The sequence below is a fragment of the Dama dama genome, chromosome 11 (assembly GCF_033118175.1).
Source record: "Dama dama isolate Ldn47 chromosome 11, ASM3311817v1, whole genome shotgun sequence".
Classification (NCBI taxonomy): Eukaryota; Metazoa; Chordata; class Mammalia; order Artiodactyla; family Cervidae; genus Dama; species Dama dama.
The window spans coordinates 81622987-81732916 of record NC_083691.1 but is presented as its reverse complement, the minus strand read 5'-3'; the positions used below and the strand labels follow the sequence as shown (position 1 = coordinate 81732916).

The 109930-nt window shown below is 41.3% G+C and overlaps 1 long non-coding RNA gene and 1 pseudogene across 1 annotated transcript; both read left to right on the top strand.

The window, feature by feature from the left end:
* The first annotated feature begins 18788 nt into the window (after nt 1–18788).
* LOC133064979 (uncharacterized) lies at nt 18789–46570 on the top strand. The gene is made up of 4 exons (XR_009694797.1): nt 18789–18819; nt 20463–20629; nt 41002–41133; nt 43436–46570. It is a non-coding gene; the product is annotated as an uncharacterized LOC133064979 (long non-coding RNA).
* Nucleotides 46571–59706: 13136 nt separating this feature from the next.
* Nucleotides 59707–60228, top strand: LOC133065588 (protein FAM32A-like; annotated as a pseudogene).
* Nucleotides 60229–109930: the final 49702 nt, after the last annotated feature.

Sequence of the window (109930 nt, the reverse complement as noted above, 5' to 3'; positions counted from 1 at the left end):
AAAAGTACTTTCACTTCCTCCTCTCATTTTTTAGCTGTAGAGGCCCCCAAGGTCTTTGCCCTCTGGTTTCACTCTGTTTGCTTTACCCTTATACTTTCTCACATCTTCAGTAACCTCTAAAGTGAGTGCCTATCTTCATCCCAGGACTTTTCCCACCTGACTTCTACAGCTATCCATCTGCCTATGGCAGTTGCACTTGATGTACTGCTGTTCCACCAAGTGTATTCCCCTTTTGAACTTTCCAAATTCCATCACAGTTACCATCTTTTCCTAGTTTCTAAAGGTCAAATTCATACCCATCCTTGATTCCTCCTGTTTTTTCTACAACCAGTTAATTACACATTTCATTGATCCTCGTGCCTTGAATTTCCTTTCTTGTGATTGCACTGTTTGCACACCTGCCGTGATCCCCTATTATTCCTCTTTTAGACCATTTCAGTGTTTTCCTAGCAAAGCAGGATAGTTTAAAAGTGGCAGAATTTTGATGAGTTTGTGTCAAGCTTTATGATTCTGGACACTGCCTTCCAGAAAAGACTTATAAATATTCTAGCTTTCTTCCTGGTCCTCTTTTTGCGCTAATAAAGGAGGGAGAATCCTTTATTGTATGGGCAAAATCAAGACTGATGTGGGTTCAGTCCAGAAAGGCTAAGTTGTTCTATTAGAAAGAGTAAGATACTATCAATAGGAGAGAATTCATTTGAGCTGAGACTAAAAGGATGAGTAAGAATTATTTTGACACCCAGGGAAGAGAGGCTTATTTTCCAGATAGAATGGGAAGCATAAGGAAAACAGAAACAAAATGCCACATGGTGCCTGTGAGTGAGTTAAGTGTGTGTGTGTGCACGTGTGTGTTGGGAGTCTACAAAGAGTCACTGTGAGCCAGGGAGAATAGGGATAAATGAAGCTGAACACAAAAGCTTTCTACATCAAATTAAAGAACCATTTGGGCTAGAATCAGACATGGAACAACGGACTAGTTCAAAATTGGAAAGGAATGAATCAAGGCTGTATATTGTCACTCTGCTTATTTAACTTATATGCAGAGTATGTCATGCAAAATGTCAGGCTGGATGAAGCACAAGCTGGAATCAAGATTGCTGGGAGAAATATCAACAACCTCAGATATGCAGATAACACCTCTCTAATGGCAGAAAGTGAAGAGGAACTAAAGAGCATCTTGATGAAGGTGAAAGAGGAGAGTGAAAAAGCTGGCTTAAAACTCGACATTCAAAAAACTAAGATCATGGCAACCGGTCGCATCACTTCATGGCAAATAAATGGGGGAAAAATGGAAAAAGTGACAAACTTTATTTTCTTGGGCTCTAAAATCACTGAGTGTGCTCACTGCAGCTGTGAAATTAAATTATGCTTGCTCCTTGGAAGAAAAGCTATGACAAACCTAGATAGCATGTTAAAAAGCAGAGACATCATTTTGCTGACAAAGGTCTGTATAGTCAAAGCTTTGATTTTTCTAGCAGTCATGTATGGATGTGAGAGTTGGACCATAAAGAAGGCTGAATGCCAAAGAACTGATGCTTTTGAACTGTGGTGCTGGAGAAGACTCTTGAGAGTCCCTTGGACAGCAAGGAAATTTAACCAGTCAATCCTAAAGGAAATTAACCCTGAATATTCACTGGAAGGACTGATGCTGAAGCTGAAGCTCCAATACCTTGGCCACCTGATGCGAAGAGCCAACCCATTGGAAAAGATCCTGGTGCTGGTAAAGATTGAGGGCAAGAGGAGAAGGGGACGACAGAGGATGAAATGGTTGGATGGCATCACCAACTCAATGGACATGAGTTTGAGTAAACTCCAGGAGATAGTGAAGGACAGGGAAGCCTAGTGTGCTGAAGTCAATGGGGTTGAAAAGAGTTGCACATGAACTAGTGACTGAACAACAACAACAGTTTGGGGTATCAGGCATGCATTGGAAATGGGGATGGGGTCATATAGCCATATTTGTAGCCATTTGGATTGCATCTTTCATTAAGCGGGACTCAGGGTAGAGAAGGAATGGGTATGTATTAAGGGTAGTGATGAAATTGTGATTTGCTGCTCTTCACTGCCTTTTAAGGGCTCCTTGTGACCAGAATTGCTGCATGGGGTAGTCTCTGTGAGGAAAGAATGTCGGAGTGGCTCTCAGAAAGGGGGTTGCTGGGAGAGTCAGAATGAGTTTGCCAAGTTGGGGGCCAAATCAAGGTTTAGACCAAAGGAGCCAGCATCATGGCTGGAACTATGGCTCTGCAAGTTATCATAGGCAGAATGAGTTTCATAGGAACTTCCCCAGTGGTCCAATGACTAAAACTCCACACGCCCAATGCAGGGTGGAGGGACAGGTTTGATCCCTGATTGGGGAAGTAAATCCCACATGCCACAATTAAGAGCTGGTGCACCCAAATAAATAAATAAAATAAAAAGGGTCTCATAGATGAAACAATGAAAGTGAAAGTGAAGTGAAAGTGAAAGTCTCTCAGTCGTGTCCGACTCTTTGCAGCCCCATGGACTATTATACCAGGCCAGAATACTGGAGTGGGTAGTCTTTCCCTTCTCCAGGGGATCTTCTCAACCCAGGGATCGAACCCAGAGCACGCATCAAATGAAGATCTCAGCTCCTCATTTCATGGCTCCGCTACTTGTGAGATTCCTGTTGGTCTTTTAGGGTCCATTTGAAATGCTTGATTCTCTCTGAAGTTTTTCCTTTAGCCCCTGGCCTGGTAGCTATCTCTTTCTCTTTATAAACTTTGTAACTTGTGGTTTACAAATACTTTATAGCTTTGTATTCCCCCTGTGGGTAAAATCTCTGAAGATTGTCTTGCTTATCTTTGTATTTCCTCCATCACCTGAGACTCTGCCCTGTATATAGTTTCTACTGAAGAAACAGTAAATGAACTGAATCTGTACTTTCATAGAAAAAGTACCTCCTACAGGATTTAATAAGTATGAACCTTAAATAATGAAATGTTTGAAGGAACTTGAATATTTCAAAGCTCCATCCATACAAGGCCTGAATAATTCATGCAAATATTGTGAAGAAAAGAACAAAAGCTTATCTAATAATTCAATACACTGTTCTTTATTTTGGTCCATAAAAGGAGATCTCATGCTTTAGTTTTGGTGGTAAGCTCAGCTCTAGAAGCTTTGAAATGCGGATTAGATCAATTACATCACAATTATATTTGAAAATTGAAAAGAAGCATTTTCCAAAAGGCAGATTCCAAAGCTATGCCTTTTCAAAGGAGGTGTCATTTGGAAAGAAACTGAATCACACCATGAAAGATGTGGCATTTCTTTTGGTTTTCCACTCTCTTCTGTACTACTAGTGTAGGCTCATGTGATATATAGAAATGTGCTTAATCAAATTTAGCCTGACTTCTCAAGTTAAGAAAATGTATATGAAGTGTTTCTGAGATAAGAAGAGGCGCATTCTTTTTTTAGCACACATACCTCCTATGCGGGTGTATTTGTCTTATTTCCTTATTTGAAAATTTGGCTCTGTTTATAAAATCGACAAATTCTTACTCATTTGGAAGAGAACTAGAATAGCCTGGAAATCTATGGAGCTGAATGTTATTTTAAAGTGCTCATTCTCATTTTCTCTTCAGTAAAGAACTCAACGCTGTTACTTGTGTTTATCTCATAGTACACACACTTGGGATTACTCACCTGGGAGCAAGACCTGAGTTCTGGTGCAAGCCTTCTATTTACCTACCTGGGTGATGCAAGTCACTTAACCTCAGAGGTAAAATGAGGGGGCTGTTGCCTCTGACTCCATGCTTCTGCAGTTTAAGTATAATTAACTCAAATGTTTGATGAGCTCTTTAAAAATTAAAAAAAAAAAAAAATTGTTGGTGGCTTTAATAAGTTTGTACCACTGAGCCCTGAGTTATATTTTTGAAGTAACATAAGACAGGGAGAGAGGGTTGAGAGGTCCCTTCCATTATATGAATTTCATACTGAATGTGTTAGATTGAAATAGCACTTGCCTAGTGTTAAGGGTCTATAGATGCTACTTGAATTAGGGAAGGTAGTGATTAGGATAATGAAATTTTCTTAATTCGAAAAAACAACAAAGCCAAACAGAAATGAGTTTCTAATTTTATTGCAAATAACTTGCAGGCCTGAAAATGATTAAAGTTGTCATACATTTCTACATTGATAAGCCCTGTGCAAAGGGATCAGTTACAACATAGTAATCTAGCAAGATGAAAAAGGGTACCATTGTTAACAGCTTATTTTAAGGGTTGTAGAATTTTAAATGAATTTGCTTTGTTTCTTTGTCTTTTGTTCTAAGAAGCTGTCTCTGAGGGGTTTATGCAGGAAATAGATGTGATCACCTTTGTGGTGTGTTAAATTAGTAGCAAACTTAACTTTAGGATGAAAAATCATACTGGATGCAGAAATAGACATTCAAAGAACCACATACTAGATGCAGATTAGACATAATATGTAAAAGTTATTTTTATAATGATTTTTAAATTTGGAATTTTTAAGATTACACTTTTTTTTAAGTGTAACTGAGAGAAGCAAGAGCAATGTATTTGTGATCGAATTTAAATCACCTGCATGTATTCGTATTTGTACATCTACATATGAAAGTTTGAATATAATGACATCATCTATATTGTGCATATGTAGTATACACACGCCTATGTATGTTGGAATCCTTATCTATTCCATGGGAAGAAAATGCTCTGTTAAAACCTCTCTGGCATTGAGTTACCTCTGAAGAAATCACATTGTTTCATTTTTGTTACTTCCTGTTGGCCTAGTGACAATGATTCATGATAATGTAATGTAGTACATATGATTTCCAGTGTCACATAACACTTAGATGGATATATAAGAAATCTGGAACACTATTCTTTTCTTAATTTAAATTTATTTTTAGTTGGAGGATAATTACTTTGTACTATTATGTTGGTTTTTGCCATACATCAACATGACTCAGCCATAGGTATACACATGTCCCCTCCCTCTTGAATCTTCCTCCCACCTCCCACCCCATCCCACCCCTCTAGGTTGTCACAGAGCACCAGACTTGAGCTTCCTGCATCGTATAGCAAATTTCCACTTAGTATCTAATTTTATATATGGTAATGTATGTTTCAATGCTGTTCTCACAACTGGTCCTATCCTCTCCTTCCCCTGAAACACTATTCTTTAAAAACATAAAACTTCCACAGAAGTCTGTTTATCAGAGAATTTTGTCTCATTAAACAGTTAGTGTTTTGATCTGAATAATAGTAGGACTCCAACAGAATTGACCTTCAGTGTAGAAATATAACTGAACTTTATTTCTTAGCAATTATAACTCATATGTAAAAACAAACAGAAATCTTTTTTTTTCACTAGTTTGTTGTCTTTTTTACATATGCATCGCTTTCATTATATGATTGGAGTGAGTTTTCTTTACAGTAGGCTTCTTAGAGACAGGTACTCATTTTAGAATTGGAAAAATTAAGTTGCCAATGATTAACTTTGGAGGGGAGAGAAGAGCAAACAGAAATACAGACATAAAAGAACACATAATTTTGAGTTAATAACACTGGCAGAATTAGATGAACAAACATTTCAATAAAGAAGTTCTCAACAAAGTTTAATTGACTAATTTAATGATAATTAATGGAAATTAGTGGAATTTAAGAATGAAAAATTTTTACAATTATAGCATGAGGGAATGAATAGAATTTTGTTACAGAAGCTGCTATTACAACAATAACAATTGTCTGGTAAACAGAATCCAGTATCTGTAATTTACTCTTGCTATAGGTAGACTTTTTGCTTAATTTTATTTTCATCAGCCATCTCACAACTGCCTACCAGTAAAATGAGTTATATCTTTGGACTCAACTTTCTTTTTTTGAATAATATTCCTGGGACAGGTAATAATCTCCAGTTGGAGCTAGAAACATTTGATTTAGAAATCAATCTATTTCTGAATGTTGTAGTATTTGATTTTACCACATCTTGTTTTGTTCCATTGAAATTTGTTGTTTTTTTCAATGACAAATTGATGTGCCAATAATACCATATATATATAAAAAATACAATCCTGTGGTTCTCACTGAACTTGGCTAAATTTCAGAACTGTAAATGATAAGCCAAGAAAGGCCTAGATTAATGGTTCTTCTCCCCAAAAGTTAAAGGGACTCTGAGGTTTCTAAATAGATTTACTTCAGAAGCATTCTAGGGATATTTTTGCTTTTGTTTGACTCATTTCCTTCTTGATAAGATTCTATTTCCTTTCTCTTCCTCTTCACTCTGTTACTTAACATAGCTAGAAATATGGTATAGCCCTCCTGAAATCCTGCTTTCAGCAAATATGCTCACATGAGAAAACTGAAAATTTAGAGGCATATGTGTTAACTTATGTTCCTGTTAATTCTTTGCTTCCCATCCCACTTCTGATATAATAAACCCTCATATTTGGCACCAGATTTTCTTGCTACTATTCTGACATTAAAACATCAGCTTGTCCCATTCTCTGAACCAAGATTAAGCTACAATGTGAGCTTCCCAGGTGGCACTAGTGATAAAGAACCTGCCTGCCAGTGCAGGTAGACTTAAGAGACGTAGGTTCAATCTCTGGGTCAGGAAGATCCCCTGGAGGAGGGCATGGCAACCCACTCCAGTGTTCTTGCCTGAAGAATCCCATGGAGAGAGGAATCTGACAGGCTGCAATCCGTGGGGTTGCAAAGAGTCGGACACAACTGATTCGGCTCAGCGTGCACACAAGCTAACAATGCAGCCTTAAAACAATGAGTGATGTACTTACTAGTTTTGACTTTTGGTTTAGAAATGAGGAGCCTAGCAAAAAAGTAAGCCTCTTTTACTCTTTCAAGTATGCTGCAATAGACTGAATATTTGTGTCCCCCCCAAATTCATATGTTGAAAACTAATCTCTGATGTGATGGTATTTGGGGGTGGGACTTTGGGGAGGTGTATGGGTCATGAAGATGGAGTCATCATGACTGGAATTAGTGCCCTTGTAAAAGAGACCCCAGAGGGCTCACTTGCCCCTTCCCACAAGTGAGGACTCAGTAAGAAGATGGCCACCTCTGAATCAGGAAGTGGGCATTCACCAGACACTGCATGTACTGGCACCTTGAACTTGGACTTCCCAACCTCCAGAACTGTGAGAAATAAGTTTCTGTTGTTTATAATGTGCCCAGTCTCTGCTATTCTGTGACAGCAGGTTGAATGGACTGGGACCTAGAACGACCTTGTCTGGGCATCTCTAGGGCATAGTGCATGCGTGCTAAGTCACTTCCGTCGTGTCTGACTCTTGGTGACCCTATAGACTACATCCTGCCAGCCTCTCTGTCCATGAGATTCTCCAGGAGAGAATACTGGAGTGGGTTGCCGTGCCCTCCTCCAAGGGGTCTTCCAGACCCAGGGATGAAACACACATCTGTCTTGTTTCTGCATTGGCAGGGGGCTTCTCTACCACTAGCGCCATCTGGGAAGCTCCCAGATATAGTGAAGCAGACAATTTGGATCCCCTTCTTTTCCCCACTACCCATCCGATTCCTCACCTGGCAGGGAGGGATCCTTGCTGTTTGGATGCCACGTACAAATGGTCACTAACAGATTCTACATCTTGCCTATCCCCCCAATCCCTGCCCACCCTAAAACCGGGGTTTGGTCCCTTCTCCCCAACTTCCCCAAGTTCTGTGTTAGACCACCTCTATTAAAATGCTGCTTAGGAGTTGTAATGAAGGGTCGTTTGACTGTGAGTGTTGGTGGATTTTGAGTCTTTTCTGAATATTCAATCAGACTTCACTGACAACCTTTATTGTCTTCATTTTTCAAACAAAGCAGGTAATTGAGGATAAATTGAGGATAAATAAATTGAGGCTAAATTGAGGTTGTTCTTGTAGAACAACCTGGGAAGTTGTGACACTTCCAAAGTGAGATTGGATATCTCTCCATCAGGAAATTCAACATAAGTGAATCTCTGCCCAGATATGTCTTTGATGCCCATCTCTGTAAATCTTATTTGCTTTGATAGCTCTGTCTCCCACCTTTATTTCACAGAAGGAAATCGAGGTCCTAATAAATGTGAAGTGACTGAGAGCAGGATTCGCATAGTAAGTTAGAGAAGCAACAAGGATTCTCAATTCTTATCTGTTTATACTTTTTTCTAACAATTCCCACCTGCTGCCTTCCTATGTCATTACCTGGTTAACAAAGGATGAAGAGGTTTGTGATAGATACTGGTCATTTACTTTCTGGCCACGTACTTTCTTCATATTGATGCTATTAATCATCTGATTACTGTCAAGTCAATTTAAGTTTGGGTGAGATCAGCATCTCCTGAAACGCAATGCATTTATTGAGCAACTACTGCATGTAATACAGTGTATTAAATTCTGTTTGGGGAAACTGAAAGAGAAAGATATGGCCCCAGACATATAGTAAATTATACTCTAGTTATAAAGTCAAACACACAGAAAATGACATTTGAAAAGTGTATGTTAAAAGAAAAATAAACAAAAAACTGTTATATTTCCTTTCTCTCTTCAGTGAGATGAGATTGTTTTCCTTTTTGATAGTCTTGTGATTGATTTCACAACATTTCCATTCCAATCTGAGATTCTCTTAATGTGACATCTCAGAATAAGCTATATTTTGCTTTCAAAGTGGAACGAAACAAGAATCCATTCTTGCCACATTTCCTTGGCCTGTCTTTGCAGTCCATTTACTAAGTTCCTTGTATTTCTCTTGCATGTCACGGTTCTTCATGAGGAGGAAAGTAGGTTTCCACTGGCCGACATCTTAGCCAAACCTGAATATATATATATATTTATGGTTAGCTGAGTCCCCATGGATATGTCTCACGATGGGGACTCACACACACCCTTTCTCTGGTCCCTTCACTGTGAGGGCCTCCAGGCAGCCTGAGGTTCTCTTCTTTTTTCATGGCTGCTTCCTCCTACTCCTCCCAAGGGGATAGGTGGCCCGGAGTGAGGACATTCCATTAGATTGCAGTGCGGAGCACAGGGAGCTGGTCAAGTTGGGATTCTGCCTTTGGAGAAGTTCTTCCTGAAGGAGCTAGAGAAGTTAGAGGAGTCAGTATTGCCTCTACCTGGCAGGAGACCCGGCCCACTCCTCCCACCCTAGCCCCCTTTTGCCCACTTTTGACTCTTTGACCTCACTGTCTGGTGGGTGCTTTAGTTCGGGGCTCCTTTAGCCTAGGGTGATCTGGGACAGCCGCCCAGATGATGCTCCCTTGGTAGGAAACACATCCTCCAAGCTTGTGGCTGCTTCTCTCTAACTAATGTGTCTTTCCTTTTTAAAGTGGTGTGTGTGAATATGCTAAGTCCCTTCAACCACATCCAACTCTTTGTGACCCTATGGACTGTAGTCTGCTGGGCTCCTCTGTCCATGGGATTTTCCAGGCAAGAACACTGGAGTGGGTTGCCATGCCCTCCTTCAGGGGATCTTCCTGACCAAGAGATCGAACCTGCATCTCTTATGTCTCCTGCATTGACAAGCCGGTTCTTTACCATTAGCGCCACCTGGGAAGCCCCTTTTAAAGTTTATTACACAAGAAAAAAAAAAAAAAAGAATGAGAGAGGAAAGACCGAAATAGAGCTGTAGGAGAGGTAAGAAGAGGCAGAAAGAAGAATGAAAAAACTAATTTTATTGTTATATGAACTTGCTGCTGCTGCTGCTGCTAAGTCACTTCAGTCGTGTCCAACTCTGTGCGACCCCATAGACGGCAGCCCACCAGGCGCCTCCGTCCCTGGGATTCTCCAGGCAAGAACACTGGAGTGGGTTGCCATTTCCTTCTCCAGTGCACACATGCTAAGTTGCTTCAGTCACGTCTGACTCTGTGCGACCCTATGGACAGCAGTCCATCAGGTTCTTCTGTCCACAGGATTCTCTAGGCAAGAATGCTGGGGTGGGTTGCCATTTCCTTCTCCATATATGAACTTGATATCTTACTATGTCTCTCCCTGCTCCCAACTTCTGGCTTCTGCTGTGCCCTCTCTGATTTAGTAAGTCAAGAGCAGGGCCCGAGAGTCTGCATCTCTAACAAGCTCCCATGTGAAGCCAGTACTGTTGGTCCTCAGACCACATTTTAAGTAGCAAAGGTCTTGAAGAATGATGAATCACATGCTGTACCAATTTCTTAACCACTTTTTGTGTAATTATATCTGATGCTCAGATTGAACTTACGTGCCTGACCATTTTAAGTGCTTTGCATGCATAGAATCTTCATAATTCTATGAGATGGGCACTACTGTTAGCCCCACTCTACAGCTGGGGAAACCAGGGCACAAGGTTATTTACAGTAGGCCCCCTACATATGAATGCGTTCCATTCCGAGAGTATCTTCTTAAGTTCAATTTGTTCATAAGTCCAACAAAGTTAGCCTAGGTATCCAATTAACATGATCGGCTATATAGTGCTATACTGTAATAGGTTTATAATACTTTTCACACAAATAATACATAAAGGAACAAACACAAAAAAATAGACATTTTTAATCTTACAGTACAGTACCTTGAAAAGTACAGTAGTACAATATTACAGCTGGCATATAGGGGCTGGCGTTGAGTGAACAGACAAGAGTTACTGGCTGGAGAAGGGAGAGGAGGTGAGTAGAGCTGAAGGATCGTCAGCAATAGGAGATGGAGGGCAAGCTGCAGTTTCACCCACACCTGGCATTGATGGCACAAGTCCCAGTCCTTGCTGGATTCAATTCTATCTATCCTCTTGAAAAAACAGTCTAATGATTGTTAGTAAAAAACAGTCTAAAGTGTCTAAGAGGACACTTGAGCCGTAGATTGCCCTCTGAACAGCTGATATAACCATTGTGTACTGCTCTACATTTGGGTCCTGTGCCTCAAAAACCAACAGTGCCTCCTCAAATAAAGAAAGTCCCCTTGCCATTTCTAGCACCAGGAATCTCTTCGGTTCTTCAGTTACTTCTTCTTCCTTGTGTCTCTCTTTGTGCTTTCTCTGGGCATGTTCACATCTTTGCAAGTTTCCAACTTGAAGGTTCGTATATAGGGAGCTTAAGCTGTAGCTGATAAAATGTCACATAGTATTATATGAGAGCCAGGATTCAAACTCAGTCTAGCTCCAGAGTCTGTGTGTTTAGCTCCATTCTTATTTCGATAGTTTACTGATGTATCACCCTCTTCTGGACATACTTTTAAGTTTTCAGCCTTTCCCCTTTAAAGGATAGAACCTAGCTTGAAAACGATGTTCCAGAGGTGTAATTAAGCAGCCAGGGAAGACCACTGTGATATTGACTCACCATTGTGTTAGACACACTGTCAACTTTGTGCCTTGTGTAAATTTGATAATTAGAGCCAGTTCTCCAGGATTAGCTGTAGAATCCCAAGACAGCTGTGGTTTTGGCTGTTTTTGTTCTTTTGACAAGTAGAGCAGCTGAGGTGAACGGCTCTAGCTGATCATTGAGGCAGCAAGAGAGACAGCTCCAAGACAAACACACTTTTCATTGTGCAACCCAAGGGGAGAGATCAAGGCCAGAAGGGCTGAGCCAGGCAAGGGTGAGGACTGAAATCGGATACCCTGTAGGTGAAAAGGTTGGTGGCCAGTCAGGACAGATAACACAGTGGAGAGGCTGAGGCAAAATGGACTCTTATAGACGAGCGCAGTCTGAATCAAGGAAGCCGGAGATTCACTCATTCATTCACTCAATAAGCATTAATCAATGACCTCTCTGTTCTAGCCACTGTGCTACATGCTGTTGATACAGTGATGAGTTGCACAGAACTGGCCCCCATCCTTAGAGAATTCTAATTCTTGTGGGGAGACTGACAAGACAAAACCAAATCAAATAAGAATTCAGACAAATAAATCAGTGCAGGCTCTCCTGAATGCCCTGAAAGAAAACAAGGGTGAGAGATGGTGAAATCAAAGGGCACCCTCTTGAGATAAGTGAACCCTCAAAACCACTCTACTAGGGGGTGCCAGTTAGCCCCAGGAGATAGGTTTCCATTCGCCCAGCCCTGGGCTCTTTTCCCTACATATGGCCACTCTTCAGATCATCCTATTTTGATGTCAGAAACCCAATATGGATTTGACTTTGGTTCCTTGATTTGCCATGCTGAAGCTTTAATTTTGCTTCTGGAACTAATAATTTAATTATTAGCAAATGAATTAGCATCAAGCTTTTTCATTTGGAAGCCTACTGAACTGTAAACCTCTTCTTAAAAATTCTGAAGAGACTTGGGAAAAAATGATAAATAAGGGTTGAGCAAATTGTCAACCCTTCATTGGTCTTTTAGGAGCTCTTTCACAAATTGGTTCACAGCAGAGTAGTTAATAAGCACCAGCTTGTCACTTTATAATGCAAAGACACTCACTTCATCTTCCTTAAGGATGCTCTGGAAGGAGAGTGGGAAAGTTAACACTGTGCATCATGTCTTCCCTGGAAGCAGATATGTTTCTTTACTGGTAGAACTAGAAAACTGTATGTGCAGTTTACTAATTTTTTACTTTAAAATTTTTGTTTTACTATTATATTTGATTAATAACACTGAAGAGTAATGGTATAAAGATTAGTACATCTTTCATTTTACTGTAGATTATTTCAAACATACAGTAAAGTTTAGAGAATAAATAACAAGATGTCATGTATTGTCATCCAACTAAGTCATATAATAAAATTTTACCATATATGCTCCAGATCTCTTTCTTCCCCCCTCTGTCTTCCCTCTCTCCCTTTCTTTTTTTTTAATCTCTCTTCCTTCTTTCCAACTTAAAGTCTTACACATGTAGCTAAAGCCCCTGTAACTAACCTGTCCCATTACTCTCCTGCCATCTGTAGAAGTAAACCCTATCCTGAATTTTCAGTTTTAATTTTTGTGTGATTTTTTATTCTTATATATACACCCATAAACAATACAGAGTGTTGATATGATTTTTTCCATCGTTATTAATGAAATAGTCTAACTTTAGGTGTGGCATCACTTGGTTGTATCATAAATATTTTAAAAAGAATTTTCATGTTGATAGCAAAATTGATTAGATACCTAAGAGATAAAAATGAAGCCAACATAAGTGCTGAAAGAAATAGATTATCAGGAATAGGAAGTAAAATAGTATCAGAGAGTAGGTGACTTAAAGATAAAGTGTTATAAAGATATAAAAGAGTATAGGAGGGTAGGTGACTATGCTTTTTTTAAAAAAAGTAATCCATCTTTTGACAAAAAAAAGTAGATCAAATATGCAAGTTAATTGAACAACCACTGAGAGCCACAGATTCTCATCTACATTTAAGATACTACTTTTTGTGTCAATGCCTCCATAAGCTTTGAATTTTCTAGATTATTCTAGAATTTTCTTTATTTTGTGACAACTTCCTCCTTAGGAAGGAAAGTGACAACTTCCTCCTTTAGGCCTCCGTTCTGTCTACCTCTGGTATATGATATAGTGCATGTTGTATTTGCTATGGTTTGTTTACATGTCTCTCTCAATAGGTTGAATGTTGTTTGAGAGCAGGGTTCATGTCTTATTGTATTCTCAGGGTATAGTCCACAGGAGATAGTTAATATAGTCTGAGGAGTGGATGAGAAGTCCAAATCATGGAAAATCTTTTAGTAGTTAGTTTCTGAAGACAAGATACTTTAGTAAAAATTAGTTTAAAGTATAGAAAAGAAGGTTTTATCCTTTGGTCTTCAAATAGGCCTACAAAAAGGAAGTTTCATAAAAACTGATAAATATTACTAACAAAGCAGAGAAATCACTTGGCATTTGGCTATAGACAGTGGCAATGTAAAGTGTATATCAGTATACAGGTAATTTCAGGAAAACTTTAATTTTACAAATTGCCAGTGAATCACCTGGAAAATAACTTCTATTCTCATTTAGGGATTTAATTCTTTGTCAACTATGAGGAGTTAAAAAGCATTTATTCTTGTAGCTTGGAATACTGGGATTTTGTTGTGTTGGGATTGAATGAAATAATTCTAAAGCGGTTAGCATAGTGTTTGGCAAATAGCAGGTACTGAATAAGCATTTGCTTTACTATTGTTAGCTGATCCCTTACTTAGATTCCTCTCATTTATACTATGTTTTCTTGGTATATGGTATTTGAAGGGACTCCCCACTCTCTGTATATTCATAGTAGTGCATTAGTAAAGCTGCCAGCTCAGAAAAAAGAAGGCATCAAAAAAATTCAGACCTTAAAATTAAGCTCATAATGGGAAATTCTTGAATATTTTGTGAATTGGGTGTGAAAAATATAAGAAAATTATATATATATTTAAATTTAAATAAAGCTGACTCAGTAATTGTATTAGTTTCAGGTGAAGGAGATTATATATCATAAATATATTTTTCAGAATTAGGAAAGTCATTGGAATATTATAAGTATGCTTAGTCCAATTATAAGAAGTGCTTATTATGAATAATGTATCACATGCATGAAAAAAAGGCGGTGTCTAGTTTCATTTCCCCAAAACACCTTTTCAATTGTGAGTTTGAGGCAGCTGTGGTTGACCAAAGTATAAACTAGTGAGGTCCACCATAACTAGCGTGTGTTTATATTTTGACTCATGGTTCCTGTCAGACTTTAACACAGAGGAACAAGTAATATTACTCAGCCTTCAGTGTTTAATCTTCCATTTTTTTGTCTTCCAAGTTTGTTTCAGTTTGTAGGAAGGTTCCTTTTTGATTACAATATGTAGTCCTGATTTCTGCAATTTTTCTTCATTTGTCATTTTGTGGTAGCTATGAAAAGCCTGTAATAAACTTCTTATTTCCCAAATCCCTGCATATAAGCCTTATTGAGTTGGATTCATCCTAAATACATTTTGAAATCACGTCACCACTTTCAGATCAGCAGGTTACTTCTTAATAAATTACTGTCTTAATGTTAGACGCTATTTTAAATACATGAAAAGGAGCAGTTCCCAAATGTGTGTAACTACTTCCAGGGAATAGTAAACCAGAGCATATAATTAAATGAAGGGCCTAAATTTTTATTATGCTGTCACTGGATATTTGAATGACTAGTTGTAAATGAGTTCTAGTCATATGAAAGTCATTTTCTGTGAGTAAAAAAGTAAAAATCCAATTTTCCCTATTTTGAAGTGTAGTTCCAGTTCCTGGTTAAAACTAGCAATGGAATCACCATGTCTCCACAGCTAAAACAAATAGAGACTTGCAGCAATAAACTAAACCCACAGGCAGAGGGGGGAAAGAAACCTTTGAATCCTGTGTTGTTGTTGTTGTTTTTTCTTTTGAACTGATTAGATAGTTTACTTAACTAATTTTGTCTCGTCACCAGAAAGTCAATTCTCCATTTTAGAATTTCTTCCACTCAAGTATTGATGCATACAATCTGGATGATAAAAAGAAAAAAATCCTTTTAAGAAATATCTGGATATATGCCTTGAATAAGGTCCTCATTTAGGTCACAAAAATGTATTCAAAGAGAAACCAATCAAAGATAATAATAACAACATTAAGTACCATTTATTGAGTATCTCCTATGTGACAAACCTTTGACATGCTTTATTCCTTACAGCCAATTGTTGGATGAGTGATAATATTTGAATTTTAGATATCAGGAAATTTCTGTTCTGATTGGTTAAGTAATGCACCCAAGTTTGCACAGCTGGAAGTATGAAGGCTGATATTAAAATTCCAGCCCATCTGGTGGTAGTGCCTGAGAGCTTTTATTCTTTCTTCTGCAAAATACAATTAAGATCCAAATTACCCAGGGGTGAATAATAATAATAATAATTATTGCAGGCCCTATTGATTAATTTGGGCTTCCCTGGTGGCTCAGAGAGTAAAGAATCTGCCTGCAATGCAGGACACCTGGGTTTGATCCCTGGGTTGGGAAGATCTCCTGGAGAAGTGGCTACCCACTCTAGTATTCTTGCCTGGAGAATTCCATGGGCAGAGGAGCCTGGTGGACTACAGTCCATGGGGTCACAAAGAGTTGGACATAATTGAGTGACTTCAGTTCAGTTCAGTTTAGTCCCTCACCCGTGTCCAACTCTTTGCAACCCCGTGGACTGTAGCACGCCAGGCTTCCCTGTCCATTACCAACTCTTGGAGTTCACTCAAACTCATGCCCACTGAGTCGGTGATGCCATCCAACCATCTCATCCTCTGCCGGCCCCTTCTCCTCCCGCCTTTAGTCTTTCCCAGCATCAGGTTCTTTTCAAATGAGTCAGTTCTTTGCGTCTTCACAGGTGGTCAAAGTATTAGAGCTTCAGCTTCAACATCAGTCCCTCCAATGAATATTCAGGACTGATTTCTTTTAGGATGGATCTCCTTGCTGTGCAAGGACTCTCAAGAGCCTTCTCCAACACCACAGTTCAAAAGCATCAATTCTTTGGCACTCAACTTCCTTTATGGTCCAACTCTCACATCCATACATGATCACTGGAAAAATCATAGCTTTGGCAGATGGACCTTTGTTGGCAAAGTAATGTCTCTGCTTTTTAATATGCTGTCTAGATTGGTCATAGCTTTCCTTCCAAGGAGCAAGCATCTTTTAATTTCATGGCTGCAGTCACCATCTGCAGTGATTTTAGAGCCCCCCAAAATAAAGTCTGTCAGTGTTTCCATTGTTTCCCCATCTATTTGCCATGAAGTGATAGGACCAGATACCATGACCTTAGTTTTCTGAATGTTGAGTTTTAAGCCAACTTTTTCACTCTCCTCTTTGACTTTCATCAAGAGGCCCTTTAGTTCTTTGCTCTCTGCCATAAGTGTGGTGTCATCTGCATATCTGAGGTATTTCTTCTGGCAATCTTGATTCCTGAGTGACTAACTCTAGCTAATTGATTAGTTTGCCCAGCCATTGACTGATATTTCCAATGACTTGAGAGAATTTAGCCAGAATGCACCCCCAAACATCTGCATCATGACTTTATCTATTGATGAACTAGAGTACAAATGTTGTGAACAGAACCAACAGAGGTTCAGGTGGCAAACCAAACTGGAATTCATAAAGAAGTATCAGATGCTCAGTAGCTAAATATACTTACACTGCTACCACACGTAGATTGGTTTCTAAGTGCCAGACACTGTGAAGAGCTGTATGTGTATTATTTCATTTTTTCTTCTTAGGCTGGGTTACATGGTAGTTAACAACATGGACTCAGAACCAGCGTAGTGTGGCTCTGGTGACTCAAGCAAGCAGTGGAAAATGTTTCATTTGCTATGTCTATAAAATGGAAATACTTATACCTCACAAACTTAAAGTGAGAAATGAGTTAAGTTAAAGCCCTTAGAACAGTACTTGCGTGGAGACAGCATATGTTGGCCATTAATTTTCCTAGTGACCCTGTGAGGTAAATATTGATACTATTATGATCATCATTTACTATTTAGAAGATTGTGGCTTAGAGGTGGCACATAGCAGAAGTAGGCTTTGAAAGGAGGTCTGTCTGACATTAAAACCTGCCCTCCTCCTCACTGCACTGTCCTGCCTTTCAGTACAAAGATAACACAGAATGGGCAAAGAATTTACGGGGTGGAGTACCACTGCTCCGATGACTTCCTGGGGCAGTCAGTGAATCTTTGCTGAGAGGCAGGGCAAAAATCTCTAGGCTTCTTCCATCCAGACGGAAATGTAAATGATGTGAAACTTTCAGTGAAGGCTTCACCACAGCCAGGTGACTCCTTTGGTGGTGATGAAAGTGCATGAATGAAGTATTGGAGCAGGGGAGCCTTCACACACCTCCAACCCTTCCTGCCTCCCGGAACAGTTACACCCCTTGGCACAAATCCACCAGAGACATCCGTACACACTCATTCACAGCCTCAAAGAAAACCACACAGCTGACTTCCCTATCTGTTGGGTGATAGTTAGAATTATTGAGCTTCTACTGGGCGTCTTCTCAAAAACCTTATGCAGTATGTATAATTAACTTACTTAAGAAGTGAAGAAATTAAGGTTCAGAGGAATTAGGTGAATTGTCCAACGTTATTACACAGCTTGTAAATGGACAACCAGGATTCAAACACTGGTCTATATCTTAATCCCACACCCATGTTACTTCACTTTTCAGGGATTGTCCCTTTGGTTTGGGGAATTACAAAGTCATGATTTCTCCTGATTGCTTTTTGCTGTAATCTTTTGACCATCTCTTTTTTGTTGTTATTATTGATTTTATTCAAGAGCAGGAACATGCTGTGGAATCCTCGGAGTAGCAGCTGAGATTGTGTTCTCATTTAAGAGGTTGCATCACTGGATTATCTGTGGACCAGTACTTCTCCATGCTCTCTTTCTTCCTCTTCCTACCTCATTATATTTGACATCTGATTATTAGAATTTTTTTAGGGGTTTTTAAACACACTTGTGGGAAAACGCTAGTTAAAATGGTTACAGGCAGACATTTGTGTTATAAAAAGGGAAGGAAGTCACCTTGGGGACTTGACTTATGTATACTGCAAAGATTTTCTTAAAATTTTCCACAAGATATACAGGATTTCACAAGCGAAATGATTAGTCAATCTGGTAGCAAAATTCAGACTGGTTATTGGACTTGTTATTTTAAGCTCACTGCAAGTTATTTGCTTTTGTACCACAAAGCCTATGGGACAGTCGGGGGGTTTGAACTGACTCACCATCACTCTTGAGCAAAGGGACTGAGCTTCGTAATCTTGTCCTTCACCCTCCAGCTCTGACCCTACCGTCCGTTTCCTATAGGGAATGAGCATATTGCCTGCAGTAGGTGTTTGCCAAACATTTTAACACCATCTCATCACTGTGATGATTAACAAACGTGTTCTGAACATCTTTTGTAAATAGGGTACACTCTGAAGTCCAGCATCAGACTGTCTGTGGTTCAGATCCTGGCCCTTATACATGTGAGTACGTAAAGGGCATGCACTGCATCTATTGTGAAACAAAAGTGGTAATCTCATCCTTTAATACTGAAATGGTTTTATTGTCCTCTACTGGCAAGGACGGCTAATAGCTATCTTGCTTTTATTTCCATAAATATATTTACACAATATGTGTAATAGATATAAATATATGAACATATATAATATCTATTCTATATGGCATCCATATATGCCATCTATAGCAATTTTGCGATTTGAAAGCATTAATTCCAGTAACCTAATTCAGGAATAAACCACATAACCACCAATACCTGTCAACCTTTTCTCCAGTGACCAACCCCCACCTCCAATTTCATGTAAATAACAAACACTCTGGAATATTTTATCTACAGGAGACACTGTTGAGTGCAGGAGTAGTAACTGCATTTGCTTATCTTTTTTCACTCAAGAAGGCTTTAAATGATGTTATGCTTTAAAAACATAGAGAAATCTGGAAGGACTTATCTCTGTCATGACATCATCGGTAAAAAGTGATTTTTAAGATGAAGACTTCTTGAGAAATAAAATCTGTTGATTTTAGCATTCACCTCTCACTTTCATTAAAAACAGAGTTGTCATTTTAGACTCAAGCTTTTCCTGGAGATAGAGATTCCACCACGGGAAGCAATATGTGAAGTTATTGCAAGAAGGTTTTTTTTGTGTGAAATCGTGACTCTTGCCAGAGATGTCATATGCTTTAGTTAATTTCCTTCCCAGGAACTAGGAAAAGTTCCCAAGCCCCAGATATGTACAACTGGAAGGCTATTCAGAAGTCAGTAGCATGGGGCTGGAGACTGAAATTCACATACTTCATTTGTTTCTGGAGATAAAGCCTCTATTCTATTTTCCTCAAGGTGAAAGTCTAATTCACTTTGAAAATCTGAAAGCCTTATTTCCTTAGGAGAAAATGATTATGATTTCTGTCAAAGTTATTACTATTTATACCATAATAAATTTACTTAAGGAAGAGGATAGCCTCTGCTGGACTCCTTCCAGAGTTCCCTAAGGACTAAAACCATACAACACTGTGTTCTGCCTTTTCCTTCTCAACCCTTGGGTGTTTAAGCTATCCACCACAACACTGTTGATTAGCAACTGTGCACGTACACAGTGCAACAGTAATTAATGTTCCCCATATTGACTCTCAGGAACCGCAATACCATGAAGTACCCTTCAGGATTATCAGGGAGAAATTAAATTCCACTCAACACAGTTTGAGAGCGATTTTGCTAGTGGTTTAGGGCACCTCTGCGGGGAGGTGCTAAGGTCTGAAGTCAGCTCCTACCAGGTTGTGAGAGCTGATTGTTAAGTAATAAACAATGTGTGAGCCAGATGTTAAACCTTTGGAATTGGGCCATTGTGGGAGTATTGATATCACAGGAATTGGCATCTGCTGAAAATCTGTTTGTTTTTCTTCCAGGGTACTGGTTTATCAGCACTGTGTTGTCTGTCCCTACCTTTGAAACTGCATGATCTAATCAATACTCATTAACTAGGGCTCAGGATGGCAGTTTACTGATGAGATTTGCTAGGTTGAAAAGCCAGTTAATACATGTTTTAGTTTTCTATGGCTGCTGTACCACAAACCTGGTGACTTAAAGCAATTAAACTTTATTATCTCACAGTTCTAGATGTAGAAGTTCAAGCTCAGTATCACTGAGTCAAATTCAAGGTGTTGGCAGGACTGAGTTCCCTCCAGAGTCTCCAGAGGAGAAGCTGTTTCCAGCATTTTCCAGTTTCTGGTGGCTGCTAGCATTCCTTGGTTTGTGGCTTCATCACCCCAATATTCAAGGTCTGTAAATTTCTGTAAATTTCTCTCTGTTCTATCTTCACGTTGCCTTTGTATGAGTGTGTGTGTGTGTGTGTGTGTGTGTGTAAACTTGCTCTCTCCTGTAAGGACACTTCTGATTGCATTTTGGGCCCATATCAGTAATCCAAAATAATCTCCTCCATCTCAAGATCTTTAACTTAATCCTATCTGCAAAGTCTGATTTTTCAAATAATGTAACATAGCCCTCCCAAGATGCCAGGTCCTAATTCCTGGGACCTACAAATGTTACAGGGGCTTCCCTGGTAGCTCAGATGGTAAAGCGTCTGCCTACAATGTGGGAGACTCGTGTTTGATCCCTGGGTGGGGAAGATCTCCTGGAGAAGGAAATGACAACTCACTCCAGTATTCTTGCCTGGAAGGCTGTTTCAAGCCCCCCACAACACCCACCTCAGCAGATTCTTATATACACAGATGTACTGTATCTTATATAACATCCTTCACTAGTCTTAATGATAGAACAAATTTTTAATGATGGTAGTGGCAGATTTTTTTTATTGAGTACTTCCTACATACTGGGCAAAGTGCTCAGCACATAGTAATCTGTTCATCTCGATTATTATTCCTTCTCAAATCTGGACATGTGTGTTCCAATCTCATAAATTCTTTCTGGAGTTCCAGAATCTAAGTAGATATGTCACAATATACATGTCCTGCCTCCTTCCGACCACCACCTCAAAGTCATTCCCTGGGGCTCTTCGAACAACTATTCCCAGGACTTCCAGTTTATGTAGCTTACTCTTCCTAGCCCAGTTCCATAGTTTCCAATTCTGTCCTTTGGTAATTCTTAATGAGATTACCTCCAATATCAACACAGGGCTTGATTAAAGGGAATGTGGAGAGTATTTCTATTGACTAGGAATGACTCCTTGGCCAAGTGAGTGGAAGTCTCTGGGCCACGGTCAGTTCCATGTATTAGGTTGCTTCCATGTATTAGCTATTATAATTTAGGGTTGCTGTGAACATTGGGGTTCATGTATCTTCAAATTAGAGCTTTCTCTGGATATGCCCAGGAGTGGGTTTGCTGAATCATATGGTAACTCATTTTTAGTTTTTTCAGGAACCCTCATGCTATTTTCCATCGTGGTTTCACCAGTTTACATTCCCACCAACAGTGTAGGAGGGTTCCCTTTTCTCCACACCCTCTCTAGCATTTATTATTTGTAGACCTTTTAATGTTGGCCATTCTGACTCGTGTGAGGTGATAGTTCGTTGTAGTTTTGATTTGCATTTCTCTAATAATTAGCAAAGTTGAACATCCTTTTATGTGCCTATTGACCATCTGTATGTCTTGTTTGGAGAAGTGTATATTTAGGTATTCTGTCCATTTTTTGAATTGGGTTGTTTGATTTTTTTTGTTATTAAGGTGTATGAGCTGTTTGTATATTTTGGAAATTAAGGCCTTATTTGTCCAATTACAAACAAAACACCATCTTGCTTTAGTCACTTGAAAAATGCAATGCTTTCCATTTTTCCCTTTCCAGTTCCACAGGGCAGTAGCAATACAAATATTATCTTTTTCTTCTCTGGGAAGGATTTTCTGACTTTGACAGGTCCCTGCCCTTTCTCTCCTATAGAACCTGTGAACTTCAGCTCAGTTAAACTAGAGTAACTGTCACTCAAAATAACCTTTGCTTTGTTTACATGCTTATCTCTGTACCTCAAGACCTTCAGCTGCTTGAGAACAAGGATATCTTATGTCATTATTGACTGGGGGATTTTTGTAGAAACTTATGCCTGTGGCCAGCAGTTTTTATTTTGGCCAGCCAAATATTAATTCTGTTACTTTTCTAGCACTTTGTTAATTATTCCATTCAGCAGTTACACCTGACACACCTGTAAAATCTTCTCCAGTACTGCAAGTTTCATTTTCACTTTCCGTATCAGAATCAATCACTAAGGTGTTTTTTCTTTTTTTTTTTTTTTTGGCTTTTTCTTGGTTTAATATTCATATTGTCTGAATCAGAACTATATTCTGAAAAACTGCCATCTTCTGAGACACTAGATATGTGTTGCTTGGACAATCAGAGATAGTATTCATAAAATTCACCAAAAAATTCTTCACTGAAAATTCCATGATGCATCATTTTTGAAAATTTTATAGTAATAAACTTGAGTTTATAATATATACCAATTTGGAACAAAAACCTAATAGAGCAAAATGTGAATAACAACAATCATAAGTTGTATAATTAACTCTGATCAATTTTAAACTCTAGCAGCTTTGCATGGTGATGTTAATTGTGTCACTCTCTAAAAATGTACTTATTTGTCTCCGGTCAATAATGTGTTATTTTTTAATCTTTACTAATTAGCACAATTCCTGAATCATGAAATAAGCTCTAAGCATCCTCTCTGAATTGAATTTAAATAAGGCTTCAACTTTTTGAAAGGGAAACAAAAAAAAGAACAGATTGAATATTTACTCTAACCCAGTCTTAAGGGAAAAGCAATTGATGTCATTGCTGGGTTTTTTTTGTTTTTCACATTCCTTCCTAAACTTTCTTTACTTTGGCTTTTGCTTCACTGTTGGGACGGAGAGAAGCAGTGTTCAACTTTTGTGATTTTAGACCCCCTCTGAAAGACTGATTACTGACACTTTGAATTTTGGTTTTTAATTTCATCATTTTGTGACTCAGAGTAGGGGGAATTTTGGTTAATTTGTTGGGGAGTAACTTTGGTTTACTATCAACACTACAAGTTCATATTTGAGTTAAGTCTTTTACATGTGTAGACTTATTTAACCCTTTCCACAATTCCATGAAGTAGGTATTATTATGTCTACTTTATAGCTAAAGAAACTGAGGCACAGAGAATAACTGGATCAGGGCTGTGATAGGTTTTACCATGGGACTTCAAGACTTTAAAGTCTAAGTTTTGAACATCACATTACACTGCTTCTAGAGTCAACTGTTTTCTTAAGCTGTATTAGAGAAATGTTTCTAAAAGAGAAGGTAATTCAGCCTTTTACTAAATCCTGATTGAGCACTGTCTTAGCCCAGGCTTCCATAGCAAAATACCATCACTCAGTGACTGAAACAACAGATGTTTAGTTCTCATAGTTTTGGAGATGGGAAACTTCAAGATCAAGATGCTAGTAGATTCAGTTCATGGAAGATTCAGTTCCTGGCCCCTCTTTGTGTTCACATAGCCTTTCTTTGGTGAATACATGTGGAGAGAGAAAGAAATCTCTCTCTGTTTTTCTCTTCTTATAAGGACACTAACCCTCAAATGAGGGCCCCACCCTCATGACCTTGTCCAAACCTAATTACCTCCCAAAGACCCCCATCTCCAAATACCATCATATTGCAGGTTAGGGCTTCATTATGTGTTTTGGGGGGTGGAGGTGGGAGGGAACACACAAACATTCAGTCCATAACATGTACTAACTAGAATTCTCTGAAATAGACTAAATTCTAACAAGAAAGAAAGGAAAGAGCACAATAAGGCCTGGACTAGGGAGAGGCAAACAAGTGACCAAAGGCCCAACATTCTAGGAGGCACCCATCCTCAGGTGCTCACCCTGCAAGGTCATGAACCTATATTCCTTGCCTGCCTCACCCCGGTCCCAGCCCTGCAGCTCTTCCTTTGTTCTTGGGGAACTCAGCATCTAGCAAGGACCTGCTATCAGTGTAGGTCAGATCAACAGAGAGAAACCACACTAATCACTTAGTGTGTCTCCTTCCCAACCCTCTAGTACACATTGTTGTTCAGTCACTCAGTCATGTCCGACTCTTTCCAACCCCATAGATGGCAAGACTGCAACATTCCAGGCTTTCCTGTCCTTCACCATCTCCTGGAGTTAGCTAACTCATGTCCATTGAATCAGTGATGTCATCCAATCACTTCATCCTCTGTTGCCCCCTTCTCCTTCTGCCCTCAGTCTTTCCCAGCATTCAGGGTCCTTTCCAGTGAGATGGCTCTTCACATCAGGTGGCCAAAGTATTGGAGCTTCAGCTTCAGCATCAGTCCTTCCTATGAATATTCAGGGTTGATTTTCTTTAGGATTGACTGGTTAGATCTCCTTGCTGTCCAAGGGACTCTTAAAGAGTCTTTACCAGCACCACAGTTCAAAAGCATCAATTCTTTGGTGCTCAGCTTACTTTATGGTTCAACTCTCACATTTGTACGTGACTACTAGAAAAATCATAGCTTTGAGTAAACAGACATTTGTTGGCAAAGCAATGTCTCTGCTTTTTAATATGCTGTCTACGTTTGTCATAGCTTTTCTTCCAAGGAGCAAGTGTCTTTTAGTTTCATGGCTACAGTCACCATCCACAATGATTTTGGAGCCCAAGAAAATAAAGTCTGTTACTGCCTCCATTTTTTCCCCATCTATTTGCCATGAGGTAATGGGACTGAATGCCATGATCTTAGTTTTCTGAATGTTGAGCTTTAAACCAACTTTTTCACTCTCCTCTTTCACTTTCATCAAGAGGCTCTTCAGTTCTTCTTCGCTTTCTGCCATAAGTGTGGTGTCATCTGCGTATCTGAGGTTATTGATATTTCTCCCAGCAATCTTGATTCCAGTTTGTTCTTCATCCAGCCTGGCATTTTTTCTTGATGTACTCTGCATAAAATTAAAACCCTAACCTCCAATGTAATGGTATTTGAAAATGGGATCTTTGGGAGATAATTAGGTTTAGATGAGGTCATGAGGATGGGGCCCTCATTTGGGGATTAGTGATTTGAACAGGGGAAGTTTAGTATAAAGAATTATTAACCAGCAGTCTATCGTTTAGAAACCCATGAGGATGCAGAGGGAGAAAATATGACGAGTCAAGCCAAGGAGTTTTGACCTTCAGGATAAGAGTGCAGATTTTGTTTTTCCCTCTGGGCTGTGCCTGAGTGAGCATGACTTGCCCCATTTATTAGGCAACATTAGACTCGGCAGCATTTCCTTTCAGATCGACCCAAGCATTTAGGCTATTTTAAAAATCTAAATAACATCTCAGTCAAACTAACATTCCAAGAGAGAAATGTTTTAATCTGTCTTTTCCCAGAACAGCCTGTAGGCCTGGGAGGAAGTGCAAATAGGCTGGGTGATGGGCAATATACTTGAAGGTTTATGGGAATCCAGAGGTTTTGGCAAAGGTACATATAAGTCTCAAAGAAGAATTAAATATAATTTGAAATTACACAAACTGTACAGTAGAACTTGAATGCAGGTCAAATCACAACAGCTGTTTGCTATCTCTCATTTAAGCTACAATAACAGAATCGCTTAAACAAATTCTCTTCCTTTCTTGAACTTTCAAAGTATTTATTATTTGCATAATGTTTAATCTCCAGCTCCAGAGGAAATTCCCAAAGGGAGAGACAACACAGAAGCACTTTAAATTTCAACCACATGGAAAAGAGAACAGAGGGAGTATGCTGGATCTTCAGTTTTGGAGCCTACATTCTCAAGAGAATTCTAAATATTGGTGGTCATTTTGTTGAATATTCAGTTGAGGGGTGGATGGCTGAGAGAACACAATCCCAAACATTTGCACAATATATTCGAACTAGGTCAAAGGTACAGCTCCAATTAAGGGATGATGTCTGACCCTGTGTTTATAAATCTGGATTATTTCAAGAAAGATTTATTCTTTGCTTTGCAAGGGCTAAATCCTTATTCTCAGAAGCCTGGAGTACATCATACCTGCACACCCAAGGAAAACTTTGAGTATCTTCCATTTCATTCAATTCAGTTCAGTCGTTCAGTCGTGTCTGACTCTTTGTGACCCCATGGACTGCAACATGCCAGGCCTCCCTGTCCATCATCAACTCCCGGAGTTCACCCAAACCCATGTCCCTCGAGTCGGTGATGCCATCCAACCATCTCATCCTCTGTTGTCCCCTTCTCCTCCTGCCTTCAATCTTTCCCAGAATCAGGGTCTTTTACAATGAGTCAGCTCTTCACATCAGGAGGCCAAAGTGTTAAGTCTCAGCTTCAACATCAGTCCTTCCAACAAACACCCAGGACTGATCTCCTTTAGGATGGACTGGTTGGATCTCCTTGAGGTCCAAGGGACTCTCAAGAGTCTTCTCCAACACCACAGTTCAAAAGTATCAATTCTCCTGCGCTCAGCTTTCTTTATAGTCCAACTCTCACATCCATACATGACTACTGGGAAAACCATAACCTTGACTAGACAGACTGTTGACACAGTAATGTCTCTGCTTTTTAATATGCTGTCTAGGTTGGTCGTAACTTTCCTTCCAAGGAGTAAGCGTCTTTTAATTTCATGGCTGCAATCACCATCTTCCTTTTCATAGGGGCTGTTTATTTGCTGTAGGATCCAGGAAGATCTTGGCCGAGGAAAGGGTGGTGGGTTTGAACTGCATCTCCAGAACTCAATATTTGACCTGTGAAATTTTAAGGTATTGGGCTCAATCCATGGCTCTCAGCCTGGCTGCATTTTAGAATTACCTGGGGAAGCTATAAAGTAATGCGCAACCCTTGATCTCACTTCAAGCTAATTAAATCAGGATTTTTGGCAGGTGGGCCCAGAATGTTAGTATTTAAAAACAAACAAGCAAACAAAAAGTTCCTAAGTGGTACCACTGTGTAGCAATTTTTGAGTCACTTGCAGCTCTAACATATAATGCTATTGATTCGTCTGTGAGGAGTATCTTGTGGATAAACCTTTGCACACATTTCAAAATTGTTTTTAGGGACTTCCCTGGTGGTCCAGTGGCTAGAACTTGCACTCTCAATGTAAGGAGTGCAAGTTCAATTCCTGGTCAAGGAACTAGATCCCGAATGCCACAACTGAGAGTTGGCATGCCTCAACAAAGATCCTAAGTGCCACAACTCAGACCCAGCATAGCTAAATAAATAAATAAAATTAAGATTTTTTTTAAAAAATAGTTTTTTATCAGGGTAAACTCTCATTGGGGCTTCCCTGGTGGCTCTGACAATAAAGAATCTGCCTGCAATGCAGGAGACCTGGATTCGACCCCTGGATTGGGAAGATCCTCTGGAGAAGGGAATGGCTACCCACTCCAGTATTCTTGCCTGGAGAATCCCCATGGACAGAGGAGCCTGGTGGGCTACAGCCCATGGGGTCACAAAGAGTCGGACATGACTGAGCAACTCACACAGACAGAAATTCTCATTGAAGGTCAACTGTATGTGAATGTGTGTATGCATTTGGATGGAGTCTAAATAGGAGTACATAGAAATGTACACACACAAATACAAATATACTAGGGTACAGGGAGAAAGGGAATTTTCCTTTAAAATTTCTGAAATATGATACTCTTTTCATTACAAAATAACACTAGTTACCAAATACTCCCTCCCCAGTTGCCCTTTTTGCATTTTTGGGTTTGGACTGCTTTCAGAAGTCTGTTGAAGACTGTACCCTGAACATGATAAAGGCATCTGTGTTGTTATTTGCTCAGAGCTGGCCTTCTCAAATAACTTTCTGTCTCTTTGCCCTGAGAAAGCATTGCATGAAGAAGTTCAAAGTTCTATGTGGGTTGAGGGCCTAAAATAAAGTGGTCATTCAATGCATATTCAATTATGATGACTAACTGCATCTCATAACTTTGTTCTGGAATCCAGTACTTGATGCATAGATCATGGATCATATTCATTAACCATGGCCATTATAAATATTCATTTAATGTCTGTCTTCATTAGGTGGTTATTAACATGTCAAAGATACTTGTGGAGAAAATGAAAGTGATAAATTCTATCTATGTTTACTCTTATTTGAAAGGCTAATTTATTTTTAGAGTATTCTTTGAGAAAAATCCTTTAATAAAAGGAAGTTTACTTTAGAAATAGTCCTCTGTTTTTAAGCTATAATTTTACACAAAGAGAGTTTATTGATGTTTTGTCTGCCAGATGGATAGTAGTCAAATGATGGGCTATGTAAATAGTCCAGTTCATAAAGCACTGCTCTTCAAAGACTAAATTGGTGCCTTCTCTATTAACAGTACTTTGGAGTTGTTTTAGAGCTGGCAGTGGTTCTTCTCCACCCTTACCTAATCCCTTTGGTGATCAATAACCCCAAGATGGGTGCATGGGGTTAGTATACAGTCTCTGAATAGAAGAGGGAAAGGATGGGCGAGCTTCGTCTTCAAAGGACCATTCAACTCTGGTGCTGTTGCTCTAAAGCAGCCACAAACAACATGTAAACGAACAGATGTGACCGAGTTCCAAAAAAACTTTATTAAAAAACACAGGTGGCAGGTTATATTAGGTTTTTTAGGCCATGGTGTATAGAAAAGAGCAAACCCAACAGGGTATCAGGCTGGTTCTCAGGTTGCAGTGGGAGGGCACAGGCCAGGACTGGGCATTATAGCTACACTGCAAAAAATCAATGTGTGTTGGGGCTCTATATGAGCAAGTAGGTCCATTGTGGTAGGAAAAGTCATGAGATTGCATGAATAATTACAGTGGGGTGATATCAATGGCTAACATTTACAGAGGACTTGCTGTGAGACTTGTGTTAAATACTTTACATATAATCTTCACAATCTCATGGAATTTTCTTTTATAAATTTATTTATTTTTAATCGAAGGATAATTGCTTTACAGAATTTTGTTGTTTTCTGTCAAATTTCAACATGAATCAGCCATAGGTGTACATATGTCCCCTTCCTCTTGACCCTCCCTCCTCAACCCACCCCTCTAGGTTGATTCAGAACCCCTGTTTGAGTTCCCTGAGACAAACAGCAAATTCCCGTTGGCTATTTGTTTTACATATGGTAATGTAAGTTTCCATGTTACTCTTTCCATCCCTCTCACCCTCTCCTCCCCTCTCCCTGTGTCCACAAATCTGTTCTCTATGTCTATTTCTCCACTGCTGCCCTGCAAATAAATTCTTCAGTACCATTTCTAGATTCTGTATATATACATTAGTATACAATATTTATCTTTCTCTTTCTGACTTATGTCACTCTGTATAATGGGCTCTAGGTTCATCCACCTCCTCAGGTAATCTTTATAATAACTTGATAATCTCATATAATTGCTGTAATAACTTTGAGGTAGGTGTTATTATATTCCCGTTTTATAGATGAGGAGATTGAGGCATGGACAGGCTAGATAAATTTCTCAGTGACATACAGCTTGTAAGTGGCAGAGCTGAGATGTGAATCCATTTAGATAGTGCGACTTTAGAGGCTGCTCTTCTATGCATTATGACCTCCTGCTCCAGGTCAGAGCCATGTCCAAAGTCATCATAGCTGGCAGAAAATAGAAGGGTCTCTATCTAGGTACTTTAGTCTTGGTTCTGGTTCTAGGGATTCACTGTGCTGAAGATAGACCAAGAATAGGGCCCTGGGTTGTACCATGTGGGGAGACTATTCTCCATGGGCTTTCATGGTCCTGCATGTCTTCAAGCAAAGGCATTGGCAGCCTTTGGTTGAGCAGTGTCTTTTCAAGGGTATTTGTATATTGAACAGCCCTGGCAATTAGAGATAGTGTCTTCCTCTGGAGCAGAAGGAGGTTTTGTTTACTGTACTTTACAATAAAGACCATGTCTCTTTCTGGGGCAAAGTTGGGCAAGTTCACTTGCAGCCCATTATAGAAGATTGGGGTTCTTCAGCTGTGTTGGAAACCCTGTGTGTGTGTGGTTTCCATCTGGGCTACTATGTCACCTCCTTGGGACTTGGGGCAAGGGGAAGTGACATGAACCTGAAGCTCATGTTGCTTGGTATGTAGAGTGTAGCAAAGTCCTTTGTCATTGGCCCAGGAGTCTCGTGTTGTCCACTACCATCCTTGAATCTGTGGCAGCTAACTTGTTATTGTGTAAACAGGCTAAGATCTTAGATCTTCCACAATTCTTGGGACATACACAGGAGGTAGAATGGGTTATGAAGGCTGGTCTGAGGGTAAGGGCTGTCCACTCCTGGCTTGGCTCTGTGCCTTTTAAAATCATGGATGAATGTTGTTGTTCAGATGCTAAGTTGTGTCTGACTCTTTGTGACCCCATGGACTGTAGCACACCAGGCTTCCCTAACTCCCAGAGTTTGCTCAAACGCATGTCCACTGAGTTGGATGATGCCATCCAACCATCTTATCCTCTGTCTCCCCCATTTCCTTCTGCCCTCAATCTTTCCCAACATCAGGGTCTTTTCCAAATGAGTTGGCTCTTTGCATCAGGTGGCCAAAGTATTGGAGCTTTGGTTTCAGCATCAGTCCGTCCAATGGATATTCAGCGTTGGTTTCCTTTGGGATTGGCTAGCTGATCTCCTTGCTGTACAAGGGACTCTTAAGAGTCTTCTTCAGCACCACAATTTGAAAGCATCAATGGATGAATGTGGGCCATGCTGTGATCTGAATGTTTCTGTCTCCCCAGTTCATATGTTGAACTCTTACCCACCAAGGTGATGGTATTAGAAGGTGGGGGTCTTTAAGAGGTGTTTAGGTCATGAGGGCAGAGCCCTCATGAGTGAAATTAGTGCCCTTATAAGAGAAGTCTCAGTGAAAAAATGGTATATAAGAAGTGGACTCTCAAAAAAAAAAAAAAAAGAAGTGGACTCTCACCACATGCTGAATCAGCTGGTATCTTGATCTTGGACTTTTCAGCCTCCAGAATTGTGAGAAATAAATTTCTGTTATTTGTAAGCTACTCAGTTTATAGTGGTGGCTCAGATGGTAAAGTGTCTGCCTGCAATGCAGGAGACCTGGGTTCAATCCCTGGGCTGGGAAGATCCCCTGGAGAAGGAAATGGCAACCCGCTCCAGTACTCTTGCCTAGAAAATTCATTGGATGGAGGAGTCTGGTGGGCTACAGTCCATGGGGTTGCAAAGAGTCGGACATGACTGAGTGACTTCACTTTCTTTCTTTTCTTTCAGTTTATAGTATTTGTGTTACAGCAGGCAAAACAAGGGCCAGAAGGCCTACACTGAAGTCAGAGAGAGGCAAGCCTCTGTAAGCATCTGTAGCTCTTGATCCTGTAACTAGCAGAATGTTATGATCCTCTGAGAAGTTCTGAGTCTGACCACAAGGAGTTAACAGCTGTACAGTTGATTGGAATGATCTTCAATGAACCATAGCTGTAACATAAATACAACATTCCAGCAACCTAATATAGTGCTTCTGGAACCTAGCTGCTCATCAGAATCACATGATAATATTAAAACAACTTTTAAAACAACAGATTCTTGAGCACCACCTCATACATAATGAATCAAAATATCTGAGGGTGAGGCTCAGAAATCAGTATTTTATAGCAGTTTCCCACATCATTTACATGTGGTCATTCCCTGCACTATTCTAATGCTAAGGATCAAATTATACCATAACAAATCCTACTGCTTCTCTGTAACTAAGTTTCTTCATTTGTTACAAAATAGAATTGTGTTGGTCAGTTTGGTGGCAATTGGCCACATGTGGCTGCTTAAAATAAAATCAATCAGCAGTTAAATACAGTTTAAAATTCAGTTCCTCAGCTGCATTAGCTACATTTCATGTAGTTAATCACTACATGTGGCTAGTGGCTAAAGCATCATAGAGTGCATCAGATATAGAACATTACCATCATCACAGAAAGTTCCATTGGATATCTTATTATACCAGAAAAGAAGACAGCCATAAAAAACTACTGGGGTTGTACCAAAAAACTCAGGAAGCAACAGGCATAAGCTTCCATGGACAAGATGGGATAATTTGAGCACCAATCAGAATAATAACTGCAGTGAAGTGCATTGTTGTTGTTCAGTCACTTAGTTGTGTCTGACTCTGTGACCCCATGGACTGAAGCATGCCAGGTTTCCCTGTCCTTCACTATCTCCTGCAGTTTGCTCATACTCACGTACATTGCCATCCAACCATCTCATCCTTTGTTGCCCGCTTCTCCTCCTATCCTCAATCTTTCCCAGCATCAGGGTCTTTTCCAATGACTTGGCTCTTCGAATCAGGTGGCCAAAGTATTAGACCTTCAGCTTCAGCATCAGTCCTTCCAGTGAATATTCAGCGTTGACTTCCTTTAGGATTGGCTGGTTTGATGTCCTTGCTGTCCAAGAGACTCTCAAGAGTCTTCTCCAACACCACAGTTCAAAAGGATCAATTCTTCAGCACTCAGCTCTCCATATGGTCCAACTCTTACAATCAGTACATGACTACTGGGGAAAAAAAAACAACAACATAGCTTTGACTATACAAATCTTTGTCAGCAAAGTGACTGAATATATTTAAATCCATGAATTAATTATCATACTGAAAGAAAATTCACTGGTGACTAACCATGCTAGGGAGCCAGGACAGTATTTGAAAATTGGAAAATAAAGGATATCAAGAATTTAATCAGTAATTTCATAATGGAAAGGCCATAAATTCTTGAGATATACTGAGATGCATAGCAGAAGGCCCATTGGTAGGTCCCATGGGACTGAGTGCCTGTTGCTCTTTGCCAGAATCAATTCAAGAACAAACACATTCTAGAACTGCTTTTTCTTCCTTCCCTCTTTTGCTTCCCATATCCTGCCCTGTTGTTCACTGGGATTCACAAATAAACTGCTCTGTGCAAACTTCTCTCTCAGGCTCTACTGTGTGGGGCACCCCAGGCTAGGACAGCATTCTAGCTCAAATTCTTGAAAGAGAATCTAATGCACTTGGCATGTAGATTTGGTTGCTGGGTTGTCAGTCTACTCCTGGTCCAGCTTCCTGTAAGGGGCTGCCTCTTCCAGAGATGTAGGTGGAACTTCTTAAAGTGGAAGAATAGAAGGGAAGAGGTGATTATTGGAGGTGAAATCAATTAACATGTCCAGCCTGCAGCAGCGTCAGTATCACCTGGGAGCTTGTTAGAAATGAGGAATCTCAGGGCCCAGTCGGACCTACTGAATGCAAATCTGCTTTTTTTTAACAAGACTCCCCAGGTGATTTACATGTATAAAGAAAACTTTTCTAGAAAGAGTAGTAATGATCTGGGACAGGGCTATTTTTATAAAAGATGTTGCTTCCAAAGGTCAATGGGAAACACATATAGGGGAAGGAGAGAGAGTACATATTGTTGGAATTGGGGAGGTGGTGCGGGCAGGGAAGCTGGGGGTTGGGGGAGGATGGAAGAGGAAAAGAAAGATCAAATCTCTATGAAAACACTTTAAATCCATAATAGAAAAAAAGCACTCTGTAACTAGGTTATTATACCCTGCCCCATAAACCTCAAAAAATGGGAAAATAAAACAGTCCCCCCAAATGTCTCTATGTGTTGTGGACAAACTGCAGATTAAATATGGAATCCGAGGCTTCTGTTAGGGGTGGTGTATGTGTTTGTGAGGAAGGCAGAACCCGTCTGGGCAGTCTACCCCTTCCCTCTGGATGTGCTGGACTTCACCATCCCTCCCCCACCCCCGCTGTCCCTTTCCCCTCAGTTCACTATCCCCTCTTTCACGTAAGAGCCTTGAGTAACAGGCATGGTGTACTGGTAAATGTTTAACAACTGGCTCTCCAGAAACAAATATAAAGCCCTGAGTTGTACTGTTGGCCAATTTCCATGGTATAAATACTTCCATGACTGATTGTGAAGTGCCATGATGTTAGCTGAACACGGAGTTGGGAGGTGGTACGTAGTGGCTCCAGCACACCCCAGGAAGAAAAGGGTCGAAGGCACAAAATGGAGTGGTTTACAGACTTCCCAGAAGTGAGGGGAGGAAAATTAAGTTGACGACAACCTACAGTGCTTGCTTTACCTTCAGTTACTATGATTCTGAAGCATAACTATCTCCTTCAAGTCAAAGGGACTTGCCTTGTCTCCTGGGCTCCAGGCTGCAGATCTGGCCATCTGGTCCAATCTGTGGCTGTGTCTTAACTCCAAATTTGTTGAGAATGTCCTTATGTTGTAGCTTTAAAAGAACCAGAAACTCAGTTGGAGAAAACGTTTGAAGGCAGCCACAGTGACTTAACAGTCTATATTTACCAAAGCTTCTTCCGTAAACATTATCTAGGCTCTGGAATGCTCACACCCACCCTTCATGGGCACACCACACCCTATTCTCCCCTGCCTGAGTGTAGTCCTAATGACCCCCACCCAGTTCACTAGGTGTCACACACCCTGCTTCTCTGGCCAGAGTTCAAGCCCTCACCTGGTTTCCTTGAACGCCATCCAAGAGTTGCATACCTGTCTTTACTGGGAGATTTCCAGCTGGCCCATAATTCCCTTCCCTTGGGGATGTTAGCAGATAATGCACATCTACCTGACTTGCTGTAGGCACTGGCAGGCAGCTTGAACCTCTCCCCCTGCTCACAAACACGGCCATGGGGGCTCAGTGTTGGTCTCTCAAGGCCTGATCCAAGGGGCCCATCCTCTCTGGGCACCACCTGCCCCCCTCCGCAAGCTCCATAAACCATTGATTTCTGTTGATGCAGCTCTGGGCCAGCTGAACACCCTCTCCTCACCTTTATCCACAGAGTGCACACTGGAATTTCCCATAACTGCTCTGGTTGCTTACCTTCTTGGAAAGCATCCAATGCTAGTAATCCAGCTCATTACAGACAGCCCAAATTAAAGTTTCTTAACTTTTATGATCAAACCAGTCAATCCTAAATATTCATTGGAACTCAACCCTGAATATTCATTGGAAGGACTGATGCTGAAGCACCAATTCTTTGGCCACCTGATGCAAAGAGCCAACTCATTGAAAAAACCCTCATGCTGGGAAAGACTGAAGGCAAAAAGGAGAAGGGGGTGGCAGAGGATGCGATGGTTAGATGACATCACTGACTCAATGGACATGGATCTCCGCAAACTCTCAGAGAGTGGAGGACAGAGGAGCCTGATGTGCTGCAATCCATAGGGTCGCAAAGAGTTGGGCATGACTTAGTGGTTGAACATCAACAAAAACAACAACCTGTATGAAAAATAATTTTTTGTAACCTTCTCTTGGATCTTGGTGTCTAGTCTAATTGATGGTGACTTTCAGGGAAGAAACACTTCTCAGTTCATTTCGGTTCAGTCGCTCAGTCGTGCCCGACTCTTTGCAACCCCATGAATTGCAGCACGCCAGGCCTCCCTGTCCATCACCAACTCCCGGAGTTTACTCAAACTCATGCCCATTGAGTTGGTGATGCCATCCAGCCATCTCATCCTCTGTCATCCCCTTCTCCTCCTGCCCCCAATCCCTCCCAGCATCAGGGTCTTTTCCAATGAATTAACTCTTCGCATGAGGTGGCCAAAGTATTGGAGTTTCAGCTTCAGCATCAGTCCTCCCAATGAACACCCAGGGCTGATCTCCTTTAGGATGGACTGGTTGGATCTCCTTGCAGTCCAAGGGACTCTCAAGAGTCTTCTCCAACACCGTAGTTCAAAAGCATCCCTTTTTTGGTGCTCAGCTTTCCTCACAGTCCAACTCTCACATCCATACATTACCACTGGAAAAACCATAGCTTTGACCAGACGGACCTTTGTTGGCAAAGTAATGTCTCTGCTTTTTAATATGCTATCTAGGTTGAGCAGGTTAAAAGTGTTCATTTTTTGCAGCCCTAATATCTGTTTGAAATGTAACAGCTTGTTGTTCCCCTCCCCAGGTGCATGCACCTTCATCTTTAGGCTTATGATTAAGTTTTTATTTCTTCTAGAATAGAGACAGAAATAATGGAAGTTTTCATATCTCTATCAAAGCAGGGACCTCTTCTCTGAAGATGATTTCTTTTCCGGTCACCCAAAGCATCCACTAGTTGGGTTTATTCCTTTTAATTCTCACTCTCTGCATAATGTTTTCTCTTATGAGCACATAAACCCTTTCTTCCAGAGTCAAGGCCAGCTTACATGATGAACAATTGACTCTAAGGGAAGCACTGCAAGTGGTGCAGTGAACTCACCACAGTTTGGGTGTCTTTCCAGGTTGGCGGAGGCTCCAGGGTCAGAGGTCTGTGTGTCTTTCCTGCCAATGGAGAACCTTACTTTACCCTTTGAGCGTTCCATTCAGATCGGAGGTTAAAGGACTCCAGACTAAAAAATGCCTCTAATTCAAGCTCAAGTTATGCAGGAAAGAGTCCCAGCTTCTGCTGTTAGACACGAGAGGCTGACCATGGAGCATCCTTGACCTTTCTTTGCCTCCCAGCAGTCCCGAGAACTGGGGTCCAGTGTGTCCTCTAACTCCCCACAGAGATTCCTCCTGTGAGGCACCTGCTGAGTTTGCAGGGACACAAAAATGGAAGTGCCTGAGGGGAGAGTTTCTTCCAAAGTTCTTGGTTGTCAAAGAAATGAATATATCACATGACTCTGAAAGAAACGATGGAAGAGATCAACATTGCAAGCACCTGGGAGATCAGACTGCCCAAGTGACTTGGTTCAAGAGGAGACAGGAGCCAGAGGAGAGACAATTTTGCACTGGAATTGCCAGCATTACAAGCAAGGTTTCAGGAAACTTATCAGGGAAGGTTAACTTGAACGGGCACTAATGAATTGATGACTCAGATCCAGGAACAAGTAAGACTGTAACAACCAAAGGCGGAGGTGAGATGTCATGTAATTATAACATCCCCAGGGACTGGCCCTGGGCTACAGGATGGGACTGGCTGACCCCTGCCCAGTGAGCAAATGATCAAGTACTTAACTAAAACGTGGACTGTGAATATGCCCAGAATTCTTAATGCATGCACTGGAATCCTTTAGCTCTCTCTCTTATCAAAGACTTTCTTTGGATAAAGGACTAAACTAGATATGGGAAGATCTTTAAAATGCATAAGGCTGGGGCTACTTGAACCTTGTATATTGTAGGTACTCAGAAAATGGCTTATTGATTATAATGTAATAAGGCTCATCCCTGTCATGGGGGGCTATGGCCACGGTCTTTAAAGAGTGAGCGATAGTGACAAATGTCGAGAAAATCCCACAGTAGTCCACAGATGGGCTACCTCTCTGCTAGGACAGGGCTTCACCTGCTTATCCCCAAATGCATAAAGGTTGAGTGTTCCCTCAGGTTTAGCAGAGGTAAGACATAGCACCAAACATTAATACAAGTCTTGGAATCAGGCTGAGGGGGTCAGATGTGTGTATTAACATATATCTTAATATCAGGAAAGCAGCCTTTCCCTCATCCTCCTCATTTCCAAAAATATCTTTCTGAGATATTCTCTATTGTTTTCCCAGTGCAGTTAGGTCAAAGTTTGCCTTATAAGGAATCTCACAGTTTTGAGAGCTCTCCCTATAGGAAGTTTTTCCTGCTGTTCTGCCTGCTTGCCTTCTGCTTAATTTTAGTTCATTATGTTTTTAAAGACAGGGAAGGCTTTATGGGGCAAAAGGCCCAGTCATCGTGGGAAGAATGAATCATTTCAAGAACAGCGAGATGGGCAGGAAGGCCAAGGCAGCTGAGGGCAGGAAGTTGGGGGTGGATGGGTGACTGAGAACAGCATCACAAGTCTGTCTTTTCTTCTGTTACTCCCACTAGGGGGTGCCCAGCATCCCAGGATAATCACTGTTACTAGGAAGTTGAAGTTTGAGGGGCATCTCTTCCTAATACAGAAGGGTACCAGCTGACCCAGGTTTCCTGACTCTCTGTCTTGATCTGAGAAGAGATCTGGAGGTGGGGCATAGGGAGTTGGGGGATAGAGGTTGGATAGGTGGTATCAGATTAAAGTCACTAATGCCTCTCAGGCATTGAAGGCATGAGGCAAAATTGAAGGCAGGAGGAGAAGGGGACGACAGAGGATGAGATGGCTGATGGCATCACCGACCCGATGGACATGAGTTTGAGCAAGCTCTGGGAGTTGGTGATGGACAGGGAAGCCTGGTGTGCTGCGGTTCATGGGGTCGCAAGGAGTCGAACGTGACTGAGCAACTGAACTGAAACTGAATGCCTCTCAGGCATTTGAGGAGTCTCTTTCCTTGGAAACCTCTGGGGATATCCTGAGTTCTCTAGAACCCAAGGGTCTTAAAGTCATTGGTTGGGGTGATTATGGACCAGAAAAGTCCTCCTGAGCCCAGGAGAAGTGGTGATATTTTACCTCCAGGGGGTAAAGAATTTGTGATAAGAAATGACCAGGACTGAGGGACTGGTTGCAGACCAGGGATGGAATAAAGCTAAAAAGTGGGATGAGATTCTGAAATAGAGTAGGTAACAGGTATGGATGAAGATCATGGAGAGGTGACGGTATTTTGAGGGTCTCAAAACAGCTAGGCCCTCAGAATGGTCACAGCATAACTTTAGCTGTGAATGGCTTTGCGAAAGAAAATGGAACTTGCACTTTGATAGATGTGAGTTCAAATTTCAGCTCAGGCATTCAATAGCCATATGGCTTTGGCAATATAGGAAAGTTATCCAGCATTTTTTCTCTTTTATTTTTTTTTATTGAAGTATAGTTGAATTACAATCTTGTGCAACATTTTTTAATCCTCAATTTTCTCATCTTCAAAATGAGACTAATGATACTAGGACTATTTGAGAATATAAGAGATATAAAGGCATATAAAGCACTGAATAAATCTAATCTTTTCCCTTTTCCTCTTTCCTGTTTGGAAATGATTGGGGGCAAGGAAGGCTCAGCAATAAAGAATCTGCCTACAAGTTAGGAGCCACGGGAGATGTGGGTTCGATTCCTGGATCGGGAAGATCCCCTGGAGTAGGGCATGGCAACCCACTCCAGTGTGGACTCCGGGATTCCAGCCTGGAGAATTCCATGGAGAGAGGAGTCTGGTGGGCTTCAGTCCATAGGGCTGCAAAGAGACATGACTGAAGCGACTTAGCACGCACACGTGCTTAAGGGCAAGGAAAGATGTATCTGTTCCTTTGGTTCTTGTCCTAAGATGTAGGATATCAGGACTGCAGCCCTGGGGTCAGAAGATTCTCCCTGTCCTCTGCAGTTTTCTGATCACAGGACTTCGGTGAGTACTCAGAGCATGCTGTAGAAGGCCTACCTTCTTTGACCCTTTGGACAAATCCTCATACTTTTTGGGCTTTTCAGCCGTAATTTAGAAAACAGCCTCCAACTAAATTTTTAGAGGTCACCATCTGGTCCTGAGGCCTTCAATCTTGGAGAATTAAACTTTCTTGTCTGCAGCCTCGCAGAGCACCAAAGCCTGGCCTGGAATCCAGGTGCAGTGTTCTCCTGTATTAGCAGTTAATCCATGCTAATATGATAATGATTCACTATTATTTTCAGCACAGTTTTCCAAAATATGGGCCACAGACCACTTGTACCAGCCATCAGCAGGTGGGCTTGATAAAAAATGCAGGTCCCTGGCCTCCTGCCAGACCTGTGCAATCAGGCTCTCTAAAGTTAAAAAGCAAAAGCTTAGAAAGTTAACCAGTCCCCGGTTACAATTTTACGAAAATGTTATAGAAACATAAGGCCTTAGTCATCCAGAATCTCCTTTGTGGAGGAAAACTGGGGCACTTGGGTAGATTTCTGGTTGCTGTAAAAATCATACCTTAGAGATGTTTCTGACCTTGCTTAGTTACAGGGCCAACTCTGTCCTTAGCCACTTACTCACTTCCCCTGGAACTTTTTAAACGCTGGAAATGTCGCCGTGAAGGTCACAGACCATTTCTGTGGATACCCGATGAGACAGTGTGATTCCGGAAAGTTCACTTTGATTCAGTCCTGAGCCAGAGTGATACCCTGGTCAAGGCAGTGGGGGAGGGGAGGGAGTGCTGGTTCTTGTTTCTGGGGATGGGGGAGGGGGCCACCAGAATAAAGGCTGATCACCAGCTGCCACTTCCTTAATGTTGACAGAGGTCTTGCTGCCCCCGTAGCTGTGCTTATACTGAGGGTTGGGGTGAAAATGAGCCCTTCCTCCAAAGCTGTGAACTCTGATCTCTTAGTCTAGAGAGAGATGAGTTGTGGACATTAAACAGACTCCAGGAGCTTCCTCCTGACAACAAGGACTGCATGAGTTGGCTTTTCAGAGGGAACTTGTGACTTTGGATCACTCTGGAGAGACAAACCTTTTTTGGACTTAGAGAAACAGCAGTGGTAGCAGCTTCTGCATTAAAGCTCTGACCAGCTCTTCTAGCCTTTTGAGTGAGAGGGTTCACCCTGACCTCCGGGTGTCCCCGCACTGCAGAAACATTGGCTGTTCAGGGCATACTGGGAGCTGTGGGTAAATTTTCCAAGGACTCACATCAGCTTCGGAGTGCCCAAAACGAGCATCAAGAGGCTGCCAGGAAGACAGTCGTTGCTACCTTAAATCTTCTGGAGAACAAAGTAGAAAATAAATATTAGTGAAATAAAACAAGACAGGTCAGGTGGTGTAGCTGATGTCACTGTCCTCAGCACTTAGCTGGAGGTCAGGGGACGGGGTGACCAGGTGGAGCTGGTTTCAGCCTCTCTCCAAGAGAGGCCGCATCCCTCCCTGAACAGAACACTGGTGGTAAAGGGCTCTCCTCCTTATAAAAGGATGAAGCATCCTTTGCATCCTTCCCAGTCTATTCCTTCCCTTTTTATTTTCCAGGAAACAAGAGGATTCATCTGACTTAACTGGAGATGGCTCCCTTTCCTAATTTTTGTTCCATTCCTGAAGCTTCCGCCCTGCAGGGCTCAGCGTGAGCAGACAGGAACATGCGAAGAGGCAATTGCCCGAGAGGTACCAGTTCCCAGAGGCAGAGCGGCCCCTCTGCTGGGCCTGGGCAAAGAAAACTCCCCACCTCTTTCTTGTATTCAGTGGGTTTTTGCTGAACCTGGAAAGGAAGTAAATTCCAAAGGCAGGAAATGACCCAGAGACCGTAACAATATGTGAAAAGCCAAGCCGGTGCTTCCGTGGCTTTATTTCAAACAATTCTAATCTGTGTCCCAGGAAGCCTAACCCATTACCAGATGGATATCTGTTCCCAGACGCCTCTGGGCATCTGCCACTCCCGGCTGTTGACATTTGCACGTTTCAAGAAGGCAGACCTGTCCTGATAGCTTCAAACTTCCGGAGAAGGGCAACCCCAGGAGGGTCCTCAGGTCTCTGGCTTGGAGCACCGACCATCTGATGTGCTTCGTCATAGCTGAATTGTTGCTGGCCCCCAGCCTAGAACACTGGCATGCCAAATCTGTTCTTGAAGACTCGCAGGATCTGAAATCAAAAAGCCCCGTGGTGCCAGAAAAGGCTGGCTGCCTTGCTGGCTGCCTAATCCCTTCCCACCAGGCTTCCCTAAAGAAACTGATGAGTCAGGAAGGAAGAAAACGTATCTGCGGGAGAGCTGGGTTGGGCTGGTGTCTCTCATTGCTTCTGAAAATTCCTCCTGGTTTGCGATGCAGGTGACGTTTGGCGATTCGGTTGTGCTTTTCCTGTGTCTTCCCCTATCATCTCTCTCTTTGAGGAACATTTCATTTACCACTCCTGAAATCAGCTCGGCAAAAGCAGGAGTCCCTTTGATGGGGAGTTAGTCAATGTTGTAAGGAAGGTTTCACTTCACTTTTGTCCCCGGGAGCAGGGTAAGAAAAACTTTCCACCTTGACCCCCGAATGGAACCATCGTTTACTTGCTTTGTTCTGGCCCCGGGGCCTCTGCTTTTCCAAGGCTTTTAATTTTTACTGAGCACCATCCATCAGTCTTCCCACGGGTTTTAAACACAGTGACATGGCTTCTGGGATACTTGCCTCAAACAGGTATCCTGCTAATCCCCTCCGCTAGTAATCAGACCCTGATGCTGGGAAAGATTAAAGGTGGGAGGAGGAGGGGATGACAGAAGATGAGATGGTTAGATGGCATCACCGATTTGATGGACATGAATTTGAGTAAGCTCGGGGGTTGGTGATGGGCAGGGAAGCCTGGTGTGCTGCAGTCCACGAGGCTGCAAAGAGTCGGACACAACTGAGTGACTGAACTGAACTGAGTAATCAGAGACTAACCATAGTTGAATTGATAATATGCCTAAATCTTTCAGCACTTTTGAAATGTTAAACAGATTAAAGTATAAAGAATCCAATATATTTGTTGACGTCTGGTTTATAGAAAATCTCCAGCAAGAAAAGAAGTGGAGAGTTCAACATCAGGCAGGGGGAATGGAGAGCAGCAGAGAAGGGCACTGCTTTCCTTGTTCTGACATCAGATACCTGTCCTGGAGTCCCAGTGTCTGTGAGCCATCTGTCTACAATTGTGTGCTGTTTCTTATGAAAGTGGTTTTAAATGGTATATTCTGATAAGCTTGGATTTATCCTTGGAGAGGGAATGTATTTTCCATTACAAGACAGTAGCTTAATGTCAGAAGTAGCCTGTATCAACTATCTGAAGGTAGTAATGAACAGTAGATAAGAGAACAGGGGATCTTCCTAAAAAGGAGGGAGGAGGCGGAGAGAGAGAGACAGAGAAAGAAAATGTCTTTTTCATTGTTGCCAGGAAGAGACAGTCTTGTAGGGAGTATAAGATATATGAGTCTCTCTCTTTCTCCCCTTTTCTCTGCTGATGGAAAAGGAGTCAGGAAAAGCTAGAAACAGGAGACAGAGGGAGGCCATCCCTTCAACTGTTAATACCAGACAAATAGGATAAATAGTTCATATTTATGATGATGACAACAACTGTGATGATGAAGAGAACATTTTGACCCATGTGAAAAAAAAAACAAACAAAGACTGTTGATTTCAAGCTATGCTTAAGTTCCAAGTATTCCTGTTAGAGCCTCTTACATGATCCAAGGGACAGGAATTTAGGATGAATGAAATAAATATAATTGGATAGAAAAGTCAGGATTAGATTAAAATGTGATTGAGAATGGTTAAAAAAAATTAGAAGGTACCAAATTCTACCTATTTTTTACTGCTTTCAGTCTTGAATGGTCTGTTAAAAGATAACATGATGAGTTAAAAACTGTATTCTTTTTTTTTTTTTTTTTGGAGTTATGATTGACACGTAACATTATATTGGTTTCAGGTATAACCCTGCTTATTTAACTTATATGCAGAGTACATCATGTGAAACACTATGCTGGATGAAGCACAAGCTGGAATCAAGATTGCTGGGAAAAATATCGAAAACCTCAGATATGCAGATGACACCATCCTTATGGCAGAAAGTGAAGACGAACTAAAGAGCCTCTTGATGAACATTAAAGAGGAGAGTGAAAAAGTTGGCTTAAAGCCCAACATTCAGAAAACTAAGATCATGGCATCCGGTCCCATCACTTCATGGCAAAAAATGGGGAAATAGTGGCTGACTTTATTTTGGGGGGCTCCAAAATCACTGCAGATGGTGATTGCAGCCATGAAATTAAAAGACACTTACTCCATGGAAGAAAAGTTATGACCAACCTAGACAGCATATTAAAAAGCTGAGACATTACTATGTCAACAAAGGTCCATCTAGTCAAGGCTATGGTTTTTCCAGTAGCCATGTATGGATGTGAGAGTTGGACTATAAAGAAAGCTGAGTGCAGGAGAATTGATACTTTTGAACTGTGGTGTTGGAGAAGACTCTTGAGAGTCCCTTGGACTGCAAGGAGATCCAACCAGTCCATCCTAAAGGAGATCAGTCCTGGGTGTTCATTGGAAGGACTGATGTTGAAGCTGAAACTCCAATACTTTGGCCACCTCATGTGAAGAGCTGACTCATTTGAAAAGACCCTGATGCTGGGAAAGATTGAAGGCAGGAGGAGAAGGGCATGACAGAGGATGAGATGGTTGGATGGCATCACCGACTCAATGGACATGAGTTTGGGTAAACTCCGGGAGTTGGTGATGGACAGGGAGGCCTGGCGTGCTGTGGTTCATGGAGTCGCAAAGAGTCGGACACGACTGAGCGACTGAACTGACTGACTGATACAGTATAATGATTCGATATTTGTACATATTACAAAATGATCACAATGTCTAGTTAAAGCCATCAACATACATAGCTACAAAAATTTTTTTTTCCCTTGTGATGAACACTTTTTTTTTGGCCACGCTACAGACTACACGCCATGTGGGATCTTCCAGGACCACACCACACAGCATGCAGGATCCACCAGGGAGCAAACCTGTGTCCCCTGCACTGGAAGTGCAAAGTCCTAACCACTGGGCTGCCAAGGAGTTCCCATGATGAAAACTTTTAAGATCTACTCCCTTAGCAACTTTCAAATATGCAATAAAGTATTATTAACTATAGTTACAACACTATACATTATATATCCGTGACTTACTTCTTTTATAACTGGAAGTTTGTACCTTTTGACCTCTGTCACTCATTTTGTACCCCCTCACCACCACCCATCTGTTCTCTGTATCTATGAGCTCAAGTTTAAAACTGCATTTTTATTTAAATGTATAACAGAGCAGAAGATTTTGTCACCCTCTCTGAGACATATATTTGGAATGTCTGGCCACTGAGAACCTTCTCATCCTCTACAGGCTTCACCAGAAACAAAGAACAGAGGAGGAAATACACAGCTTCTTGAGTACTAGCAGTGAAAGGCCAGAGTTCTGACCGTAAACGTTATATTCTGTTTAATCCCAGGTTTAGCAGAGGTAGTTGCTAGACATTTAAAATGGATGATTATATTTTACAAAGGGAGAATAGAATAAAAAATTGGAAAAGAATAGAGCCAAGAATTCCAGACGATGTGTTAGGTGCCCAGGACACCGCCGCAAACTCACAGAGGGTCTGTGGTGTAGGTTAAATGTCAAGGGTGATGCTTGACATCTGTTGGCCACCAGGTGAACTACTTGGTCAAGGTTGTTCAGGGTTTCAACGTTAGATTGTGCTGCACTCCTTTCAAAGATATCTTTGGGTTTTCAGCAGCTGTTATAAAATGAGAGTAGTAAGTAAAAATCAGTGTGAACATGAGGTGAATAAGTGGTGGTGTCTAAACAGCTTCTAAGGTTTGAGAAGATGTTCAATGCTCAGTTGTCATACCTATCCTTTTATAAATAACTGTGGTTAAGAATAAAACTTAAAAAATTTTTTTTCAATTTATGGGTATTATTTTTTTCCAGCAGCTAAGTTGTTGGGATCTTCCTATTGGATAAATGAGATTTTATGGTGTTTTTTTTGGCCCAGGATCTCTGTGAAAAAATTACTGAGACACTAAGATGCCATGAATTGGGAAAGTTTGGAAACCTCAGGATTAGAGCAATACAAATTGTCTCAATGGGCAAAGATGGATTTTAATGACTTAGGCTCAATGGTGAGTATAGAAAAGTGATTCTATTTTTTTTCCCCTAGACTATCCAGGGAACTGCTCACAGTAGTTCCCCTGTGGAAACAGGAACAGTCTTAGTCTGAAGGTTTTTTTAATTAATGGAACTGTTTGGTAGATTATTAAAAGTTGTCTTGTACAATGATTCTCAAACTATCTTTCAATCTGTCATAGACTATGTGATAACTTGTGGTAACTTGGCTGGTCCAGGGAGCCCAGATATTTGGTCAAACATTATTCTAGACGTTTCAGTGAAGGTAATTTTTTAGGTGAGATTGACAACTAAATTAGTAGTTGAGTAAAGCAGAATGCCTCTATAATATGGGTGGGCCTTATCCAATCAGTAGAAAGTCTTAACAGAAGAAAGACTGAACTCCCCTGAGCAAGAAGGAATTCTGTATATATAAACACTCACACACACACACACATTCTGTTGGTTCTGTTTCTCTGGAGAACTCTAATACAGATTAATACTTTTAAAAAATGCAATAAAAGTAAACTTCTAGGAAATCAATCATATGCTTTAATTTTATAAAAATGTTAAGTTGTTATACAACCTTCTAAATGCTTAACTTCAATTTCCATGTTTAGTTTGTCTGATTAATAAGTCTATTTCATAAATAACTTCATTTGTATCATTTTTAGATACCACATATAGTGATATCATGTGATATTTGTCTTTCTTTGTCTGACTTACTTCACTTAGTATGATAATCTCTAGGTCCATCTATGTTCTGAAGATGACATTATTTTGATCTTTTTTACAGCTTAGTATTATTCCACTGTACATAAATATACATCTTCTTTATCCATTCATCTGTAGATGAACATTTAGATTGCTTCCATGTCTTGGCTATTGTAAACAGTACTGCAATAAACATTAAGGTGCTTGTATCTTTTTGAATTATAATCTTCTCCAGATATATGCCCAGGAGTGGGATTGCTGGATCATATGGTAACTCTATTTTTCGTTTTTTAAGGAAGCTTCATAGTGTTCTTCATAGTGGTTTTACCAGTTTACATTCCCACCAACAGTGTAGGAAGGTTCCTTTTCTTCACACCCTCTTCAACATTTATTATTTGTACTTTTTGATGATGGTCATCCTGACCAGTGTGAGGTTATATTTTATTGTAGTTTTGATTTGCATTTCTTTAATAATTAGCTATGCTGAGTATCTTTTCATGTGCCTGTTAGCCATCTGTTTGTCTTTGGAGAAATATCTATTTAGGTCTTCTGCCCATTTTTGATTGGGTTGCTTGTTTCTTTGATATTGAGGAGGAGAGGAATAAATTAGGAATTTTGGATTAACAGATACACACTGTATGTATCTGTATATAAAGCAGATAAATAACAAGGCCCTACAGTATAGCACAGGGAATGATATTCAATATTTTATTATAAATAACCTGTAATGGAAAAATAATCTGAAAATATATATATTCTTATATATGTCTATAATAAGGGTTTCTCGGGTGGCTCAGTGGTAAAGAATTTGCCTGCCAATTCAGGAGATGCAGGAGATCAGGGTTTAATTCCTGGACTGGGAAGATTTCCTGGAGGAGGAAATGGCAAACCACTCCAGTATTCTTGCCTGAAAAATCCCATGGACAGAGGAACCTGGCAGGCTATAGTCCATGAGCTCACAGAATCAGACGCAATTTAGCAACTGAGCACACACACATATATAAAGCATATTATATATATTCTTTTGTATATATAAACTGAATTACTTTGTTGTATACCTGAAACTAACACAACATTGTAAATCAGCTATAGTTTTAAAAAAAGTAAAGGAAAAAAAAGGTGGATATTAAAAGCTGTACTTTATAAATAAGTTGCATTTCATAAATAAAATCTTGATGGAAATAAAAGAAACTGCTGGCAGGAAAGACCCCATGGATGGGTGACTCGAAGCCCCCTTCTCAAAAAAAAAGGAATTTGTGGAGCACACTCTCGGTAGCATTGATCTCATAAAAATGTTAATATATCCAGGTGTGTGTGCGTGCTCGGTTGCTCACTCATGTCTGACTGCACAGCCCCATGGACTGTAGCCCGCCAGTCTCCTCTGTCCGTGGAATTTCCCAGGCGAAAATACTGGAGCAGGTTCCCATTTCCTTCTCTGGGGATCTTCCTGACCCAGGCATTGAACTGGCATCTTTTGCATCTCCTGCATTGGCAGGTGGATTCTTTACCACTAGTGCCACCTGGGAAGCCCATATATACCCACACATGCACACAAGTATTTATTTACTTTTTATTTTGAACTAATTTAAGCTTACTGAAAAGTTGTAGAACTGGTACAGAGCTTTGCTGTATATACCTGAGTTTCCCAATTGTAACATCTCTACAACCAAGTACAATTTTCCAAATGAAGACATTAACACTGGTACCAAACTAGTAACTAAACTTCAGAGCTTAAGTTTCACCAGATATATATTTAAATAGTGAAGTCACTATTCTAGGATGTGCAACTTTAGTACGTACTGGGTCAGAAGATTTTTGCAGAATGGGTTGAAACTGTTGCTTTGCTTGTAGATCAGCCAGCTGAGAACAGAACAGTTTGACAGCAACTGTGGATTGTTCTATAGAAGAACATAGAAACCACAAACCTCAGTTAAAAACATCTCATATATTGATAGAGCCAATACCACAGTTCTTAAGCTTAACTATCATTACTGCCAGAAATAACAAATACTTTTGTATTTAGAGAGGTTAGTCACTTAATAACAAAATGCTTGAATGTGAATCTGAAATGGCATGCATTTTTTGCCAAGTGATTGCTTTCTATCTCTTCTGCAAAGTCTTTTATGACCTTTCATAGGTAGAACCCACTGTAATGGCTTTGGGGGCCTTACTGTGACTTCACAGATGTCTGTCCTGGTACCAGTAACAGTCTCTATTAATATAATTTGGGTAGGCACTTGCTAAACTGTGAGGTACTTGTGGGCATGGGTGTGTCTTGCTCACACTGATAGCTCAGTGCCTGGCTAATGCCTGAAGCATAGCAAGCCTGCAACACATACTCACTAAAGAAAGGAAGAAACTGATCAAACACACAATAAGTTCATATCAACATTTTTTCACTTGTTGGAAAAATAGGCTGTGTGTGTATGTTCTTGGTTGCTCAGTCATGTCCTACTGTCTGCAGCTCCATGGACTGTAGCCCACCAGACTCCTCTGTCCATGGAATTTTCCAGGCAAGAATACTGGAGCAGGTTGCCATTTCCTCCTCCAGTGGATCTTTCCCACCCAGGGAACAGACCGGTGTCTCTTGCATCTCCTGCATTGGCAGGAGGATTCTTTACCACTATGTCACCTGGGAAGCCCTAACTCAAAGTTATTCTAGTGAAAAAGACAATGCTGCAGGTCCATTTAAAAGGAAAAGCTTACAAGGGCCTTGTGTTTGAGAAACAGGCTTTGAATGCCAGGTATGAATAAAGAATATCACTGTTGCAAATAACACAAATATCTGGTGTTGACTCACTTATTCCATAAATGGATTGTTCTCTGAAGGTAATTTTATCCACCTGAGTAAAACCCGATTTCCACTTAGACTGATGTGTTATTAATAATTATCATAATTATTCAGCATTTCTGCAGTATGTGTTTTAAAGTGTTCTATTCCTCATTCTTAATGAGCTATGCAGACAGAGGTAATGAAAGGTAATCTAGTGTCACATGCAGCTGGTATTCATTACATTGTGATTGACTGATTCGTTACTGAACTCAGGGACAGGTAGCTGCAAACTTATAGGAAAAAAGCCTCCCTCACTTTTACATGGAGGAAGTGTGGGGAGTGGGGGAGGGTGGGGAGTAAGGGGCAGGCAGAGACTAGAGAGGGAAGGATGTAGGAATTCCTCCCAGATGGGAACGGAGCAGCCTTCTGAAATCCTGACCCACTTCAGCAATCCGCAAGGCACTCTGGAATTACATACGCATAGTGTTTATTTGCCCTGTGAAGGAGTGTCCTTTGGGATCGGAGCTGCTGTTTCTTAGGAACAAATTGTTTAGGGATTGCTTTTGAGGGGTTCCCAGGTGGCTCAGAATCCACCTGCAATGCAGGGGACCTGGCTTCAATCCCTGGGTCCCAGTCTCTGGATTGGGAAGATCCCCTGGGGGAGGAAATGGCAACCCACTCCAGTATTCTTGCCTGGAGAATTCTGTGGACAGAGGAGCCTGGCAGGCTATAATCAGACGTGACTGCATGACTAACATACACATTTTATGAATCTGGGATTAACTGTCAGCATTCTACTTATGCTTATATCATCTGATTATAAAGCTGGGAAAAACAAGATATCAGGAAAAATTTATAGAATTCAGAACATAAAAGCTGAATAGAGAGATATTCTCATAGCAGATATTGCAATTATGGTAGGGTGACTAGTGACAAGGAAAGTATTGATCCTAAGTGTCCCTAGTGGCCAAGGACAGTTGAAATATATCCTTGAGAAATGGAAAGAAGAGATGTGTCTCCTATTTGTTGGAAACCTCACTTCCTTCTAGAAGCCCTCTTCAGCGGCTTGCCCTGGTTCTGTCAATTGAGAGATGAAAAAGGTTTTAACAATGGGAGTTGTAATTAAGGTTAGGTTGTTGGCTTAAAAAAATAATGTATTAGGTCTCTGGTAAGTACTCAGAAATCCTTCATCTTGCCATTTTTTTTTTTTTTTAATTAGCACATGACATTTGTGTACTAATTTGGTTTCATTGGGCAGTGACATTTGGTTTCATTGGGCAGTGACCACAAATATTTGTCTGGAACACAACTTGGAAGAAAGGAAAGTTGAGAAGATAAAAATATAGACCTCTCCTGGCAGTTGAGTTGGCTGGGAGAAATACGGAAAAGCTCAGGGAAATGTGCTGCTATAAACTCAAAAATCTACTTTGTCAGAGGCCTGGCAGGCCAGGTTAGCCTGGGGCCATACATGAATGCCACTAGGGAAGTAAAAGAACCAGCCTGGAGCGCTCAGAAAGGTGGCAAAGCAGATTTCTCTTATCTTGGGTAGAAGCTCAGATCCAGCAGTCAAAGAGTGTTATGAGGATTAAATGAGATATTTCCTGCTAAGGTGACCAACACACAGCCTGGCACCTAGCAGATGCCTGGGACAAACTGGGTTTCCTTCCCTACTGTGACTTCATAAGGCCTGGGCGTGGGTGTCTGAAAACACTGTCTCATAGGACAGCTTCCTGCCATGCTGGTATTCTACATTTTAGAAACCACCGAAAAGCTGCTACTACTGCTGCTGCTAAGTCTCTTCAGTCTGACTCTGTGCGACCCCACAGACGGCAGCCCACCAGACCCCGCCGTCCCTGGGATTCTCCAGGCAAGAACACTGGAGTGGGTTGCCATTTCCTTCTCCAATGCATGAAAGTGAAAAGTGAAAGTGAAGTCGCTCAATCGTGTCCGACTCTTCGAGACCCCATGGACGGCAGCCCACCAGGCTCCTCCGTCCCTGGGATTTTCCAGGCAAGAGTACTGGAGTGGGGTGCCAATGCCTTCTCCGATTGGAAAGCTGGACTCATGCAAACTCCAAATTCTTCTGTTCAGGTTGAGAATAGCCATAGCTAGGGATGCAGCTCAGTTTCTTCATTTGCAAAATATTATATTTCTGGGAAATAAACTTGAGACCTGAGTGAGGAAGCACACCTGATAGCTTTTCTTCAGAAGATAATTGGTATGGATTTCAACTCAGAAGAGGACGCTAAGAACTCCCACCCACGGGGGTTACTGTTATTTGTATTCGAGGAAAGGACCCAATCTCTGGGATGCCTGAGCTATTTCTTGGTAGTACCCTACCAGTTTCTCACAGATATGTTGCTTGGAAGCCTAAACCAGGGAGCAGCAGGGAGTTTGATCCCAGCTGGTTCCCTCTCCACCAGCTTTGTCATAACATCAACAGAGTCCTGCCGTTTGCGACCACCTCGTGACCAGACAGTCCTACCTGCTGCATCTTCCTGGCCCAAAGGCACGTCCCCAGCCAGGTGTCCTTTTTAGCCTCGTATCCCGCTGTAGTGCTGCATGTTCTTTCATCATGCTTTTATTTCCCGTCTCTTTTCGATTGGATTCTTCTCACCACCTTTGAAGTGTGCTGAAGTCTCCCACTGAGAAGAGGAGTGGGAAGAGGGGAGACAACCGTATCACAACTGTACGTTCTTCTCGAACCATTACATTTTCTTCCCCCCCTTATAGAGTCTTCTAGAAAGACTATTTATACTTGTGGACTCTATTTCTCACTTCCCACCCGCTCCTCTGGTCGCTGTCAGGTTGGCTCCTGAGCCATCAACCAAACCAAATAGCTTATGCTGAGGTCCTTCCTCTTCCCCTGCCTTCCCAACAGTCATCTGTCCTGTTCACCATCCCTCCTGGGACCACTGTCTTTTCTTGGCTTCACTGACACAAGACTTTTCTGGTCTCCTCTGTCTTCTCTGACAGCTAATTTACTGTCATTTTTTGTAGCCTTATCTATTCTTCTCAAATGAATAAATATTAAAATACCCAAGGTTCAATCCTAGACACTCTTCTCTCCTATATTTTATTCATGCCAAAAACGTTTTCCCAGCCTAGATCTCTCCTCTGAGCTCCAGACCCACGTATCCACTTCCTACTTAACATTTCTACTTGGGAAGTCTCACAGATATTGAAAATATAACACATCCAAAACCAAACTTTTTTTTCCCCCAATTTTAGTGCTTGAAATTGAAGTATAGTTGATTTATAATGTTGTGCTAATTTCTGCTGTAGAGCAATGATTCAGTTTAAGATATATATATTCTTTTCCATTATGGTTTATCACAGGGTATTGAATATAGTTCCTGTGCTACATAGTAGGATAAACTTGTTGTTTATCCATTCTATATAGTTTGCATCTGCTCATCCCAAACTCCCAGTCCATCCCTGTCTTTGTCTTGGCAACCACAAGTCTATTCTCTCTTTCTGTGAATCTGTTTCTGTTTCATAGATAGGTTCATTTGTATCTTTTATATTTTTTCAGCTATACCACACAGCATGCAGAACTTCCCCAACCAGCTATCAAACCCATGGCCCCTGCATTAGAAGCATGGAGTCTTAACTGGACCAGTAGGGAAGTCCTTGTATCATATTTTAGTTTCCACATATAAGTGATATCATATGTCATTTGTCTTTCTCTTTCTGACTTACTTCACTTAGTATAATAATCCCTAGTTGCATCCATGTTGCAGCAAATGGCATTATTTCATTGTTTTTTTATGGCTGAGTAGTATTCCATTGTGTATATGTACCACATCTTCTTTATCCATTCCTCTGTAGATGGACATTTAGATTGTTTCCATGTCTTGGTTATTGTGAATCGTGCTGCTATGAACATAGGGGTGCATGCATGCTTTTGAATTATAGTTTTTAAACTCGATCTCCATCCCCAACTTCAAATCTCTTTGGTGTTCCCCATCTCACTAAAGAGTTAAGTAGGCCAGAACTTGGAGTCTCCAAGACCCTTCCCTCTGCCTTACCCTTCACATTCAATTTTGCCTCCTAAACCTCACCTGAATCCATATTCTTGTTCCTTGTTCCTCTCCCACTATCTGGAGCTGCCATCATCTCTTACCTAGATTGCTGCAAAAGCCTCTTTACTGGTCTATCTGCAGTCATTTTGACCTTCACCTCTTACAACGTATCCAGAGTGATTTCTTCATCTGATCTTTATGGCCACCACTGCCCAACCTGAAAATAGTTGAAATACTTGAATTTCTTTCCATTATTTTAGGACACAATATTCTTAACATGCCGTGCACCTATCCAGCTTTATCTGAAACCATGCCCCACCATGCTTTCTGCACACCAGGGACTCTGGCCTTCTTTCACTTCCTTTTACTTGTTATGTTTCCCTTTCTCAATAACTTTTTGCCCAGAATGCTCTTCACCCCTCTTCAACATGTAAATTCCCCCCTTTCTTCAAATCTTTCTCAGTTGTGGCTTCCCCAGAGCTGTCTTCCCTGACCTCTATATCCAGGGCAAATCTCTACCATATGACACGGGGTACTTCTTCATATCGTGATCATGGCTGTAATTTTATATTTATTGTGATTATTTGGTTCAAATAAATTTCTCACTGACTGTAGACTCCATTAGGGTAGGGACTGTGCCTGGTTTTCTGTGCCTAGAACCAGCACAGAGCTCAGTATATACAATACACAGAAGGTGCTTGGTAAATATGTTTGTTGAATAGATGAAAGAATGAATGAACATGGACTTAGGTTTTCTGTGATTTCTTTGGCTCCCTCTTTTTTTGGCTATTCACCCATGCCTTATCCTTTGTCTAGTCATTGGAAACTCAATCATGACTTTGGTTTACATGTCCAGTGCTACTGCTGGGCCTTCTTCCTATATTGGTAAGGAAACGCATGAGATTCTGCATAACTTTTGGACAGCGTCCTCCTGTGGACACTTCCTCTCATGCAATAATTTTATTATTATCAGGATTCTGTTCAGAACTTCAGGCTTAGATAATAAGAGAGAGCCATCTGAGTTGGGGGTGGAGTAGAGAATCTCCCACCTAGAATAATAAAATCATGGAGTTGAAAGAAACCTTTGGTCATCATTTAATTTCTCAAGTGAAGCAGACATTCTTTCTGTACCACTCCTGGCAGATGCTGGTTAGTGACTAAGTTGTGTCTGATTCTTTTGCGACCCCATGGACTGTAACCTGCCAGGCTCCTCTGTCCATGGGATTTCCCAGGCAAGAATACTGGAGTGGGTTGCCATTTCCTTCTCCAGGGGATCTTCTTGATCCCAGGATTGAATCCGCATCTCCTGCATTGGCAGGTAGGTTCTTTACTATTGAGCCACCAGGGAAGCCCGTCCTGGCAGACACTAGTAGCTAATGTTTATTGAGCACAGGCCTGTTACTGTCTTAAGAACATTGATATGGATGAACCTATTGAATCCTTCACAACCATATGGTAAGTACAGTTACTGTAATACATCTTTTGTGGATGGAGAAGTGCTGTACTACCTTTGTAGTTAGCCAGTGTTTATGTGGACACTTCCAGAAACGGGAATTCACTCCACTATGAACTGGATACTAGTTATTTCCCCTAGTTCCAGCCTCTATTGTATAGAATAGCCTGCTCCAACTTCCGGCAGCCCGCCAGGCTCCCCCGTCCCTGGGATTCTCCAGACAGTCATTAGAATATTTTCAAATAGTAAGAATAATTTTTTTTTGTATTCATAAAAATAACATATTCTTGTTGTAGAAAATTTGGAAAAGTTCAGAAGACTATAGAAAATAAGAATCTTTGACAACCAAGGAGAAAATAAATGTTAACTGCCCAGAAACCATTAGCTTTTTGTTGTTGTTTTTAACATCTATATTTCATTAAGGGCCCATATAAAATCTCTGGCCAGTCAAGACACCTAGTTCTCTGTTCGATGACCTTTCAACAAGCCAGATTTTTTTCTTTGCATGAAATTCTAAATGTGAAATTTTACATTTATCCCTTATAAACTATATTTTGCTTATTTTGATTTTTTCTTCCATGCTACTGAAACTTTAAAATCTAGATTCTGCTACCTAGTATGTTAGCCTTCCAGCTTTGTGTACTACATGATTTTGATAACAGAACTTTCCAAATGTTTATTCTGCTGCTGCTGCTGCTAAGTCACTTCAGTCGTGTCCGACTCTGTGTGACCCCACAGACGGCAGCCCGCCAGGCTCCCCTGTCCCTGGGATTCTCCAGGCAAGAACCCTGGAGTGGGTTGCCATTTCCTTCTCCAATGCATGAAAGTGAAAAGTGAAAGCGAAGCCGCTCAGTTGTGTCCCACTCGCAGCGACCCCAGGGACTGCAGCCTATCAGGCTCCTGCGTCCATGGGATTTTCCAGGCAAGAGAACTGGAGTGGGTTGTCATTGCCTTCTCCTAATGTTTATTCTAGACATTGATAAAATGTTGAGCAGAAAAGAGCTCTGTGATACTCTATTAGGGCCCTCCCTCCAGGCTCACATGCATCCTTTCATCAATCATTTAGTACGGCCGCTCAAGAAAATACAAATCAGTGATCACGTCTCAATTTCTAAGTGCTCACAAATCATCATTTAAATACTCCATTCTAGAACTTTCCTGGAAATCCTTCCATGTCAATCTGTTACATCAGACTTTTCCCTGCAGTGGAAGGGGCTGTGTGTAGATAAACTGGCCCTGATTAACATTTAATGGGGCTGAAGAAAGGATCCCACGGGTGTACATTGTCTTATTCTTATTACTTCAGGAGATCAGCGTCCTGTCAACATACAGGAAACTGGAAAGCTGCAGTCTAATAATACAGCCACTGACAGGAAGATTGTTGTTTAGATGGCCCTTCCAGATTTCTCAATTGAATAATCTTGGTGAAGAATGACTGTTTCATATTCTTTTTTCTTTTTATGACTTGGATCAACTTTCAAGGCTACTTGACTTTATGTAGTAGATGGGTATGCTTCCGTGTTGCATATAAATTCTTTTTTTGGAAGTCAATTCTACCTAAAATGTACTACTGTAGGAGTTTCCTTTTTAAGACCATCCTGACATGAGACGTTTTATGAAGTCAAGTATCCTTCAGTGATTTATCTCTTTGAATTTTAAAAATCAGAGTTGCTTAAAGCAAAGCAAAATGATACTGCATATTTCTTTGCTTTTGGAAACGTTGGGTAACATTATGTTTTGTGACTGTCATTCTGAGCAAACAGAATTGGTAAGATCTTGGGACTGCCAGGCAGCCAGTTAACGAGGAAAACCCGTCTCCACCCAAAGTCACATTCTCCCCTCACCATTCCCTGGTGCACTCCTACTGATGGAAGATTGCTTCTTTTGATCTCCCTGATGGGTATTTTTCTCAATTTTCAACTGTTTTCATCAATAACTCAAAGAAAATTCTATTGACGCATCTTCTCTGAGTCCTTCTGTCACTCAGCTGCAGGGGGTGGGGCTGGTGGTCCGGGGGCGACTCCAGTCAGGGGTCTGTGTCTCTGGTTCTCTTGGGCGGGAGCTGTGTGGAGGCCAGAGTCTCCACTTGTTCACCTCTATGTCTCCATAGTACTAGCCAGAGCCTCCCGGGAAATGGTGTTATGTGCATTGACTCAGTGGTGACTCCTAAACTTGAACTAGATGGGGAAACAGTGGAAACAGTGTCAGACTTTATTTTGGGGGCCTCCAAAATCACTGCAGATGGTGATTGAAGCCATGAAACTAAAAGATGCTTACTTCTTGGAAGGAAAGTTATGACCCACCTAGATAGCATATTAAAAAGCAGAGACATTACTTTGCCAAAAAAAGGTCCGTCCAGTCAAGGCTATGGTTTTTCCAGTGGTGATGTATGGATGTGAGAGTTTGACTGTGAGGAAAGCTGAGCGCCAAAGAATTGATGCTTTTGAACTGTGGTGTTAGAGAAGACTCTTGAGAGTCCCTTGGACTGCAAGGAGATCCAACCAGTCCATCCTAAAGGAGATCAGTCCTGGGTGTTCATTGGAAGGACTGATGTTGAAGCTGAAACTCTAATATGTCGGCCACCTCATGTGAAGAGTTAATTCATTGGAAAAGACCCTGATGCTGGGAGGGATTGGGGGCAGGAGGAGAAGGGGACGGCAGAGGATGAGATGGCTGGATGGCATCACCGACTCGAAGGACATGAATTTGGGTAAACTCCGGGATTTGGTGATGGACAGGGAGGCCTGGTGTGCTGCAGTTCATGGGATTGCAAAGAGTCAGACACGACTGAGCAACTGAACTAAACTGAACTGAAACTTGAACTGGAACCAGCTCCTGGGATACCATGGGGTCCACCCTGTTGTCACCAAGGGAACCATGATGGTTTAGACTGGCTTCTCCTTTCTGAGATTGCCCTTCCCTGAACTCCTGAAATATTCTGAGACTCACTGGCCCTTAACCAAACTTCCTCCTCCCCCCCTTTTGTTTGTGTATGTGTGTGCAAGTATGTATATATTATTTGTATACATCAGAGTCTTGTCTAGGTTTCTGTGTATTATGTCTCCAGGTTAGGTACTGTGCCTTAATCCTAATCCCAACCCTTAACCCTAATCCTCAGTTTGGTTCAGTCACTCAGTTGTGTCCAACTCTGTGGCCCCATGGACTGCAGCACGCAGCACGCCAGGCTTCTCTGTCCATCATCAACTTCCAGAGCGTGCTCAAACTCATGTCCATTGAGTTGGTGATGCCATTCAACCACCTCATCTTTGTCATCCTCTTCTCCTGTCTTCAGTCTTTCCCAGCATCAGGGTCTTTTCCAATGAGTCAGTTCTTTGCATCAGATGGCCAAAGTATTGGAGCTTCAACTTCAATCCTAATCCTAACTGCTAACTAATGCTGATTTTGATCCTGACCCTAAGTCTTAAATCCCAGACTCCAAGGTCCCTACTCAATAGTCAATCTTTAATAAATATTTGCTTTTTATTATGAATATTACTTTGATCTTAACATCACTAAAATCACTAGAAACTGCCATGCATTTTCTATACTGTATTATTCAATGAGAATTATAGTTAAGAATGAGCATCTACTCCATTGAAAGAGCAGGAGATTAAAATACCTTCAGTATAAAATTTCAGGTTTAGTATGTAACTCAACATCTTATTGTTATGAAAGTTAATCTACATGGAGGATTTCAGTTAACCTTATCAGTTAATTGGAATAGCCTCTTGATCATGATCACACCGTTTGCCAGTAAAGCGTGTTTACTTTAATGTGTGGTCTCTTCCTAGTTTCTATCCTGTCGTCATGCTGATTTCATAGGATAATTTACAGATAGCTTTAAACAAAATAATATAAATGAATCGATTAATTTAGCCAGAACCACTTATATCCCACTTTTAGTTTCATGACCAGCTACCTAATTTGAGGGACCCAGTGCGAGATAAATATGTGGGGTTCCTTGTTATTAAGAATTTCAAGATGGCGACAGCAGAGCAGTAAGCCCAGTGCACGCCCATGGAACTGGCCCTCTGCACTTTTCACATGGGGCACTCAGGTCTAGAGAGGCTTAGCAAGATCCTGCCAGGTCCCAGCTGACAGGTGCTGGCCAGGTAGTTAGAACTTGGCCGCTGGACATTTGGTGACTGCTCCCACTGCTTGGTTTCCCATTCCTGGGCTTCTCCCACTACCCAGCATCATCACAGTGGGGAGCTGGGTTACATCCTCAGTGCTGGTATCTGGACTTTCTGCTTTTACCACTTTCTTGGGTTGTTCCAACCCTTTGTCTGATTTCTTTCCTAATGCCGCACCTGAACTGCTTTGCCTACAGCATCTCCTCATGGTTAGCATGATCTCTTCCATTGGTTTACTTGAAAATTCAGAGGAGATTTATGAGGTGCTGGTGGAAAGAAAGCTGATTAGAGGCATTTTGCAGATTGAATTGCTTTCCTTGGCTCTCAGAAGAAGTGGTGCGTTTCTTCAGCGAGTTTCTCCCTGCTTCCCTCATCTCAGCATACACTCATTCCTAAGAGCAAGTAGAGATGTCTTGGCCAAAATTGCCTCAAGATAGGCTCCTGAATATGCTGGATATTAATAAAGAGAGGGTAAGAAATTCCATCAGTCCCTGGAAATCAATTCCCAATCTCCAGTTCTATCTGAATTCAGCTCTCCATTTGAATAGCCATGTCTGTTGTTTGCCAGAATTCCATGGACTTGAGAATGTGATAAAGAATTTCATTTCCTTGTTTCTCCCCAGAGGGACTGCCCAGTCGGTGGCTGTAGGAATTCAGACCCCTTTATTGTGCCAAACTCCCCCAAGCTGCAGACAGTGCATTAACTTCGGAATGTGGCCAAGCCAGTCCCTTTGAGAAGGGAGCTTAGCTGCCCTGAGCTGGCATCTGTGCTGACACAGCCTTGAATCTAGCCCACAGGCTGGGTTTTGAGTTTATTAGTAAAATTTAAGTGAGCCTAAATAAACTCTTGATTCAATAAAATAAAAAATAGCCAGTTTAAAGAAAATCAGGGTGGAGTAGGGGAGGGATGGGAATTTCACATTATCTCCTCATAACAGAAAATGAACCAGGTTCAGGGAGGTTTTAAGAAAATCGAATTACGGAACTTTCCAGGAGGCCATGGAGGCCTACAAGCAGGTCCAAAGGGGACCCCTGAGGCTGAAAGGCGTCGCAGAGCTCGGAGTGACTAAGCGGAAGAAGAAAAAGACAAAGACAAGGCGAAACTCCTGGAAGCGATGGGAACGAGCAAAAAGAATGAGGAGGAGAAGCGCCGTGGACTGAACAAGCGGACACCGGCCCAAGCGGCATTCGAGAAGATGCAGAAGTGGCAAATGGAAAGGATCCTGAAGAAAGCATCCAAAACCCACAAGCAGAGAGTAGAGGACTTCAACAGACACCTGGACATGCTCACGGGAGCACTACGACATTCCCAAAGTCAGCTGGACCAAGTAGCAGGCCCACCCCGGGTACCGAGTGGCATCGAGGAGGAGCAGAAGGCAACGTCGCGGTTATGTTTGGGGCCTTGGTATTTTCTAGAAACATTCTTGTGCACACATCCTTGTGTCTTCTGCTGAGACACTGCTTTTCAAAGCTGTGTGTCCTCATTCTGGAACTTGATTAAAGTAAGACTGTCCTTTTAAAAAAATAAAAATAAAAAAAATTAAAAATCGAATTAAAATTATTTATATAATTTCACATCCCCCCCCCACCCCCAAACTTTTAGATGGACTCAAAGCCCAAGTCAAAGCCATCGATTTGATGCTGGCTCCACAATGTCAATAGGCAACATTCCTGAGAGCCCTTCTTGCTGACCGGGAACACCCTGGGGAAATATGCAGCAAATGGAAGACATAGTGGGGTCCTTAAGGAACTTTTCTATAAGGGGGTAGGTAAAATAAAGACACAAATCAAACGAACACCTTAATATTGGTATAAAACAAGCTACTAAGGACCAAATGCAAAATACAGACATGCTTCTTGTGGCAGTGAGGAGCAAAATGCAAGAATCAGGTCAGTGAACCAGGGAGGGCTTCCTGTAGGAGACACCATTCAAAGCAGAATTTTGAAGGTGGTCTGGGTGAAGGGAAGTGCCAAGGGAAAGAGGGAGGGTAATCTCTCTGGGACCTGAGATGATGCTTTGGATCATCTAGATGACAAACCTGCCTTTTCCCTTCATTATTGTACTTTATCCATCACATGTTATTTTTGCTCTGTTCTAAATGATTCAGACTGCTCTGTCTGGATAGATCTGATCTCCAAGGTTTCCTTGATTGAATGTGCAGGTATTTGTAGTTAGACCTTAAAGTGCACACAGAGTGGGGATGTATAATGTGAAACCTTAATTCTGGATAAAAATGCCAAGATGTGAGCTATGCTGCTTCCCTTTAGTAATTACTCATTTCTGACAAAAAAAAAAAAAAAAAGTGGGAGGCTTAATTCACCCCCAGGGCAATTTAAAAACACTCTTGCTGGTTAATTCACTCCCAACCCTGTTCCCCAAACGGTTTTTCGGCTTTCTCTTTTCAGTCCTTATTTTAGAAGGTATATCTTTCTTTCTGATTCATGACTATGTAATCATTTAGTTAGTTAATCTGGATAAAATTAACACTTTCCTCTGAAGCAAATATACTTTGTTCTCCTTGGGAATATCATACATAGAGAAGAACTATAGATTACTTGTTATAAATGCAAGCAAGTTACATATGCATTCCCTGCGTATCACAATCAGCACCGTCTCCATAAGTGAGCAAAAGACTTTCTCCATCAAATAACAGGCATCAATTAAAGCAGGAATTTAGATCCTCATTCACAGGATTATAAATTATTAAGCTTCACAGATCTGATCAACAATAGGGGCTAGAGGAGACCTCCTCTTGCTTCATAGAATCTGATTGCTTCTGCTCAGTATCATCTTTCTAAGAGGATTTAAAATCTGGTTTCAAACAGCTGTCAGAATGATTCTCCCCTTTCTTAAGGCATTCATTAGAAAATAAAATCAGATATAATTAACAAACAAACCAACCTATCTGCCTGCTGTTCTGACTTGTTATAATAAGTGTTATTTCTACTTACAAACAGTTTCCTGTCAGCATCCTGCTGTTTCTTTAATAAGACTTCTGCACTGGAGAAGAAAAAAAAGCTTGGCATTAAAATTAAGCCCTGACTTGTCGTCACTTCTCTTCCTGTTCATCTGTGTTCAGATCCAATTTTCTTGGAGGCTAAAAGGAACTAAATATGTCAAAACCATCACTGAGAGAGAGAAGGGACCTCTCTGCTCCCAGAGTTGGCTGAAAGATGAGGCTGTCTTTAGACTCATGAGAAACACTCTCTTCTCTCCCTGCTGGACTTGGGTGACCCTTGTGGCTTACCAAAGGACTGGAAAATCTATTCAGGTTCCCGGGGTTGGTCTCCCAGCTGATGACGATGTTCTGGTACCCTTGAGCCAGTTCCAGAGGTTCGTGTGAGTGGGCATTCCAAAGAGAACTTTGATCCCAAAGTTGGCCTCTGGGTTGGTAAGGATGGGAGACACTGCATGAGAATAATTGGGGTAGGTATTGCTGAGGTGGCAAATACAGCAACGCATATAATGCTATGTGATCAAAAGTTAGGGGATTATGGTCTCCCTCCTTTGTATTTTTTAAATTAATCTTTTAAATATTGTGGAAAACTTCAAACATACAAAAGAAAGTAAAATAGAATAGTAAACTCCCATAAACCCATCACCCATTTTCAGTAATTATTTACTCATGTTTTTGACACCCCCACCAACTTCCCCTTTCTGTACTGTTTGAGAAACCAATTCAAGACACTGTATCATTTAATTTATAAATAGTTTGGTTTGTGTCTCTTAAAAAAAGACTCCTTTAAAAACTACAACTATAATCCCATTAGCACACCTAAAATAATGAATAATTAATTCCTTCATATAATCAAATATCCAGTGTTTAAAATTCCAGTTGTCTCATAAACAAATGTTTGAAAAATAATTTCTTTGATCCAGATTCAAGTGAAGTCCCACAATTTGATTGGTTGATATGTTTCTTTCTATCTTTTTAATGAACTGTTTATTTTGGAATAATTGTTCCGCTGCTGCTGCTGAGTCGCTTCAGTTGTGTCCGACTCTGTGCAACCCCACAGACGGCAGCCCACCAGGCTCCTCCATCCCTGGGATTCTCCAGGCAAGAATACTGGAGTGGGTTGCCAAGTTCTTCTCCGGGAATAGCTGTAGAGTTCCAGAAAAGTTGCAAACAAAATATAGAGAGTTCCTGCAAGCCCTTCACCCAATTTCCCCTAATGTTAACATCTTATGTACTGATGGTGTACTTGTCAATGCTGAAAGATTAATATTGTGACATTACTATGAACTAACCTACTAGCTTTATTCAGACTTCACTAGTTTTTCCCTTAATGCTCCCTTTCCAGGATCCATTTCAGGACTCTACAATACATCTAGGCATTGTGATTCCTTACACTTCTCTGATTTCTGACAGTTTCTCAGTCTTGCTTACCTTGGTATGATCAGGTATTTAGTAGAAGGGCCCTCTGTTTGGATTTGTCTAATGTTTTCTCAGGATCAGACTGGAGTTATGGGTTTGGGGAAAGAATATCACAGAGGGTAAGGGGTTCCTCTCATGGGAATTATATCAGGGGGTACATATCATTATGACCTTAAGTCTTTAAAAACTCTCTTTAGTCCATCTCACTCTATACCATTGCAAGTTACCTGTGGAAGAATCTCCAGACATTTGTTTTCTTTTTTATTATATAGGGGCCATGGCCATTTTTAGGCTGAGTAATGGAGGTCTCTGCTTCAACCCCAGGCTGCTTTCCAAACAGTTGCCATCTCAACACTTCCTGTTCATTTGTATCCCATAACATCACCAGACAAGGTTAAATAAAATTCTCAGTTACACTGTGGCTGCATGTCAGCCTTTGATGTTAAGTAGATGCTGGAGAGACAGTCTGAGAAAAAGACATTCTTCATAGGAAACACATTTTAAAAATTCCTTGAAGGCTACTAGTGCATGTGTCATTGGAATATTTCAATGAGAACACACACATACACACACACTCACACCGTGAAGAGGTATACAAATATATTACTGTTATTGGAAAAAGAAGAAATAGAGCAGGACTTCAGAGCATTCTTATAACAGACAGCCACTAGGTGATGATTAAAATCTTCTGGTTGACATTGGCTCTGGCTGACCAGAGTCCTTCAGTTTTCACAGGCAGGATGGATGCTAGCACAAGTGGACGAAGAGAAAAGAGAACAATCTTTTCTCTGTTGAACACAGTGCTTTACATTTTACCTTGGTCTTTGCCTTACCTTGCTGTGTTACTTAACGTCATTGTTGAAATACTTGAAGGTAAAGTGTGAAGTATTGCCTTTCCTGGGATGAAAAATGTCAGAAGGCTGAGAGAGTTCCCGTGACCTGCTCAGATGGCGAGTTATGGATGGAAATGAGATTAGAAAACAGGTGTTCTTCCCCTGCAGGCTGTTGTCAGATAGATTCAGGGAAACAGCATCCAGGATCAAATTTTGAGGACTTTTTGCTTTTGGTATCAGACATCTCAGGATGAGTAATTAAAATTAGAATTTAAAGTTATAACCCCAAGTTTCTCATAATGAACCATCCAAATATTGGTTTAAGGTATCAGCTTTGTGCTCTAAATCCAGCTGAGTGTTGCCATATTGATAGATAAGTCCCATAGTAAGCCTAGGTGGGTGGGGGACACACCCCTTTCTGCCCTGACTAATCAAGTTCAGGCAACAGCTCTGATCCTTCCAGTGCAGGGTCACGGTCAGGAAGACCAACAGCTGACAGTGTTATTGGAGGTGTCTTTAGGTTCTGAGCTTCCTAAGGGCAGGGTCACATTCAGAGTCCAGATAGCTTGGCTTCATGGGAGCAGAATGATACTTCTGAATCCATCCCTTGGTAGTTTCCATTGGGCTCCCATCCTTAATGTGAAAGGAGTAATTGCCAGTCACAGAACGCAAGGGGCTGGTGAGATACAGGAGTGATTCACCAATACCCTTCAGAGGAAAAAGAAAACCAGCACTTAAACACATTTTAACACCTCGGATATAATTTCCACCTTCGGTAATGATAACGCTGACACCAGAGTGCTATTGGAATGGGGTCCCCTTGGTAACAGAGGAGCAAGTATAAAATGTGTGAAAAGCTCAGCCTAATGCAAGTGCCTTTAATATCACTTTGGTTTCACAAGTAGGGTTCTGTAGCTCTTTATCTTACTTGGTCCAGGGGCAATGAGTTTAATGATGTTTCACACTGAGTGTTCCTCAACCTTGGTGAGGTATTTCAAGAAAACTCTAGTTGGGCTTCTGGATTCTTGGACCATTAATCATTTTAACGGTGACAATAAAAGCTGGAGGAACTCCAATCTCAGCAAGGGTTTTCAAGAGGCAGTATAATAATGAGGCTTGTGGAGCTCTGGGTGTTAGGGCCTCTGGGTTTGCTCTGTCTCTGGCTGGCTCTGTGTCCTTGATCTTACACTTAACCTCACCGGATTCCAGTGGAATGTGCAGATATAACTCTCCTTGACCTGCCTAAGAGGTATGTTTTGAGAAACAGCTGAATAGGTATATAAAAGGTGGGGGAAGTCTGAAAGGAAGAAACAAGGAGAAAAAATTACATTTTGGAAACAGAAATTGCTTAATAACAAGCAGTGACAGAATGCCTGCACATTGGAGTTTTGTAGTCAGAGTGAAGATTTACTTGGCATTTTGGATTTGTTTTTTCAGCGAGCAGAGGCTATTTGGGGGAGTTGAGAGAAAGGAGAAAAAGGAAAGAAAGTTAAAATGTCAGGAATATTCTAGGTATATAATCTACTAAAATTCTATGGATGGACAACTCTTTCTATTTATATAAAAAAGATCTTCCGATGATGATTATTCAACCACGTCTGTTTTCCACATTGTTTCATAATTTGAGGTTCCTTTTCCCACTCCACACCCCCAGCAATTGTCTAAAGCTCAAAAAGCAAAATCGTTTTGAATGTTGGCCCTTTGGGGCCTTAGAACAATGGCTGACCTAATTTTTTCCACAAGTCCTATTACTGAGCTTGGGTGTCTCACCTTTTTAGCCTTCCAAACACTGGCTTATCTTAGGGACCTTATGAAACACTGTGCCTAAGAATAACCTGGTAGTTTAAAAACAAATAGACTAAGCCCTGTGTGAACCTCCCATGAAGGGCAGTTCTAAGTCCATCTTAAAAGCTTGAGCTTGGATCAGAGTTGGTAGTATTATTTGGGGGTCACCTACTGAATTTAGTTTTCTCTCCACTCCCTTTTGTCAAGGTCTTGCTTCTTCTGAATTTTCTCCCAGTTTCAGAGGATGCCTGGGTCATGGCAGAATGTGGACAGTCTGGTGAATGTGGCCAGAGGACATGACTCTCCCTTCAGATCCCGGAACTGAAGGCTCCTGGCTGATGAGGAGGACAACCAACCTCCAGCAGCTGGTGGTGCCAAAGTTGCTTCTACCACCCATAGACCAAACCCAGATCTAGCTGGGCTCAGGGGATCACACATGGGCAGTGACTTAACCACTGCTTCGCTCAGTGTTCCTTGTTCTAGTGCCCTTGAAGACAATGTCTCTGACTAGCCCTGGCTTGTCCCACCGAGGGGACAATATGAGGACTCGAGAAACTTACTTGGTCATAATTCTGTCACTAAATAAAGGCCTGTGTGTGCTGCCATCCATCAACTTAGTAGGTATCTTTGTTCCTATTCCTCTGCAGGGCTCATGCTCACTCACAGGGCACTTTTCCTGGGTGGTCCAACTTTCTAGAAGATTCATTGGTGCCATCTTATTCCCATCTTGAGCAGGTTGTAAAGATTCCCTCTGGGTTATTTGCATGCTGAGGGAGTGGCCTGGAGTGAGAAGAGAGCCCTGGGCTGAGGGTCAAGAGACCGGGGTTCTGGGCCTAGATATGCCACCTGCTTCGTGACCTAGGAAATGCCCTTTACGTTCTGAGGATATTATTGTTCTTGCCTATGAATTGAGGTTTATTAGACTAAGATCATCTCTAAAAGCCTAAGCGAAAGTATTAGTTGCTCAGTCATATCCAGCTCTTTGTGACCCCATGGACTAGCCCGACAGGCTCCTCTGTCCACAGAGTTCTCCAGGTAAGAATGCTGGAGTGGGTTGCCATTCCCTTCTCCAGGGGATTTCCCAACCCAGGAGTCGAACTCTGGTCTCCTGCATTCCAGGTGGATTCTTTACTATCTGAGCTGCTGGGGAAGCCCCTAAAAGCCTGTGCTGTCATAAATATAAAATACATTTGGTGCGAAAGACTCACAAAATTTATACCATTCTGGTCATATGCTGTATATCTATGTGTATAAGTGCCAATAGATCAGAGAGAAAAGAAAGAAATTGGTGAAAGAAACTTATCTAACTATTCTCACCTCTATTAAAACATGGAAGTCAATTATTATTATTATTTTTAAAATACTTATTTATTTGACTGTGCTGGGTCTTAGTTGCAGCACATGAACTCTTAGCTGTGACGTGTCGAAACTGGTTCCCTGACCAGGCATGGAACCTGGGCCACCTGCACTGGGAGCAGAGAGTCTTAGCCACTGGACCGCCAGGGAAGTCCCAGAAGTCAATTATTTTTAATGGAACTTTGCCTACTCAGTATATTGTAAGGAAGGCAAACTCTTTGTGTGTTGGGTTCAGGTTTCTGAAGACTACTGGTGGCCATTTTATCACCTATAAGTGATATCAAGACTAAAACTTGTACGTCCTAACCATGGTGCTTTGTAAGCCATTGGCTATTATTAAATAATAGTGGCAATTTACTAAAATCCTCTCTTTCTGAAAATCAGTTATGCAAAACTGTTATTTACTTATGAGTTTAAGATAGATAAAGAGATGGAAATACTGCCTTAAAGCAGACGGAGTGTGGGCAGATGCTGGCCAAGATTGCCTTCCACTCCCCTCACAGGCTCTGGGGCAGAGGCAGGCGATTGTGTTAAATCATGCAAAACGCAGTGGCAGTTGGGTGAGACATGCAAAATGGATTGAAAGCAGAGATCTTATTTGTCAGTACCGATTCCAAACCTGAAGGCTGCAGAGATAAAGAATAAGGATTAACTCTTAGAATATGCTACCTGCTTGAAAAAGAAATTTTTCCCAAAAGCCCAACACACACATTTCAGCTGTCTACAATTTTCCAATTAGTATTAACTTATTAATTAGTAAAGCATGAGTGAGTTGGAATTTTCAGCCCACCGACTGTGCAGATCTTTATAAATGTCCTGTAATCTCATCAGAAGGTCCCAGATTACCTACTCTTTTGCTTTAATTAGAAAACAGGCAAATCAGGACAAGGATATAAAATTGACTTTTTCTCTTTTACTAATTCTGTCACCTGAAACAATTTACTTAGTCTGTTTGGACCTCAGTTTAAGTAACTCGACTGTTACAAGTTTACGTTAGGGGACTTCCCCAGTGGTCAGGTGGTTGAGAATCTACCTCCCAATGCAGGGTATATGGTGAATTGTAAGCTATTGACTTGTAACCAGTTTCCTGGTTAGGAATCTAAGATCCCGCATTCCATGGGGCAGCCAAGCCAGTGCACCTCAACTAGAGAAACACATGCATGTAATGAAGAATGAAGATCCAGCACTTCATGGAAATCCTGGTCTGGGTCTCCATCTCACTTCTCTGGAACTCCCTTACTCCCAGACCTTTATCCTGAAAAAAATTGTTTCCTGACTAGGATACTAGCTCTCAGGTTCACTTAAAATGAAACCCTGGGCCAAAAAAGAAAGAGCCAAAAGAAAGAAAGAAAAAAATTTATCTGTAAAAATGTCCAAACTGTATCAGTAAGTGGGAAAAGCAGATGGTATATTATTTATTTATGTATTATCTTTGCCACAGAAACAATGAACCCCCCAAATGGCAGTGGTTCATGATACTAATTCATTCCTCTTTCATGTTGTTAGTGGCTACAGTCAGCTGCATTTCAGTTCCTTGGTCTTACCCTGGGACCTAAACTGAAGAAGCAGTCTTCTACCCAGAGCAGAGGGAAAGTGTAGGAGAGCTCACAGAAACATACAGTGGCTCTAAAACTTCTGCTCAGTTGTGGAGTGTAAGAAAGCAACATGTTCGGGATTATGATGGGGTGAGTATATATACTATTTCCTTGGAAGACACTGCAAGTCATTTGATAACTGATTAATTGCCTCCAGGAATTATTTCTCAGGAAATGGGAATGAATAGTTAGGGGTGATAATATATCATAATATATTTATCTGTAAATAGAGATATGCATATAAAAAGTCCAAAACATTATTCATTAAAATACTTGTAGGGCAGGAGAATTGAAAATGTTATCTTGCACATGAATGTTCATAACAGTATGATTCATAATAGCCCTAAAATGTAAGCAACTCAAATATTCATTAATGAATGATGAATAGTTTTAAAAAAATGTGGTCTATTCATATAATAGAAAGCTGTTCAGGCATTAAAAAAAATGGAGTACTGTTACCTGCTACAACATGAACCTTGAAAACATTATGCTAAGTGAAAGAATCCAATCACAAAAGATTACAAATTGTATAATCTCAGTTAAATGCAATGTCCACAATAGGGAAATTCAGATAGACAGAAAGTAGGTTAGTGGTTGCAAGTGCCTGGGGAGGACAGAGGGTGGAAAGTGACTGCTAGTAGGTACAGTGGTTTCTCTGGCATGCTGAAAAGGTTCTGGAGCTGGATAATGGTGGTGATTGTCCAATCTTGTGAATATATTAAAAACTTAATTGTTCACTTTAAAAGGATTATATTATGCTATGTGAACTATATCTGGTTTAAAAAAATTCACAGAAGCTATTGAATGGTGAGATTATAGGCAATTTTCACTTTATGTATAAATTCCTATACTGCCTGCATTTTTTATAATGAGCAGGTTTTATCTTTATATTCAGAGAAAAAGAATGGAGATGTTCTAAAGGGGGAGAACACAAAAATATTAGTTGCACAAAATAAAGTTACCTTGAACTTTCCTTAGGACACAATTCATGTATCCTAATTTCTAATTGCAAGTTGAAAATTTGAACCACCTGAGTTAAGCACTTAAGAAAAAATTCATCATTTTTCTCTAAACTAACCTGGAGATGTGCAATAGCAAAGGTAGAACTATTTAAAATCAGGGAAAAGTGAAAATGGGATCAAAAAGGGGTGTATGCATGTGTGCTCAATCGTGTCTGACTCTTTGTGACCCCATGGACTGTAGCCCGCCAGGTTCTTTTGTCCGTGGAATTTTCCAGGCAAGGATACTGAAGTGGGTTGCCATTTCCTACTCCAGGGAATCTTTCTGACCCAGGCATTGAACCTGTGTCTCCTCTGTTTCCTGCATTGGCAGGCAGATTCTTTACCACTGAGACACCTAGGAAGCCCCTACGAAGGGGTATATATAGTCAATGCCAGTCTATCTCAAGGGAGAAATGGTTTCCCAGAGTCAGTCAGGAGCACAGTAATCTCCATCTTCTTGTTTCTACATGTGGGGAAAAATCAAAACCACAGCTTCCTCTCTTGGTTCTACCATCAGAAAGATTACAAGCTTAATTACAGTTTTGGCCCAGGGTTTCATTTTACTTTTAAGTGAACTTGAGAGCTAGTATCCTAGTCAGGAAACAATTTTTTTCAGGATAAAGGTCTGGGGGTAAAGGAGTTCCAGAGAAGTGAGATGGAGACCCAGTCCAGGATGTTCAAGCTGACATCAGAGGGTGTGAGGTCTTTGAGTTGGGGGAGGGGCTGGTGACTTCCAAAGAGTGAGCCACATTCAGAGTGGAGATTTAGACTAAGCTAAGTCTGCAGATGAACTCAAGCATCTCCCTGACCTGCTCAACAGGAATTTTTCCAGGACTCAGCAAATGCTGTGGACCCCTCCACGTTCAAGGTTGACTAGAGAATCAGCAGCTAGGGTCTATTCCACAGCCTGAACTTCTCAACGATAAAGGAGATAAGTGAACAATGTTCCAAGAGCCACAAAAGTCCAACAGACATGAAATATATCTATTGGACAGGTAAGGCCTCTGTCTGCGAGAGATTTATAAAGGAGAGAGGCTTACATGTAATCAGAGAAAATCAGTGCTTGGAAGAGTTGCATTTATGCCTATTTCTAGGAAGGCCACAGCTTAGGTTCTTTACAAACAGCACACCATAAATGGAATTGGCCCAGACATTGCTGTTAGCCACAGTTTTGATCTGAAGGATCAAAGAGAACTTAAAAAAAACAAGTCCTGTGACTTATCAGAATGTTGTTAAATGTTCCTTGGCCAGGAGTAGTCATACATGATACAACGATGTCGCTTATCACTCACAATTTATTATTTGAAAAAGAAAAGGGTAAAGAAGTTGTTCTCCCTAACAACTCTAGCAAGAAAATACAAGGTCTTGCTGTGCCCTTCCTAAAACAACTTCCTGAAGAACAAAACCCAAAGCACAAAGAGCACTGCAGCTCAGAACATTTTTGCTCGGCATTTCTGATAATATTATGCTAATTATAATGTGCAACACAGATTGCATTAGCAAGGTGTAACAAGAAGCAATCAGGGTGTATAAAGCACGTTTTCTCCTTAGTCCTGTCTGACACTTTACCCTAGAGAGGTGGCAGGAACCTCTGGGTCTCACATCAGAGACGGCAGGCAGGGACTTAATATGACAACTGATTGCTGAATTTCGTAACAAGCACCAGATACTAATCTACATAGAATCTGTGTCTTGTATATAAGTTACAGGCATTTGGGGTTTTCTACTAATCTGAGAAAAAGAGGCTTCTGCAGCTGGAAGAGTGCATGCTGATTTTATTCAAGCATGTTGAACTGTGTCCAGCATACAGTAGGCTCTCAAAAAATATGTTTTTACATGATAAATGAATGAAGTACTGCTAGGGCACACTGTATTAGAGTTCTTCAGAGAAACATAACCAATAAGATGCATGTATATATGTGTGTATACACACTCATATATATAAACATATATAATGCACACCTATGTATATATAGGAGTTGGCTCAAACAGTTATGGAGGCTGAGGAGTTCAGATCCAGAAGAACCATTGGTATAGTTCCAGTTTAAGTCTGAAGGCTCTGAGAAGCAAAAGAGCTGATGGGGTAAGTCAATTCTAGTCCAAGTTCGAATCTGAAGGCAAGAGAAAATCAATGTCCCAGTTCAAAGGCAGTAAGGCAGAGAGAGAAAATTTGTTTTCATTCAGCCTTTTATTCTGTGCATGCCTTGAGTGGATTGGTGAGGCCCACACACACTGGGGAGAAAAATCTGCTTTACTCAGTCTGCAGATGCAAATGTTAATCTCATCTGAAAACATCCTCAGAGACACACCCAGAAATAATGTTTCCACAATCATCAGGGGCACCCTGTGGCCCCAGGCAAGTTGACACATAAATATTCTCCAAATCCCATGCTCATCCTACCCCCTTAGTAGGACAAGTTTCATGAATCAAGCACCTTTTCTGTGACTTGAAAGGAATGAATACATTTGTGAGGCTAAAGTGGGTGGTTTAAAATCAAAATTTTTTGGATGTGAAGCTAATGGCACAAAAGTAGATCCATGATTTCTGACAGTATTCAATGCCTGCTGGATACACTTGATTAATTGGTACTGTGCTCCTTTAATCAGCCACACTTTAATACTTGGATAATCAAACCAATGTCAGAGTGTGGGATACACAGAGGACAGGCAAAGGGCAGAGTCTGAACAGATGGCTAGGTGAGAGAGCAGAGAGGTGGGCTAAGCAGAGGCCGCAGTTAATGGGGAAACATCTCAGCTAAGAGTTTTCAGCTGGAATCACCCGAGGAGGTTTAAAAACTATCCTGTCCCAGCCTTCCTCTAGAGCAACTAAATTAGAATCTCTTGGGAGGTTGGAGATGGTGGCACCAAAGTGCAAGTAATTTTTTTTCAGTTTTTATTAAAAAAATTATTTATTTTTAATTGAAGGATAATGGCTTTACAGTGTTGTGTTGGTTTCTGCCAAATGTCAATGTGAATCAGCCATAGATGCTTCTAAAGTGCAGCCTGTTCTGGGCTGTCCAATCAGTTCTTTACTAGAAGAGAGTGAGAAGGCTCCTTTGTGAAAACCAACTCTGTGGACAATAGTGGTTCCCAAACACATCTGCACATTGGAATCATGTTTTGGAAGTAGGTTTTGGAAAACTTCAAAACCTGCTTATGCCTGGAATCCACCCCTAGAAACTGTGACTGAATGGGTCTAGGGTGTAGCCTGGGCTTTGGAATTTTAAATAGATCCCCCCAACATGCATAATCTCTAGTCCCACTCCAGATCTCAAAATTTGCATATAGGTGTTTTAAAAATTGTGGTAAAATACAGACATAACCTCAGTATCTGTGAAGGATTGTTTCCAGGAAACTGCTGATACCAAAATCCACAGATGCTCAAGTCCCTTAGATAAAATGGGGCAGTATTTGCATATAACCTACACACACCCTCCAGTATACTTTAAATCATCTCTAGATTACTTATTACCTAATTCAATGTAAACACTATGTAAATTGTTGCTGGTGAGTGGCAAATCAAGTTTTGCTTTATGGGATTTTTTCCCCAAATATTGTCAATCCATGGTTAGTTGAATCTGTGGGTGTGGAATCCATGGATATGAAGGGTCAACTGTACACATAGCATAGAATTTGCCATCCTAATCATTTTTTAAGTGTACAGTTCAATACTGTGGAGTATATTCACATTATTGTGCAATCCATCTCCAGAATTGTTTTCATTTTGCAAAACAGAAACTTCCATTGAACAACTACTTCTCATTCTCCAGGCTCTGATAACAACCCACTGGGATGCCCTCTGCAAGTGTTGTAGTTGCCCAGCCTCGACACTGAGTCCAGAGACAGCAACTGAGACTTCAGTGATTTATTGAACAGGGGATCTCATGAGTCCTAAACAAAGGGTCCTGGAGGGACACCTCAAAATGTATGGCAGACGACAGGTAAGACACAGAGCAACCTTTGACTTGGGGGAGAAGGAGGCTACCACTTATAGGAGGAATTGAAGTCAGGTTGGCTCATCAGTTATCAGGGAAATCAGCAGCTGAGACCCATGCCTTACAGCCCCTCAGGTTAACAACCATCATGAGGGCAAATGTTTTTCTTTAATAAACTACCAGGTAGAGCTGTTCTGGCCTAAGGATTAGAATAATCACTATCTGGGGCAGGGATGAGCACATTCATGTAGGTGAGGTGTAGGTGTAACGGGGACTGGTCAAGTAGGGGACATACAGACAGCAAGAGAACAGTCATCTTGAGGAACCATCCACCACCATTCACCACCATTCTACTTTCTTTCTCTATGAATTCAGCTACTCCTGGTGCCTCATGTAAGTGAAATTATACAGTATTTGTGTTTATGTGACTAGCTTTGCTAGTCACTAGCTTTGCTATTTCACTTTGCTCTGTGCCTCAAGGTTCATCCATATTGTAGCATGTGTCAGAATTTCCTTCCTTTTTAAAGTTGAATAATGTTCCACTGGATGCATATACCACAGCTTATTTATCCATTTTATCTGTCAGTAGGCATTTGAGTTGCTTCACTTCTGGACTATCATGAATAGTGCTACTAGATATACAAATATCTCTTTGAGACCTTGCTTCCAGTTCTTTTGGGTATCTCCAGAAGTGAAATTGCTGGGTCAGAGAGTAGTTCTATTTTTAATTTTTTTAGGACCCATCATACTGTTTTCCACAGAAGCTGCACTATTTTACATTCCACCAACAGTGTACAAGGGTTCCAACTTCTGTCTTCTTGCTGGCAATGTATTTTCTGTTTGTTTTTGATAGTAGTTATCCTGATGGGTGTGAGGAACAGAATCTGCATTTTAAGCAGTTCTGCAGGTAATTGTGTTCGGTTGCAGTTTGAACTTCTGTTGAGGGCAAAATTGGGTAAGGTAAGTATATAGGGGGACTAGGAGAAGATAAAGGCCAATTAAGTTTGCTATGTAGATTCTACTGGTGCTGTCTCTAGGCTAATAAGGGTCTAGGATTGTCTCTGATGTTTAACTTCTGTCTTTCCTGGAAGAGAGGGGAGAAGGGGAAACTTTACGAATTTATATCCTGCTTTTAAGCAAGTAGGGGAAGGATAGAGAACTTTTTTTGTCTTATTTTTTTCAATTGTCTTCAGCTCAAAATAATCAATGTGTCAAAGTGGCATCTTTCAAGGTGGCATATTCTTACTCTTCACAGATAGCCTAGAGTCCCTGTATTCATTATGCTACCAGCTGTGAAAAAGAGTCCCACAATACTCTTCTTCCTTCATCACCGAGGATTCACAGCCTTCTTCTCCAATGTCACAAAAATAAAACTTCTCAAGGGCCTCAGTGGCTCTCATGTCCTCCAGTGTGTAGCTGACCTTCTCAACAAGATATCTTGATGGAAACGATGTTATGGAAATTTAGAATCCAGCAGATCCCCTTGGAAGTGCTAGTTCACCACTGCTTCTCATTTATTAAATCAATGCTTATTTCTGACCCAGAGCTGGATACAGATCTTATTCCTTATTCATAAACAGTATATTCTCTAAATTGACTCACCACTCTCACCCTTGCTTCAATGACGGATGGTAGCTATTCCTTGTGTTCCCTGCTTTTGAACATTGACATTAATCTGTGGACTGAGCATTAGGGAAAAAGTGCACTGTCTCCACAGTACATATGTGACCTTCTCCCATGGTCCTCAGGAAGCTGGGCCTAGGAAAGAACTTTAATATTCACCAACAGACTAAGCTGTAAATATCAAACTGTTTGCTTAACTTGTAACATTAATCTTTCTGTGGCTTTAGGCATAAAATAATAAGGAAAACATCCAACTTAGTACAGCAAGTCAATGGGCCAATGAAATGGATGTTGTTATGTTTCAAAATTGTGCCAAATTTATGTTGATAAAGTGACTTTCTTCTGGGAATCTAAAAAATAGTGCCTATGGTTCTAATCCCACGTGACTCTGACTTTGTTTTAGATTTACATGAAACAGGAAATTGGCCCATTGTGGCCTCATTCATCTTCATAAGTCCTCTACTGATGGAATTTATAGTGGGTGTAGTGTTATTATTCTTTCACTACTGAGCTCTAGAGAGATTAAGCTTTCAGTCAAACTAGCAAATTCTGTATTGGTTCCAGAAACAAGAGAAAAAGAATAGGTCTGTGGCTATGTATACGTTAAAAAAATCAAAACTTAAAAAATTGCTGTTATATGGTAGAAATGAAGACATTTTGTTAATCGAAAGCAGGTGAGTCTCAGAGACTGAGTCTATTCAGTGCCTGGTTAGAATTGACTTGTTAGTCCCATAGAACAACTGGTCAGTTCAGCTTAACCACAACTTTGATGGATTAAAAACTCAAACTTAGAATGTTTGACCTACCATTTAAATTGACTGTGTAGACCAGCAGCACGTGGACTGTTACAATTAAGATAGTCTTTCTAATGACCTTCAAGAAAAACCATCTGACTCTACATTTTCATTCTAGGGCATTTATCAAATAGGAAAGGCCAAATACCTCCGAATCCTTCTTTCCACATCCTTTGAGTATGGTATGCATTTTGACATGGTCCGTATTTCTGTTAGAAATTTTTTTACCTCTTAGTACAGGAGACCTGAAATAATAACACTTAAATGAGATAGAATTTCTTTTTTTCACAAATAAAAGAAGCATAGAGAATTGGTATAGCTCACAGGCAGGACATGAACGTTCTGTGCCTGTTCTTGTTGTTCAACTGCTAAGTCATGTCCAACTCTGAGACTCCGTGGACTGCAGTATACCAGGCTCCCCTGTACTTCATTATCTCCCAGAGTTTGCTCAGATTCATGTCCATTGAGTCAGTGATACTAACCGTCTCATCCTCTGTCACCCCTTTCTCTCCTCCTACCCTCAATCTTTCCCAGCATCAGGGTCTTTTCCAAGAGTTGGCTCTTCATATCAGGTGCCCAAAGTATTGGAGCCTCAGCTTCAGCATCAGCCCTTCCAATGAATATTCAGGGCTGATATACTTTAGGATTGACTAGTTTGGTCTTGCAATCCAAGGGACTCTCAAGAGTCTTCTCCAGCACCACAATTCGAAAATATCAATTCTTCAGTGCTCAGCCTTGAAAGCAAATTTCTTCTGTTATTTTAGGCTATTATGACAGAGAGTAAAGCATTTGTAGGTATGATAACTACATCTTAGATGGCCAGAGTGGGTCAGTGTGCTCTAGCACAGGCGACTTTAGGAAGAGTAGCAGCAACAGAAATTATTGATTATGCTTTTGATAACCTACTGTCATGCTCTAAGATCCATGTAGTCACTACACAGGTGAGTTAAATGAGGGCATAACAGAATTCGCCATTCCTTTAGTTTTCTTTGATGATGACACATTTCCAGAATTCTCTTAAAAATACAGGGTTGCTTTTGGTTTACTATTTTGTTAGGAAGAGACAGTCCCAGTAGTGCTTACTTTGGGTCAGGAAGCCAATTTGAAGATTCTGCTATTTACTAGATATATCCACTCAGACCGTAATTCAGGAAATGGGGCTAATAACCAGAGGTTGAATTAACAGCAACTTTGTTCCTACCATGAAATTGACTTGGACTCAAACTCCATTTATCTCTGGTTCCCCCTAGGTAAGGCTCTGCTCTGAATATGTGTGGGGGGAGCAGTGATATTCTGGGTCCCTGGGGGTTAGTACAAGTCCAAAGCCATGTTGATAATTTGTGAAAGGTATAGGTATTTCCCATTCTCTAGTACACAGTTACCTTGGTAAATGTATGCAGGCGCTTTAGATAAAGGGATAGAGACATTTTCATAGGTTCTTACAATGTCCTTCCTTAAGATTTCTCCTTTTCATTCACTGGATTGAGAGTCTGAATATTGGGAAATAGGCCATGATTCTCTAGTGATGATTTAAGACAGGTATGATGATTTAAGTCTAGGTTCACCGGCCTTAGACATTTTTCAGTTTTACAGGGCAAGGAAATCCTGAATAGGCTGCCCATCTAGTTCAGTTTTAGAAACCTCGTCATCAATTAGCCACCATCAAAAGATCCCTGGAAGTCAAATCATTCTGCTATTATAATCACTACATCTACTCTGTCTCTGGCACTTAAATCCTACTATTTAGTGTCTGCCCCTCTTGATATCCATCAACCCTGCTGAAATCAGGGAACTAATTTTGATAGCAACATCTCCCACCTTCATCCTCAGGGTACAGCAGAAATTCAACAAAGCACTCTTGAAGGATTCTGGTTCTTTCCTCATCAATATTTTCCCCAGTGCTTTAGAAAAGGGAGTGTTCTCTGGTCTTAGTTTGGGTATGTGCTAGATATTGTGTATGATAAATCCATTTCTACAGTCTCATCTCCCTAAGCTTCTGGAGTCATAGCATTTCAGCTTCCTTCAATGACAGAACACAGTGGAATCCAGGTTACAGTCTACCAACTGAGTTAAAAATTGGCTCAAGCTAAGGAGAATCCCTGGATTTCTGGCTAGTGCATCCATGCTAATAATTTGGCCCATAAAATTATGTTTCTGGCAGAATACTCAGTAAATTCTCCAAGTTTTTACCAACATTACTTTTAGCAAAATCTTGTAATTCTTTTGGCATATGAATTTTTTCCTTCTGTGTTTGACTTTTTAAATTGGTCCCTAAAGGCACACTAGATCTAGAACTAGTTATAAGTCTGCAGGGAATGAAGGATCGTGGGTGAAAGGCAGGAGAACTGGAATTCCTGTAGGAAATAACAGTCTCAGATGAGGTCACTATAAATTCTTCAAGCAGCCCAGATGAGCATCTTCAGACAGGGGAGAAGGTACTGGCTTCTTTTGGTAAGAAAGGTGCAGTGGAGTTTGAGGCTACTCAGAATCATCTAGATCCATTCAGTGCCCTCACTCCATTTCATGTGGTCCCCCTTTCCCAAACAAGGCTCTGACTTTCACATATGATATCTAGTGAGGACATGAATTCAACTTGTATTGAAATTCGCTAACTGGCCAGAGCTGACTGCATTGGCTTTGCATTTGACAGCCATGTGACTATAAGAGATTTAAAAAACTCTTTTAAAGGAGTCCTGTTTCTCTAGGAATACCTGGGTATGAGAATTTACATTCTTTAGTCTGTCTTCATTTTTATAAGCTCACGGATGCTAGTAGAGGCAGCCATCCCAACCCCCAGTTTTTATATTCCTTAACCCCATGTAATGGTGTTAAGTGGAAAACAATCAAAAGGGAAGCTAAAATTTTCAATAGACACTTCATTCTGTTAGGGAAACACTGACTGAAGCCTCCTGGCCTCCCAGGCACCGTAGTAACCAGGTGCATGAGTTATCTTAACAACAGGAGGTCTGGTAAGTAATGTGGGACTAACAAGCTACCACCAACTGGAAGAATTCAGGAAAGGTCAAAAGGAGAGAGGAGATGTCAGGCCATATGTCCTACTAACCTCCCGGAATCCTTGCTGGAATCCATCTTGGCCAAGAAGTCAGAATGATTGGCCAGAGACAACCTGGAAACTAACACCATCACCATAAAACCTGAGGCTGTGAGCCACGTGGCAGAGTACGGCTCTCCACCTGGGTGCCCCTTCCCAATAAATTCTCTTGCTTTGTCAGCACATGTGCCTCCTCAGACAACTCATTTCCAAGTGTTAGACAAGAACCCACTCTCAGGCCCTGGAAGAGGTCCCCTTTCCTGCAACAATTCCAACTGACAAAAGATAATATTTAAGTTGCTGTTTTATCATCTCGTATACCATGGGATTTAAGTTGCTGTTTTATCATCTCACATGCCATGGGTTACTAGTCATGGTCACATACCATGGGTCACATCCCATCATTTAATGATACTCCAATACTTACTTCAAGCCCAGATTGGTCAGATAGTCAATCTAATGTTCCATGTCCTTGAAACCTATTGTTTGCAACCATTTATAGTCCAATTTTTGTATTGATCAGAGTTCTTTAGTTGTACTCAATGTATTTTCTCTGGTTACTTTAAGCAGAAAGGAATTTATTCAGGGATATAGAGATTAAAGAATCACACAAATATTGGAGAAACAGACTTTAGGTGAGCTTCCAGGAATAGCCTCAGTGTTCACATCCACATTCCAAAGTGACCTTCCAAAGGAGTTACAGCATCTTCTATGATCAGGAAGCCACTATGCTGCTGGTTCCAGTCCATGCTAGAAATGTGAATTACTCACGCCCCACCTGTTCCCTGTACAACTTATTCTGAATCAATCTAATATGGATGCGTTGCATTGCTAGAATATCAATCACCCTAGGTGTCCTGCACAAGGAGAACTGGGAAATACAATTTTTTAATTTGTTTATTTATTGTTGATAAGACAGGATCTACACAGTGAGGAACTAACGAGACATTAAGAAGGTGATCAAAATATATATGTATTTTGGTCACGAGGATCGCATGCAGGAACTAAGTTCCCAGACCAGGGACCAAACCCTCACCCGGTGCAATGGAAGCGCCGAGTCTTAACACCTGGACTGCCTGGGAAGTCCCTATTTTTTGGACAGCTGAGAAGAAGCCTGGAGAACAGAAAAGAAAAGAGCAATCAGAGTTTATTTCTTGGACTGGGTGGTGGGCCCATAAGGATTCATTGTTTATTTTGGCTGCACCACACAGCTCATGAAATCTTTGTTCTCCAGCAAGGGATCAAACGGCTGCTCTTGGCAGTGAAATCAAGGACTCCTAACCACTAGACTGCCAAGGAATTCCCAGGATTTGTTATTTTCTAATACTTTATAATGAATACAGATGCATAATGAATTCATATGAATTCTCCAAAGAAACAGACCAATAAGATTGCTCAGTCTATCATGTATCTATCTTTGTCTATATATCCATCTATCATCTACTGTAAGGAATTAGCCTATGTGAATATAGGGGCTAAAGTTGGCAAGCTGGAGACTCAGAAGAGCCAATGATAGGGTTTTAGCCTGTGCCTGAAGTCTGGAGACCAATGACCCAGCACAAATGCCATCAGGCAGAGAGGAAGAATTCTTTCTCGTGTGTGCTCAATTGCTTAGTTGTGTCCGACTCTTTGCAACCCTGTGGACTGCAGCCCCCAGGCTCCTCTGTCTATAGGATTATGCCAGGAGAATATTGGAGTGGGTTGCCATGCCCTCCAAGGGATCTTCCTGACCCAGGGATTGAATCCATGTCTCCTGCGATTTCTGCTTTATCAGGTGGATTCTTTACCACTGAGCCACTTTGCTCCTCTGGTGGCTCAGCAGTAAAGAATTCGCCTGCAATGCAGGAGATGTAGGTTTATTCTGTGAGTTCGGAAGATCCCCTGGAGAAGGAAATGACAACCCACTCCAGTATTCTTGTCTGGGAAATCCCATGGACAGAGGAGCCTGGTGGGCTTCAGTACACGGGGTTACAAGAAAGTCAATCGGACACAACTGAGCAACTAAACAAGAATTCTTTCTCACTCAGTCTTTATTCTACTCAGGCCTTCAAGAGGCCCACCCACAATGGGGAGGGCAATCAGTTTTTATTCAGTCTACTGATTCAATGCTAGTCTCATCCAGAAGCTCACTGGCAGAAACACCCAGAAGTAATGTTTAAACCAAATATCTGGTTGCTCTGTGACCAAAATTGACACATAAAACTAGCCATCACAATATGTTACCTATTTCTATGTATATATATCAAAGAATACTATTTTTGTTATGAGATTAAAAAAAGGATTTGGGGGCAACAACAAGTGACTGATGACCACTACAAAATGCAATCCCTGTAGTTAAGTTTTTGACTGAGTTTAAGTGTAAATGCCCAGGGAAGGAGAAGTTTTTTTTAGTTGCTGTTTGTCATTTGTATCTTGGTTTGAAGGTGGAGGGCTTCCCTGGTAGCTCAGCTGGTAAAGAATCTGCCTGTAATGCAGGAGACCTGGGTTCGATCCCTGGGTTGGAAGATCCTGTGGAAAAGGGAATGGCTATTCACTCCAGTATTCTGGCCTGGAGAATTCCATGGTGTTGCAAAGAGGAGGACACAACTGAGCCACTTTGACTTCACTTGAAGGTGGATGAGTGGGTTGTTGAATGGAGTTTGGAGAGAGAGAGAATCTAGATATTTGAGGGTTGGAAAGGTTGAGAGCACCATTTAGAGGAATAAAGGAGGAAAGAATGGGAACTTTGGAGCTCTAAGACAGATTTCTGCTACTTTACATTATAGTTGGAGCTGTGCTATCTCCTGGCATCTGCCTGAGGTCTTTTGCATTTTTGTTTTTTCACCTTAAAGGATATTGGAATTTTAAGGTGCCAGTAGATTATCTCCAGTTTGTTATGTATCTATCAGTATGCCCAGTTTTTACTTTTTCCATGTACATGGCAGGATTCTGAATTAAAGCCTGCTCTTCTAACCTCTCTTTCTGATTCTCAGGGTATTAGTTCACACAATTAGAAAATGCAGGTGGATTTATATACTTCATTATCTGCTGCTATTTGTTTCAATCTTGGATTGAAGGAACCAGTGAGCAGAAACTGCACAAGGGAACTTTCTTCAAACCTACAGTTTATGAATAATACATAATTCACCGTGACTCATGAAAAGCAATGGTAAACAAACCCCAAACAGTTGGCCACCTCCTCTGCAATCCACAGACAGTGGTTCCTCCCCTTGCAAACTGTGAACGGCAATATTTGAAGGTAGCAATGGAAATTGGTGGTGCTGGTTTATCTTTAGCGTCTCCCATATGCTTATTGGCACAATGTGAAGTCATAAAAGTGAGCGCAAGCAGAGAGAAAAAGGTGTCCCAACTACTAAGGTATCTGCAATTTGTGGAAAAGGAAGCTGTTCCCTATCCCACTGCTCAGAAGTGCTCCTTCCCTTATCTTTTCCCAATTATAAATGGGGAGCCACACCTGGCTTCGAATACTGTCTCTGCTACTGATGAACTTCATGTCCTTGAACAAATTACTGACCTTTTATTCTTTTAATTTATTCTCTTCTTTCAATTTTGGCCTCCTTTCAATAAGAAGAGATAGTAGCAATACTTATCTTTAAACACTCAGGGCTCTTAATTGTGAGCAACAGCAGCTGACTCTCGCTGATTAGGCAGAAAAGATACTGGGTAGCTCACAAAGCGGTTGGCAAGGCTAGAGAAGCAGGCTTGAGGCTAGGCTTCTGGGGTCAAGTCCTGAAACTATGCCGTAGAAGTGACCCAGTAAGGGAGCTGCTGACCCCACTTCCCTCCAGAGCACAGAACGGCTGCCAGGAACACAGGCTCTACTGCAGCTTTGCTAGCATTAATACTTCTGGGCCAGAAATTGACCTTACGACAACTGGTACCCCAGAAGACTGGATGTGTCTGCCATCATCCTTGCCAGCAAATGGGTCCCAGGCATCGCCTCCTTCCTGTGGTTCATCTTTTCTGATTAAACTGTTGCCTGGGAGCATCTCAGTGGCAGATCCTAGGCATCATGCCTTTGTTCTGATTCTGAGGTCTCTGGGGAAGCAAATTTTCTGATGACTTTAGGGAGGCAGAACTCATAAGATAGGGAACTGCCTAAACATAGCAACATGATCCAAAGGTGAGAGGCAATCTTGAAACATGACATACATTCTCTCTCAAAGAATTGTGAAAACTGAGTATGTCAAATGTTTGGTGTGCATTTGGGGTTCATTAATTCTTGTTTCCTTTTCTTCTTTATCAGAAATACCTGTATGCTCATTGGATTTACTCCCAGACAGGTTTCTATGTAGGGATGGTTTATAAAGTGGAATGGAGCTTTGACCCAGAGGAAGGCCCACTTAGAAGGCTGTCTGCTTCCTAGGGCCATTCCTTGGATGGACTTGACCTCTTGACTCCTGACCTTATCTGCCCTGACCCATGGGACCTACTCATTTCTTCCTCTTACACTTGACCTTTTGATCCCTGTGTCTTTTGCTTGCTTATAATCATAGCAACCCACCAACACTCTTCATCCCACCCCTTATTTTTGTTCTAAGCTCTTGGTCCCTTGACCTGTATTTTATAATAAATTCTGATACCAGTCAGAGTCTTTCTTAGCCCTGACTTCTGGATAATTTATGCAACATTTTCATATTTTGCATAATCATTGAAGGAGATCTAAGAAATATTAAAAATATTTTAGATTTATAAAATAACTTTCCTATCTTTAATGAAAGAGAAGTGAAAGTCTGAAATGGAGATACAAGAAGACAAAATAAATAGTTACAGAATAGTTTTCCTATCACTTACCCAATTCTTCTGCCCCTTTTCCTAAGAGGTAATTCATTAGGACTTTGTATCCAGAGGGGACAAAATCACTGTAACAACCTGCTCCAAGAAATAAGCTTACTGATAAAATTTCCCCAAGCTCTCTTAAGACAAATTCTGCTTCCTCTTCCACACAACTGCACTTGCTAAATTTCCAGAACTTCGTTCCAATTAAAACACAGGGCAGCATTTTCAACATTAACAGTCTGGCATACAGCTGTTGGGACTCTATGGGCTAAGACAAAGCCTTGAGGAGCTGGAGAGAAAGCAGGATGATGCTGTTCTATCATCATGGTTCAGGGAACCAGGAATTAAATATCTAGGATTATTTATTCAAATCGTCCTGAAATCTCTCAATTTCATTTGACGGTCTGTGAAATGTTCAGCTCAGTTGACTGGAAATGTCCTCAAGAGCCCTTAGTCTTGTTTGTATCTGGGGATATGATCTAGAGAAGTATACACAAGCAGATACAGTAGATAATTCTTGTTCAGAGCCGTCACAGTATAGTGACTGATCCTCAGGAAAAAGGCAGTTGAAGCTGTGTGGTACTATTTTACATCATGGATCTCCTTCATAGAGCAGAGTTCTACCAGAGAATGTTGCAAAGAGTAACCAGATCTTTCTTGATCAATTGCATCCATCAAAATAAAGCATTAGTAGAGAAAGACTGAGGACATCAGATCAAAAAGAGTTAGCACATCTTAAGAAAATTATCTTTGAATGTGGCCCCATCTATTTACAATGGTGGGAGAACTGTACTTAGAGTCAGGCCACTTTGAATCCCAGTTCTGTTACTTTTAGAAGAGCATTTTGAATGAGATGCTTGTTCTACTATTACATAACTTCTTTGTTTTACAAAAGTGAAGGACTTATAGTGGAAATACACCAGAATACCTTACTACCATCTAGATTAACTAAGATTCTTTGGCCTGATGGTTGTAAAGGCCCTGAAAAGAACAGGCCAGAGAGAAGTAATTCCAAAGAAGGAACATGGTTCTGGAAAGGGCTGGAGCATATTACCACGGAAGTGGCAATTTTAGCTCGGGTGCCCAGCTTATGGTATCCTGTTGCCCTTGAGTCAGTAGGAGGTCACTGGCATAGCCAAAATTGTGCTCAAAGAGAAATGGAGAGAATCTTTCAGGCAGACTCCATCTACTATTCAATTTTGCCTACACTTTGCCCTGCTCAGAATATTTAGTTAAGCAGCAGGAGAAGCAGTAGCAGCAGATCAGAAAGTCTCTTATTGATGGTGGCGGGAAGGAACAACAGGTGTTTTCTCAGCTAGTTGATTTTATGCTGAAAGCATTTCAGAGCCACAGCCCTGTTGGGGAAGGGAATCCTAGACTTGCTGCCAAATTTCATCATAGGTCATGTGGATCTTATTCTTCCTGGTTTGGTGACCTTGGTCCAACTACAAGAACAGCTTTTGTATGAAGTGGCAACAGAAACAGGTAAGGCTACTGGATGAAAACCAGGTGGACATCAACCTCTCTGCCCCTTTGTACGTGTCTGGTGTTTGGAGGGTTGGTCTGGTTGATTTTGGCAAGTCTGTCTGCTGGGCTCCTAAACACAGCTTCTAGGAGCTCAAAGCAGTGTCCCATTCCTCTTTCCCAGGGTCTGTTACACATGATAAGTTCTAAGAACAATCTAAGACTGGTCAGGGCCTCAATGCTGTGTTGAGAGTATGGGCAAAATATTTTCACTATTCTATTGTCATAGAATAATACAGTGGGAAAGCAGGAATGAACTCTTTTGTTTGCCAAGTCCAAGACAAGGCTCAGGTACACAGCAGGGGCTGTAATTCACCCCGGATCATCTGAAAGAGCATTTGAGGGAAGTGGAAACTTTCTGAAAAGGAATTAGTAATTACCATTGGTTAGGACCATTAGCTCTTAGCTCTCACCATCAGGTGGAGTTTGTGCAATAAACTATTATTAATAAAAAGGGAATGAATATTTTCTATGTTTCAGAGTTTAAGCCACCGACTAAACAAAAACTATATTGCTAGTATGCAGTTTTACATAAGTCATGGCAGGAAGGCACTTGCTTTGCCAGTTTAAGGTGGCACTAGATTTCGGGGAAATACCTTTTTGTTTTGGAGGGAGAGTGATGGCTGTTTATGTGCAGGAAATTCTTGGGCCCTGAAATATTGCTTGTACTTCCTGACTGTCTCTCTAGGCTGCTTGTGACTCACAGTATAAGAATCCTTCAATTATTCTGAAAGCAGCTGGCTGGTGGTATGTTTCCTTCTGTCCTTCCATTTCCATCTCTCAGACCATGATAGTTCTCTAGGTTGGAAGCTTGCTTGTCTACTGGCATCTCCCATGCCATGCAGCCACTGGCGGGTACATACGTGGCATGTTCTGCCCTAGACAGGGTAGGTGCCCCTCTATACATTTAGGGGGAATCCTGGTCTTGTTCCCAGTCCCCAGCTAAGAAGGAGTCTCAAGAAGAAATGAATCAGGGCCAGCTAGTACCCCAAACCCCACCGCTGTGGCTGTGTTTTATTGACCAACCTTCTGTTTTTCTCCTTTAGACAAAGCTCATCATGATTTGTCTTTACTTCTCAGATTTCTTTTCTCATAAAGGATCCATTTTTAGAGATTTTCCTTTTAACCAAGAAGATACAGTTTTCTGGCCCATCAGACTTCTCATTGTTGATACAGAAGGGCAGACTCCCCCACCCCTTTCTCTTTTCTTGTGTGTTCTTGTCTTAGCATAAGCCAACACCTTCCTACAGAGAACTTAACTGGTACTTAGGAAACATTCATTCACTGCTGCATAAATGCTTATCAAGGATCTGCCTTAAGTAAGGTGGCCAACTACCCAGTTTGCCTGCTACTGTCCTGGTTTTAGAGATGCGTCTGGGAGCTGAGTGTATAACTGACCATCAGCTTCTCAGGTTATTCAGTGACCTTCTGTGATTGTAGTTTCTCACAGAGCGAAACATGGCGTGGTAGAAAGGGCACTTACCTAGAACTGGGGACCCTGGGCTCTGGTCCCAGTTTGACCACTACTGAGGCAGGGCCTCAGGACAGATCACTGAACTTCAGTTTCCTTCTCTGAAGAGGTGGAGTTCATGTTCTTTGACTTTTTTGTTTTACAACCAAGATTCTACAGTTCTGTTTCTAAAGTAATAATAATAATAATAATAAGCCAATTCACACTAATTAGTATTACTAGATAAGAAGTAATAGGTAGTAAGGTTTGGTTGATACTTGCTGATGATACTAACATTTATAAGGTCCCTATTCGGTGTCAACAATATCCATTACTTCATCCTCACGATAACTTGTGGGGTGGGTGCGTTCTTTACTTTCCTTTACAGATGAGAGACTCAGTGCCTAGAGAGGGTAAGTAATTTGCCCTCAGATCACACAGAAAGTTATGAATTAAAGATCAGAACCTGGGAGGTCTGACTTTCAAGTCCAAATTTGAACTGTTGCTCTCACTGGCTAGAGATAAGTTAACAGTTAAAATGAACAGGCTAATTGTTTTCCCTCCAAGGACTGCAAAAAGGACACTGGCTATGTGGAATGAGATCTTTGCATTCTGGGCTGCTAAAGGGTATGGTCCTGAAAAAGCATGATATTTAGGAAATCAGGATTCTCAGCTCATAGCAAGGCCCCTCCTTGCTCTTTAAGACTGACCAAAGGGTGGCAGAACCAGTGGAGAATTGGAGCATCCTTCATCCCCCACTGCTGCTTCTGTGTTTTTGGAAGCTTTAGGATATCTCCCCTCCCTGCAGGATCCTGAAGCCCTTTAGGTGCTGTTAACAAGGCTCAGAGTCACCCCTAACAGTTCCCACTGCCTCTCACTGTTGTTGGTCTGAGAAGTGATTCCATTTAGATCTCCTTTGCCTCACAGTGTGTGTGTGGGGGTGTCTGTATGGATGGGGTAGGGGTGAGGGATTGTAGAAAGATTCTTACTAGGCAAGTTTCTTCTCTTTCTTTAGAAAGGATGATTTGAAATATAAACAAAATAAGGCTGTGGGGTCACATTCACAGCAGCTGGCAGAGTTTCACTTAATTAAACTACTCTGATTGCTTTATTCATACATTTCACTTGCCCCATTCCCTTCCTCTCTGACTCCTTATAAAGGCAAAGCTATTTCATAGGGAACGGGGAGAGAAATTAAACACTGTTAGCTTTTGAGACCAACACTGATTAGCGACATTTATTTTACTGTGATTGCCTACGTGAAAGTATGCAAAAGTAAATTTATATTCTGAGCATGTGACTACTTTGGACTGAAGCGTTAAAGGGAGTTAACAGTTTTGAGAACTCACCCTCATTTGCTCTAAATTCCCTAAATTGTGGTAGAACAGAAGTGCCAGGGACAGGAAATGACCAAAAGCAATGGCCATTTGAGCTGCCAGCCATCAGCAGGATCATTCTAAAACCCAGACCTGATTCATTTTCTCTCCTGCTGCAAAACCTGACATAGATCTCTTGCCTGCTTGCTGGGTCAAGGGGAAGTGCCTTAGCCAGGCATGGAAACTATTTTCACCTTGCTCTGTATCTCTCCAGCTTCCAGTCTCCCTACACTCACCACTAACTTCCCAAGGCTCTGATTACATGACTCCCACACTTCCTTCCCCAGCATCATCCTTTTCACACCTTCATGACTTTTCCATAAAAGATTCCCATTTCTTTTGATGCCTTTCACACCCACCACACCCTTGTCACCTGATGGATTTCTCCCATCCTTTCAGTTGAAGTTCAAGGCTTGTCTATTCCGTGAAGCCTGTCGGGACACCCCCTAGTGGAGTTGGTCTCTCCCTCTCTTGTGTCTCCGTATTATTTTGCATACTTTCATCAGAGCATTTATCACAATGTGCTGTCATTTTTGTTGACACTGCCATCTCCTTCATTAGACCATGTCTTATTTATCCTTGTTAATCCCTTCCCAATTTCAGAGTCTAGCACTAGCCAGGAAGTACTTAGTACCTAGGAAATACTAAGTAGATGCTTATTGAGTGAGTACATTACAGCTGGTATGATCTGTCAGCTATCATTTATTGTGTGTACTATGTACAAACATCATGTAGGTGCTGGCATATGCATGAATGTGTGTGTGCTCAGTTGCTCAGTTTTGTATGACTCTTTGCAACCCCATGGGTGTAGCCCACCAGCCTCCTCTATCCATAGGATTTTCCAGGCAAGAATACTGGATTGGGTTGCCATTTGCTCCTCCAGGGTATCTACCTGACCCAGGGATTGAATCTGTGTCTCCTGCATATCCTGCAATAACAGGCAGATTCTTTATCACTGAGCCACACTATTTAATGAGAGAGAGATAAAAGTCTGAATGACATAGGTCACAGTCCTTCAAGAAATGTAACATTCCATATGAGATGAAGAAATAAAAAGCAAAACAAACAGCATGCAGAGATACAAGTACATGGCTATGAGAGCTTAGGGGAGAGGGAGTTGGTTTGGGGTTGAGGGTAGGAACGAGGCATCTCAAAATGGGGCCTATGAAAGGATTTTGACAGATATAGAAATAGTGGAGGAGTGGGGGCATCCCGGCTGAGGAGACAGTGTGAACAAAGGCATGAAGATAAGGACAAAGAGATTTCCCTGTAACAAAAGGTCTGAGAGTTCTAGTCTTACCATACTAGGGAGACTGAACACTTCAAAACAAAATCTAAAGTAAATCCCATTAATATCAATAAATACATTTTCCCTTGTTGCCTATATTTGCATCCTCTAAACAGGAGTGGTGATTAATCACCTCCAAATTGCTCAAAGATATGAAGCAGGGTGTTCATAAGTCTTTAGCAGCAGGAAATGCTTGTTGCAAATAAACTATTTACAATTTACTTTGTAAGCCTCATTGCTGATGGGACTGTGCAGTGGATCATAATAACAGTAGGTATTAGCCCAGTCTTAACACAGACCCAAAGAAAATGTTTGTAAGTGGCAGCCATTTCCTGTTGCAAACAAAGTTTTAATGGGCTTGGCTACAGCTTGAGAGGCTTTCAAAATATAGCCAGAAAACACGAAGTCAGTTAATCCTTTACATGACAATTGTGTTTTGAAAGTAAAAAGAAAACAAGTCAAAAATGTTTGTCCCTTAGCAATCCTTTATGAAAATTAGACTTTAAAATCAGACATAAATGTGATATACGAATCAACCAGGAACTGTGTATGATCAGTTTCTAAATTAAGGAAGGAAGGCTTCTGGTTTGCCAAGTTTATGTCTTGTGTGTCAGCAATGAACAGTTTGCAGATAGAAATTATAGTTTATATTGAAAAGTTTTAAACTTTACTGGGGGATCCACCATTATCAATATTTATAAAGCCTCTTGTTACAATATGAAGCTAGTGAAAGGAGTATTATGTAGACCTACTTCCTACCTTCTGTGTTACCGTGATAGATGGTTGGGTTCGTGCATTCAAGGACTTGCAGATGTCAGAATAAAGATAACCAGCATCTCTTTCATTTCCTTCTTAGTATTTACAAGTCAACATACCTTCACATTCATTTTTTTTTTCAGTTTTTTTATAAACTGGTGAAGCAAATAGAACATGAAAAATGATCTTATTCTACAGATGAGGAAATCAAAAGCAGTGATGATCAACAAATTGCTCGTACACCACTGGATATTGCCACAGAAAGAACCAGAACTCTTGCCTTCAGACTTCATGCCTGTTGCTACACAATGGTGCTTACCTCCCATGGAGTGTTACAGAGACAGAGACCAAGAGTAAATATCTGATGGCCATGGAGATCACTATAAGGAAGGATGGGGACTTCCCTTGTGGTCCAGTGGCTGGGACACTGCACTCCCAATGCAGGGGACCAGGGTTCGATCCCTGATCAGGGAACTAGATCCCACATGCTGCATCTAAAGAACCTGCATGTCACAGTGAAGATCAAAGATCCCACATGCTGCGACTAAGACCTGGTGTAGCAAAATAAATAAATACTTAAAAAAAAAGGAAGGATGACATTTCCATGATAAATAGGAATATCTCAGAGGCAGCCTTGACTGCACCTCTCAGGTCAGAGGTCCACTAAAGTAATGAACATATTCCCACAAAAAATTAGATTTAAAATCTCCAGGTCTTTATTTGGAAACCAAATAGTATCACAGCTGCAATAATCCACAGTGAACATCTATAGGGCACTTGATCTACACCAGATTCTCTGCTAAGAGCTTGTTAAAGGTTGTCCTTTAACAACAACCCTCTGAGGAAGACATGATCACTATTGTGATACAGATAAGGAAATTGAACCTTAGATCGTTTGTCAAGGTCTTACAACATATACCACCAAGCAGAGAACTGAACCCATGCAACCTGCCCCCAAAACTGCAGGTTTCTCCTAAATTACTCCAACTCCTGTGTGTCAACTGTAATGTCTACAGGGTGAGGGAATGGAAAATATACAGGAGTGATGGTTGAGTCTGACCCTGAAGATTCAGTCCAAGTGTTAGATTACATCTGAGGAGGCAGAGCCCACAGGGAAAGCCCTCAGTCATGGGAACCCAGAAGCAATCTCCAATTCTGTGTCTCAAACAGCAGATCTATTGGCAGACAATTAAAGGGCATTAGAAAGTCAAGGACCAAACTGCTTCTAATGTTTTGTCACCTCTGTTTCCCTCTTGTTCTTCAGAACTTTCTATTTTTGTTTGGTTTTATCCCATTTCAAGGGTAATTTTGTAGATCTTGATGTGGCTGCCAGTAGAGTTATGTTTCTAGTTATCCTCCAGAATCTTTAGCATCTTTTCTAACTCTTAGAAGACTCACTGTTTCTGATGAGACAAAGAAAAAAAATATCCCTTAAACACAGGTGCCAATGGACTGAATGTTTGTGTCCTTCCAAAATCCTTATGTTGAAACCCTCATTTCAATGTGATGGTATTTGAAAGTGGGGCCTTTGGGAGGTAATTAGGTCATGATGGTAGAGCCCTAATGAATGGAATTAGTGCCCTTATAAGAAGAAGTTGGAGAGTTGCCTAGCTCTTTCCTGCCATGTGAGGATAGAAAGAGATGTCACCTACTTGGAACTTGGAAGAGGCCCCTTACTAGGATCTGATCTCAGAACTCCTGCCTCCAGAACTGCGAGAAATAAATTTCTGTAGTTGATAAGCCATCCAGTCTATCATATTTTGTTATAGCAGCCTGGACTAAGATAGTGAGATGAATAGAACCTTCCCTCTCAGTGGAGTCTGCTTTCTGTTCACCCCCACATCCTGCTTCTGTTCCTAAAGCTTAGCTGGGAAGCAAAGTTGAGCCAGCCTCCTGAGAACCCATCATTTACTCTCTACAGACCTGACCCCTTCCTAGTGAATCTCAGAAGAAATGCTATGCAGTCGCCTTTTGAAATGAAATGCTTTTCTATTGAACCAGAAAATAATCACATCCTCCCATTTACTCTTTAGGGTACAAATTGATCTGACTTGATTTGTCAGAGAGCCAGAACTGCAGGCAAATAGACACCGGAGAAATCAACCAATCTTTTAAGCCAACAGTAATTGTTGCTCTTGTTGGCTGGCTAAATGACTTGTATCTGGAGGAGATGCTCGGAATGAATCAGAGTGCCCGAGGTGACAGAAACACAGAGCTTTCCAAAGTGGGCTCTAACAGAGCAAGTGTTTCTTTCTATCTTACAAGGATTTGGTTTCATGTCCCCCCCCCACCCCCCCCCCCCCCGCCCCTCCCTTTCCCTTTTATCCTGTCTCCTGGAGCTAGTATCTTCTGCAGAAACTAAAGGTGATGCATGTATGTAATGGTGAGTAAGAGTAGCTTGTGTGGGGATGAGAAGAGATGGGTTTAAGCATTTAATACAAGGATATGCCTATCTGTGCCTTGGTCATTAATAAACCCAGGAAGCAAGTAGGCACTATAGCAGAGGGGGTGAAATCCTTTTGCTGGCAAGCTGTCCATTTTAAATTGAAAAATGGTTTAAATATGGAAAAAAACTGTGAAAAAATATAATTGATACTCATGAATCAGCTACCTAATTGAAGAGCTGCTATTTTGTCGTATTAGCATTGATTCCTTTCCCTTCTTCCTTCCTACCTCCCTTCCTCCTTCTCTCTCTCCCTTCCCTCCTTTCTCCCTTTCTTCCTTCCTCAGATACAAAATGTTGCAATATAGTTACATCCCTGGACTTCCAGTCACAGTTTTATCCCTTTTTCTTTCCAGAGAGTAGAGCTTGTACCACATTAGAGTTTATCTTGCTTGTTCATTAAAATCCTTTTACTGTATAGATACAAATGCACAAATATGTAGTCCTCTTTGAAGGTGAACTTTTAGTATTAACCCTTGGGATATATTTTTTATGTATCCTTTAAAAACTTTAAAAAAATGCATTTGTAACTCAATTTAACTTTTTAAAAAATTTATTTTATTGAAGTATAGTTGATTTACAATGTTGTGTTAATTTCTGCTATTTTTTCCATATGACTTAATAGGATATTGAATATAGTTCCCTGTGCTATACAGCAGGACCTTGTTGTTTATCCATTCTATATATAATAGTTTGCATCTGCTAATCCCAAAATCCCAATCCACCCTTCCCCCTTTCTCCCCTCTATGTCTGTGAGTTTGTTTCTATTTCATGGATAAGTTCATTTGTGTCATATTTTAGATTCCACATAGAAATGATATGATATGATATTTGTCTTTCTCTTTCTAACTTACTTCACTTAGTATGATAATCTAGGTTCGCCTCTACAAATAGCATTATGTTGCAATTTACCCATGTTGTACCAATTGATCTAGTTTAATGATCTAGTTTATTTTAACTGCTGTGTTGTATTGCTTTGTATGAATAACTCCAAATTTATTTCATTCCACCCTGCTGATAAATATGTTTTTCCCTACTACAAAAAATACAGCAATACATCTTCTAGTTGAAGTCTCATCTGGCCCATGTATGAGGTTTTCTCCTCAGAGTATATACCTAAGAGTAGAATTGCTGGGTTACAAGATTTCTAAAATTTACATTTATTACTAAGTTGTTAAACTGTGTACTTAAAAATTGTTCGTAGAGCATTCCCCTAGTGATAGACTAATAGAGGAATAGCTGGAGTAAACCATTAGCAACAAGTCATAACAAAAAACTAGTTGAATCAGGCAAATTGTGTTTATTTCCTGTAACCTGGTCCATGATCTTTATGGTTGTATTTCCCTTCTTGAAATAAGAGTATAATATAGTCTGTGCCCTCCTTGAGGTAAAATGTCTGTACTAGAATCTCTGTATTATTCTGCCATGAATAGACAAAAGGCGAATAGCTGGAGGAGAGGATCTAAGTTATCTCTCTGAGCTCTGAACCTGCATGCCATAGCTTTATCTTCAGACTTAGTTAAAACATATACCCAGGTTGGAAAATTTTTTTTTCCCACATAACCTAAAACCTAACCTAAAACCTAAACCTTTGTTTTTCACATAACCAAAACACCTGTAGAAAAACAGCTTTTGGAAATGGAAGAATGTACAAAGCATCTGGATAGTGTTGAAACATCTGATTCGGGGTCATGGAGACCTCGGACCCTCAGAATAGAAACTGAAAAGTTCCATTGTGTAACCAGCCTGTGTGTATGTGTTTGGACACATTCACATTGGTGCTCCTGACAGATCTCTGTCTGCCCACGCTGGACCTCCATCACCTTCCCCTCAGAGGCTCTTCTTGTTATTTCAAGGGGGTCCCCAGGGTGTTGGTATATCCCTCGGGCTCAGAAACGAGTTTGCTCATGTGTTTGGCTCCTTTGTCAGGGGCCCTTACCCTGTGTGGGATGACTGAGCCCTCAGTGAGAATAAACCCCACTAAGCACATTGGAAGGCTTCCTGGGTGGCTCAATGGTAAAGAATCCGCCTGCAATGCAAGAGATGCAGGAGGCACGGATTCAATCTCTGGGTTGGGAAGATCCCTTAGAGAAGGGCATGACAACCCACTCCAGTATTCTTGCCTGGAGAATCCTGTGGACAGAGTAACTTGGCAGGCCACAGTCCTTAGGGTTACAAACAGTTGCAGACAACTGAGGCGATTTAGCACCACGCATGCAAGTACCTCGGAGTCTTCACTTCTTGGGAAGCCGGAGCTGCTTTGTTGTGTGGCAGAGTGGGGCAGGGGGAGGACGGGAAGAGAGACTCTGTCTGCTGAGCTCTAAAGCAGCATGTGTACCTAGATTCTTTTTTTTTTTTAAGATCTTCTCCAGCTCCTGGCATAATTCCTCTTCCTCTTGTCTTAGAGATTTAAAATTAGTCCTGTGCAGTGAGTTTGAAGTCAGGGGAAGGGGGACTGTTACTCCATCCCCACATATCCATCCCTGCTGTCCTTCTCTCCTGCATGTGTGCGTGCTAAGTCACCTTAGTTGTGTCTGATTCTTTGCAACCCCATGGACTGTAGCCCACCAGGCTCCTTGGTCCATGGGATTCTCCAGGCAAGAAGACTGGAGTGGGTTGCCATGTCCTTCTCTAGGGGATCTTCCAGACCCAGGGATCAAGCCTACATCTTCCGTGATTCCTGTATTGCTGCTGCTGCTGCTAAGTCACTTCTGTTGTGTCCGACTCTGTGCGACCCTATAGACGGCAGCCTACCAGGCTCCTCTGTCCATGGGATTCTCTAGGCAAGAATACTGGAGTGGGTTGCCATTTCCTTCTCCACCTGCATTGTAGGTGGAGTCTTTACTACTGAGTCACTGGGGGAAACCCTCTCTCCCACTAGACACCCCATATTAGTACTCTCTCAAGTTTGCTAAGCCAGGCTTCAACAGTATGTGAACTGTGAACTTCCAGATGTTCAAGCTGGATTTAGAAAAGGCAGAGGAACCAGAGATCAAATTGCCAACATCCGTTGGATCATTGAAAAAGCAAGAGAGTTCCAGAAAAACATCTGCTTCAGTTTTATTGACTTATGCCAAAGCCTTTGACTGTGTGGATCACAACTAACTGGAAAATTCTTAAAGAGATGGGAATACCAGACCACCTGACCTGCCTCCTGAGAAATCTGTATGCAGGTCAGGAAGCAGCAGTTAGAACTGGACATGGAACAACAGACTGGTTCCAAATCAGGAAAGGAGTACGTCAAGGTGGTATATTGTCACCCTGTTTATTTAACTTATATGCAGAGTACATCATGAGAAATGCTGGGTTGGATGAAGCACAAGACGGAATCAAAATTGCTGGGAGAAATATCAATAACCTCAGATATGCAGATGACACCACAGTTATGGCAGAAAGCAAGGAAGAACTAAAGAGGCTCTTGATGAATGTGAAAGAGGAGAGTGAAAAAGTTGGCTTTAAATTCAAAATTCAGAAAACTAAGATCATGGCATCTGGTCCCATCACTTCATGGGAAATTGATGGTGATGCAATGGAAACAGTGACAGACTTTATTTTTTGGGGCTCCAAAATCACTGCAGATGGTGACTGCAGCCATGAAACTAAAAGATGCTTGCTCCTTGGAAGAAAAATTATGACCAACCTAGATGGCATATTAAAAAGCAGAGACATTACTTTGTCAACAAAGGTCCGTCTAGTCAAAGCTATAGTTTTTCCAGTAGTCTAGTATGGATGTGAGAGTTGGACCATAAAGAAAGCTGAGTGCCGAAGAATGGATGCCTTTGAACTGTGGTGTTGGAGAAGACTCTTGAGAGTCCCTTGGACTGCAAGGAGATCCAACCAGTCCATCCTAAAGGAAATCAGTCCTGAATATTCATTGGAAGGACTGATGCTGAAGTTGAAGCTCCAACACTTTGGTCACCTGATGCAAAGAACTGACTGGAAAAGACCCTGATGCTGAGAAAGTTTGCAGGCAGGAGGAAAAGGGGATGACAGAGGATGAGACGGTTGGATGGCATCACTGACTCAATGGACATGAGCTTGAGTACACCCTGGGAGTTGGTCATGGACAGGGAGGCCTAGTATGCTGCAGTTCATGGGTCTCAAAGAGTCGGACATGACTGAGTGACTGAACTGAACTGAAGTTTGTTCAATGTAAATCCCAAAGCCCCAGGCACAGCACTTCTTGACTGGGGGAGTACCTGACCCTAGCCCTGTAGAGCATCTTGCAGCAGTTCAAATAAGACAGCCTGTCACAGTAGAGTCACTGAAGATGACCTCCTCAGAGACCCTTTGGGAGCATTCATTGTTTTCCTCATGTGGCAGATCAGCAACCCACACAAGTGGAAACCAACTGGTTGTTAATGGAGAAGAGAGCTGCAAGTAGAAGAAAGAGCTTGATTGGAGCTTGATCAACTCGCTCCACCACCTAACATTTCTCAAAACACAGAGTTATATTTAAAGCGTGTTTAGATGTTACCTAGTTCATCATTTCATTTATTTATCTACAATGGTTTATAACAAACCATCTCAAAATGTAGCGACTTAAAACGACAATGAGGGCGTTATTTCTCAGAGTTCTCTACGGTGGTTGAGTGATTCCTCTGTTGTCTTCATCTGGTCTCATGTCAGTGTCTGTATTTAGCTGGGAGTGAGGAGGAAGAGGTCCAAGATGGCTTCATTCATGGGGCTGCCCTCCAAATGGTACTGGCTGTCAGCTGAGGTACCCTGTTCTCCTCCATCAGCATCTCATTCGAGTTGGCTAGACTGGGTTCTTTATATGACATTTTTAGGGAAGTGTTTCAAGAGGGAGGAAGCTGCCAGTCTTCCTGAAGACTGGGCCCTGGGGCTCCTACAGTGGCACTTCTGCCACATTCGATTGGTGAAAAAAACAATGGGGCCAGCCTAGATTCAAGGCAGAGAAACAGACACCAGCCCTTAATCTACTACACCGTTCAATCCCTGTTGCGTCTGATTTTGTTCTAGTTGAATAAGTCTAATGAAGGGGTCCCTTATTCTTTCTCAAGGCAACAGCTTCATGGAGACCACCCACAGCCTTCCCCCTTTAGATAAATATCCCCTTGGTTCAAAATAAGCATCAGGCACCTCCTTCCTTATCCAGTACTGGGGAAGGGAAATCTTTTAGTGAGAGGAGCAAAAGAAAATTTACATTTACAGCACACAGATGGAATAAGTTATTTTGTCGAAGTTCCGTTTGAGCTAGGTGTGCCTTTTGCAGACAGCAACCTCATTCTGAAGAGCTAAACTGGGCCAGTGTGGAACTGAGGGGAAATAAAACTAATGAGCTGATTGGGTCTGTATCTGGCTTAGACTTTACGCGAAAAGGATAAAGGGGTCCCTTGAGGGTTCCAAGCAGTTCAGCTTGGTTCAGTGAAGTGAGAAAACAGATAAGCTGGTTGGGGAGAAAGCCACAGTCAGAAAGAAAGGGTCATATATCTCAGGAAATTATGTATCATTATAAGTAGCTAGGTGGCATGAAGATTCCATAGAGGCAAAAGCACGCTAATGCAGTTTTGGGCTAGTGTCTTGTTATTCATAGTGTATTCACTGGACTACCAGGAGAATCATGGCCCACTCCAGAACATGAATCAGAATGTGCATTTTTAACAAGATCATCAAGCACCTCATAGGCTTATTGAAGTATGAGAAGCACTCGTCTAGAGTTCCCTCCTGATGCCTTTAATTCACACCCCATGGGAGATCCATCAGAGAAATGGTCTTACTTCTAATAAAGAACTGTGGTTGGCACCAACCTAGACAGCATACTAAAAAGCAGAGACATCACTTTACCAGCAAAACTCCATATAATCAAAGCTATGGTTTTTCTAGTAGTCATATATAGATCTGAAAGTTGGACCATAAAGAAGACTAAGTACTGAAGAACTGATGCTTTCGAACTGTGATGTTGGAGAAGACTCTTGAGAGTCCCTTGGATTGCAGGGAGATCAAACCAGTCAATCCTAAAGGAAACCAACCCTGAATATTCACTGGAAGGACTGATGCTGAAGGTGAAGCTCCAATACTTTGGCCACCTGATGCAAAGAGCTGACTCATTGGAAAAGACCCTGATGTGGGGAAAGATTGAGGGCAGGAGGAGAAGGGGGAGACAGAGGGTGAGATGGTTGGATGGCCTCATCGACTCATTGGACATGAGTTTGAGCAAACTCTAGGAGTTAGTGAAAGACAGGGAAGCCTGGCATACTGCTGTCCACAGAGTCAGAAAGAGCTGGACACAACTGAGCAACTGAACAACAATAAGAGCAAGGCTTTCTGGGAACAGAGAGGGTTCAGCCTGTCAGTCTGTGGACACCCACAATCTATTGCCCTTTTCTCTAAGCAGGGGTGCTTAGCCTTTTAAAAAAGTTTTATTGAGATATAATTCACCTACTATACAATTCACCCATTTAATTGAACAATTCAGTGGTTTTTTATATATTCACAGATAAGTGCAACCACAGTCAATTTTGGAACATTTTTATCACCTCAAGAAGAAAGTTTCTAGCTTTCAGTGATTACCCCCCCATTCTTCTATCCATATTCACCTTCCACCCTTCCCTTAAAGAACCACTAATCTTTCTTTCTTTTTGGTTGCATTGGGTCTTCATTGCTGCATGTGGGCTTTCTCTGATTGCAGCAAGCCAGAGCTACCCTTCTTTGCCGTGCATGGGCTTCTCTGATTTTGGAGCATAGGCGTGCGGGCTTCAGTAGTTTCAGCACTTGGGCTCAGTAATTGTGGCTTGCAGGCTTAGTTGCTCTGAGGCATGTGGAATCTTCGTGGACCAGGGATTGAACCCGTGTTCCCTGAATGGGTGGGTGGATTCCTATTCACTGCTTCACTTCATCACCAGGGAAGTCCAATCTACTTTCTATCTCCATAAACTTACCCATTCTGGACTTTCATATGAATGATATTATGGAGCATGTGGTTTATAACAACTTTTTGGATCATGGAAATCCACTGAAACTCAAATGGAAGCCATGAACCCACTTCCCAAAACATACAGACACAAGTATATTCACTCTGAACTTCATAAAATTTTGTGCATTTTTTGAAACCTTCAGGGAGCATATTCAGGGAGCCAAGATTAAGAACTCATACACTGTAGCCCATCAAGATGGGTAGGTGTCACAAGCAAGTCCTAGTCTGGTTTGAGCACGGCTGGCAGCAAGGCTGTGAGCTTGCAGGAATAGGTCACATGTGGTTATTACAGCCCCAAGGTGAAAAGTGACTAAAGCAACAAGCAAAGGACAGTCAGCAAGTGTTTTCAGAGCTGAAGAAGCTGTGTTTATTACACACAGTTTGCCAAGGAGGGGCTGATGGTGAACAGATGTGTCATTTGCAATTATTCCTAAAGATGTTAATTATGCAAATGGAATCTCTGATTAGGGTTCTAAAAAAAGCACCCCATATATTATGGGGTGTTGGGTGTGCACAATCAAGCGTGCTTGCTGACTCTTCCTTCAGGTAATCACGGTTGGTGCCAGACTCCTCACCTGGGTCTCTTATTTTCAGCGTGCCACCTTGAGAGTCAGAGAAGGGTTCTGTGGGGCACGTTCTAACTGCAGAACACTAAAGCTGGATCTGGTCTTTGAGATCAGAGAGTATAATCTGTGCTTGTCCAGAGGCAGAGACTGAGGCCCAGAGAAATGATGGGATTTATTACTAGCAGAGCGAGGATAAGATCTCCTTTTACCTCACAGATTCACTTTCACCTTGCCTTATTACATCAAAGAGGACATAACTCAGCTATTAATTTTCTCACCAGAGTGTCCTTTAAATCTGTGTGGAGTGAGGGCCCAGGGAATGATGTAAGCAAAATATCTCCCTAACCCACTCAGGATGTGTGTGTGCATGTGGGGTATATGGGGAAGGGGAGAGCAAGTAACCAGAATAGCATAGGGGTTATACTCTAAGCTGTGTTAGTCAGCAGAGCAGCCACTAGTCCTTTGTGGCTATGTAAATTAAAATGAAATAAAATTTAAAATTCAGTTGCAACAGTCACATTTCAGACAGTAGCTACTCGTGGCTCGTGGTTACCACTTTGGACAATGCAGAACATTTCCATTGCTGCAGGAAGTCCTCTTGGATAGGTCTTTCTAGAGGCTAGAATCAGATTTTCTGAGTATGAATCCCAGTAAAATCTCAAGTGTATTACTTAATGTTTCCAAACCTCGATTTCCTAATCTCGATTTCCTAATCTGTAAAACGTACATAAGCACTGTGTTCACTTTATTGGTTTGCTGTGAAAAGTATGAATGTAAATAAGATAATGTATGTGTTTCAAAAAGGTGCTTACGTATCTGCGTGCTAAACTGATTCAGTCATGTGTCTGACTCATTGAGATCACATGGACTGTAGCCCGCCAGGCTCCTCTGTCCATGGGATCCTCCAGGTAAGAATACCAGAGTGGATTGCCATGCCCTCCTCCAGGGATCGAACCCCTGTCTACTGTGGCTCCTGCATTGCAGACTTATTCTTTACAACTGAGCCACTGGGGAAGTCCAAATGTTATCATCATTAAGCATCTCAGTATCCTGTTTAAGACAGTACAGCTTCTTTTTAAAAAATATTTGTTCATTAGGCTGCATTGTGTCTTAGTTACGTCATGCAAGATCTTCTGTTGCTGTGCATGGACTCTAGTTGCAGCTGCCGGTCTTAGTTGCTTGATGGCATGTGGGATCTTAGTTCCCCAACTAGGGATCAAACCCTCACCCCCTGCATTGCATGACAGATTCTCAACCACTGGACTACCAGAGAAGTCCCTAGGGCAGCTTCTTCCAATTGAAATGATGCAGTTTATTCCATGGAGGAGTAAGGAATTACTTGCTGAGGCACTGGAATGCCAAGAAGCCTGTCTTGGTTGGGTTATAGTGGAAGGAGGTCAGGAACAGGGAAAAGGAGTTAGGAGAGGTTGGGACTGGGGGAAGACGATCAGGGTCCTGGGAACAAGGAGAAGACAGAGGTGCGGGCTGTGGGAAGTGCCTGAGGCAGTCTAGGGCAAGAGGGACAAGTGCCATACTTGGCAGACACGTGGATCTACCAGTCTGAGCGTGTGTGTAAGTGCCCCTCACCTCCTCACTTCCCTTGTGCTAACTGCTTGTCTGCTTGTCCACAAGAGGGAGGCAAGGGAAAGGAGAGAAGGAACTCCAAGTCCAGCTGGCTCTTTGCTGGCAGCTCTGGCCAAAGATTTGCTGTGGAGGAAGATGAAATTTCTGATGAAAATACGACTGCCTTTCACAGAAGCTCAAAGGTCTCAGCTGTGTTTTCCTCAAACCCATTTCCTCAGTGGAGAGGATCCTCCCCAAAGGCTGTGTGTTATTCGGCAAGTCATACTTCACAATCTCTTAGGAGGGCAGGGACAATTTTCACACCTGGCTGGAGGCTGTGCCAACCTCCCAGCAACCCCTCCATACAGGTTCAGCAACACAGGACACAGAAACTGTGAGTGGAGAGGAGAGAGGTGGCAGTCATCCAGGTAATTTGGCCCCACAGCCTGCCACTCCACAGTATTGATGACGCTGCCAGGGCTCATAAAGCACTGTGTTAGGCATTGGGAGAAGGTATTAAAAAAATAATTCTCTTTGCCCTTAGGGAATTTTCATGTAATTCAGGAGCTAGTGAGCCAAGGGATGAAGGGGCTTAAGGTGGCAGAGGGGGAGATAGGATTTGCAGACGTATTTTATGCCCTGGTCTGCCCAAAGTGTTACCTTGGGTCAAGCTTTTGCAGTTTTCTGGGTCTCCTCACTCTCATCAGAGATACATTTAAGTGGATGGACTGGGTGATTTCAAAGTTCTCCATTTCTAGAACCCTGAGATTCTAATTCAGATGTGGGGAGGTGAATATCTAGGTTGTGGAAGAAGATTCTTCCACTAGCGCTGTCAGCTGTATCTCATAAAGTATGGGATGCCCAGTTTCATCTGGATTTCACATAAACGATGAATACATTTTTTTAGTGCATGTCCCATGCAGGAAATGGTGGCCCACTCCAGTACTCTTGCCTGGAAAATCCCATGGAGGGAGGAGCCTGGTAGGCTACAGTCCATGGGGTCACAAAGAGTCAGATACGACTGAGCAACTTCACTATACTATGAGATTATGTTATTGTTCTGAAATCCAGATTTCCTGGGCATTCTATATACTATTTGTCTACCTCTGCCTTTCACCAAACATGTCTGCACCTCTTACCATGTGGGGAAGGCATTTCTGCCTCTCTACATTCTTTTATTGGGACTTCCTGATTAATCTGACTGGTCTGAATCTGTGAAATTCCTTGGCTACATTTGACTGACAAGGATAAGTGCGTCTAAGGCAAGACTTTTGACTTCCTCTGGCTCCCACTGTCTGGACAAAAGCACTAGGCGTCTCTTCCTCTCCCTCTCTCTTGACAGAGTCCCCTGAGCACGACTGCTCATGGGGAAGAGGTAGGTAACTCCCCCCCTTTTCCTGCTGCCCCCCAGCAGACCTCATCCATCCCAGTGGCTGAATGGACTTGCAGTCCATTCTGAGGGCCCGTTTATCATAGACATGCCTGAGTGTTCTGGCTTCAACACAGATTTGGGATGGGAGCGGAGGCCCTTTTTGTCTTAAAGTTTAATCTTTTATTCTCCAATTTTGCTTTTACCAACACACTCTGCATTTGGGGGATTATTGGGTGCTCACTGTCCTAGTAATAAACGGATACTTTCATTCCCATTGGGCCAGTACATTTCTGTGCTTTCTTGTTTGACTCAGGTTCCAAACCTCTTATATGAATGTTATCTCTACAAATCAGACATATTGGCCCATTTACATAGAACCCTGATGACTGTGAAAAAGAAAAATAGTGAATGGCATGTGACATCATCAGGCTAGAACAAGAGAGAATGATCAGCTATAAGTCATCTTGGGATACTTATTTACTTATAGAGGTGATTTGGGAACTTTATGTTGCAAACAAATACTTGGGGTATGAAAGAAGATGGGGAGGGCTCTTGCCCAGTTATCCAGGCCTGACGATTCTAGTTATAGACTTTTACAATGAGATGGTTATACGAAGATACCTCTTGAGATCCTTTGCAGTGGGTGTTGTCATCCTAGTCATTGGGATTTTCCCAGCTCAGGTTCTTTATTTCTTGCCTGGACCTTTGCCACACACAGCATTGTCACTCCCTGCCTCCTACACTTGGCTTTCCTAAACACATATTATGTCATCACACTGCCTAAAATCTTACTCTTGCCTCAGAAGCAAGTTCAAACTCTTTAGTATGGTCCACCAAGACCAGGTGGATATATCACTCTTCACATTTTTTTTCCTGCTACTACCTTACCTGCCCCCAGGCTCCCCCAGGTTATAGCCCTAGCAAACTTTTAGTTGTCTCCTAAATATTCTCCTTCACATCTCCAAATCTTTGCACAGTTTGGCCCTTCTCCTTTTAATGCCCTTCCTCTTCTCTTTCTGGTGAGCATTTGCTTTTGAGAATTAACTCAAAGGTCAGCTTTCCAAAGTGAAAGTTGCTCAGTCATGTCCGACTCTTTGCAACCCTATGGACTATACAGTCCATGGAATTCTCCAGGTCAGAATACTGGAGTAGGTAGCCTTTTCCTTCTCCAAGGGATCTTCCCAACCCAGGGATCGAACCCAGGTCTCCCGCATTGCAGGTGGATTCTTTACCACTGAGCCACAAGGGAAGCCCAAAGCCTCCTTGAATTCCTCTGTCTCTGGGTGAGTGACATCTTCCTTCCTCTGTGCTCTCAGACTCTACCATATTGTACTGCAATGGTTGGGTCAGGAATCGGTTGCTGCCTCTTGTGTAGGAGCTCCACAAGGGCAAAATCTTGTGTCTTTCATCTTTGTAGTTCCTCATTGATGTCACATGCCTCTTCTATTTCCCCTATTACAAGGCCCAGCACAGCAGGGGCATCCAATAAATGATTGTTGCTTGCACAAGGACCATAGCATATAGCCCAGATAGAAGATATTTAAGTTAATTGTCTGGTGTGAATTGTCAGACTAAATAAATCTTCACAGTGGAAATGACTACACTGAAATTTAGTATAGAAACATGCTGCAGCCCATGAAAACCCAACAGATTATGTAATTTAAATGAGGGATATTAAATCTTTCTCTCAAGGCGCAAATCAGAAGAGAGCCACAGCATGAGACCCATGTAATAGGCTAACATCGGCATTAGTATTAGCATTAGGTAGTCCTTCTTTCTTTGGGGTAGAGAATGCCTGTTTTAGTATCAAACTACATCTCATCAACATGTTTTTATGACTGATGACTTATGGAAGGAATTTTTGTTTTTCTTTGCCAGGTAAGATCCAATCTCTGTTGCCAAGTACTTCTTGAGAGGCTGTGAGACTGGTCACAAGGATAAAGGGGTATTTTTTGGACACTTTGCCTAAATGAAATCTGAAGGGACACTCCTTCTAATATTTTATTTCCTTCATTGGGCATAAATTTAGCTCTCAAAGTGTAAAAGTCTTAGACTTCCCTGGTGGTCCAGTGGTTGAGAATCTGCCTGCCAATGCAGGGGACATGGGTTCTGTCCCTGGTCTGGGAAGATTCCACATGTCATGGGGCAGCTGAGCCTGTGCACCACAGCTACTGAAGCCTGCACCCCAGAGCCCGTGCTCTGCAACGAGAAGCCTCCTCAACGAGAAGTCCTTGCACCACAACTAGACAGTAGACTCACTTGCCACAGCTAGAGAAAGCCCAGGTGCAGCAGTGAAGACCCACTGCAGTAAAAAAAAATGTAAAAAAAAGCATAAAATTCTTAAGGGGAAAAACTGCAAGTCTATAAGCACTCTAGAGAAAGAACACTTGGCTTGGAGTCAAGAGTCTAGTCCCAGCTCTGTTACTAAGACCATGGGTGATCCTGGGGAAGTCATATAACCTCCGAGGGCCTCAGTTTCTGTGTTTGTCTCAAGGGGGTTCTACTAGGGATCTCTGAAGTATTGCTCTGTTTTAGCATTTTGATCCTATGTGCTTCTCTGCAGGGACAGATTGTGAACTTAATGAAGTTTAAGCTTCAAGGATCTTTGCCTGCACAGCTCTTTTCAGAAGCCCTGGGAGGGGCCCCATCAATATCTTTTACTTGGTCGTATATTTTTGTAAAGTTTCAAAAAGTAAAATATTTTAACTGAAATTGGTTAAGACATCTATCTCTTATTACTCCCCACTCTCCCTTCATTGCAATTCCCCAGGTGTGGGGTGGCCTTGAATTGGTTGTGGGCACTTTTGCGATCCAGATAAAGAGAAATTGGGTTGAAGATATTAATGATTATTATATAGTCTAGAGTTACTTTTGTGTATAGTTGCATTGTTACTAGTTATTCTAATATAGGTCTGGCTTCTAGAAATATTTCTACTATTCCCTGTGCTGAATGGCATGCACAAGAACAAGTCAAAACACTTCTCAATTGTGTCTATAATGTTTTGAGTGACATAAGAGTATAATCAAATTACTCTTATACCATATCTATCACCTTATTGATGAATATAGGGGTTCTGTCACTAGAATCCTGTTTCTTCAGGACTTTTTAATGCCTTGTGTTGATATCAATGCATGCTCACTCACTAAGTGTGGCTGAAGGGGCAAGGCCACTGATGGTGTCACGGAATGAACTTACCCTACAATACTTGGCACTGGGAGCATGTGGGGATTGGGAGAGAGACAAGGTTTTGAAATGTACAGAGCCAGAAGCTAGTCTGTTAAAAATTCTTCCAGTCATCAAACATGAAAAGTTATAAATGGAGGATTCAGTTCTCAATGATGCCTAAACAAAATGGAAATGTTCTTTCAGCAGGAATATACTCGATAAAGCAGCATGTATAATTATAAACACACTGTTTTCCCTTGTTGTGATTATGTGTGCTCAAAGTAGAACTTTCCAGAATGTCTGTGTTTGTAGGGGCAAAAACCTTTAGGCAGTTCTGGAAGCAGTAAGTCTCTGATTTCGCAGGTTTTATACATCACGGAGTAAGTCTTAATATATCTGACACATCTTGTCGAGATGAATTGTATTGGTTTTAGATGAAACAGCATGCAGTATTGATACAATGCATTAAAAAGTCCTCAAGAAACAAGGGTTCTAGTAACAGAACTCCTATATTCATCAGTAAGGTGATAGATGTAGTATAAGAGCAATTTGATTATACTATTATGTAGCTCAATATATTATAGACACAATTTAGAAATACATTTGACTTGCTCTTATGCATGCCTTAATTTTGGACCAATTTTATATCCATTTTCAGAATGGCTGATAGACTAAAACTCAAAGAGGAAAGGAAGGATGTATCTTAATGGAAATTGATGATTTAAACTAAAAAAAAGAAGACTAGCAGAGACTTTAAAATATTGAAAACTCTCTTATCACAACGGAAGCTAAAGACTCTGATGGTCAAAATAAAAAAGACAGGAAACAGGATCACAACAGCAAAGAAAACATAGACAAAGCAATAACAAAAATGAGAAGAAATTTATGTGATTTGGGACACTCCAGGACAAAGAACAGAAGGAGGATAAAAGTAATGGTCTACATGAGAACATGGACTACAGAAAAGTTAATGAGTGTCATTGGTATTTAAAATTAGCCACTGCAAAAGGAGCCTGAAATGCCATGACTCTTGGCTCATAGGTGAAGGAAACTGGTTAGAGCTTAGCCCAAATTTGACAAAACTCTAAAAATGTTACATGACATTATAATGAATTAGAAGTTGGGAAAAAACTTTTCTCAATTATCCATAATGAATAAATAAATTTCTAGTAGACTGAATTATCCTTCTCATTTCCTTATAGAAAGATTATATAAAAAATTATATGAAGAGATGACTAACAATTTGGAAAAATATTGTGCATATACTTTAGGCAGCTCATTAGGAAATATGTTTTGCCATTCTGCTGCCCCCTCACACCCTCCACACACCACCCACCCCTCCCCCGATTTTTGTGATGTTTGTGGAGTTTTTCAGTTTTAGAAATTAATATTTTATAATACTATGACTTCTTACTTCATTGTAAATAAATATTCAGTTTGTACTCAATTTTTGTTTTGATTTTGTATTCTCCTTCAGTAATTAGGGCCACCAAATTATACACATACACGATCAGTTGCTACTCATCTGACAGATTCCTTTATAGAACAGTGTTTCTCAAGCCTTCATATGCATTTGAATCCCCTGGGGATCTTGTTAAGATGCAGCTCCTGAGATTTCTGTATTCCTAACAAACTCCCAGTTGGTGCCCACACTGCTGGTTGAGGGAAACACTTTGAGAATCAGATCCACAACAGTGGCTTCCATCTGACTGTGCATTAGGTGATGCTCTTAGAAAACACAGATGCCTGGGCCCCACCCCTGAAGATTCTTACTTAGAAAACTTTGTAACTAGGCAAAGAGACATTTTGATACACTGTTGCTAGGAATTCAAACTGATGCAACCATTTTGAAGGTTAATTTGGCAATATCTTCTTCAAAACCGGAAAGAGGTCAGCTAGAAATTCTGGGAAAGGGAGTTTACAAATTCCTAGCCCAGGTTGTGGGAAAAAAAAGTGTAGGAGGATGGGGTTTGGCTGAGAGACAGTAGATCCATAATTGGCACAGGGTACAATTTCTGTAACCCAGAACTTCCACTTTTAGGAATTTATCCTAGTAATATTTATGTATATAAGTATATAGGTATAAGACTTTAATTCCACAGTATTTACAGTTGGGAAAAACTAACAGCAACCTGCCCATCAATAAATTACACAAACTATGCAACATCTTTACAATGAAATAGCAATAGCTCATCTTAGTTAAACAATAAACAATTACTACATGCCAGACATTGCTGTAAGTTATTTATAAATGTTAAATTTGTCTTCACAATTATCATGTTTCCATTTTGCAGATGATGTAATTTATTTGTATGAACATAGAAAGCTGTCCAGGGATATAACAGGTGAAAGCAACTAGCAGAACATTATTTATAATATATCATGCATTACCATTATAATATACTAGCAAAAAATAATATATTCAAATCTGAGGCCTAGTCTTCAGTAGATAACTACTGATCTAGAATAGGAATGAAAGGACATTCACTTATATTCAAACACACTGTTTTCATGCAATTTAACTGGCAACACTTTCAGAGGAAGTAAAAATGATCAGGCTGATTTGGTGGATAAGAGCAATCTATTTGTCAACGGTCAGATGGATAGTCATTCTTATTGATCTCAACATTAGGGATGATAGGAAGAACTGACCTATAGATGTACCTCTATCGCATGTCTTTAAGGACACACTCTAGGAAGAAAATACCCCAGTGCAATTTGTCTGGGCTTCTCAGTTGGTCCAACTTCTTGTCTTATACTGTTTCACCTTAGTAAAGTCATTCCACTCTTAGGCCATGGCAAGGTTTAAAAAAATTCCAACACTTTATTTTGGGATTTTTCAAACATACTGGACAGATAAAAAGAAATCTACAGGAAACACATGCATCTATCATCTGGACTGTACAATTAACATTTTACTATACGTGCTTCACCACAAATCTACTTATCTCTCTGTGCATCCATTGATTCACTTCATTTCAGGGGATGCACTTCAAAGTAATTTGCTGATGTCAATCAGTATACTTTCCCCTGAATGCTGCAGTATACATATCAACAACTGTAGTTTAATGTTTCTAGTTTGTCTTCTTTCGTTTTGAGGTAACACTTACACAGGAAACACACAAATCTTAGGTGTACCATTTGAGAAGTTTTAACTAGTGTGTACATCTGCAGAGCTCAGACTTCTATCCAGAGAGAATTTTACCATAACTGAGAGTTCTCTAATGCCCCTTTCTGGGCACACCAGTCCTCCCCACCACTCCCCTCACCAGACAACTACTGCTCTGATTTTTTCCCACTATAGATATCCTTTCTAGAACTTCATTCAGATGGACTAATATAATATGTCTTTTGTGTAACAATCCTTTTACTCAGCCTAACACTTTTTGCAATTCATCCGTGTTATTGCATATCCCCATTGTTCATTAAACATTTCCTTATGTTCCGGTATAAGATGATGTTTCAGGTTCAACTTGTACTTTCCCTCTTGTAGGCCTGGAATCAGCCATTTTCCCAAGGATGTCTGGTTTCTTTTGCGTTGTGCTTATGTGCTCAGTTGTGTCTGACTCTTTGTGACCCCTTGGACTGTAGCCTGCCAGGGTTCTCTGTCCGTGGTGTTCTTCAGGCAAGAATACTGAAGTGGGT